The 141,796-nt window shown below is 46.0% G+C and overlaps 2 protein-coding genes across 2 annotated transcripts; both read right to left on the bottom strand.

Annotated features, from left to right (window-relative positions):
• Positions 1-20,890: 20,890 nt before the first annotated feature.
• LOC115194815 (high mobility group protein B2) lies at positions 20,891-30,835 on the bottom strand. The gene is made up of 6 exons (XM_029754722.1): positions 30,688-30,835; positions 29,885-30,044; positions 29,278-29,429; positions 29,143-29,201; positions 26,608-26,723; positions 20,891-21,794 (listed from the first exon to the last, which is right to left on the bottom strand). The coding sequence occupies exons 2-6, from the start codon at positions 30,032-30,034 to the stop codon at positions 21,630-21,632; spliced, it is 642 nt and encodes a 213-aa protein (XP_029610582.1). The 5' UTR covers positions 30,035-30,044; positions 30,688-30,835; the 3' UTR covers positions 20,891-21,629.
• Positions 30,836-38,310: 7,475 nt separating this feature from the next.
• Positions 38,311-115,567, bottom strand: LOC115194769 (uncharacterized). The gene is made up of 18 exons (XM_029754697.1): positions 115,312-115,567; positions 93,955-94,311; positions 91,332-91,616; positions 91,033-91,146; positions 89,922-89,960; positions 89,485-89,517; positions 88,716-88,949; positions 72,797-73,039; positions 72,139-72,156; positions 69,487-69,516; positions 67,770-68,027; positions 66,906-66,923; positions 65,376-65,633; positions 41,523-41,543; positions 41,352-41,372; positions 39,435-39,455; positions 39,245-39,319; positions 38,311-38,509 (listed from the first exon to the last, which is right to left on the bottom strand). Exons 1-18 carry the CDS (start codon positions 115,382-115,384, stop codon positions 38,352-38,354), a joined length of 2,256 nt encoding a protein of 751 aa, XP_029610557.1. The 5' UTR covers positions 115,385-115,567; the 3' UTR covers positions 38,311-38,351.
• Between the last annotated feature and the right edge of the window lie 26,229 nt (positions 115,568-141,796).

Below are 141,796 nucleotides of genomic sequence, written 5' to 3'. Positions count from 1 at the left end.
GCTCTCTCTCTATCTCTCTCTCTCTACCTCTCTCTTCACCTCTCAAGGGGTCTGAATACTTTCCAAATACACTGTATATAAAGGGCAGTGGAAAGCATTCCTCAACCCACAACTCAACCCCTCCCCGTTTTTCAACTTGTCGTTCAGTACAGCACCATTTCCGTTCAATTGAATGTTGAAAGCAGCCCTTCTCTCTCTTTCTCTCTCTCTCTCTCTCTCTCTCTCTCTCTCTCTCTCTCTCAATCTCCTTGCTGAGGGATGGGCACCCTCCTTGGCAGGGTGGGCATTTCCATTTGCTGTTCAACCAGTCAAACGGTAAAGAGTCAATGTGGAGGCTATATACAGGGGGTACCGGTACAGAGTCAATGTGGAGGCTATATACAGGGGGTACCGGTACAGAGTCAATGTGGAGGCTATATACAGGGGGTACCGGTACAGAGTCAATGTGGAGGCTATATACAGGGGGTACCGGTACAGAGTCAATGTGGAGGCTATATACAAGGGGTACCGGTACAGAGTCAATGTGGAGGCTATATACAGGGGGTACCGGTACAGAGTCAATGTGGAGGCTATATACAGGGTGTTACGGTACAGAGTCAATGTGGAGGCTATATACAGGGGGGTACCGGTACAGAGTCAATGTGGAGGCTATATACAGGGGGTACCGGTACAGAGTCAATGTGGAGGCTATATACAGGGGGTACCGGTACATAGTCAATGTGGAGGGGTACAGGTTAGTTGAGGTAATCTGTACATGTAGGTAGGGGTAAAGTGACTATGCATAGATAATAAACAGTGAGTAGCAGCAGTGTACTTGGGGGTAGAAGCAGTCCCTCTGTGCTTGGCGTATTCAGAACGTGGGCGTGTAGAGTCGAACTGTACTGTTCTGTCGAATCAAATAGCGCTTTAGTGATAACGTCGGGAGCTAGCGTTCACCTCTCTGATTCTCTCTGAGTCTCCTCTTCATCATTCACCTCTCTGAGTCTCTCTGAGTCTCCTCCTCATCATTCACCTCTCTGAGTCTCTCTGAGTCTCCTCCTCATCATTCACCTCTCTGAGTCTCTCTGAGTCTCCTCCTCATCATTCACCTCTCTGAGTCTCTCTGAGTCTCCTCCTCATCATTCACCTCTCTGAGTCTCTCTGAGTCTCCTCCTCATCATTCACCTCTCTGAGTCTCTCTGAGTCTCCTCCTCATCATTCACCTCTCTGAGTCTCTCTGAGTCTCCTCCTCATCATTCATCTCCCTGAGTCTCTGAGTCTCTCTGAGTCTCCTCCTCATCATTCACCTCTCTGAGTCTCTCTGAGTCTCCTCCTCATCATTCACCTCTCTGAGTCTCCTCCTCATCATTCACCTCTCTGAGTCTCTCTGACTCTTCTCCTCATCATTCACCTCTCTGAGTCTCCTCCTCATCATTCACCTCTCTGAGTCTCCTCCTCATCATTCACCTCTCTGAGTCTCCTCCTCATCATTCACCTCTCTGAGTCTCCTCCTCATCATTCACCTCTCTGAGTCTCCTCCTCAACATTCACCTCTCTGAGTCTCTCTGAGTCTCCTCCTCATCATTCACCTCTGAGTCTCTCTGAGTCTCCTCCTCATCATTCACCTCTCTGAGTCTCTCTGAGTCTCATCCTCATCATTCACCTCTCTGAGTCTCTCTGAGTCTCCTCCTCATCATTCACCTCTCTGAGTCTCTCTGAGTCTCCTCCTCATCATTCACCTCTCTGAGTCTCTCTGAGTCTCCTCCTCATCATTCACCTCTCTGAGTCTCCTCCTCATCATTCACCTCTCTGAGTCTTCTCATCATTCACCTCTCTGAGTCTCTCTGAGTCTCCTCCTCATCATTCACCTCTCTGAGTCTCTCTGAGTCATCTCCTCATCATTCACCTCTCTGAGTCTCCTCCTCCTCATCATTCGCCTCTCTTCTAGACCAATAGTCCATCTCTCTCCAGTCATTGTCTATATATGGAGGCGTGTGTGTTAGTCGGACTTGGTAGGGGAGGGGGGGTCAACGGGAGGGGGGGTCAACGGTTTAGAACAATATGACCCCAAACCGACCTCAATGTGTTCAGACGGTCTGCTGGTGTTCTGAGAGGGGGGGGAGAGAAAGAGAGGGGGGGTGGGGGGAGATGGGGGGAAAGAAAGAGAGTCTTTATCAGTCTTTATCCTCCTCTTCACCCCTATCAGTCTCTATCCTCCTCCTCTTCACCCCTATCAGTCTCTATCCTCCTCCTCTTCACCCCTATCAGTCTCTATCCTCCTCCTCTTCACCCCTATCAGTCTCTATCCTCCTCCTCTTCACCCCTATCAGTCAATATCCTCCTCCTCTTCACCCCTATCAGTCTCTATCCTCCTCCTCTTCACCCCTATCAGTCTCTATCCTCCTCTTCACCCCTATCAGTCTCTATCCTCCTCCTCTTCACCCCTATCAGTCTCTATCCTCCTCCTCTTCACCCCTATCAGTCTCTATCCTCCTCTTCACCCCTATCAGTCTCTATCCTCCTCTTCACCCCTATCAGTCTCTATCCTCCTCTTCACCCCTATCAGTCTCTATCCTCCTCCTCTTCATCCCTATCAGTCTTTATCCTCCTCTTCACCCCTATCAGTCTCTATCCTCCTCCTCTTCACCCCTATCAGTCTCTATCCTCCTCTTCACCCCTATCAGTCTCTATCCTCCTCTTCACCCCTATCAGTCTCTATCCTCCTCCTCTTCATCCCTATCAGTCTTTATCCTCCTCTTCACCCCTATCAGTCTCTATCCTCCTCTTCACCCCTATCAGTCTCTATCCTCCTCCCTTCACCCTATCAGTCTATCCTCCTCTCTTCACCCTATCAGTCTTATCCTCCTCTTACCCCTATCAGTCTCTATCCTCCTCCTCTTCCCCTATCAGTCTCTATCTCCTCCTCTGCACCCCTATCAGTCTCTATCCTCCTCTTCACCCCTATCAGTCTCTATCCTCCTCCTCTGCACCCCTATCAGTCTCTATCCTCCTCTTCACCCCTATCAGTCTCTATCCTCCTCCTCTTCACCCCTATGTCTCTATCCTCCTCCTCTTCATCCCTATCAGTCTCTATCCTCCTCCTCTTCACCCCTATCAGTCTCTATCCTCCTCCTCTTCACCCCTATCAGTCTCTATCCTCCTCTTCACCCCTATCAGTCTCTATCCTCCTCCTCTTCACCCCTATCAGTCTCTATCCTCCTCTTCACCCCTATCAGTCTCTATCCTCCTCCTCTTCACCCCTATCAGTCAATATCCTCCTCCTCTTCACCCCTATCAGTCTTTATCCTCCTCCTCTTCACCCCTATCAGTCTCTATCCTCCTCCTCTTCACCCCTATCAGTCTCTATCCTCCTCTTCACCCCTATCAGTCTCTATCCTCCTCTTCACCCCTATCAGTCTCTATCCTCCTCCTCTTCACCCCTATCAGTCTCTATCCTCCTCTCTTCACCCCTATCAGTCTCCTATCCTCCTCCTCTTCACCCCTATCAGTCCTCTATCCTCCTCCTCTTCACCCCTATCAGTCTCTATCCTCCTCTTCACCCCTATCAGTCTCTATCCTCCTCTTCACCCCTATCAGTCTCTATCCTCCTCCTCTTCACCCCTATCAGTCTCTATCCTCCTCTTCACCCCTATCAGTCTCTATCCTCCTCTTCACCCCTATCAGTCTCTATCCTCCTCTTCACCCCTATCAGTCTCTATCCTCCTCTTCACCCCTATCAGTCTCTATCCTCCTCCTCTTCATCCCTTTCAGTCTCTATCCTCCTCCTCTTCATCCCTTTCAGTCTCTATCCTCCTCCTCTTCACCCCTATCAGTCTTTATCCTCCTCTTCACCCCTATCAGTCTCTATCCTCCTCCTCTTCACCCCTATCAGTCTCTATCCTCCTCTTCACCCCTATCAGTCTCTCCTCCTCCTCTTCACCCCTATCAGTCTCTATCCTCCTCCTCTTCACCCCTATCAGTCTCTATCCTCCTCCTCTTCACCCCTATCAGTCTCTATCCTCCTCCTCTTCATCCCTATCAGTCTCTATCCTCCTCCTCTTCACCCCTATCAGTCTCTATCCTCCTCTTCACCCCTATCAGTCTCTATCCTCCTCCTCTTCACCCCTATCAGTCTCTATCCTCCTCCTCTTCACCCCTATCAGTCTCTATCCTCCTCCTCTTCACCCCTATCAGTCTCTATCCTCCTCCTCTTCATCCCTATCAGTCTCTATCCTCCTCCTCTTCACCCCTATCAGTCTCTATCCTCCTCTTCACCCCTATCAGTCTCTATCCTCCTCCTCTTCACCCCTATCAGTCTCTATCCTCCTCTCTCCCTCTGTTTTATCAGCTGTTCCCTTCCGAGCTGTTGACTTAGAGAGACATAAGTTTGAGGGAGACAGACAGCGAGAGAGAGAGGGGGAGAGACAGACAGCGAGAGAGAGAGGGGGAGAGACAGACAGCGAGAGAGAGAGAGAGGGGGAGAGACAGACAGCGAGAGAGAGAGAGAGGGGGAGAGACAGACAGCGAGAGAGAGAGGGGGAGAGGAGTTTGGACTATTTGAGCTTTAGAACAAACCAGTTTGGGTTTGCTTGCTCTGAAAACAGATTATAGCTCAACGCAGGCGCCTAGGGTGTGTGTTTGTGTATGAGCGTCTCAAGAGATTGAGTTGTGAAGGACGAGATGAAAGAACCACGACCCTGCTGTGTGTGTGGTGTGGTGTGTGTGTGCTGTGTGTGTGCTGTGTGTGGTGTGTGTGGGCTGCTGTGTGCTGTGTGTGGTGTGTGTGGTGTGTGTGGGCTGCCGTGTGGTGTGTGTGCTGTGTGTGCGCTGTGTGGTGTGTGTGATGTGTGTGTGGTGTATGTGCGGTGTGTGTGTGGTGTGTGTGGTGTGTGTGTGGCTCAGGAAAGCTTTGTGTGTTGCTGGTTACAGATTTATGGCTGTTCTCTGATTTCCAAAACAACAGCCTCATTACTCTCTCTCTCCCTCTCTCTCTCGCTCTCTGTATCTGTCTCTCTCTCTCTCTCTCTCTCTCTGCCGCTTTCCTCTCCCTTCCTCTCTTTTCCCCTCTCCCTCTCTCTCTCCCTCTATTTATCGCTAAGTTGTTTTGTCCCCTTGTCACTTCAGAGAAGCGACAGAGTCAGAAATTACACTCACCTTAATAACACAAACGTAGAAAAAGTATCTTTAGTGAGAGAGCGGATCGCCATCTAGTGTTCACGGGAGGGATTTAATCTACAGAGAGGGAGGAGGGGAAGGGCTCTAGTGTTGCAGAGAGGGAGGAGGGCTAAGGGCTCTAGTGTTACAGAGAGGGAGGAAGGAAGGGCTCTAGTGTTACAGAGAGGGAGGAGGGGAAGGGCTCTAGTGTTGCAGAGAGGGAGGAGGGGAAGGGCTCTAGTGTTGCAGAGAGGGAGGAAGGAAGGGCTCTAGTGTTGCAGAGAGGGAGGAAGGAAGGGCTCTAGTGTTACAGAGAGGGAGGTTACAGAGAGGGAGGAGGGGAAGGGCTCTAGTGTTACAGAGAGGGAGGAGGGGAAGGGCTCTAGTGTTGCAGAGAGGGAGGAGGGGAAGGGCTCTAGTGTTACAGAGAGGGAGGAGGGGAAGGGCTCTAGTGTTGCAGAGAGGGAGGAGGGAAGGGCTCTAGTGTTACAGAGAGGGAGGAGGGGAAGGGCTCTAGTGTTACAGAGAGGGAGGTTACAGAGAGGGAGGAGGGAAGGGTTCTAGTGTTACAGAGAGGGAGGAGGCAAGGGCTCTAGTGTTACAGAGAGGGAGGAGGCAAGGGCTCTAGTGTTACAGGGAGGGAGGAGGGGAAGGGCTCTAGTGTTACAGAGAGGGAGGAGGGAAGGGCTCTAGTGTTACAGGGAGGGAGGAGGCAAGGGCTCTAGTGTTACAGGGAAGGGCTCTAGTGTTACAGAGAGGGAGGAGGGGAAGGGCTCTAGTGTTACAGAGAGGGAGGAGGCAAGGGCTCTAGTGTTACAGAGAGGGAGGAGGGAAGGGCTCTAGTGTTACAGGGAGGGAGGAGGCAAGGGCTCTAGTGTTACAGGGAAGGGCTCTAGTGTTACAGAGAGGGAGGAGGGGAAGGGCTCTAGTGTTACAGAGAGGGAGGAGGCAAGGGCTCTAGTGTTACAGGGAAGGGCTCTAGTGTTACAGAGAGGGAGGAGGGGAAGGGCTCTAGTGTTACAGAGAGGGAGGAGGGGAAGGGCTCTAGTGTTACAGAGAGGGAGGAGGGGAAGGGCTCTAGTGTTACAGAGAGGGAGGAGGGGAAGGGCTCTAGTGTTGCAGAGAGGGAGGAGGGGAAGGGCTCTAGTGTTACAGAGAGGGAGGAGGGCTAAGGGCTCTAGTGTTGCAGAGAGGGAGGAAGGAAGGGCTCTAGTGTTGCAGAGAGGGAGGAGGGGAAGGGCTCTAGTGTTACAGGGAAGGGCTCTAGTGTTGCAGAGAGGGAGGAGGGGAAGGGCTCTAGTGTTACAGAGAGGGAGGAGGGGAAGGGCTCTAGTGTTACAGAGAGGGAGGAGGGGAAGGGCTCTAGTGTTGCAGAGGGAGGAGGGGAAGGGCTCTAGTGTTGCAGAGAGGGAGGAGGGCTAAGGGCTCTAGTGTTACAGAGAGGGAGGAGGGGAAGGGCTCTAGTGTTGCAGAGAGGGAGGAGGGGAAGGGCTCTAGTGTATTCACTTGAGATGCTCAAGTACACCGTACAAATATGATACAAATATGATACAATTTGATTAAAATATTATGAAAATATGATGGAAAATATGATTAAAATATGAAATATTTGATATGATGTATTTCCTATTCATGTCACGTCCTGGCCAGTATAAGGGTTAATTAGTATTGTAGTTTGGTCAGGACGTGGCAGAGGGTATTTGTTTTATGTGGTTCAGGGTGGTGTGTTTGTTTAAAGGGTGTTTGATTTAGTATTTCCGGGGTTTTGGTTTATGGTCTAGGTTTATGTATGTCTATGTGGAGTCTAGTGAGTGTATGTCTATGGGTGATTAATTGGGGTTGGGACTCTCAATTGAAGGCAGGTGTTTTCTCTTTGCCTTTGATTGAGAGTCCCATATATTGGGGTGTGTTTGTGTTTGTGATTGGTGGGTGATTGTTCTGTGTTTAGCCTTATGCCTAGCCAGACTGTTTTGTTGTTCGTATTTCGTTTTGTTATTTTTGTATGTTCATTTTGAAAATAAATAAACGTCAAGATGAGCCTACACGTACCTGCTGCGTTTTGGTCCTCCTTCACCGACGACAACCGTGACAATTCAACTGAACTGTATGAATAAGGCTTGAAATAACTTGTTCTTTCTAAATATAAAAATATTATTAAAAGACTAACTATAAGATTTCCCCTTCCTTATAACCGTAAAATACATATTTTATTTTTATATGTTTAGTTTTAGAGAGAATGTGCTTATTTTCTGAAGGTCTCTTGATCATGTCTCAGAGCTCTAGCTTGGCTTCCTGGACTCGAAAGGAACTCGCCTTTCATCTCATACTCATCTTGTATCAGTCTACGACAAAAACAGAAAGTGATTTCTGTTTAAAAAATCTATAAATTATTTAAGATTACTGGTTATAAATTGATCTCAGTGATGAAACCACTCTCTCCTGCTGCGCTACGACGCAACGATTCCTGGGACGTAGGCTTGGTTCGGCCAAGAGATGATAGACAGTCAGAAGAGCGAATGAAATGGTAGGAGGGACATTCCCAGCTTCAAGTGGTGTCAGATTTCACATCCTGCTTTATACAGGCAGAAGAGACATAATCCTGTGTCCGTGAGAATCAGCGTGGCTTGCCGCTCAGCGCAAACCACAGGTCGATTTATAAGCGAAAAATGACGGTCGGGAAACAGTACCAGAACCACACAGGTTCCCAACATACGAGACTTTGGTTCTATCTACACTAACATGAGGTGGTGTCTCTCTAGGTGGTCTAGATCTATACTGGTTCTATCTACCCTAACATGAGGCGGTGTCTCTCTAGGTGGTCTAGATCTATACTGGTTCTATCTATGCCGTCCATGGGAGGGGTGCGTCACTTGAGTAGGTTGAGCCACTGACGTGGTCTTCCTGTCTGGGTTGGCGCCCCCCCCTTGGGTTGTGCCGTGGCGGACATCTTTGTGGGCTATACTCGGCCTTGTCTTCGGACGGTAAGTTGGTGGTTGTAGATATCCCTCTAGTGGTGTGGGGGCTGTGCTTTGGCAAAGTGGGTGGGGTTATATCCTGCCTGTTTGGCCCTGTCCGGGGGTATCATCGGATGGGGCCACAGTGTCTTCTGATCCCTCCTGTCTCAGCCTCCAGTATTTATGCTGCAGTAGTTTATGTGTCGGGGGGCTAGGGTCAGTCTGTTACATCTGGAGTATTCTCTTGTCTTATCCGGTGTCCTGTGTGAATGTAAATATGCTCTCTCTAATTCTCTCTTTCTTTCTTTCTCTCGGAGGACCTGAGCCCTAGGACTACCTGGCATGATGACTCCTTGCTGTCCCCAGTCCACCTGGCCATGCTGCTGCTCCAGTTTCAACTGTTCTGCCTGCGGCTACGGAACCCTGACCTGTTCACCGGACGTGCTTGTTGCACCCTCGACAATTACTATGATTATTATTATTTGACCATGCTGGTCATTTACGAACATTTTAACATCTTGACCATGTTCTGTTATAATATCCACCCGGCACAGCCAGAAGAGGACTGGCCACCCCTCATAGCCTGGTTCCTCTCTAGGTTTCTTCCTAGGTTTTTGGCCTTTCTCAGGAGTTTTTCCTAGGGAGTTTTTCCCAGCCACCGTGCTTCTTTCACATGCATTGCTTGCTGTTTGGGGTTTTAGGCTGGGTTTCTGTACAGCACTTTGAGATTTCAGCTGATGTACGAAGGGCTATATAAATAAATTTGATTTGATTTGATTTGATCTACCCTAACATGAGGCGGTGTCTCTCTAGGTGGTCTAGATCTATACTGGTTCTATCTACCCTAACATGAGGTGGTGTCTCTCTAGGTGGTCTAGATCTATACTGGTTCTATCTACACTAACATGAGGTGGTGTCTCTCTAGGTGGTCTAGATCTATACTGGTTCTATCTACCCTAACATGAGGCGGTGTCTCTCTAGGTGGTCTAGATCTATACTGGTTCTATCTCCACTAACATGAGGCGGTGTCTCTCTAGGTGGTCTAGATCTATACTGGTTCTATCTCAACTAACATGAGGCGGTGTCTCTCTAGGTGGTCTAGATCTATACTGGTTCTATCTCCACTAACATGAGGTGGTGTCTCTCTAGGTGGTCTAGATCTATACTGGTTCTGGTTCTATCTACCCTAACATGAGGTGGTGTCTCTCTAGGTGGTCTAGATCTATACTGGTTCTATGAGGTGGTTTCTCTCTAGGTGGTCTAGATCTATATCCCCCAAGCCATAATACTTTTTATCTATGCATAGTCACTTTAACTCTACCTACATGTACATATTACCTCAATTACCTCGACTAACCTGTACCCCCTCACATTGACTCTGTACCGGTGCCCACCTGTATACAGTCTCATTACTAACCGGTGCCCCCTGTATATAGTCTCATTACTAACCGGTGCCCCCTGTATATAGTTTCATTACTAACCTGTACCCCCTGTATATAGCCTCATTACTTACCGGTACCCCCTGTATATAGTCTCATTACTAACCTGTACCCCCTGTATATAGTCTCATTACTAACCGGTACCCCCCTGTATATAGTCTCATTACTAACCGGTGCCCCCCCTGTATATAGTCTCATTACTAACCTGTACCCCTGTATATAGCCTCATTACTAACCGGTACCCCCTGTATATAGTCTAATTACTAACCGGTACCCCCTGTATATAGCCTCATTACTAACCGGTGCCCCCCTGTATATAGCCTCATTAATAACCGGTACCCCCTGTATATAGTCTCATTACTAACCGGTACCCCCAGTATATAGTCCCATTACTAACCGGTACTCCATGTATATAGCCTCATTACTAACCGGTGCCCCCCTGTATATAGCCTCATTAATAACCGGTACCCCCTGTATATAGTCTCATTACTAACCGGTACCCCCAGTATATAGTCCCATTACTAACCGGTACTCCCTGTATATAGCCTCATTACTAACCGGTGCCCCCTGTACATAGCCTCATTACTAACCGGTACCCCCTGTATATAGTCTAATTACTAACCGGTACCCCCTGTATATAGTCCCATTACTAACCGGTACCCCCAGTATATAGTCTCATTACTAACCGGTGCCCCCCTGTATATAGTCTCATTACTAACCGGTGCCCCCTGTACATAGCGTCATTACTAACCTGTACCCCCTGTATATAGTCTCATTACTAACCGGTACCCCCTGTATATAGTCTCATTACTAACCGGTACCCCCCTGTATATAGTCTCATTACTAACCGGTGCCCCCTGTATATAGTCTCATTACTAACCGGTACCCCCTGTATATAGCCTCATTACTAAACGGTGCCCCCCTGTATATAGTCTCATTACTAACCGGTACCCCCCTGTATATAGTCTCATTACTAACCGGTACCCCCTGTATATAGCCTCATTGCTAACCGGTACCCCCTGTATATAGTCTCATTACTAACTGGTGCCCCCCTGTATATAGCCTCATTATTAACCGGTGCCCCCCTATATATAACCTAATTACTAACCGGTGCCCCCTGTATATAGTCTCATTACTAACCGGTTCCCCCTGTATATAGTCTCATTACTAACCGGTGCCCCCTGTATATAGTCTCATTACTAACCGGTACCCCCTGTATATAGTCTCATTACTAACCGGTACCTCCCTGTATATAGTCTAATTACTAACCGGTGCCCCCCTGTATGTAGTCTCCTTACTAACCGGTGCCCCCTGTATATAGTCTCATTACTGACCTGTACCCCCTGTATATAGTCTCATTAGTAACCGGTACCCCATGTATATAGTCTCATTACTAACTGGTGCCCCCCAGTATATAGTCTCATTACTAACCGGTGCCCCCCTGTATATAGTCTCATTACTAACCGGTGCCCCCTGTATATAGCCTCATTACTAAACGGTGCCCCCCTGTATATAGCCTATTACTAACCGGTGCCCCCCTGTATATAGTCTCATTATTAACCGGTGCCCCCCTGTATATAGTCTCATTACTAACCGGTACTCACTGTATATAGCCTCATTACTAACCGGTACCCCCTGTATATAGTCTCATTACTAACCGGTGCCCCCTGTATATAGCCTCATTACTAACCGGTATCCCCTGTATATAGTCACAATACTAACCGGTGCCCCCTGTATATAGTCTCATTACTAACCGGTGCCCCCTGTATATAGTCTCATTACTAACCGGTGCCCCCTGTATATTGTCTCATTACTAACCGGTGCCCCCGCACGTTGACTCTGTACCCGCACCCCCTGTATACAGTCTCATTACTAACCGGTGCCCCCCTGTATATAGTCTCATTACTAACCGGTACCCCCCGTATATAGTCTCATTACTAACCGGTACCCCCTGTATATAGTCTCATTACTAACCGGTACCCCCCGTATATACTCTCATTACTAACCGGTACCTCCTGTATATAGTCTCATTACTAACCGGTACCCCCTGTATATAGTCTCATTACTAACCGGTACCCCCCGTATATACTCTCATTACTAACCGGTACCTCCTGTATATAGTCTCATTACTAACCGGTGCCCCCTGTATATAGTCTCATTACTAACTGGTGCCCCCTGTATATAGTCTCATTAATAACCGGTACCCCCCTGTATATAGTCTCATTACTAACCGGTGCCCCCCTGTATATGAATATAGTCTCATTACTAACCGGTACCCCCCTGTATATGAATATAGTCTAGTTACTAACCGGTGCCCCCCTGTATATGAATGTAGTCTCCTTACTAACCGGTGCCCCCTGTATATAGTCTCATTACTGACCGGTACCTCCTATATATGAATATAGTCTAGTTACTAACCGGTGCCCCCCTGTATATGAATGTAGTCTCCTTACTAACCGGTGCCCCCTGTATATAGTCTCATTACTGACCGGTACCTCCTGTATATAGTCTCATTACTAACCTGTACCCCCTGTATATAGTCTCATTAGTAACCGGTACCCCATGTATATAGTCTCATTACTAACTGGTGCCCCCCAGTATATAGTCTCATTACTAACCGGTGCCCCCCTGTATATAGTCTCATTACTAACCGGTGCCCCCTGTATATAGCCTCATTACTAAACGGTGCCCCCCTGTATATAGCCTATTACTAACCGGTGCCCCCCTGTATATAGTCTCATTATTAACCGGTGCCCCCCCTGTATATAGTCTCATTACTAACCGGTACTCACTGTATATAGCCTCATTACTAACCGGTACCCCCTGTATATAGTCTCATTACTAACCGGTGCCCCCTGTATATAGCCTCATTACTAACCGGTATCCCCTGTATATAGTCACAATACTAACCGGTGCCCCCTGTATATAGTCTCATTACTAACCGGTGCCCCCTGTATATAGTCTCATTACTAACCGGTGCCCCCTGTATATTGTCTCATTACTAACCGGTGCCCCCGCACGTTGACTCTGTACCGGCACCCCCTGTATACAGTCTCATTACTAACCGGTGCCCCCTGTATATAGTCTCATTACTAACCGGTACCCCCCGTATATAGTCTCATTACTAACCGGTACCCCCTGTATATAGTCTCATTACTAACCGGTACCCCCTTGTATATAGTCTCATTAATAACCGGTGCCCCCTGTATATGAATATAGTCTCATTACTAACCGGTACCCCCCTGTATATGAATATAGTCTCATTACTAACCGGTACCCCCCTGTATATGAATATAGTCTCATTACTAACCGGTGCCCCCCTGTATATGAATATAGTCTCATTACTAACAGGTGCCCCCCTGTATATAGTCTCATTATTAACCGGTGCCCCCTGTAAATAGTCTCATTACTAACCGGTACCCCCTGTATATAGTCTCATTACTAACCGGTACCCCCTGTATATAGACTCATTACTAACCGGTGCCCATTCATGTTGACTCTGTACCAGTAACCCCTGTATATAGCCTCCACATTGACTCTGTACCGGTACCCCCCTGTATATAGTCTCATTACTAACCGGTACCCCCTGTATATAGTCTCATTACTAACCGGTGCCCCCTGTATATAGTCTCATTACTAACCGGTGCCACCTGTATATAGTCTCATTACTAACCGGTACCCCCTGTATATAGTCTCATTACTAACCGGTACCCCCCTGTATATAGCCTCATTACTAACCGGTGCCCCCCTGTATATAGTCTCATTACTAACCGGTGCCCCCCTGTATATAGTCTCATTACTTACCGGTGCCCCCTGTATATAGTCTCATTACTAACCGGTGCCCCCTGTATATAGTCTCATTACTACCCGGTACCCCCTGTATATAGTCTCATTACTAACCGGTACCCCCCTGTATATAGTCTCATTACTAACCTGTACCCCCTGTATATAGTCTCATTACTAACCGGTACCCCCTGTATATAGTCTCATTACTAACCGGTACCCCCTGTATATAGCCTCATTACTAACCGGTGCCCCCCTGTATATAGTCTCATTACTAACCGGTGCCCCCTGTATATAGCCTCATTACTAAACGGTGCCCCCCTGTATATAGCCTATTACTAACCGGTGCCCCCCTGTATATAGTCTCATTATTAACCGGTGCCCCCTGTATATAGTCTCATTACTAACCGGTACTCACTGTATATAGCCTCATTACTAACCGGTACCCCCTGTATATAGTCTCATTACTAACCGGTGCCCCCTGTATATAGTCTCATTACTAACCGGTGCCCCCTGTATATAGCCTCATTACTAACCGGTGCCCCCCTGTATATAGTCACAATACTAACCGGTGCCCCCTGTATATAGTCTCATTACTAACCGGTGCCCCCTGTATATTGTCTCATTACTAACCGGTGCCCCCGCACGTTGACTCTGTACCGGCACCCCCTGTATACAGTCTCATTACTAACCGGTGCCCCGCTGTATATAGTCTCATTACTAAACGGTGCCCCCTTATATAGTCTCATTACTAACCGGTACCCCCTGTATATAATCTCATTACTAACCGGTACCCCCTGTATATAGTCTCATTACTAACCGGTACCCCCCTGTATATAGTCTCATTACTAACCGGTGCCCCCCTGTATATGAATATAGTCTCATTACTAACTGGTACCCCCCTGTATATGAATATAGTCTCATTACTAACCGGTGCCCCCCTGTATATAGTCTCATTACTAACCGGTGCCCCCTGTATATAGTCTCATTACGAACCGGTACCCCCCTGTATATAGTCTCATTACTAACCGGTGCCCCCCTGTATATGAATATAGTCTCATTACTAACCGGTACCCCCTGTATATAATCTCATTACTAACCGGTGCCCCCTGTATATAGTCTCATTACTAACCGGTGCCCCCTGTATATAGTCTCATTACTAACCGGTACCCCCCTGTATATAGTCTCATTACTAACCGGTGCCCCCCTGTATATGGATATAGTCTCATTACTAACCGGTACCCCCCTGTATATGAATATAGTCTCATTACTAACCGGTGCCCCCCTGTATATGAATATAGTCTCATTACTAACCGGTACCCCCCGTATATAGTCTCATTACTAACCGGTACCCCCTGTATAGTCTCATTACTAACTGGTGCCCCCTGTATATAGTCTCATTACTAACCGGTACCCCCCTGTATATAGTCTCATTACTAACCGGTGCCCCCCTGTATATGAATATAGTCTCATTACTAACCGGTACCCCCTGTATATGAATATAGTCTCATTACTAACCGGTGCCCCCCTGTATATGAATATAGTCTCATTACTAACCGGTACCCCCCGTATATAGTCTCATTACTAACCGGTACCCCCTGTATATAGTCTCATTACTAACCGGTGCCCCCTGTATATAGTCTCATTACTAACCGGTGCCCCCTGTATATAGTCTCATTACTAACCGGTACCCCCTGTATATAGTCTCATTACTAACCGGTACCCCCTGTATATAGTCTCATTACTAACCTGTACCCCCTGTATATAGTCTCATTACTAACCGGTACCCCCTGTATATAGCCTCATTACTAACCGGTGCCCCCCTGTATATAGTCTCATTACTAACCGGTGCCCCCTGTATATAGCCTCATTACTAAACGGTGCCCCCCTGTATATAGCCTATTACTAACCGGTGCCCCCCTGTATATAGTCTCATTATTAACCGGTGCCCCCTGTATATAGTCTCATTACTAACCGGTGCCCCCTGTATATAGTCTCATTACTAACCGGTGCCCCCTGTATATTGTCTCATTACTAACCGGTGCCCCCGCACGTTGACTCTGTACCGGCACCCCCTGTATACAGTCTCATTACTAACCGGTGCCCCGCTGTATATAGTCTCATTACTAAACGGTACCCCCTGTATATAGTCTCATTACTAACCGTTGCCCCCTGTATATAGTCTCATTACTAACCGGTACCCCCTGTATATAGTCTCATTACTAACCGTTACCCCCCTGTATATAGTCTCATTACTAACCTGTACCCCCTGTATATAGTCTCTTTACTAACCGGTACCCCCTGTATATAGTCTCATTACTAACCGGTACCCCCCTGTATATAGTCTCATTACTAACCGGTGCCCCCCTGTATATGAATATAGTCTCATTACTAACCGGTACCCCCGTATATAGTCTCATTACTAACCGGTACCCCCTGTATATAGTCTCATTACTAACCGGTGCCCCCTGTATATAGTCTCATTACTAACCGGTGCCCCCTGTATATAGTCTCATTACTAACCGGTGCCCCCTGTATATAGTCTCATTACTAACCGGTACCCCCCTGTATATAGTCTCATTACTAACCGGTGCCCCCCTGTATATGGATATAGTCTCATTACTAACCGGTACCCCCCTGTATATGAATATAGTCTCATTACTAACCGGTGCCCCCCTGTATATGAATATAGTCTCATTACTAACCGGTACCCCCCGTATATAGTCTCATTACTAACCGGTACCCCCTGTATATAGTCTCATTACTAACCGGTGCCCCCTGTATATAGTCTCATTACTAACTGGTGCCCCCTGTATATAGTCTCATTACTAACCGGTACCCCCCTGTATATAGTCTCATTACTAACCGGTGCCCCCCTGTATATGAATATAGTCTCATTACTAACCGGTACCCCCTGTATATGAATATAGTCTCATTACTAACCGGTGCCCCCCTGTATATGAATATAGTCTCATTACTAACCGGTACCCCCGTATATAGTCTCATTACTAACCGGTACCCCCTGTATATAGTCTCATTACTAACCGGTGCCCCCTGTATATAGTCTCATTACTAACCGGTACCCCCTGTATATAGTCTCATTACTAACCGGTACCCCCTGTATATAGTCTCATTACTAACCTGTACCCCCTGTATATAGTCTCATTACTAACCGGTACCCCCTGTATATAGCCTCATTACTAACCGGTGCCCCCCTGTATATAGTCTCATTACTAACCGGTGCCCCCTGTATAGTCTCATTACTAACCGGTACCCCCCGTATATAGTCTCATTACTAACCGGTACCCCCTGTATATAGTCTCATTACTAACCGGTGCCCCCTGTATATAGTCTCATTACTAACCGGTGCCCCCTGTATATAGTCTCATTACTAACTGGTGCCCCCTGTATATAGTCTCATTACTAACCGGTACCCCCCTGTATATAGTCTCATTACTAACCGGTGCCCCCCTGTATATGAATATAGTCTCATTACTAACCGGTACCCCCTGTATATGAATATAGTCTCATTACTAACCGGTGCCCCCCTGTATATGGATATAGTCTCATTACTAACCGGTACCCCCCTGTATATGAATATAGTCTCATTACTAACCGGTGCCCCCCTGTATATGAATATAGTCTCATTACTAACCGGTACCCCCCGTATATAGTCTCATTACTAACCGGTACCCCCTGTATATAGTCTCATTACTAACCGGTGCCCCCTGTATATAGTCTCATTACTAACTGGTGCCCCCTGTATATAGTCTCATTACTAACCGGTACCCCCCTGTATATAGTCTCATTACTAACCGGTGCCCCCCTGTATATGAATATAGTCTCATTACTAACCGGTACCCCCTGTATATGAATATAGTCTCATTACTAACCGGTGCCCCCCTGTATATGAATATAGTCTCATTACTAACCGGTACCCCCGTATATAGTCTCATTACTAACCGGTACCCCCTGTATATAGTCTCATTACTAACCGGTGCCCCCTGTATATAGTCTCATTACTAACCGGTGCCCCCTGTATATAGTCTCATTACTAACCGGTACCCCCTGTATATAGTCTCATTACTAACCGGTACCCCCTGTATATAGTCTCATTACTAACCTGTACCCCCTGTATATAGTCTCATTACTAACCGGTACCCCCTGTATATAGCCTCATTACTAACCGGTGCCCCCCTGTATATAGTCTCATTACTAACCGGTGCCCCCTGTATATAGTCTCATTACTAACCGGTACCCCCCGTATATAGTCTCATTACTAACCGGTACCCCCTGTATATAGTCTCATTACTAACCGGTGCCCCCTGTATATAGTCTCATTACTAACCGGTGCCCCCTGTATATAGTCTCATTACTAACTGGTGCCCCCTGTATATAGTCTCATTACTAACCGGTACCCCCCTGTATATAGTCTCATTACTAACCGGTGCCCCCCTGTATATGAATATAGTCTCATTACTAACCGGTACCCCCTGTATATGAATATAGTCTCATTACTAACCGGTGCCCCCCTGTATATGAATATAGTCTCATTACTAACCGGTACCCCCGTATATAGTCTCATTACTAACCGGTACCCCCTGTATATAGTCTCATTACTAACCGGTGCCCCCTGTATATAGTCTCATTACTAACCGGTGCCCCCTGTATATAGTCTCATTACTAACCGGTACCCCCTGTATATAGTCTCATTACTAACCGGTACCCCCTGTATATAGTCTCATTACTAACCTGTACCCCCTGTATATAGTCTCATTACTAACCGGTACCCCCTGTATATAGCCTCATTACTAACCGGTGCCCCCCTGTATATAGTCTCATTACTAACCGGTGCCCCCTGTATATAGTCTCATTACTAACCGGTACCCCCCGTATATAGTCTCATTACTAACCGGTACCCCCTGTATATAGTCTCATTACTAACCGGTGCCCCCTGTATATAGTCTCATTACTAACCGGTGCCCCCTGTATATAGTCTCATTACTAACTGGTGCCCCCTGTATATAGTCTCATTACTAACCGGTACCCCCCTGTATATAGTCTCATTACTAACCGGTGCCCCCCTGTATATGAATATAGTCTCATTACTAACCGGTACCCCCTGTATATGAATATAGTCTCATTACTAACCGGTGCCCCCCTGTATATGAATATAGTCTCATTACTAACCGGTACCCCCGTATATAGTCTCATTACTAACCGGTACCCCCTGTATATAGTCTCATTACTAACCGGTGCCCCCTGTATATAGTCTCATTACTAACCGGTGCCCCCTGTATATAGTCTCATTACTAACCGGTACCCCCTGTATATAGTCTCATTACTAACCGGTACCCCCTGTATATAGTCTCATTACTAACCTGTACCCCCTGTATATAGTCTCATTACTAACCGGTACCCCCTGTATATAGCCTCATTACTAACCGGTGCCCCCCTGTATATAGTCTCATTACTAACCGGTGCCCCCTGTATATAGTCTCATTACTAACCGGTACCCCCCGTATATAGTCTCATTACTAACCGGTACCCCCTGTATATAGTCTCATTACTAACCGGTGCCCCCTGTATATAGTCTCATTACTAACCGGTGCCCCCTGTATATAGTCTCATTACTAACTGGTGCCCCCTGTATATAGTCTCATTACTAACCGGTACCCCCCTGTATATAGTCTCATTACTAACCGGTGCCCCCCTGTATATGAATATAGTCTCATTACTAACCGGTACCCCCTGTATATGAATATAGTCTCATTACTAACCGGTGCCCCCCTGTATATGAATATAGTCTCATTACTAACCGGTACCCCCGTATATAGTCTCATTACTAACCGGTACCCCCTGTATATAGTCTCATTACTAACCGGTGCCCCCTGTATATAGTCTCATTACTAACCGGTGCCCCCTGTATATAGCCTCATTACTAAACGGTGCCCCCCTGTATATAGCCTATTACTAACCGGTGCCCCCCTGTATATAGTCTCATTATTAACCGGTGCTCCCCTGTATATAGTCTCATTACTAACCGGTGCCCCCTGTATATAGTCTCATTACTAACCGGTGCCCCCTGTATATAGTCTCATTACTAACCGGTACCCCCCTGTATATAGTCTCATTACTAACCGGTGCCCCCCTGTATATGAATATAGTCTCATTACTAACCGGTACTCCCTGTATATGAATATAGTCTCATTACTAACCGGTGCCCCCCTGTATATGAATATAGTCTCATTACTAACCGGTACCCCCGTATATAGTCTCATTACTAACCGGTACCCCCTGTATATAGTCTCATTACTAACCGGTGCCCCCTGTATATAGTCTCATTACTAACCGGTGCCCCCTGTATATAGTCTCATTACTAACCGGTACCCCCTGTATATAGTCTCATTACTAACCGGTACCCCCTGTATATAGTCTCATTACTAACCTGTACCCCCTGTATATAGTCTCATTACTAACCGGTACCCCCTGTATATAGCCTCATTACTAACCGGTGCCCCCCTGTATATAGTCTCATTACTAACCGGTGCCCCCTGTATATAGCCTCATTACTAAACGGTGCCCCCCTGTATATAGCCTATTACTAACCGGTGCCCCCCTGTATATAGTCTCATTATTAACCGGTGCCCCCCTGTATATAGTCTCATTACTAACCGGTACTCACTGTATATAGCCTCATTACTAACCGGTACCCCCTGTATATAGTCTCATTACTAACCGGTGCCCCCTGTATATAGTCTCATTACTAACCGGTGCCCCCTGTATATAGCCTCATTACTAACCGGTATCCCCTGTATATAGTCACAATACTAACCGGTGCCCCCTGTATATAGTCTCATTACTAACCGGTGCCCCCTGTATATTGTCTCATTACTAACCGGTGCCCCCGCACGTTGACTCTGTACCGGCACCCCCTGTATACAGTCTCATTACTAACCGGTGCCCCCTGTATTTAGTCTCATTACTAACCGGTACCCCCTGTATATAGTCTCATTACGAACCGGTACCCCCCTGTATATAGTCTCATTACTAACCGGTGCCCCCCTGTATATGAATATAGTCTCATTACTAACCGGTACCCCCCTGTATATGAATATAGTCTCATTACTAACCGGTGCCCCCCTGTATATAGTCTCATTACTAACCGGTGCCCCCTGTATATAGTCTCATTACTAACCGGTACCCCCTGTATATAGTCTCATTACTAACCGGTGCCCCCTGTATATAGTCTCATTACGAACCGGTACCCCCCTGTATATAGTCTCATTACTAACCGGTGCCCCCCTGTATATGAATATAGTCTCATTACTAACCGGTACCCCCTTGTATGTGAATATAGTCTCATTACTAACCGGTGCCCCCCTGTATATAGTCTCATTACTAACCGGTGCCCCCTGTATATAGTCTCATTACTAACCGGTACCCCCTGTATATAGTCTCATTACTAACTTTAGTTTAGTATTTAGGCCTTGCTATTGTTATCTTACCGCTGCTCTTTAATTATTTGTTACATTTACTGCGTCATGTCATGTGTTGGAACAGGATAATACACAGAAAACATTTTCAGAATCATAATTTTTTTTTTTTATTATAAAAGTCAATTTCTACATATTGTTGTTTCAGGACACATTTTTTTTACCATAAAAAAAAAAATAATAAAATTAAACAAAAATAAAGTGTATATTTTAAAAGAGGCTGTAGCGTCAACACAGCTCTGTTACAACACGTGATAATAATGTAGAGAGGCTGAACGCCACGAGGACCACACACAACCCTGGGAACAACAACCTTCTACAAAACAACAACACCGAATGAAGACACCCACAACGTTCAGCTCTTATTCAACCCCCAACAGAGGTCTGCTATTGGACATGTTGGCCCACAGCAACTGTTTCCAGGGTTACGGATGTTTTTTTTTTGCGATGACGACTATTCAGTTACGCGCGGTGATATTACGAGTCCCCCCCTGTAAGGTTGTGTCTGGTCCAGTCCAGCTCTAACTAACCAACCCCTTGACCTAACTAACCTTTGACCTCTGGTCAGCCCTCAAACCCTGCAGGGTCACTGACAGGGCACACATAACTTTCAGCCAATCAGATGATTCCTCCTCTGGCCCGTTAGGATTCCGGTGAGAACTGGGTTCGTTTTAGCTCGCCGCGACCCTGGGAGGGCGGAGTTTCCACTTTTAGGACCAACGGGGAAATCCCGGTCTCAAAAGAAAATGCGCAAACTCCGCCCGCTAGGCGAGCGCTAAATCGAACGTACCAATCCAAACAGGCACGAACGCTACGCTAACACTTTACTCATCATCGTCGTCGTCCTCGTCATCGTCGTCCTCCAGGTCGTCGTCGTCCTCGTCGTCCCCACCGGCCATGGCGTGGGGCATCATACCGGACGAACCACCGGGACCGGGTCGCATCGGCACCCGCTTAACGTTCGCACCGGAACGGTATGCAGCCATATCCTACACACAGAGAGATGGAGTTATGATGGGGTACAGGTGGTATGATGGGGTACAGCTGGTATGGTGGGGTACAGCTGGTATGGTGGGGTACAGCTGGTATGGTGGGGTGCAGCTGGTATGGTGGGGTACAGCTGGTATGATGGGGTACAGGTGGTATGATGGGGTACAGCTGGTATGGTGGGGTACAGCTGGTATGATGGGGTACAGGTGGTATGGTGGGGTGCAGCTGGTATGATGGGGTACAGGTGGTATGGTGGGGTACAGCTGGTATGGTGGGGTACAGCTGGTATGATGGGGTACAGCTGCCAGTCTCTAACAGGTGGTATGATGGGGTACAGGTGGTATGATGGGGTACAGCTGCCAGTCTCTAACAGGTGGTATGATGGGGTACAGCTGGCTATCAGTATAGAGCAGTGGTTGTATGAATCTTGGATCCGTCATCCCAGAACCAGATATATTTATCGTCCCTGGGACAACAGGACGGCCATCATGAAATGTAATTGGTTGTAATTGTAACGTTGTAATATTTTCTAGGCCAACCATCCTCCAGGAGAGCCTTAATTAACCTCTCTAGGGTAGGGGCAGTATTTTCACGGCCGGATGAAAAACATACCCAAATTAAACTGCCTACTACTCGGGCCCAGAAACTAGAATATGCAAATTATTAGTAGATTTGGATAGAAAACACTCTAAAGTTTCTAAAACTGTTTGAATGGTGTCTGTGAGTATAACAGAACTCATATGGCAGGCAAAACACTGACAAGATGACAACCAGCAAGTGGCCTGTCATCCAATTGGTTGCCCTTCTTTTACCTCTCTATCGAATATACACCATCTAAGCTGTCACGTTACACTTTCCAAGGCTTCCATTGGTTCTCTAAAGAAAGTGGATTGAAGGGTCTGCTATCTCTGGGCAGGTCACAGGAGCTCACTTTGTGAGTGGTCAGCCTGATGACATGGAATCTGGAGAGGCGCGTGCACGAGTCCTAGCCATTTTTTCTCTTCGTTTTTGAATGAATACAGCGTTGTCCGGTTGGTATATTATCGCTACTTTATGAGAAAAATAGCATAACAATTGCTTTTAAACAGCGTTTGACATGCTTCTAAGTACGGCAAAGGTACATTTTGAATTTTTTTGTCTCGAAATGCGCCCGCGCGTCACCGTTTGGATAGTGGCCTGGACGCATGAACAAAATGCAGGTATTACATTTACGTCATTTAGCAGATGCTCTTATCCAGAGCGACTTACAGTTATTGGACATAACTAAGGACTATTTTGAACAAAAACAACATTTGTTATTGAAGTAGATGTCCTGGGAGTGCATTCTGACGAAGAACAGCAAAGGTAATCCAATTGTTCTACTATTATTTCTGAGTTCAGAGAGGCGACGTTGGCGGGTGTCTGAAAAGCTAGCCTGAATAGCTAGCCTGTGATGGCCGAGCTAAATACTCAGAATATTGCAAAATGTGCTTTCGCCGAAAAGCTATTTTAAAATCTGACACCGCGATTGCATAAAGGAGTTCTGTATCTATAATTCTTAAAATAATTGTTATGTTTTTTGTGAATGTTTATCATGTGTAATTTAGTAAATTCACCGGAAGTGTTCGGTGGGTATGCTAGTTCTGAACATCACATGCTAATGTAAAAAGCTGTTTTTTGATATAAATATGAACTTGATTGAATAAAACATGCATGTATTGTATAACATAATGTCCTAGGAGTGTCATCTGATGAAGATCATCAAAGGTTACTGCATTTAGCTGTGTTTTGTGCTTTTGTGACATATATGCTTGCTTTGAAAATGGCTGTGTGATTATTTTTGGGAGGGTACTCTCCTGACACGATCTAATGTTTTGCTTTCTCTGTAAAGCCTTTTTGAAATCGGACAACGCAGTTGGATTAACGAGAGTCATATCTTTCAAATGGTGTGAAATAGTCATATGTTTGAGAAATTGAAGCTATAGCATTTTTTAAGGTTTTTGTATTTCGCGCCACACTCTGCCATTGGATGCTACTCATATTTGCTATTTGCTAGCGGAACATCTATCCTCAACAGGGTCATTTTGCACTTCCTAAGGCTTCCACTAGATGTCAACAGTCTTTAGAAAGTTGTTTGAGGCTTCTATGGTGAATTTTGAGGGAATAACAGCCGGTTCAAGCAGCAGACAGGCTGAGGTCATGTTGTTACTTCATGCGCTTTCACGCATGGCTAGCATTGTTTTATTTTTCTTCTGTAATGAATCCGCTATTGTCCGGTTGGAATATTATCGATTATTTATGTTAAAAACACCCTAAGGATTGATTGTAAACATCGTTTGACATGTTTATACAAAAGGTAATGGAACTTTTGAGCTTTTCGTCAATTGATTTGCGCCCCCGCCTCGTGCCTTTGGAATAGTGTTCTGGACGCGCCAACAAAACGGAGGTATTTGGACATAAATTATGGACTTTATCATTTCTTGTGGAAGTGGGAGTCCCGCGAGTGCATTCCGCCGAGGATCAGCAAAGGTAAGGAAAGATTTATAACACTAATTTAGAGTTTTGTTGATGCCATGACTTGGCAGGTAGCTGTATAGCTTGCATTGATGGCTGAGCTCTGTACTCAGAATATTGAATCTCCGTAAAGTTATTTTGAAAATCTGACAAAGCGGTTGCATTAAGAAGTAGTGTATCTATAATTCTTTCATTAATTGTTATATATTTTGTCAACGTTTATGATGAGTATTTCTGTAAATTAATGTGCACATTCACCAAAAGTTTTTGGGAGGCAAACATTTTCTGAAAATCACGCGCCAATGTAAAATGCTGTTTTTGGATATGAATATGAACTTGATCGAACAAAACATACATGTATTGTGTAACATGATGTCCTATGAGTGTCATCTGATGAAGATCGTCAAAGGTTAGTGCTTAATTTTAGCTGTATTTCTGGTTTTTGTGACGCCTCTCCTTTCTAGGAAAATTCTAACAGTTTTAGAAACTTCAGAGTGTTTTCTATCCAAATCTAATAATATGCAAATATTTGACTCTGGGCCCGAGTATACTCTGAGCGAAATTGAAAATACTGCCCCCTATACCCTAAAAAGTTAAGACATTTTGATACATTACAGCCTTATTTTAAAATGGATTAAATAAATAAAAATGTCATCAGCAATCTACACACCATACCCCATAATGACAAAGAGAAAAAAGGTTTTAAGAAATGTTTTCAAATTTATGAAAAAACACTTACCGTATTTACATAAGTATTCAGACCCGTTGCTATGAGCCTCGAAATTGAGCTAAAATGCATCCTGTTTCCATTGATCATCCTTGAGATGTTTCTACAACTTGATTGGAGTCCACTGGTGGTAAATTCAATTGATTGGACATGATTTGAAAAGGCACACACCTCTCTATATAAGGTCCCACAGTTTACAGTGCACGTAAGAGCATAAACCAAGCCATGAGGTCGAAGGAATTGTCCGTAGAGACATGATTGTGTTGAGACAGATCTGGGGAAGGGTACCAAACAATGTCTGCAGCATTGAAGGTCCCCAAGAACACAGTGACCTCCATCATTCTTAAATGGAAGAAGTTTGGAACCACCAAGACTCTTCCTAGAGCTGGCCGCCCGGCCAAACTGAGCAATCGGGGGAGAAGGGCCGACCAAGAACCCGATGGTCAGTCTGACAGAGCTCCAGAGTTCCTCTGTGGAGATGGGAGAACCTTCCAGAAGGACAACCATCTCTGCAGCACTCCACCAATCAGGCCTTTATGGTAGAGTGGCCAGACGGAAGCCACTCCTCAGTAAAAAGCACATGACAGCCTGCTTGGAGTTTGCCAAAAGGCACCTAAAGGACTCTGACCATGAGAAACAAGATTCTCTGGTCTGATGAAACCAAGATTGAACTCTTTGCCTGAATGCCAAGCGTCACGTCTGGAGGAAACCTGGTACCATCCCTACAGTGAAGCATGGTGGTGGTGGCAGCATCATGCTGTGGGGATGTTTTTCAGCGTCAGGGACTGGGAGACCGGTCAGGATCGATGGAAAGATGAACGGAGCAAAGTACAGAGAGATCCTTGATGAAAACCTGCTCCAGAGCGCTCAGGACCTCAGACTGGGGCGAAGGTTCACCTTCCAACAGGACATCGACCCTAAGCACACAGCCAAGACAACACAGGAGTGGCTTCGGGACAAGCCTCTGAATGTCCTTGAGCGGCCCAGCCAGAGCCCGGACTTGAACCCGATCGAACATCTCTGAAGAGACCTGAAAATAGCTGTGCAGCGACGCTCCCCATCCAACCTGACAGAGCTTGAGAGGATCTGCAGAGAAGAATGGGAGAAACTCCCCAAATACATGTGTGCCAAGCTTGTAGCATCATACCCAAGAAGACTCGATGCTGTAATCGCTGCCAAAGGTGCTTCAACAAAGTACTGAGTAAAAGGTCTGAATACTTATGTAAATGTAACGTTTTCTCCAAATGTTTTATATACATTTACAAAAATGTCTAAAAAACATTTTTTTTGCTTTGTAATTATGGGGTATTGTGTGTAGATTGATGATTTAAAACATTTTAGAATAAGGCTGTAACGTTACAAAATGTGGAAAAAGTCAAGGGGTCTGAATACTTCCTGAATACATATATCTGATTTTCTATGGTAAAAAGATACTAATGCATTTTTTTTTTTTAAGTTGACCCTTGCATTGTGTAAAAATGGTGTTACAGAGATTATGGACAAGCAAAAAAAGATGTCCTACTTGTCCTAAGGACAAGTGGGTAAAAAAGCTAATGTGAAGCCGTGTTAAAAGCAGAAGCAGCGTCCTGTACCTTGTCGTATTTCTCCCTCAGTCGGAGAGCCTTCTCTTCAAACGGCTGTTTCTGGGTCGGAGTCTGTTGACCCCACATGATCCCCAGCTTCTTAGCACACTCTCCTATAGAACAGCCTGGAGACAATAATATATACAGTATTATATACTACTACCTCCTATAGAACAGCCTGGAGACAATAATATATACATTATATACTACTACTACTACTACACTCTCCTATAGAACAGCCTGGAGACAATAATATATACATTATATACTACTACTACAACACTCTCCTATAGAACAGCCTGGAGACAATAATATATACATTATATACTACTACTACTACTACAACACTCTCCTATAGAACAGCCTGGAGAGAATAATATATACATTATATATACTACTACCTCCTATATAACAGCCTGGAGACAATAATACATACATTATATATATATATATACACTACTACTACTACCTCCTATAGAACAGCCTGGAGACAATATATACAGTATTATATACTACTACCTCCTATAGAACAGCCTGGAGACAATAATATATACATTATATACTACTACCTCCTATATAACAGCCTGGAGACAATAATATATACATCATATATACTACTACCTCCTATAGAACAGCCTGGAGACAATATATACAGTATTATATACTACTACCTCCTATATAACAGCCTGGAGACAATAATACATACATTATATATATACACTACTACTACCTCCTATAGAACAGCCTGGAGACAATAATATATACAGTATTATATACTACTACCTCCTATAGAACAGCCTGGAGACAATAATATATACAGTATTATATACTACTACCTCCTATAGAACAGCCGGGAAACAATAATATATACATTATATACTACTACCTCCTATAGAACAGCCTGGAGACAATAAAGAAGAGGTGACTCCGGGATGCTGGCCTTCTTCCTGACTGATGTCCTGAGATGTTGCTTCAATATATCCACATAATTTTCCTCCCTCATGATGCCATCCATTTTGTGAAGTACACCAGTCCCTCCTGCAGCAAAGCACCCCCACAACATGATGCTGCCACCCCCGTGCTTCACGGTTGGGATGGTGTTCTTCGGCTTGCAAGCCTCCCCCTTTTTCCTCCAATAATAACGATGGTCATTATAGCCAAACAGTTCTATTTTTGTTTCATCAGACCAGAGGACATTTCTCCAAAAAGTACAATCTTTGTCCCCATGTGCAGTTGCAAACTTTTTTGTGGCGGTTTTGGAGCAGTGGCTTCTTCCTTGCTGAGCGGCCTTTCAGGTTATGTCGATATAGGACTCATTTGACTGTGGATATAGATACTTTTGTACCTGTTTCCTCCAGCATCTTCAGAAGGTCCTTTGCTGTTGTTCTGGTATTCATTTGCACTTTTCGCACCAAAGTACATTCATCTCTAGGAGACAGAACGCGTCTCCTTCCTGAGCGGTATGACGGCTGCATGGTCCCATGGTGTTTATACTTGCGTACTATTGTTTGTAGAGATGAACGTGGTACCTTCAGGTGTTTGGAAATTGCTCCCAAGGATTAACCAGACTTGTGGAGGTCTACAATTTTTCTTCTGAGGTCTTGGTAGATTTCTTTTGATTTTCCCATGATGTCAAGCAAAGAGGCACTGAGTTTGAAGGTAGGCCTTGAAACACATCCACAGGTACACCTCCAATTGACTCAAATGATGTTAATTAGCCTATCAGAAGCTTCTAAAGCCATGACATCATTTTCTGGAATTTTCCAAGCTGTTTAAAGGCACAGTCAACTTAGTGTATATAAACTTTTGACCCACTGGAATTGTGATACAGTGAATTATAAGTGAAATAATCTGTAAGCAATTGTTGGAAAAATTACTTGTGTCATGCACAAAGTAGATGTCCTAACCGACTTGCCAAAACTATAGTTTGTTGACAAGAAATTTGTGGAGTGGTTGAAAAATGAGTTTTAATGACTCCAACCTAAATGTATGTAAACTTCAGACTTCAACTGTACATTATTATACGTGTATATACATTACTACTACTACTACTACTACTACTACTACTACTACTACTACACTCTCCTATATAACAGCCTGGAGACAATACAGCATATATACATTACTATAAACTGGGTGGTTCGAGCCCTGAATGCTGATTGGCTGACAGTAGTATATCGTACCGTAAACCACGGGTATGACAAAACATTTATTTTTACTGCTCTAATTACGTTGGTAACCAGTTTAGAACTCCTGGTAGTAATACCATCATCATTAGAGACCCTGGGAACTCCTGGTAGTAATACCATTAGAGACCCTGGGAACTCCTGGTAGTAATACTATTAGAGACCCTGGGAACTCCTGGTAGTAATACCATCATCATTAGAGACCCTGGGAACTCCTGGTAGTAATACTATTAGAGACCCTGGGAACTCCTGGTAGTAATACTATTAGAGACCCGGGAACTCCTGGTAGTAATACCATCATCATTAGAGACCCTGGGAACTCCTGGTAGTAATACCATCATCATCATCAGCAGCGTACCTGGGAACTCCTGTTTGACCGTCGGACGGAACTCTGCTGAGAACACGAAAAAGGCAGACCTGGTGGAGGGAAGAAGAGGAAGGAGTGTTAGAGGGAAGGTCATACGTGATGGATATACAGTAGCGTGTGACTCACGGGGGTCGTTTTGGTGCGTTGGGGTCCTTCTTCTTCCTGCCGCTCTTGGCCATCCCCTTGGGGGGGACGTACACCCTCATGTCCCTCTCATAACGCACCTTGTCGTTCTTCGCCATGTCCTCAAAACGACGCTTGTCAGTCGCAGTGGAAGCCTACACACAAACTCAGTTATAACTACTTTATAACACACACAATTATTATAACAGACACCGTTATTACAGACACCGTGCTATAACACCGTTATAACAGACACCGTTATAACAGACACCGTTATAACAGACACCGTTACAACAGACACCGTTATAACAGACACCGTTACAACAGACACCGTTACAACAGACACCGTTACAACAGACACCGTTACAACAGACACCGATACAACAGACACCGTGCTATAACAGACACCGTTATATAACAGACACCGTTACAACAGACACCATTACAACAGACACCATTACAACAGACGCCGTTATATTACAGACACCGTTATTACAGACACCGTTATAACAGACACCCTTATAACAGACACCGCTATAACAGACACCGTTACAACAGACACCGCTATAACACTGCTATAACACCTTGTGATGTGTGTGTTAATATGTACCCTCCATCTCTCTGAACACTGCTTGGAGAACTCTGCGAAGTTGACCGACTGGTCGGGGTGTTTAATCTTCTGCTCCTCCCGGCAGGTCTGGACGAAGAAGGCGTAGGCTGACGTCTTGCCTTTCGGTTTATTAATGTCCCCTTTCACCATGGTGACAAGACTGACCGATACACGGGACAAAATAGACATTTATTATTATTAACTACAAAAATGACGTTTATTTTTTTTATGCAAGCGCATCTAGCTAAAGTGGCTAACTAGCTAGGCTCCACATCAAATAAAACGTTGTAAATAAATTGTAGACCAGTGTGCAGCTTAGACTGTAGAGGGTTTGCAGTGAGGTTAGCCCAGTTAGCCGCCACCTAGCATGCTAGCTCGTTGAGAACAATGGGCCCACCATTTGCTTCCCGCCTAACGCGCTGCTAACCTCATCCCATCCCCCAGCGCTAGCATTTATGCTAAAGATGCTAACGCTGCTAGCTTATGGCTAGTTAACGTTAGCTAGTGTGTGGGGAAAAAATATGAGGAATCAAATTAGCAATCCTAAAGAAAGTTTATTTTACTTTATTAACTACATGTTAAATGTAGATGTAGCTAGGTAACGTTTCACTGGATCGCATTCTAGTTAGCTAACGTTAATATACAGTAACAGTTAACGGTACAGTAACTTAGCAGAAAAAATACGAGCAAAACATGCAAGGGGAAACTAACGTTTTCTACAAATATTCAGGTACATTTTTAATGTAGAAAAAAAATTAAGATTTGACTACTACTACTAACGTGTAATCTTTTCCATGACTTACTTTAACCGGTCAGATAGCAATAATTCGTCTCACGTCGTCGTCGTTATCGTTGTTGTTGTTGTTGTTGTCGACGCTGTGTGCTCTGCTACGGAGGCCAGATGATAGAGGTTCAAACTGGATGGAGCTTAGACCCGCCCCCGATCCGCCCCCGGACCGCTCCCGTTGGCTGATTACCGTCAGTTAGAACGCTGGGGGCGGGGACACGAGTGTTGAGATGGGCGGAGACTCGTCCCTGATTGGCCAGGGTGCGTTCGATTCAGCCTTGATTTGGTCCCAAACAGCCAACTCTGGACTACAGCACGCCGTGCGGCAGATTTTCGCCCTGGTTGAACGCGGTGGGTACGCGGTGGGTACGCCGTAGATGGACTAATATTATTATTCTGATGTTTTTTTTGTTGCGCTGGTCTGTGATAGTTTATTACAAGCGGATTGACATCGGTACTAACCATGTCTGTCTGTCCGATCAGATCTAAACAATGTCCACTACTTGTCTTGTTAGTAAGGTGGAGATATGATGAAGCGATTCACAACAATGAAAAAGACATGAGCCTACAGATTGGTTCACTTTTTGTGGTGAAGCTGGTTTTAATGTCCGTGGGGTGAAGCGATAATTTACGAAGCCTCTGCTTTGGTTTTCTATACTGAACAAAAATAGAAACACAACATTTTATTTAACTAGACAAATCAGTTTAGAACAAGTTCTTATTTACAATGACAGCCCAGATGACACTGGGCCAATTGTGCACTGCCCTATGGGACTCCCAATCATAGCCAGTTATGATACAGCCTGGATTTGAACCAGGGTGTCTGTAGTGATACCTCAAGCACTGAGATGCAATGCCTTAGACCACAGCACCACTCGGGAGCCCAAGTGTCAGGCTCCTGTTCCATGGGCTGAAATTAAAGATCCCAGAAATGTTCATACACACCAAAAACTAATTTCTCTCAAAATGTTGTGCACAAATGTGTTTACATCCCTGTTAGTGAGCATTTCTCCTTTGACAAGACACTCCATCCACCTGACAGGTGTGGCATATCAAGAAGCTGATTAAATAGCATTATCATTGGTCTCCCGAGTGGCACAGTGGTCTAAGATACTGCAGCTCAGTGCAAGAGGTGTCACTGCAGTATTTGGTTCAAATAGAATAAAATCATTACACAGGTGCACCTTGTGCCTGAGAGTGGTGCTGTTACTAATGACTACCTGGAGGGCCTGAGGGTGGTGCTGTTACTAATGACTACATGTATTTACCTGGAGGGCCTGAGGGTGGCGCTGTTAGCCTTCTTCTCATTAGTAGTTGTGTAGGTGTGAGACCTGTTCCACCCAGCGGTGTGAGACCTATTCCATCCAGGTGTGAAACCTATTCCATCCAGGTGTGAGACCTATTCCATCCAGGTGTGAAACCTATTCCATCCAGGTGTGAGACCTATTCCATCCAGGTGTGAGACCTATTCCATCCAGGGTGTGTAAGAATCTCCATTGCTGTCTTGTGCTTTTTTTCAACTGGTTCTTCACAGTCTGAACTGTCCTCTCAGCCGGATATCTAGAGCTCCACCTGACGTGTTTGAACTCCTAGCTGGTAGAGGACTCTGACATTTCTTGACTCACCAGCTGTCTTCCGTTGTCGGATCACAAAACAACGCTGAGATCGACTTTAGTGCTGTAATAATGTGTTTACTTGTTGTTCCACTGAGCTTGGAGATTTCTGGGTATTTTGAGTAGTAATCCACACATAGTAGGGATTCTGTGTCGTTGTAATGGAAGAAAGAGGTCCACTCCAATTTTGGCCCAAACTCTCTCTGTGATTGGATTAGACACGAGGGTCTCTCTCTGTGATTGGATTAGACACGAGGGTCTCTCTCTGTGATTGGATTAGACACGAGGGTCTCTCTCTGTGATTGGATTAGACACGAGGGTCTCTCTCTGTGATTGGATTAGACACGAGGGTCTCTCTCTGTGATTGGATTAGACACGAGGGTCTCTCTCTGTGATTGGATTAGACACGAGGGTCTCTCTGTGTGATTGGATTAGACACGAGGGTCTCTCTATGTGATTGGATTAGACACGAGGGTCTCTCTCTGTGATTGGATTAGACACGAGGGTCTCTCTCTGTGATTGGATTAGACACGAGGGTCTCTCTCTGTGATTGGATTAGACACGAGGGTCTCTCTCTGTGATTGGATTAGACACGAGGGTCTCTCTCTGTGATTGGATTAGACACGAGGGTCTCTCTCTGTGATTGGATTAGACACGAGGGTCTCTCTTTGGTTGTTGTTGTGTGTGTTGCAGACTGCACATTTTGCTACAACATCGTCTATCTGTTTAGCCATGCCTGGACTGAACAGAACATCCTTTGCTCATTCCTTACATTTTACGATTCCCACGTGTGCTTCGTGTATTGTTTCCATAATGTCGTCTCGCATTTTCTGAGGAACGACAAGTTCTGACCCTTTGAACAGCAGGTCCAGTAGTGTTGAATTGCCTCTGTGACTCCCCCTCTCATGTCTGGTCATCCTATTGAACTCTCTGAGACTTCCCCTCCCTCAGACTGATGACCTGTCTCCATAGCTCTATATAACAGACTGATGACCTGTCTCCATAGCTCTGTATAACAGGCTGATGACCTGTCTCCATAGCTCTATATAACAGGCTGATGACCTGTCTCCATAGCTCTATATAACAGGCTGATGACCTGTCTCCATAGCTCTATATAACAGGCTGATGACCTGTCTCCATAGCTCTATATAACAGACTGACGACCTGTCTCCATAGCTCTATATAACAGACTGATGACCTGTCTCCATAGCTCTATATAACAGACTGATGACCTGTCTCCATAGCTCTATATAACAGGCTGATGACCTGTCTCCATAGCTCTATATAACAGACTGACGACCTGTCTCCATAGCTCTATATAACAGGCTGATGACCTGTCTCCATAGCTCTATATAACAGACTGATGACCTGTCTCCATAGCTCTATATAACAGACTGATGACCTGTCTCCATAGCTCTATATAACAGACTGATGACCTGTCTCCATAGCTCTATATAACAGACTGATGACCTGTCTCCATACCTGTCTCTACCACAGGTCACCAAGGAAACAGTAAGGTAACACTACCTACTGACATTCAATAATGTTAAAATATTACACTGGAGTCACGTTCTCACACAACGATGTCCTAGTTTATTAAAAACAAGAAATCATCAATACATGGAAAATACCATTCAACTGCATATACATGACCAATATATAATATACAGTGGGTCTGGAATTATTGACACCCTTGATAAAGAAAATAATGACTGTATAAATAAATAATTGAAAAACTGAGCTCCATCATCTGCTCAACAACATGAGTCAATTATATTATTTTATATTAATACAATTGGTCTGATTAAAATATTTTGTTTAACAAGTAATATATATATTTTCTAAATTATTGACCCCCCTATAGATTCTCAAGGTCTAAATTATTGACCCCCTATAGATTCTAAAGGTCTAAATTATTGACCCCCCTATAGATTCTAAAGGTCTAAATTATTGACCCCCCTATAGATTCTAAAGGTCTAAATTATTGACCCCCCTATAGATTCTAAAGGTCTAAATTATTGACCCCCTATAGATTCTAAAGGTCTAAATTATTGACCCCCATATAGATTCTAAAGGTCTAAATTATTGACCCCCCCTATAGATTCTAAAGGTCTAAATTATTGACCCCTATAGATTCTAAAGGTCTAAATTATTGACCCCCTATAGATTCTAGTAATTCAAGTAGTCAGGAGGTCAGTATTTGGTTCTATATTCATAGTAATGACATCATCAAACTCCTGGAGATTTTGGGCTGTCAATCATTTTGACCCCTAACTTAAAAAAACAAAATACATTACAAAAAAATATTTTTCTCTGAGCAATTGTATTAGTTTAAAATAATATAATTAGTTTATAATAATATACTATAATTTATTTTGAGCAATAGGTCAGTATTTGATTTATTTAATATAGTCATTATTGCTAATCTTTAGCAAGGATGTCAATAATTTCTGACCCCTCTGTATATTCTCAAGGCGAATATTAAAAAAGTAAAGCAAAAATAAACACTTCACAAAGTCAAATAAAAAACTGGCACATTGAAGCTACAATAGAAGCTGACAGGTCGAAGCTACAATAGAAGCTGACAGGTCGAAGCTACAATAGAAGCTGACAGGTTGAAGCTACAATAGAAGCTGACAGGTTGAAGCTACAATAGAAGCTGACAGGTTGAAGCTACAATAGAAGCTGACAGGTTGAAGCTACAATAGAAGCTGACAGGTTGAAGCTACAATAGAAGCTGACAGGTTGAAGCTACAATAGAAGCTGACAGGTTGAAGCTACAATAGAAGCTGACAGGTTGAAGCTACAATAGAAGCTGACAGGTTGAAGCTACAATAGAAGCTGACAGGTTGAAGCTACAATAGAAGCTGACAGGTTGAAGCTACAATAGAAGCTGACAGGTTGAAGCTACAATAGAAGCTGACAGGTTGAAGCTACAACAGAAGCTGACAGGTTGAAGCTACAACAGAAGCTGACAGGTTGAAGCTACAATAGAAGCTGACAGGTTGAAGCTAAAACAGAAATATAAACATTTCAACAAATGGTTTTATCAGTCTTGTTCACAGGAGGCTGCTGAGGGGAGGAGCCTCATTTTAACGTCTGGAACGGAGCCAATGGAACGGCATCAAACATGGAAACCATGGAAACCACATGTTTGATGTATTTGATACCATTCCACTGATTCCTCTTCAGCCATTACCACGAGCCCCTCCTCCCTAATTAAGGTGCCACCAGCCTCCTGTGGTCCTGTTGATATACCTGTGATTATCAGGTACTGGACATAAGAGGGTCTGTAACAGATTCTAACAGGAGACCTTAGTCCATCATTCCATTCAATTCAACACTATCAATTCCTGAGGGGGATTAGAAAGACATTGTTTATGGGGAACACATATATAGAATAACCAGGAAATGGATATAAACCCATAATACAAACATGGGTAGTGAAACTTCAAAAAGTAAAGAACTAACTACTGGAAGTGGATTATAGAGTAGTGACCAACACGTTGATCAGAGGACTCTGTCTCACCAAGATTCATATCACTCAGTTATATACTCAGAAACTCAGCTTTGTTAGGAGGGACAGGTCTCTATAGAAAGTTACTGTCTCTCTATAGTAACTCAGCTCTATAGTTATAGTCTCTCTATAGTAACTCAGCTCTATAGTTATAGTCTCTCTATAGTAACTCAGCTCTATAGTTATAGTCTCTCTATAGTTATAGTCTCTCTATAGTAACTCAGCTCTATAGTTATAGTCTCTCTATAGTAACTCAGCTCTATAGTAACTCAGCTCTATAGTTATAGTCTCTCTATAGTAACTCAGCTCTATAGTTATAGTCTCTCTATAGTAACTCAGCTCTATAGTTATAGTCTCTCTATAGTAACTCAGCTCTATAGTTATAGTCTCTCTATAGTTATAGTCTCTCTATAGTAACTCAGCTCTATAGTTAGTCTCTCTATAGTAACTCAGCTCCATAGTTATAGTCTCTCTATAGTAACTCAGCTCTATAGTTATAGTCTCTCTATAGTAACTCAGCTCTATAGTAACTCAGCTCTATAGTTATAGTCTCTCTATAGTAACTCAGCTCTATAGTTATAGTCTCTCTATAGTAACTCAGCTCTATAGTTATAGTCTCTCTATAGTAACTCAGCTCTATAGTTATAGTCTCTCTATAGTTATAGTCTCTCTATAGTAACTCAGCTCTATAGTTATAGTCTCTCTATAGTTATAGTCTCTCTATAGTTATAGTCTCTCTATAGTAACTCAGCTCTATAGTTATAGTCTCTCTATAGTTATAGTCTCTCTATAGTAACTCAGCTCTATAGTTATAGTCTCTCTATAGTAACTCAGCTCTATAGTTATAGTCTCTCTATAGTAACTCAGCTCTATAGTTATAGTCTCTCTATAGTACCTCAGCTCTATAGTTATAGTCTCTCTATAGTAACTCAGCTCTATAGTTATAGTCTCTCTATAGTAACTCAGCTCTATTGTTATAGTCTCTCTATAGTAACTCAGCTCTATAGTTATAGTCTCTCTATAGTTATAGTCTCTCTATAGTAACTCAGATCTATAGTTATAGTCTCTCTATAGTAACTCAGCTCTATAGTTATAGTCTCTCTATAGTAACTCAGCTCTATAGTTATAGTCTCTCTATAGTAACTCAGCTCTATTGTTATAGTCTCTCTATAGTAACTCAGCTCTATAGTTATAGTCTCTCTATAGTAACTCAGCTCTATAGTTATAGTCTCTCTATAGTAACTCAGCTCTATTGTTATAGTCTCTCTATAGTAACTCAGCTCTATAGTTATAGTCTCTCTATAGTAACTCAGCTCTATAGTTATAGTCTCTCTATAGTTATAGTCTCTCTATAGTTATAGTCTCTCTATAGTAACTCAGCTCTATAGTTATAGTCTCTCTATAGTAACTCAGCTCTATAGTTATAGTCTCTCTATAGTAACTCAGCTCTATAGTTATAGTCTCTCTATAGTAACTCAGCTCTATAGTTATAGTCTCTCTATAGTTATAGTCTCTCTATAGTAACTCAGCTCTATAGTTATAGTCTCTCTATAGTAACTCAGCTCTATAGTTATAGTCTCTCTATAGTTATAGTCTCTCTATAGTTATAGTCTCTCTATAGTAATTCAGCTCTATAGTTATAGTCTCTCTATAGTAACTCAGCTCTATAGTTATAGTCTCTCTATAGTAACTCAGCTCTATAGTTATAGTCTCTCTATAGTAACTCAGCTCTATAGTTATAGTCTCTCTATAGTAACTCAGCTCTATTGTTATAGTCTCTCTATAGTAACTCAGCTCTATAGTTATAGTCTCTCTATAGTTATAGTCTCTCTATAGTAACTCAGCTCTATAGTTATAGTCTCTCTATAGTAACTCAGCTCTATAGTTATAGTCTCTCTATAGTAACTCAGCTCTATAGTTATAGTCTCTCTATAGTAACTCAGCTCTATAGTTATAGTCTCTCTATAGTTATAGTCTCTCTATAGTTATAGTCTCTCTATAGTAACTCAGCTCTATAGTTATAGTCTCTCTATAGTAACTCAGCTCTATAGTTATAGTCTCTCTATAGTAACTCAGCTCTATAGTTATAGTCTCTCTATAGTAACTCAGCTCTATAGTTATAGTCTCTCTATAGTAACTCAGCTCTATAGTTATAGTCTCTCTATAGTAACTCAGCTCTATAGTTATAGTCTCTCTATAGTTATAGTCTCTCTATAGTTATAGTCTCTCTATAGTAACTCAGCTCTATAGTTATAGTCTCTCTATAGTAACTCAGCTCTATAGTTATAGTCTCTCTATAGTTATAGTCTCTCTATAGTTATCGTCTCTCTATAGTTATCGTCTCTCTATAGTTATAGTCTCTCTATAGTTATAGTCTCTCTATAGTAACTCAGCTCTATAGTTATAGTCTCTCTATAGTAACTCAGCTCTATAGTTATAGTCTCTCTATAGTAACTCAGCTCTATAGTTATAATCTCTCCATAGTTATAGTCTCTCTATAGTAACTCAGCTCTATAGTTATAGTCTCTCTATAGTTATAGTCTATAGTAACTAAACTCTTCCTCCCCTCTCCAGCTCATCCAGCTCATCCTTCTGTGGTCCAGGACCCAGTAAAGGCTTCATCTCAGGAGCAGACTTCCTCACTGAACCAGGACCAGACTTCCTCCCTGGTAAAGACTCCATTTCCATCCCTTCAGTCCCCTCAGACTCTAATAAAGACAGAAATGATGAAGGAACATCAGAATAAACTGACCAGACAGAGAGAGAGACAGATAGAGATAATAAACTGACCAGACAGAGAGAGAGACAGATAGAGATAATAAACTGACCAGAGAGAGAGAGAGACAGATAGAGATAATAAACTGACCAGACAGAGAGAGAGACAGATAGAGATAATAAACTGACCAGACAGAGAGAGAGACAGATAGAGATAATAAACTGACCAGACAGAGAGAGAGACAGATAGAGATAATAAACTGACCAGACAGAGAGAGAGATAGATAGAGATAATAAACTGACCAGACAGAGAGAGAGACAGAGATAATAAACTGACCAAACAGAGAGAGATAATAAACTGACCAAACAGAGAGAGAGATAGATAGAGATAATAAACTGACCAGACAGAGAGAGAGACAGAGATAATAAACTGACCAGACAGAGAGAGATAATAAACTGACCAGACAGAGAGAGAGACAGAGATAATAAACTGACCAGACAGAGAGAGATAATAAACTGACCAGACAGAGAGAGAGACAGAGATAATAAACTGACCAGACAGAGAGAGAGACAGAGATAATAAACTGACCAGACAGAGAGAGATAATAAACTGACCAGACAGAGAGACAGATAGAGATAATAAACTGACCAGACAGAGAGAGAGACAGATAGAGATAATAAACTGACCAGTAATTCTAGGAAACATTAGAATCATAAAGACTGATTACTTTGGGAAGGAGTCTGTGTTTTCTGTTGACCATCTGGAGAGGTGGAGAGGGATTGGATGGTCTCTTCAGCTTTCCCTGAGGACAAGAACAGATAGTCAGTCAGAACACACATGTTGGTGAGCAAACCTTAAAACCATGACAATGCACAAACACACACACACACACACACACACACACACACACTACTTACTCAGCTTTTCTTTGAGTTCATCTGTAAAAATTAAATAAAGATAGTGAGATAGTGATAATTAAATAATCATTGAATCATGAGATTTATACACTACATGACCAAAAGTATGTGGACACCTGCTATTATCTAACATTAGGTAGAAACACTACATGATCAAAAGTATGTGGACCCCTGCTATTATCTAACATTAGGTAGAAACACTACATGACCAAAAGTATGTGGACACCTGCTCATTGAACATCTCATTCCAAAATCATGGGCATTAATATGGAGTTGGTCCCCCTTTGCTGCTGTAACAGCCTCCACTCTTCAGGGAAGTCATTAATATGGAGTTGGTCCCCCTTTGCAGCTGTAACAGCCTCCACTATTCTGGGAAGGCATTAATATGGAGTTGGTCCCCCTTTGCTGCTATAACAGCCTCCACTATTCTGGGAAGGCATTAATATGGAGTTGGACCCCCCTTTGCTGCTATAACAGCCTCCACTATTCTTGGAAGGCATTAATATGGAGTTGTTCCCCCTTTGCTGCTATAACAGCCTCCACTATTCTGGGAAGGCTTCCACTAGATGATGGAACATTGCTGTGGGGACTTGCTTCCATTCAGCCACAAGAGCATTAGTGAGGTCTCCCTCTCTCTCTTCTCTCAGAGGACCTGAGCCCTAGGACCATGCCTCAGGACTATCTGGCCTGATGACTCCTTGCTGTCCCCCAGTCCACCTGGTTGTGCTGCTGCTCCAGTTTCAACTGTTCTGCCTGCGGCTATGGAACCCTGACCTGTTCACCCGACGAGCTACCTGTCACAGACCTGCTGTTTTCAACTCTCTAGAGACAGCAGGAGTAACTCTGAATGATCGGCTATGAAAAGCCAACTGACCTTTACACCTGAGGTGCTGACCTGTTGCACCCTCTACAACCACTGTGATTATTATTATTTGACCCTGCTGGTCATTTATGAACATTTGAATATCTTGGCCATGTTGTTATAATCTCCACCCAGTACAGCCAGTAGAGGACTGGTCACCCCTCAGAGCCTGGTTCCTCTCTACCCAGTACAGCCAGTTGAGGACTGGTCCCCCCTCAGAGCCTGGTTCCTCTGGTTTACACAGTACAGCCAGTAGAGGACTGGTCACCCCTCAGAGCCTGGTTCCTCTGGTCTACCCAGTACAGCCAGTAGAGGACTGGCCACCCATCAGAGCCTGGTTCCTCTCTACCCAGTATAGACAGTAGAGGACTGGTCACCCCTCAGAGCCTGGTTCCTCTCTACCCAGTACAGCCAGTAGAGGACTGGCCACCCCTCAGAGCCTGGTTCCTCTCTAGGTTTCTTCCTAGGTTTTGGCCTTTCTAGGGAGTTTTTCCTAGCCACCGTGCTTCTACACCTGCATGGCTTGCTGTTTGGGGTTTTAGGTTGGGTTTCTGTACAGCACTTGCCAGAGGCAGGTTGGAACTCTGTAGTGAGTGTTGTAACCGAGGACAGATGATTTGTAGGCGCTTCAACACTTGGCGGTCCCATCCTGTGAGATTCTGTGGCCTACCACTAAATGGCTGACACATTTTTTGTCCTAGATGTTTCCACTCCACAATAACAGCACTTACACTTGACCAGGGCAGCTCTAGCAGGGCAGAAATTTGACGAACTGACTTGTTGGAAAGGTGGCATCGTATGACGGTGCCACGTTGAAAGTCACTGAGCTCTTCAGTAAGGCCATTCTACTGACAATGTTTGTCTATGGAGATTGCATGGCTGTGTGCTTGATTTTATACACCAGCCAGCAACGGGTATGGCTGAAATAGCGAAATCCACTATTTTGAAGTTGTCCACATACAGTGTAGTTAATCAGTGTAATATATAGTGTATATATTTTTTAAGGAAAGTGTTTTCACTTAAATCAATGAAATACATGCAGTTGTGCAACTCACCCCTCTCTCTTGTGACATCCTCTGTAGACAGAAGATAAAACATGATGTATTATGGGTACTAGAACATGAAGACAGACTACATTATCTCTATTCTGACCTCCTTTGTAGACAGTAGATAAAACATGATGTATTATGGGTACTAGAACATGAAAACAAAGACACACTACTTACTCAGCTGTTCTTTGAGTCCATCTGGTGTAAAAATTAAATAAAGATAGTGAGATAGTGATAATTAAATAATCATTGAATCATGAGATTTATACACTACATGACCAAAAGTATGTGGACACCTGCTATTATCTAACATTAGGTAGAAACACTACATGACCAAAAGTATGTGGACACCTGCTATTATCTAACATTAGGTAGAAACAATACATGACCAAAAGTATGTGGACACCTGCTAATATCTAACATTAGGTAGAAACACTACATGACCAAAAGTATGTGGACACCTGCTATTATCTAACATTAGGTAGAAACACTACATGACCAAAAGTATGTGGACACCTGCTATTATCTAACATTAGGTAGAAACACTACATGACCAAAAGTATGTGGACACCTGCTATTATCTCACATTAGGTAGAAACAATACAGCCTCTACTATTCTGGGAAGGCTTTCCACTAGATGATGGAACATTGCTGCTATAACAGCCTCCACTATTCTGGGAAGGCTTTCCACTAGATGATGGAACATTGCTGTGGGGACTTGCTTCCATTCAGCCACAAGAGCTTTAGTGAGGTCTCCCTCTCTCTCTTCTCTCGGAGGACCTGAGCCCTAGGACCATGCCTCAGCACGATCTGGCCTGATGACTCCTTGCTGTCCCCAGTCCACCTGGTTGTGCTGCTGCTCCAGATTCAACTGTTCTGCCTGCGGCTATGGAACCCTGAACTGTTCACCGGACGTGCTACCTGTCCCACACCTGCTGTTTTCAACTCTCCTTTTCTCCCTCCACAGCACCTGCTGTCTCTAACTCTGAATGATCGGCTATGAAAAGCCAACTGACATTTACTCCTGAGATTCTGACCTGTTGCACCCTCGACAACTACTGTGATTATTATTATTTGACCCTGCTGGTCATCTATGAACATTTGAACATCTTGGCCATGTTCTGTAATAATCTCCACCCGGCACAGGCAGAAGAGGACTAGTCACCCCTCAGAGCCTGGTTCCTCTCTACCCAGTACAGCCAGTAGAGGTCTGGTCACCCCTCAGAGCCTGGTTCCTCTCTACCCAGTACAGCCAGTAGAGGACTGGTCACCCCTCAGAGCCTGGTTCCTCTGGTCTACCCAGTACAGCCAGTAGAGGACTGGTAAACCCTCAGAGCCTGGTTCCTCTGGTCTACCCAGTACAGCCAGTAGAGGACTGGTCACCCCTCAGAGCCTGGTTCCTCTGGTCTACCCAGTACAACCAGTAGAGGACTGGTCACCCCTCAGAGCCTGGTTCCTCTGGTCTACCCAGTACAGCCAGTAGAGGACTGGTCACCCCTCAGAGCCTGGTTCCTCTGGTCTACCCAGTACAGCCAGTAGAGGACTGGTCACCCCTCAGAGCCTGGTTCCTCTCTACCCAGTACAGCCAGTAGAGGACTGGTCACCCCTCAGAGCCTGGTCCTCTCTACCCAGTACAGCCAGTAGAGGACTGGTCACCCCTCAGAGCCTGGTTCCTCTGGTCTACCCAGTACAGCCAGTAGAGGACTGGTCACCCCTCAGAGCCTGGTTCCTCTGGTCTACCCAGTACAGCCAGTAGAGGACTGGTCACCCCTCAGAGCCTGGTTCCTCTGGTCTACCCAGTACAGCCAGTAGAGGACTGTTCACCCCTCAGAGCCTGGTTCCTCTCTACCCAGTACAGCCAGTAGAGGACTGGCCACCCCTCAGAACCTGGTTCCTCTCTACCAAGTATAGCCATTAGAGGACTGGTCACCCCTCAGAGCCTGGTTCCTCTGGTCTTTCCAGTACAGCCAGTAGAGGATTGGTCACCCCTCAGAGCCTGGTTCCTCTGGTCTAACCAGTACAGCCAGTAGAGGACTGGTCACCCCTCAGAGCCTGGTTCCTCTGGTCTACCCAGTACAGCCAGTAGAGGACTGGTCACCCCTCAGAGCCTGGTTCCTCTCTACCCAGTACAGCCAGTAGAGGACTGTTCACCCCTCAGAGCCTGGTTCCTCTCTACCCAGTACAGCCAGTAGAGGACTGGTCACCCCTCAGAGCCTGGTTCCTCTGGTCTACCCAGTACAGCCAGTAGAGGACTGGTCACCCCTCAGAGCCTGGTTCCTCTGGTCTAACCAGTACAGCCAGTAGAGGACTGGTCACCCCTCAGAGCCTGGTTCCTCTCTACCCAGTACAGCCAGTAGAGGACTGGTCACCCCTCAGAGCCTTGTTCCTCTGGTCTACCCAGTACAGCCAGTAGAGGACTGGTCACCCCTCAGAGCCTGGTTCCTCTGGTCTACACAGTACAGCCAGTGTAGGACTGGTCACCCCTCAGAGCCTGGTTCCTCTCTACCCAGTACAGCCAGTAGAGGACTGGTCACCCTTCAGAGCCTGGTTCCTCTGGTCTACCCAGTACAGCCAGTAGAGGACTGGTCACCCCTCAGAGCCTGGTTCCTCTCTACCCAGTACAGCCAGTAGAGGACTGGTCACCCCTCAGAGCCTGGTTCCTCTGGTCTACCAAGTACAGTCAGTGGAGGACTGGTCACCCCTCAGAGCCTGGTTCCTCTGGTCTACCCAGTACAGTCAGTGGAGGACTGGTCACCCCTCAGAGCCTGGTTCCTCTGGTCTACCCAGTACAGTCAGTAGAGGACTGGTCACCCCTCAGAGCCTGGTTCCTCTGGTCTACCCAGTACAGCCAGTAGAGGACTGGTCACCCCTCAGAGCCTGGTTCCTCTGGTCTACCCAGTACAGCCAGTAGAGGACTGGTCACCCCTCAGAGCCTGGTTCCTCTGGTCTACCCAGTACATCCAGTAGAGGACTGGTCACCCCTCAGAGCCTGGTTCCTCTCTACCCAGTACAGCCAGTAGAGGACTGGTCACCCCTCAGAGCCTGGTTCCTCTCTACCCAGTACAGCCAGTAGAGGACTGGTCACCACTCAGAGCCTGGTTCCTCTGGTCTACCCAGTACAGCCAGTAGAGGACTGGTCACCCTCAGAGCCTGGTTCCTCTGGTCTACCCAGTACAGCCAGAAGAGGACTGGTCACCCCTCAGAGCCTGGTTCCTCTCTACCCAGTACAGCCAGTAGAGGACTGGTCACCCCTCAGAGCCTGGTTCCTCTGGTCTACCCAGTACAGCCAGTAGAGGACTGGTCACCCCTCAGAGCCTGGTTCATCTCTACCAAGTTTAGCCATTAGAGGACTGCTCACCCCTCAGAGCCTGGTTGCTCAGGTCTACCCAGTACAGCCAGTAGAGGACTGGTCACCCCTCAGAGCCTGGTTCCTCAGGTCTACCCAGTACAGCCAGTAGAGGACTGGTCACCCCTCAGAGCCTGGTTGCTCAGGTCTACCCAGTACAGCCAGTAGAGGACTGGTCACCCCTCAGAGCCTGGTTCCTCTGGTCTACCCAGTACAGCCAGTAGAGGACTGGTCACCCCTCAGAGCCTGGTTCCTCTGGTCTACCCAGTACAGCCAGTAGAGGACTGGTCACCCCTCAGAGCCTGGTTCCTCTGGTCTACCCAGTACAGCCAGTAGAGGACTGGTCACCCCTCAGAGCCTGGTTCCTCTGGTCAACCCAGTACAGCCTGTAGAGGACTGGTCACTCCTCAGAGCCTGGTTCCTCTCTACCCAGTACAGCCAGTAGAGGACTGGTCACCCCTCAGAGCCTGGTTGCTCTGGTCTACCCAGTACAGCCAGTAGAGGACTGGTCACCCCTCAGAGCCTGGTTCCTCTGGTCTACCCAGTACAGCCAGTAGAGGACTGGTCACCCCTCAGAGCCTGTTTCCTCTAGAGGACTGGTCACCCCTCAGAGCCTGGGTCCTCTGGATTACCCAGTACAGCCAGTAGAGGACTGGTCACCCCTCAGAGCCTGGTTCCTGTCTACCCAGTACAGTCAGTAGAGGACTGGTCACCCCTCAGAGCCTGGTTCCTCTGGTCTACCCAGTACAGCCAGTAGAGGACTGGTCACCCCTCATGGCCTGGTTCCTCTGGTCTACCCAGTACAGCCAGTAGAGGACTGGTCACCCCTCAGAGCCTGGTTCCTGTGGTCTACCCAGTACAGCCAGTAGAGGACTGGTCACCCCTCAGAGCCTTGTTCCTCTGGTCTACCCAGTACAGTCAGTAGAGGACTGGTCACCCCTCAGAGCCTGGTTCCTCTGGTCTAACCAGTACAGCCAGTAGAGGACTGGTCACCCGTCAGAGCCTGGTTCCTCTCTACCCAGTACAGCCAGAAGAGGACTGGTCACACCTCAGAGCCTGGTTCCTCTGGTCTACCCAGTACAGCCAGTAGAGGACTGGTCACCCCTCAGAGCCTTGTTCCTCTGGTCTACCCAGTACAGTCAGTAGAGGACTGGTCACCCCTCAGAGCCTGGTTCCTCTCTACCCAGTACAGCCAGTAGAGGACTGGTCACCCCTCAGAGCCTGGTTCCTCTGGTCTACCCAGTAAAGCCAGTAGAGGGCTGGTCACCCCTCAGAGCCTAGTTCCTCTGGTCTACCCAGTACAGCCAGTAGAGGACTGGTCACCCCTCAGAGCATGGTTCCTCTGGTCTACATGGTACAGCCAGCAGAGGACTGGTCACCCCTCAGAGCCTGGTTCCTCTGGTCTACCCAGTACAGCCAGTAGAGGACTGTTCACCCCTCAGAGCCTGGTTCCTCTGGTCTACCCAGTACAGCCAGTAGAGGACTGGTCACCCCTCAGAGCCTTGTTCCTCTGGTCTACCCAGTACAGTCAGTAGAGGACTGGTAACCCCTCAGAGCCTGGTTCCTCTGTTTTACCCAGTACAGCCAGTAGAGGACTGGTCACCCCTCAGAGCCTGGCTCCTCTGGTTTACCCAGTACAGCCAGTAGAGGACTGGTCACCCCTCAGAGCCTGGTTCCTGTCTACCCAGTACAGTCAGTAGAGGACTGGTCACCCCTCAGAGCCTGGTTCCTCTGGTCTACCCAGTACAGCCAGTAGAGGACTGGTCACCCCTCAGAGCCTGGTTCCTCTGGTCTACCCAGTACAGCCAATAGAGGACTGATCACCCCTCAGGGCCTGGTTCCTTTGGTCTACCCAGTACAGCCAGTAGAGGACTGGTCACCCCTCAGAGCCTGGTTCCTCTGGTCTATCCAGTACAGCCAGAAGAGGACTGGTCACCCCTCAGAGCCTGGTTTTCTCTACCCAGTACAGCCAGTAGAGGACTGGTCACCCCTCAGGGCCTGGTTCCTCTCTACCCAGTACAGCCAGTAGAGGACAGGTCACCCCTCAGAGCCTGGATACTCTGGTCTACCCAGTACAGTCAGTAGAGGACTGGTCACCCCTCAGAGCCTGGTTCCTCTGGTCTAACCAGAACAGCCAGTAGAGGACTGGTCACCCCTCAGAGCCTGGTTCCTCTGGTCTAACCAGTACAGCCAGTAGAGGACTGGTCACCCCTCAGAGCCTGGTTCCTCTCTACCCAGTACAGCCAGTAGAGGACTGGTCACCCCTCAGAGCCTGGTTCCTCTCTAACCAGTACAGCCAGAAGAGGACTGGTCACACCTCAGAGCCTGGTTCCTCTGGTCTACCCAGTACAGCCAGTAGAGGACTGGTCACCCCTCAGAGCCTTGTTCCTCTGGTCTACCCAGTACAGTCAGTAGAGGACTGGTCACCCCTCAGAGCCTGGTTCCTCTCTACCCAGTACAGCCAGTAGAGGACTGGTCACCCCTCAGAGCCTGGTTCCTCTGGTCTACCCAGTAAAGCCAGTAGAGGGCTGGTCACCCCTCAGAGCCTAGTTCCTCTGGTCTACCCAGTACAGCCAGTAGAGGACTGGTCACCCCTCAGAGCATGGTTCCTCTGGTCTACATGGTACAGCCAGCAGAGGACTGGTCACCCCTCAGAGCCTGGTTCCTCTGGTCTACCCAGTACAGCCAGTAGAGGACTGTTCACCCCTCAGAGCCTGGTTCCTCTGGTCTACCCAGTACAGCCAGTAGAGGACTGGTCACCCCTCAGAGCCTGGTTCCTCTGGTCTACCCAGTACAGCCAGTAGAGGACTGGTCACCCCTCAGAGCCTGGTTCCTCTGGTCTACCCAGTACAGCCAATAGAGGACTGATCACCCCTCAGGGCCTGGTTCCTTTGGTCTACCCAGTACAGCCAGTAGAGGACTGGTCACCCCTCAGAGCCTGGTTCCTCTGGTCTATCCAGTACAGCCAGAAGAGGACTGGTCACCCCTCAGAGCCTGGTTTTCTCTACCCAGTACAGCCAGTAGAGGACTGGTCACCCCTCAGGGCCTGGTTCCTCTCTACCCAGTACAGCCAGTAGAGGACAGGTCACCCCTCAGAGCCTGGATCCTCTGGTCTACCCAGTACAGTCAGTAGAGGACTGGTCACCCCTCAGAGCCTGGTTCCTCTGGTCTAACCAGAACAGCCAGTAGAGGACTGGTCACCCCTCAGAGCCTGGTTCCTCTCTACCCAGTACAGCCAGAAGAGGACTGGTCACCCTCAGAGCCTGGTTCCTCTGGTCTACCCAGTACAGCCAATAGAGGACTGGTCACCCCTCAGAGCCTGGTTCCTCTGGTCTACCCAGTACAGCCAATAGAGGACTGATCACCCCTCAGGGCCTGGTTCCTCTGGTCTACCCAGTACAGCCAGTAGAGGACTGGTCACCCCTCAGAGCCTGGTTCCTCTGGTCTATCCAGTACAGCCAGTAGAGGACTGGTCACCCCTCAGAGCCTGGTTCCTCTGGTCTACCCAGTACAGCCAGTAGAGGACTGGTCACCCCTAAGAGCCTGGTTCCTCTGGTCTACCCAGTACAGCCAGTAGAGGACTGGTCACCCCTCAGAGCCTGGTTCCTCTCTACCCAGTACAGCCAGTAGAGGACTGGTCACCCCTCAGAGCCTGGTTCCTCTCTACCCAGTACAGCCAATAGAGGACTGATCACCCCTCAGGGCCTGGTTCCTCTGGTCTACCCAGTACAGCCAGTAGAGGACTGGTCACCCCTCAGAGCCTGGTTCCTCTGGTCTACCCAGTACAGCCAGTAGAGGACTGGTCACCACTCAGAGCCTTGTTCCTCTGGTCTACCCAGTACAGCCAATAGAGGACTGATCACCCCTCAGGGCCTGGTTCCTCTGGTCTACCCAGTACAGCCAATAGAGGACTGATCACCACTCAGAGCCTGGTTCCTCTGGTCTACCCAGTACAGCCAGTAGAGGACTGGTCACCACTCAGAGCCTTGTTCCTCTGGTCTACCCAGTACAGCCAGTAGAGGACTGGTCACCCCTCAGAGCCTGGTTCCTGTCTACCCAGTACAGTCAGTAGAGGACTGGTCACCCCTCAGAGCCTGGTTCCTCTGGTCTACCCAGTACAGCCAGTAGAGGACTGGTCACCCCTCAGAGCCTGGTTCCTCTGGTCTACCCAGTACAGCCAGTAGAGGACTGGTCACCCCTCAGAGCCTGATTCCTCTCTACCCAGTACAGCCAGAAGAGGACTGGTCACCCCTCAGAGCCTGGTTCCTCTGGTCTACCCAGTACAGCCAATAGAGGACTGATCACCCCTCAGGGCCTGGTTCCTCTGGTCTACCCAGTACAGCCAGTAGAGGACTGGTCACCCCTCAGAGCCTGGTTCCTCTGGTCTATCCAGTACAGCCAGTAGAGGACTGGTCACTCCTCAGAGCCTGGTTCCTCTCTACCCAGTACAGCCAGTAGAGGACTGGTCACCCCTCAGAGCCTGGTTCCTCTCTACCCAGTACAGCCAGTAGAGGACTGGTCACCCCTCAGAGCCTGGTTTCTCTCTACCCAGTACAGCCAGTAGAGGACTGGTCACCCCTCAGAGCCTGGTTCCTCTCTACCCAGTACAGCCAGTAGAGGACTGGTCACCCCTCAGAGCCTGGTTCCTCTGGTCTAACCAGTACAGCCAGAAGAGGACTGGTCACCCCTCAGAGCCTGGTTCCTCTGGTCTAACCAGTAGAGGACTGGTCACCCCTCAGAGACTGGTTCTTGTCTACCCAGTACAGTCAGTAGAGGACTGGTCACCCCTCAGAGCCTGGTTCCTCTCTACCCAGTACAGCCAGTAGAGGACTGGTCACCCCTCAGAGCCTGGTTCCTCTGGTCTACCCAGTACAGCCAGTAGAGGACTGGTCACCCCTCAGAGCCTGGTTCCTCTCTACCCAGTACAGCCAGTAGAGGACTGGTCACCCCTCAGAGCCTGGTTCCTCTGGTCTACCCAGTACAGCCAGTAGAGGACTGGTCACCCCTCAGAGCCTGGTTCCTTTCTACCCAGTACAGCCAGTAGAGGACTGGTCACCCCTCAGAGCCTGGTTCCTCTGGTCTACCCAGTACAGCCAGTAGAGGACTGGTCACCCCTCAGAGCCTGGTTCCTCTGGTCTACCCAGTACAGCCAGTAGAGGACTGGTCACCCCTCAGATCCTTGTTCCTCTGGTCTACCCAGTACAGTCAGTAGAGGACTGGTCACCCCTCAGAGCCTGGTTCCTCTCTACCCAGTACAGCCAGTAGAGGACTGGTCACCCCTCAGAGCCTGGTTCCTCTGGTCTACCCAGTAAAGCCAGTAGAGGGCTGGTAACCCCTCAGAGCCTAGTTCCTCTGGTCTACCCAGTACAGCCAGTAGAGGACTGGTCACCCCTCAGAGCCTGGTTCCTCTGGTCTACCCAGTACAGCCAGTAGAGGACTGGTCACCCCTCAGAGCCTTGTTCCTCTGGTCTACCCAGTACAGTCAGTAGAGGACTGGTCACCCCTCAGAGCCTGGTTCCTCTGGTTTACCCAGTACAGCCAGTAGAGGACTGGTCACCCCTCAGAGCCTGGTTCCTGTCTACCCAGTACAGTCAGTAGAGGACTGGTCACCCCTCAGAGCCTGGTTCCTCTGGTCTACCCAGTACAGCCAGTAGAGGACTGGTCACCCCTCAGAGCCTGGTTCCTCTCTACCCAGTACAGCCAGAAGAGGACTGGTCACCCCTCAGAGCCTGGTTCCTCTGGTCTACCCAGTACAGCCAGTAGAGGACTGGTCACCCCTCAGAGCCTGGTTCCTCTGGTCTACCCAGTACAGCCAGTAGAGGACTGGTCACCCCTCAGAGCCTGGTTCCTCTCTACCCAGTACAGTCAGTAGAGGACTGGTCACCCCTCAGAGCCTGGTTCCTCTGGTCTACCCAGTACAGCCAGTAGAGGACTGGTCACCCCTCAGAGCCTTGTTCCTCTGGTCTACCCAGTACAGTCAGTAGAGGACTGGTCACCCCTCAGAGCCTGGTTCCTCTCTACCCAGTACAGCCAGTAGAGGACTGGTCACCCCTCAGAGCCTGGTTCCTCTGGTCTACCCAGTAAAGCCAGTAGAGGGCTGGTAACCCCTCAGAGCCTAGTTCCTCTGGTCTACCCAGTACAGCCAGTAGAGGACTGGTCACCCCTCAGAGCCTGGTTCCTCTGGTCTACCCAGTACAGCCAGTAGAGGACTGGTCACCCCTCAGAGCCTTGTTCCTCTGGTATACCCAGTACAGCCAGTAGAGGACTGGTCACCCCTCAGAGTCTGGTTCCTCTGGTTTACCCAGTACAGCCAGTAGAGGACTGTTCACCCCTCAGAGCCTGGTTCCTCTGGTCTACCCAGTACAGCCAGTAGAGGACTGGTCACACCTCAGAGCCTGGTTCCTCTGGTCTACCCAGTACAGCCAGTAGAGGACTGGTCACCCCTCAGAGCCTGGTTCCTCTGGTTTACCCAGTACAGCCAGTAGAGGACTGGTCACCCCTCAGAGCCTGGTTCCTGTCTACCCAGTACAGTCAGTAGAGGACTGGTCACCCCTCAGAGCCTGGTTCCTCTGGTCTACCCAGTACAGCCAGTAGAGGACTGGTCACCCCTCAGAGCCTGGTTCCTCTCTACCCAGTACAGCCAGAAGAGGACTGGTCACCCCTCAGAGCCTGGTTCCTCTGGTCTACCCAGTACAGCCAGTAGAGGACTGGTCACCCCTCAGAGCCTTGTTCCTCTGGTCTACCCAGTACAGTCAGTAGAGGACTGGTCACCCCTCAGAGCCTGGCTCCTCTGGTTTACCCAGTACAGCCAGTAGAGGACTGGTCACCCCTCAGAGCCTTGTTCCTCTGGTCTACCCAGTACAGCCAGAAGAGGACTGGTCACCCCTCAGAGCCTGGTTTCTCTCTACCCAGTACAGCCAGTAGAGGACTGGTCACCCCTCAGAGCCTGGTTCCTCTCTACCCAGTACAGCCAGTAGAGGACAGGTCACCCCTCAGAGCCTGGATCCTCTGGTCTACCCAGTACAGTCAGTAGAGGACTGGTCACCCCTCAGAGCCTGGTTCCTCTGGTCTAACCAGAACAGCCAGTAGAGGACTGGTCACCCCTCAGAGCCTGGTTCCTCTCTACCCAGTACAGCCAGAAGAGGACTGGTCACCCCTCAGAGCCTGGTTCCTCTGGTCTACCCAGTACAGCCAATAGAGGACTGGTCACCCCTCAGAGCCTGGTTCCTCTGGTCTACCCAGTACAGCCAATAGAGGACTGATCACCCCTCAGGACCTGGTTCCTCTGGTCTACCCAGTACAGCCAGTAGAGGACTGGTCACCCCTCAGAGCCTGGTTCCTCTCTACCCAGTACAGCCAGTAGAGGACTGGTCACCCCTCAGAGCCTGGTTCCTCTGGTCTACCCAGTAAAGCCAGTAGAGGGCTGGTCACCCCTCAGAGACTAGTTCCTCTGGTCTACCCAGTACAGCCAGTAGAGGACTGGTCACCCCTCAGAGCATGGTTCCTCTGGTCTACATGGTACAGCCAGCAGAGGACTGGTCACCCCTCAGAGCCTGGTTCCTCTGGTCTACCCAGTACAGTCAGTAGAGGACTGGTCACCCCTCAGAGCCTGGTTCCTCTGGTTTACCCAGTACAGCCAGTAGAGGACTGGTCACCCCTCAGAGCCTGGTTCCTGTCTACCCAGTACAGTCAGTAGAGGACTGGTCACCCCTCAGAGCCTGGTTCCTCTGGTCTACCCAGTACAGCCAGTAGAGGACTGGTCACCCCTCAGAGCCTGGTTCCTCTGGTCTACCCAGTACAGCCAGTAGAGGACTGGTCACCCCTCAGAGCCTGGTTCCTCTGGTTTACCCAGTACAGCCAGTAGAGGACTGGTCACCCCTCAGAGCCTGGTTCCTGTCTACCCAGTACAGTCAGTAGAGGACTGGTCACCCCTCAGAGCCTGGTTCCTCTGGTCTACCCAGTACAGCCAGTAGAGGACTGGTCACCCCTCAGAGCCTGGTTCCTCTGGTCTACCCAGTACAGCCAGTAGAGGACTGGTCACCCCTCAGAGCCTGGCTCCTCTGGTCTACCCAGTACAGCCAATAGAGGACTGATCACCCCTCAGGGCCTGGTTCATTTTGTCTACCCAGTACAGCCAGTAGAGGACTGGTCACCCCTCAGAGCCTGGTTTCTCTCTACCCAGTACAGCCAGTAGAGGACTGGTCACCCCTCAGAGCCTGGTTCCTCTCTACCCAGTACAGCCAGTAGAGGACAGGTCACCCCTCAGAGCCTGGATCCTCTGGTCTACCCAGTACAGTCAGTAGAGGACTGGTCACCCCTCAGAGCCTGGTTCCTCTGGTCTAACCAGAACAGCCAGTAGAGGACTGGTCACCCCTCAGAGCCTGGTTCCTCTCTACCCAGTACAGCCAGAAGAGGACTGGTCACCCCTCAGAGCCTGGTTCCTCTGGTCTACCCAGTACAGCCAATAGAGGACTGGTCACCCCTCAGAGCCTGGTTCCTCTGGTCTACCCAGTACAGCCAATAGAGGACTGGTCACCCCTCAGAGCCTGGTTCCTCTGGTCTACCCAGTACAGCCAGTAGAGGACTGGTCACCCCTCAGAGCCTGGTTTCTCTCTACCCAGTACAGCCAGTAGAGGACTGGTCACCACTCAGAGCCTTGTTCCTCTGGTCTACCCAGTACAGCCAGTAGAGGACTGGTCACCCCTCAGAGCCTGGTTCCTGCCTACCCAGTACAGCCAGTAGAGGACTGGTCACCCCTCAGAGCCTGGTTCCTCTGGTCTAACCAGTAGAGGACTGGTCACCCCTCAGAGACTGGTTCCTGTCTACCCAGTACAGCCAGTAGAGGACTGGTCACCCCTCAGAGCCTGGTTCCTCTGGTCTAACCAGTAGAGGACTGGTCACCCCTCAGAGACTGGTTCCTGTCTACCCAGTACAGTCAGTAGAGGACTGGTCACCCCTCAGAGCCTGGTTCCTCTGGTCTAACCAGAACAGCCAGTAGAGGACTGGTCACCCCTCAGAGCCTGGTTCCTCTCTACCCAGTACAGCCAGAAGAGGACTGGTCACCCCTCAGAGCCTGGTTCCTCTGGTCTACCCAGTACAGCCAATAGAGGACTGGTCACCCCTCAGAGCCTGGTTCCTCTGGTCTACCCAGTACAGCCAATAGAGGACTGATCACCCCTCAGGGCCTGGTTCCTCTGGTCTACCCAGTACAGCCAGTAGAGGACTGGTCACCCCTCAGAGCCTGGTTCCTCTGGTCTATCCAGTACAGCCAGTAGAGGACTGGTCACCCCTCAGGGCCTGGTTCCTCTGGTCTACCCAGTACAGCCAGTAGAGGACTGGTCACCCCTCAGAGCCTGGTTCCTCTGGTCTACCCAGTACAGCCAGTAGAGGACTGGTCACCCCTCAGAGCCTGGTTCCTCTCTACCCAGTACAGCCAGTAGAGGACTGGTCACCCCTCAGAGCCTGGTTCCTCTGGTCTACCCAGTAAAGCCAGTAGAGGGCTGGTCACCCCTCAGAGCCTAGTTCCTCTGGTCTACCCAGTACAGCCAGTAGAGGACTGGTCACCCCTCAGAGCATGGTTCCTCTGGTCTACATGGTACAGCCAGCAGAGGACTGGTCACCCCTCAGAGCCTGGTTCCTCTGGTCTACCCAGTACAGCCAGTAGAGGACTGGTCACCCCTCAGAGCCTTGTTCCTCTGGTCTACCCAGTACAGCCAGTAGAGGACTGGTCACCCCTCAGAGTCTGGTTCCTCTGGTTTACCCAGTACAGCCAGTAGAGGACTGTTCACCCCTCAGAGCCTGGTTCCTCTGCTCTACCCAGTACAGCCAGTAGAGGACTGGTCACCCCTCAGAGCCTTGTTCCTCTGGTCTACCCAGTACAGCCAGTAGAGGACTGGTCACCCCTCAGAGCCTGGTTCCTGTCTACCCAGTACAGTCAGTAGAGGACTGGTCACCCCTCAGAGGCTGGTTCCTCTCTACCCAGTACAGCCAGTAGAGGACTGGTCACCCCTCAGAGCCTGGTTCATTTTGTCTACCCAGTACAGCCAGTAGAGGACTGGTCACCCCTCAGAGCCTGGCTCCTCTGGTCTACCCAGTACAGCCAATAGAGGACTGATCCCCCCTCAGGGCCTGGTTCATTTTGTCTACCCAGTACAGCCAGTAGAGGACTGGTCACCCCTCAGAGCCTGGTTTCTCTCTACCCAGTACAGCCAGTAGAGGACTGGTCACCCCTCAGAGCCTGGTTCCTCTCTACCCAGTACAGCCAGTAGAGGACTGGTCACCCCTCAGAGCCTGGTTCCTCTGGTCTACCCAGTACAGCCAGTAGAGGACTGGTCACCCCTCAGAGCCTGGTTCCTCTGGTCTACCCAGTACAGCCAGTAGAGGACTGGTCACCCCTCAGAGCCTGGTTCCTCTGGTCTATCCAGTACAGCCAGTAGAGGACTGGTCACTCCTCAGAGCCTGGTTCCTCTCTACCCAGTACAGCCAGTAGAGGACTGGTCACCCCTCAGAGCCTGGTTCCTCTCTACCCAGTACAGCCAGTAGAGGACAGGTCACCCCTCAGAGCCTGGATCCTCTGGTCTACCCAGTACAGTCAGTAGAGGACTGGTCACCCCTCAGAGCCTGGTTCCTCTGGTCTAACCAGAACAGCCAGTAGAGGACTGGTCACCCCTCAGAGCCTGGTTCCTCTCTACCCAGTACAGCCAGAAGAGGACTGGTCACCCCTCAGAGCCTGGTTCCTCTGGTCTACCCAGTACAGCCAATAGAGGACTGGTCACCCCTCAGAGCCTGGTTCCTCTGGTCTACCCAGTACAGCCAATAGAGGACTGATCACCCCTCAGGGCCTGGTTCCTCTGGTCTACCCAGTACAGCCAGTAGAGGACTGGTCACCCCTCAGAGCCTGGTTCCTCTGGTCTATCCAGTACAGCCAGTAGAGGACTGGTCACCCCTCAGAGCCTGGTTCCTCTCTACCCAGTACAGCCAGTAGAGGACTGGTCACCCCTCAGAGCCTGGTTCCTCTCTACCCAGTACAGCCAATAGAGGACTGATCACCCCTCAGGGCCTGGTTCCTCTGGTCTACCCAGTACAGCCAGTAGAGGACTGGTCACCCCTCAGAGCCTGGTTCCTCTGGTCTACCCAGTACAGCCAGTAGAGGACTGGTCACCCCTCAGAGCCTGGTTCCTCTCTACCCAGTACAGCCAGAAGAGGACTGGTCACCCCTCAGAGCCTGGTTCCTCTGGTCTACCCAGTACAGCCAATAGAGGACTGGTCACCCCTCAGAGCCTGGTTCCTCTGGTCTACCCAGTACAGCCAATAGAGGACTGATCACCCCTCAGGGCCTGGTTCCTCTGGTCTACCCAGTACAGCCAGTAGAGGACTGGTCACCCCTCAGAGCCTGGTTCCTCTGGTCTATCCAGTACAGCCAGTAGAGGACTGGTCACCCCTCAGAGCCTGGTTCCTCTCTACCCAGTACAGCCAGTAGAGGACTGGTCACCCCTCAGAGCCTGGTTCCTCTCTACCCAGTACAGCCAATAGAGGACTGATCACCCCTCAGGGCCTGGTTCCTCTGGTCTACCCAGTACAGCCAGTAGAGGACTGGTCACCCCTCAGAGCCTGGTTCCTCTGGTCTACCCAGTACAGCCAGTAGAGGACTGGTCACCCCTCAGAGCCTGGTTCCTCTCTACCCAGTACAGCCAATAGAGGACTGATCACCCCTCAGGGCCTGGTTCCTCTGGTCTACCCAGTACAGCCAGTAGAGGACTGGTCACCCCTCAGAGCCTGGTTCCTCTGGTCTACCCAGTACAGCCAGTAGAGGACTGGTCACCCCTCAGAGCCTGGTTCCTCTCTACCCAGTACAGCCAGTAGAGGACTGGTCACCCCTCAGAGCCTGGTTCCTCTGGTCTACCCAGTACAGCCAGTAGAGGACTGGTCACCCCTCAGAGCCTGGTTCCTCTCTACCCAGAACAGCCAGTAGAGGACTGGTCACCCCTCAGAGCCTGGTTCCTCTCTACCCAGTACAGCCAGTAGAGGACTGGTCACCCCTCAGAGCCTGGTTCCTCTCTACCCAGTACAGCCAATAGAGGACTGATCACCCCTCAGGGCCTGGTTCCTCTGGTCTACCCAGTACAGCCAGTAGAGGACTGGTCACCCCTCAGAGCCTGGTTCCTCTCTACCCAGTACAGCCAGAAGAGGACTGGTCACCCCTCAGAGCCTGGTTCCTCTGGTCTACCCAGTACAGCCAGTAGAGAACTGGTCACCACTCAGAGCCTTGTTCCTCTGGTCTACCCAGTACAGCCAGTAGAGGACTGGTCACCCCTCAGAGCCTGGCTCCTGTCTACCCAGTACAGTCAGTAGAGGACTGGTCACCCCTCAGAGCCTGGTTCCTCTGGTCTACCCAGTACAGCCAGTAGAGGACTGGTCACCCCTCAGAGCCTTGTTCCTCTGGTCTACCCAGTACAGCCAGTAGAGGACTGGTCACCCCTCAGAGCCTGGTTCCTGTCTACCCAGTACAGTCAGTAGAGGACTGGTCACCCCTCAGAGCCTGGTTCCTCTGGTCTACCCAGTACAGCCAGTAGAGGACTGGTCACCCCTCAGAGCCTGGTTCCTCTGGTCTAACCAGTACAGCCAGTAGAGGACTGGTCACCCCTCAGAGCCTGGTTCCTCTCTACCCAGTACAGCCAGTAGAGGACTGGTCACCCCTCAGAGCCTGGTTTCTCTCTACCCAGTACAGCCAGTAGAGGACTGGTCACCCCTCAGAGCCTGGTTCCTCTCTACCCAGTACAGCCAGTAGAGGACTGGTCACCCCTCAGAGCCTGGTTCCTCTGGTCTAACCAGTACAGCCAGAAGAGGACTGGTCACCCCTCAGAGCCTGGTTCCTCTGGTCTACCCAGTACAGCCAGTAGAGGACTGGTCACCCCTCAGAGCCTTGTTCCTCTGGTCTACCCAGTACAGCCAGTAGAGGACTGGTCACCCCTCAGAGCCTGGTTCCTGCCTACCCAGTACAGTCAGTAGAGGACTGGTCACCCCTCAGAGCCTGGTTCCTCTGGTCTACCCAGTACAGCCAGTAGAGGACTGGTCACCCCTCAGAGCCTGGTTCCTCTGGTCTAACCAGTAGAGGACTGGTCACCCCTCAGAGCCTGGTTCCTCTCTACCCAGTACAGCCAGAAGAGGACTGGTCACCCCTCAGAGCCTGGTTCCTCTGGTCTACCCAGTACAGCCAATAGAGGACTGGTCACCCCTCAGAGCCTGGTTCCTCTGGTCTACCCAGTACAGCCAATAGAGGACTGATCACCCCTCAGGGTCTGGTTCCTCTGCTCTACCCAGTACAGCCAGTAGAGGACTGGTCACCCCTCAGAGCCTGGTTCCTCTGGTCTATCCAGTACAGCCAGTAGAGGACTGGTCACCCCTCAGGGCCTGGTTCCTCTGGTCTACCCAGTACAGCCAGTAGAGGACTGGTCACCCCTCAGAGCCTGGTTCCTCTGGTCTACCCAGTACAGCCAGTAGAGGACTGGTCACCCCTCAGAGCCTGGTTCCTCTCTACCCAGTACAGCCAGTAGAGGACTGGTCACCCCTCAGAGCCTGGTTCCTCTGGTCTACCCAGTAAAGCCAGTAGAGGGCTGGTCACCCCTCAGAGCCTAGTTCCTCTGGTCTACCCAGTACAGCCAGTAGAGGACTGGTCACCCCTCAGAGCATGGTTCCTCTGGTCTACATGGTACAGCCAGCAGAGGACTGGTCACCCCTCAGAGCCTGGTTCCTCTGGTCTACCCAATACAGCCAGTAGAGGACTGGTCACCCCTCAGAGCCTTCTTCCTCTGGTCTACCCAGTACAGCCAGTAGAGGACTGGTCACCCCTCAGAGTCTGGTTCCTCTGGTTTACCCAGTACAGCCAGTAGAGGACTGTTCACCCCTCAGAGCCTGGTTCCTCTGGTCTACCCAGTACAGCCAGTAGAGGACTGGTCACCCCTCAGAGCCTTGTTCCTCTGGTCTACCCAGTACAGTCAGTAGAGGACTGGTCACCCCTCAGAGCCTGGTTCCTCTGGTTTACCCAGTACAGCCAGTAGAGGACTGGTCAACCCTCAGAGCCTGGTTCCTGTCTACCCAGTACAGTCAGTAGAGGACTGGTCACCCCTCAGAGCCTGGTTCCTCTGGTCTAACCAGAACAGCCAGTAGAGGACTGGTCACCCCTCAGAGCCTGGTTCCTCTCTACCCAGTACAGCCACAAGAGGACTGGTCACCCCTCAGAGCCTGGTTCCTCTGGTCTACCCAGTACAGCCAGTAGAGGACTGGTCACCCCTCAGAGCCTTGTTCCTCTGGTCTACCCAGTACAGTCAGTAGAGGACTGGTCACCACTCAGAGCCTGGTTCCTCTGGTCTACCCAGTACAGCCAGTAGAGGACTGGTCACCACTCAGAGCCTTGTTCCTGTGGTCTACCCAGTACAGCCAGTAGAGGACTGGTCACCCCTCAGAGCCTGGTTCCTGTCTACCCAGTACAGTCAGTAGAGGACTGGTCACCCCTCAGAGCCTGGTTCCTCTGGTCTACCCAGTACAGCCAGTAGAGGACTGGTCACCCCTCAGAGCCTGGTTCCTCTGGTCTAACCAGTACAGCCAGTAGAGGACTGGTCACCCCTCAGAGCCTGGTTCCTCTCTACCCAGTACAACCAGAAGAGGACTGGTCACCCCTCAGAGCCTGGTTCCTCTGGTCTAACCAGTACAGCCAGTAGAGGACTGGTCACCCCTCAGAGCCTGGTTCCTCTCTACCCAGTACAACCAGTAGAGGACTGGACACCCCTCAGAGCCTGGTTCCTCTCTACCCAGTACAGCCAGAAGAGGACTGGTCACCCCTCAGAGCCTGGTTCCTCTGGTCTACCCAGTACAGCCAGTAGAGGACTGGTCACCCCTCAGAGCCTGGTTCCTCTGGTCTACCCAGTACAGCCAATAGAGGACTGGTCACCCCTCAGAGCCTGGTTCCTCTGGTCTACCCAGTACAGCCAATAGAGGACTGATCACCCCTCAGGGCCTGGTTCCTCTGGTCTACCCAGTACAGCCAGTAGAGGACTGGTCACCCCTCAGAGCCTGGTTCCTCTGGTCTATCCAGTACAGCCAGTAGAGGACTGGTCACTCCTCAGAGCCTGGTTCCTCTCTACCCAGTACAGCCAGTAGAGGACTGGTCACCCCTCAGAGCCTGGTTCCTCTCTACCCAGTACAGCCAGTAGAGGACTGGTCACCCCTCAGAGCCTGGATCCTCTGGTCTACCCAGTACAGTCAGTAGAGGACTGGTCACCCCTCAGAGCCTGGTTCCTCTGGTTTACCCAGTACAGCCAGTAGAGGACTGGTCACCCCTCAGAGCATGGTTCCTGTCTACCCAGTACAGTCAGTAGAGGACTGGTCACCCCTCAGAGCCTGGTTCCTCTGGTCTACCCAGTACAGCCAGTAGAGGACTGGTCACCCCTCAGAGCCTGGCTCCTCTGGTCTACCCAGTACAGCCAATAGAGGACTGATCACCCCTCAGGGCCTGGTTCATTTTGTCTACCCAGTACAGCCAGTAGAGGACTGGTCACCCCTCAGAGCCTGGTTCCTCTGGTCTATCCAGTACAGCCAGAAGAGGACTGGTCACCCCTCAGAGCCTGGTTTCTCTCTACCCAGTACAGCCAGTAGAGGACTGGTCACCCCTCAGAGCCTGGTTCCTCTCTACCCAGTACAGCCAGTAGAGGACAGGTCACCCCTCAGAGCCTGGATCCTCTGGTCTACCCAGTACAGTCAGTAGAGGACTGGTCACCCCTCAGAGCCTGGTTCCTCTGGTCTAACCAGAACAGCCAGTAGAGGACTGGTCACCCCTCAGAGCCTGGTTCCTCTCTACCCAGTACAGCCAGAAGAGGACTGGTCACCCCTCAGAGCCTGGTTCCTCTGGTCTACCCAGTACAGCCAATAGAGGACTGGTCACACCTCAGAGCCTGGTTCCTCTGGTCTATCCAGTACAGCCAGTAGAGGACTGGTCACCCCTCAGAGCCTGGTTCCTCTGGTCTACCCAGTACAGCCAGTAGAGGACTGGTCACCCCTCAGAGCCTGGTTCCTCTCTACCCAGTACAGCCAGTAGAGGACTGGTCACCCCTCAGAGCCTGGTTCCTCTCTACCCAGTACAGCCAATAGAGGACTGATCACCCCTCAGGGCCTGGTTCCTCTGGTCTACCCAGTACAGCCAGTAGAGGACTGGTCACCCCTCAGAGCCTGGTTCCTCTGGTCTACCCAGTACAGCAAGTAGAGGACTGGTCACCCCTCAGAGCCTGGTTCCTCTCTACCCAGTACAGCCAGAAGAGGACTGGTCACCCCTCAGAGCCTGGTTCCTCTGGTCTACCCAGTACAGCCAGTAGAGGACTGGTCACCCCTCAGAGCCTTGTTCCTCTGGTCTACCCAGTACAGTCAGTAGAGGACTGGTCACCACTCAGAGCCTGGTTCCTCTGGTCTACCCAGTACAGCCAGTAGAGGACTGGTCACCACTCAGAGCCTTGTTCCTCTGGTCTACCCAGTACAGCCAGTAGAGGACTGGTCACCCCTCAGAGCCTGGTTCCTGTCTACCCAGTACAGTCAGTAGAGGACTGGTCACCCCTCAGAGCCTGGTTCCTCTGGTCTACCCAATACAGCCAGTAGAGGACTGGTCACCCCTCAGAGCCTGGTTCCTCTGGTCTACCCAGTACAGCCAATAGAGGACTGGTCACCCCTCAGAGCCTGGTTCCTCTGGTCTACCCAGTACAGCCAATAGAGGACGTATCACCCCTCAGGGCCTGGTTCCTCTGGTCTACCCAGTACAGCCAGTAGAGGACTGGTCACCCCTCAGAGCCTGGTTCCTCTGGTCTATCCAGTACAGCCAGTAGAGGACTGGTCACTCCTCAGAGCCTGGTTCCTCTCTACCCAGTACAGCCAGTAGAGGACTGGTCACCCCTCAGAGCCTGGTTCCTCTCTACCCAGTACAGCCAGTAGAGGACTGGTCACCCCTCAGAGCCTGGTTTCTCTCTACCCAGTACAGCCAGTAGAGGACTGGTCACCCCTCAGAGCCTGGTTCCTCTCTACCCAGTACAGCCAGTAGAGGACTGGTCACCCCTCAGAGCCTGGTTCCTCTGGTCTAACCAGTACAGCCAGAAGAGGACTGGTCACCCCTCAGAGCCTGGTTCCTCTGGTCTACCCAGTACAGCCAGTAGAGGACTGGTCACCCCTCAGAGCCTTGTTCCTCTGGTCTACCCAGTACAGTCAGTAGAGGACTGGTCACCACTCAGAGCCTGGTTCCTCTGGTCTACCCAGTACAGCCAGTAGAGGACTGGTCACCCCTCAGAGCCTTGTTCCTCTGGTCTACCCAGTACAGCCAGTAGAGGACTGGTCACCCCTCAGAGCCTGGTTCCTGCCTACCCAGTACAGCCAGTAGAGGACTGGTCACCCCTCAGAGCCTGGTTCCTCTGGTCTACCCAGTACAGCCAGTAGAGGACTGGTCACCCCTCAGAGCCTGGTTCCTCTGGTCTACCCAGTACAGCCAGTAGAGGACTGGTCACCCCTCAGAGCCTGGTTCCTCTCTACCCAGTACAGCCAGTAGAGGACTGGTCAACCCTCAGAGCCTGGTTCCTCTGGTCTACCCAGTACAGCCAGTAGAGGACTGGTCACCCCTCAGAGCCTGGTTCCTGTCTACCCAGTACAGCCAGTAGAGGACTGGTCACCCCTCAGAGCCTGGTTCATCTCTACCCAGTACAGCCAGTAGAGGACTGGTCACCCCTCAGAGCCTGGTTCCTCTGGTCTACCCAGTACAGCCAATAGAGGACTGGTCACCCCTCAGAGCCTGGTTCCTCTGGTCTACCCAGTACAGCCAATAGAGGACTGATCACCCCTCAGGGCCTGGTTCCTCTGGTCTACCCAGTACAGCCAGTAGAGGACTGGTCACCCCTCAGAGCCTGGTTCCTCTGGTCTATCCAGTACAGCCAGTAGAGGACTGGTCACTCCTCAGAGCCTGGTTCCTCTCTACCCAGTACAGCCAGTAGAGGACAGGTCACCCCTCAGAGCCTGGATCCTCTGGTCTACCCAGTACAGTCAGTAGAGGACTGGTCACCCCTCAGAGCCTGGTTCCTCTGGTCTACCCAGTACAGCCAGTAGAGGACTGGTCACCCCTCAGAGCCTGGTTCCTCTGGTTTACCCAGTACAGCCAGTAGAGGACTGGTCACCCCTCAGAGCCTGGTTCCTGTCTACCCAGTACAGTCAGTAGAGGACTGGTCACCCCTCAGAGCCTGGTTCCTCTGGTCTACCCAGTACAGCCAGTAGAGGACTGGTCACCCCTCAGAGCCTGGCTCCTCTGGTCTACCCAGTACAGCCAATAGAGGACTGATCACCCCTCAGGGCCTGGTTCATTTTGTCTACCCAGTACAGCCAGTAGAGGACTGGTCACCCCTCAGAGCCTGGTTCCTCTGGTCTATCCAGTACAGCCAGAAGAGGACTGGTCACCCCTCAGAGCCTGGTTTCTCTCTACCCAGTACAGCCAGTAGAGGACTGGTCACCCCTCAGAGCCTGGTTCCTCTCTACCCAGTACAGCCAGTAGAGGACTGGCCACCCCTCAGAGCCTGGTTCCTCTGGTCTACCCAGTACAGTCAGTAGAGGACTGGTCACCCCTCAGAGCCTGGTTCCTCTGGTCTAACCAGAACAGCCAGTAGAGGACTGGTCACCCCTCAGAGCCTGGTTCCTCTCTACCCAGTACAGCCAGAAGAGGACTGGTCACCCCTCAGAGCCTGGTTCCTCTGGTCTACCCAGTACAGCCAATAGAGGACTGGTCACACCTCAGAGCCTGGTTCCTCTGGTCTATCCAGTACAGCCAGTAGAGGACTGGTCACCCCTCAGAGCCTGGTTCCTCTGGTCTACCCAGTACAGCCAGTAGAGGACTGGTCACCCCTCAGAGCCTGGTTCCTCTTTACCCAGTACAGCCAGTAGAGGACTGGTCACCCCTCAGAGCCTGGTTCCTCTCTACCCAGTACAGCCAATAGAGGACTGATCACCCCTCAGGGCCTGGTTCCTCTGGTCTACCCAGTACAGCCAGTAGAGGACTGGTCACCCCTCAGAGCCTGGTTCCTCTGGTCTACCCAGTACAGCAAGTAGAGGACTGGTCACCCCTCAGAGCCTGGTTCCTCTCTACCCAGTACAGCCAGAAGAGGACTGGTCACCCCTCAGAGCCTGGTTCCTCTGGTCTACCCAGTACAGCCAGTAGAGGACTGGTCACCCCTCAGAGCCTTGTTCCTCTGGTCTACCCAGTACAGTCAGTAGAGGACTGGTCACCACTCAGAGCCTGGTTCCTCTGGTCTACCCAGTACAGCCAGTAGAGGACTGGTCACCACTCAGAGCCTTGTTCCTCTGGTCTACCCAGTACAGCCAGTAGAGGACTGGTCACTCCTCAGAGCCTGGTTCCTCTCTACCCAGTACAGCCAGTAGAGGACTGGTCACCCCTCAGAGCCTGGTTCCTCTCTACCCAGTACAGCCAGTAGAGGACTGGTCACCCCTCAGAGCCTGGTTTCTCTCTACCCAGTACAGCCAGTAGAGGACTGGTCACCCCTCAGAGCCTGGTTCCTCTCTACCCAGTACAGCCAGTAGAGGACTGGTCACCCCTCAGAGCCTGGTTCCTCTGGTCTAACCAGTACAGCCAGAAGAGGACTGGTCACCCCTCAGAGCCTGGTTCCTCTGGTCTACCCAGTACAGCCAGTAGAGGACTGGTCACCCCTCAGAGCCTGGTTCCTCTGGTCTACCCAGTACAGCCAGTAGAGGACTGGTCACCACTCAGAGCCTTGTTCCTCTGGTCTACCCAGTACAGCCAGTAGAGGACTGGTCACCCCTCAGAGCCTGGTTCCTGCCTACCCAGTACAGCCAGTAGAGGACTGGTCACCCCTCAGAGCCTGGTTCCTCTGGTCTAACCAGTAGAGGACTGGTCACCCCTCAGAGCCTGGTTCCTGTCTACCCAGTACAGTCAGTAGAGGACTGGTCACCCCTCAGAGCCTGGTTCCTCTGGTCTACCCAGTACAGCCAGTAGAGGACTGGTCACCCCTCAGAGCCTGGTTCCTCTGGTCTACCCAGTACAGCCAGTAGAGGACTGGTCACCCCTCAGAGCCTGGTTCCTGTCTACCCAGTACAGCCAGTAGAGGACTGGTCACCCCTCAGAGCCTGGTTCATCTCTACCCAGTACAGCCAGTAGAGGACTGGTCACCCCTCAGAGCCTGGTTCCTCTGGTCTACCCAGTACAGCCAGTAGAGGACTGGTCACCCCTCAGAGCCTGGTTCCTCTGGTCTACCCAGTACAGCCAGTAGAGGACTGGTCACCCCTCAGAGCCTGGTTCCTCTGGTCTACCCAGTACAGCCAGTAGAGGACTGGTCACCCCTCAGATCCTAGTTCCTCTCTACCCAGTACAGCCAGTAGAGGACTGGTCACCCCTCAGAGCCTGGTTCCTCTCTACCCAGTACAGCCACTAGAGAGGTTCTTACCCAGGTGATAGACTACATAAGGTTTATATTCCAGTGATATGTAACCAGAGGTAGAGAGGTTCTTACCCAGGTGATAGACTAGATAAGGTTTATATTCCAGTGATATGTAACCAGAGGTAGAGAGGTTCTTACCCAGGTGATAGACTAGATAAGGTTTATATTCCAGTGATATGTAACCAGAGGTAGAGAGGTTCTTACCCAGGTGATAGACAACATCAGGTTCCAGATCCAGTAGAATCCCGTAAAATGCTGATTTCACTCTTGTTGAGTCTTCTGCTTCTTCTAGGGCCTTGAACAACAGTCTCATCTGGTCCTGGCTGGTCCCGGCAGCACTGATCTGAGAGTTCATCTCATCAGGGATCAAGTTCTTCTTGTGCAGCTCAGATGCTATGGATTTCCCCTTGGAAACCATCTGAATGAGGTGGTCCTTGTGTCTGGTCACATACTGGGCATCACCTAGACAGGTTAGATGTAGAGTTATATACTGTAGAACAAGAGGACATTACTAGTCAGGTTAGATGTAGAGTTATATACTGTAGAACAAGAGGACATTACTAGTCAGGTTAGATGTAGAGTTATATACTGTAGAACAAGAGGACATTACTAGTCAGGTTAGATGTAGAGTTATATACTGTAGAACAAGAGGACATTACTAGTCAGGTTAGATGTAGAGTTATATACTGTAGAACAAGAGGACATTACTAGTCAGGTTAGATGTAGAGTTATATACTGTAGAACAAGAGGACATTACTAGTCAGGTTAGATGTAGAGTTATATACTGTAGAACAAGAGGACATTACTAGTCAGGTTAGATGTAGAGTTATATACTGTAGAACAAGAGGACATTACTAGTCAGGTTAGATGTAGAGTTATATACTGTAGAACAAGAGGACATTACTAGTCAGGTTAGAGGACTGGTCACCCCTCAGAGCCTGGTTCCTCTGGTTTACCCATAAAATAATCATTGGCTGCTTTGTGTGGTGTCTCTACCTTCTTGACCTTTGTGCTGTGTTGTCATGTGTTGCTACCAGGCTGTGTTTCTACAATGCTGTGTTGTCATGTGTTTCTACCATGCTGTGTTGTCATGTGTTTCTACCATGCTGTGTTGTCATGTGTTTCTACCATGCTGTGTTGTCATGTGTTTCTACCATGCTGTGTTGCTACCATGCTGTGTTGTCATGTGTTTCTACCATGCTGTGTTGTCATGTGTGTCTACCATGCTGTGTTGTCATGTGTTGCTACCATGCTGTGTTGTCATGTGTTTCTACCATGCTGTGTTGTCATGTGTTGCTACCATGCTGTGTTGCTACCATGCTGTGTTGTCATGTGTGTCTACCATGCTGTGTTGTCATGTGTTGCTACCATGCTGTGTTGCTACCATGCTGTGTTTCTACCATGCTGTGTTGTTGTCTTAGGTATCTCTGTATGTAGTGTTGTGTTGTGTTGTCTCTTGTCGTGATGTGTGTTTTGTTCTATATTTTTATTGTATTTTTAATCCCAGCCCCCGTCTCAGCAGGAGACATTTTGCCTTTTGGGAGGCCGTCGATGTCAATAACAATTTGTTCTGAACTAACTTTCCTAGTTAAAAAAGGTTAAAAATATGAATATAAAATATACAGTTTATATTTAGGGAAGGGGGAGGGTATATAAATTCATATTGCAACCAAAACAGACGGACAGGAACAAAGACAGACATGTAGGAACATCAGACACAAACACACTACTTACCTAATGTTTTAAATCGACCTGTGGATGATAAGAAAAAACAGTCAGTTAGAAGACATGTTATCATCTAACCCTGCTGGTACCTCCTCAGAGCCTGGTTCCTCTGGTCTACCCAGTACAGCCAGTAGAGGACTGGTCACCCCTCAGAGCCTGGTTCCTCTCTACCCAGTACAGCCAGTAGAGGACTGGTCACCCCTCAGAGCCTGGTTCCTCTGGTCTACCCAGTATAGCCAGTAGAGGACTGGTCACCCCTCAGAGCCTGGTTCCTCTCTACCCAGTATAGCCAGTAGAGGACTGGCCACCCCTCAGAGCCTGGTTCCTCTCTACCCAGTACAGTCAGTAGAGGACTGGTCACCCCTCAGAGCCTGTTTCCTCTGGTCTACCCAGTACAGCCAGTAGAGGACTGGTCAGCCCTCAGAGCCTGGTTCCTCTCTACCCAGTACAGCCAGTAGAGGACTGGTCCCCCCTCATAGCCTGGTTCCTCTGGTCTACCCAGTACAGCCAGTAGAGGACTGGTCACCCCTCAGAGCCTGGTTCCTCTGGTCTACCCAGTACAGCCAGTAGAGGGCCGTGATATGTAATCAGAGGTAGAGAGGTTCTTACCCAGATGATAGACTAGTTAAGGTTTATATTCCAGTGATATGTAACCAGAGGTAGAGAGGTTCTTACCCAGGTGATAGACTAGATAAGGTTTATATTCCAGTGATATGTAACCAGAGGTAGAGAGGTTCTTACCCAGGTGATAGACTAGATAAGGTTTATATTCCAGTGATATGTAACCAGAGGTAGAGAGGTTCTTACCCAGGTGATAGACTAGATAAGGTTTATATTCCAGTGATATGTAACCAGAGGTAGAGAGGTTCTTACCCAGGTCTTTGACAACGGAAAATTCCAGATGCAGTAGAATCCCGTAAAATGCTGATTTCACTCTTGTTGTGTCTTCTGCTTCTTCTAGGGCCTCGTACAACAGTCTCATCTGTTCCTGGCTGGTCCCGGCAGCACTGATCTGAGAGTTAATCTCATCAGGGATCAAGTCCTTCTGGTGCAGCTCAGATGCTATGGATTTCCCCTTGGAAACCTTCTTAATGAGGTGGTCCTTGTGACTGGTCACAAACTGGGCATGACCTAGACAGGTTAGATGTAGAGTTATATACTGTAGAACAAGAGGACATTACTAGTCAGGTTAGATGTAGAGTTATATACTGTAGAACAAGAGGACATTACTAGACAGGTTAGATGTAGAGTTATATACTGTAGAACAAGAGGACATTACTAGTCAGGTTAGATGTAGAGTTATATACTGTAGAACAAGAGGACATTACTAGTCAGGTTAGATGTAGAGTTATATACTGTAGAACAAGAGGACATTACTAGTCAGGTTAGATGTAGAGTTATATACTGTAGAACAAGAGGACATTACTAGTCAGGTTAGATGTAGAGTTATATACTGTAGAACAAGAGGACATTACTAGTCAGGTTAGATGTAGAGTTATATACTGTAGAACAAGAGGACATTACTAGTCAGGTTAGATGTAGAGTTATATACTGTAGAACAAGAGGACATTACTAGACAGGTTAGATGTAGAGTTATATAATGTAGAACAAGAGGACATTACTAGACAGGTTAGATGTAGAGTTATATACTGTAGAACAAGAGGACATTACTAGTCAGGTTAGATGTAGAGTTATATACTGTAGAACAAGAGGACATTACTAGTCAGGTTAGATGTAGAGTTATATACTGTAGAACAAGAGGACATTACTAGACAGGTTAGATGTAGAGTTATATACTGTAGAACAAGAGGACATTACTAGTCAGGTTAGATGTAGAGTTATATACTGTAGAACAAGAGGACATTACTAGACAGGTTAGATGTAGAGTTATATACTGTAGAACAAGAGGACATTACTAGACAGGTTAGATGTAGAGTTATATACTGTAGAACAAGAGGACATTACTAGACAGGTTAGATGTAGAGTTATATACTGTAGAACAAGAGGACATTACTAGTCAGGTTAGATGTAGAGTTATATACTGTAGAACAAGAGGACATTACTAGTCAGGTTAGATGTAGAGTTATATACTGTAGAACAAGAGGACATTACTAGTCAGGTTAGATGTAGAGTTATATACTGTAGAACAAGAGGACATTACTAGTCAGGTTAGATGTAGAGTTATATACTGTAGAACAAGAGGACATTACTAGACAGGTTAGATGTAGAGTTATATACTGTAGAACAAGACAAAACCATGAGGTCTGTGATTAACAGTTGACCCATCAGTATTATAGTAATAAACCATGAGGTCTGTGATTAACAGTTGACCCATCAGTATTATAGTAATAAACCATGAGGTCTGTGATTAACAGTTGACCCATCAGTATTATAGTAATAAACAATGAGGTCTGTGATTAACAGTTGACCCATCAGTATTATAGTAATAAACCATGAGGTCTGTGATTAACAGTTGACCCATCAGTATTATAGTAATAAACCATGAGGTCTGTGATTAACAGTTGACCCATCAGTATTATAGTAATAATCATAATCTCTATATGTGAAACTCTAACAAGACAACACTTACATTGTTCTTCCAATCGTTTACAATGCTCCTCTGTAGACAAAAGACAACAAATGTGTAAAAGCACAATAGTAAAAAGTACAATAAAAATTAATAATCATTAAAAGCCTGGATGTCTGATTCCACTCGGTAATCTAATTAGCATAATGCTAAACTAAACTCTGACTTTAGTGTCTGGGGGTCTAAAAAGGTATTTCACCCGTTTTGCTCTACAAGCTTCACACTGGTACCTATTTATAGTTATATCCTGATCTAATACAGGTCTGAAGGTAGCCTGGTATAAATGAATAGAGTCTAATGGACAGGATATGGGTCATTCCTAGTTATATCCTGATCTAATACAGAACTGGTCTGAAGGTAACCTGGTATAAATGAATAGAGTCTAATGGACAGGATATGGATCATTCCTAGTTATATCCTGATCTAATACAGGACTGGTCTGAAGGTAACCTGGTATAAATGAATAGAGTCTAATGGACAGGATATGGGTCATTCCTAGTTATATCCTGATCTAATACAGGACTGAAGGTAACCTGGTATAAATGAATAGAGTCTAATGGACAGGATATGGATCATTCCTAGTTATATCCTGATCTAATACAGGACTGGTCTGAAGGTAACCTGGTATAAATGAATAGAGTCTAATGGACAGGATATGGGTCATTCCTAGTTATATCCTGATCACCCCTCAGAGCCTGGTTCCTCTGGTCTACCCAGTACAGCCAGTAGAGGACTGGTCACCCCTCAGAGCCTGGTTCCTCTCTACCCAGTAAAGCCAGTAGAGGACTGGTCACCCCTCAGAGCCTGGATCCTCTCTACCCAGTACAGCCAGTAGAGGACTGGTCACCCCTCAGAGCCTGGTTCTTCTGGTCTACCCAGTACAGCCAGTAGAGGACTGGTCACCCCTCAGAGCCTGGTTCCTCTGGTCTACCCAGTACAGCCAGTAGAGGACTGGTCACCCCTCAGAGCCTGGTTCCTCTCTATCCAGTACAGCCAGTAGAGGACTGGTCACCCCTCAGAGCCTGGTTCCTCTGGTCTACCCAGTACAGACAGTAGAGGACTGGTCACCCCTCAGAGCCTGGTTCCTCTGGTCTACCCAGTACAGCCAGTAGAGGACTGGTCACCCCTCAGAGCCTGGTTCCTCTCTACCCAGTACAGCCAGTAGAGGACTGGTCACCCCTCAGAGCCTGGTTCTTCTGGTCTACCCAGTACAGCCAGTAGAGGACTGGTCACCCCTCAGAGCCTGGTTCCTCTCTATCCAGTACAGCCAGTAGAGGACTGGTCACCCCTCAGAGCCTGGTTCCTCTGGTCTACCCAGTAAAGCCAGTAGAGGACCGGTCACCCCTCAGAGCCTGGTTCCTCTGGTCTACCCATGACAAAATCATTGGCTGCTTTGTGTGATGTATTAGTGTCTCTACCTTCTTGACCTTTGTGCTGTCCATGTGTTGCTACCATGCTGTGTTGCTACCATGCTGTGTTGCTACCATGCTGTGTTGCTACAATGCTGTGTTGCCATGTGTTCCTACCATGCTGTGTTGCTACCATGCTGTGTTGCCATGTGTTCCTACCATGCTGTGTTGTCATGTGTTGCTGCCATGCTGTGTTGCTACCATGCTGTGTTGTCATGTGTTGCTGCCATGCTGTGTTGTCATGTGTTTCTACCATGCTGTGTTGCTACCATGCTGTGTTGCTACCATGCTTTGTTGTCATGTGTTGCTACCATGCTGTGTTGTCATGTGTTGCTGCCATGCTGTGTTGCTGCCATGCTGTGTTGTCATGTGTTGCTACCATGCTGTGTTGTCATGTGTTGCTACCATGCTGTGTTGTCATGTGTTGCTTCCATGCTGTGTTGCTACGTGTTGCACATGTGTTGTCATGTGTTGCTGCCATTGTGTGTTGTCATGTGTTGCTGCCATGCTGTGTTGTCATGTGTTGATTCCATGCTGTGTTGTCATGTGTTGATTCCATGCTGTGTTGCTACCATGCTGTGTTGTCATGTGTTGCTGCCATGCTGTGTTGCTACCATGCTGTGTTGTCATGTGTTGCTGCAATGCTGTGTTGCTGCCATGCTGTGTTGTCATGTGTTGCTACCATGCTGTGTTGCTGCCATGCTGTGTTGCTGCCATGCTGTGTTGCTGCCATGCTGTGTTGCTGCCATGCTGTGTTGCTGCCATGCTGTGTTGCTACCATGCTGTGTTGCTACCATGCTGTGTTGCTACCATGCTGTGTTGTCATGTGTTGCTACCATGCTGTGTTGTCATGTGTTGCTACCAGGCTGTGTTGTCATGTGTTGCTGCCATGCTGTGTTGTCATGTGTTGCTACCATGCTGTGTTGTCATGTGTTGCTACCATGCTGTGTTGTTGTCTTAGGTATCTCTGTATGTAGTGTTGTGTTGCCTCTCTTGTCGTGATGTGTGTTTTGTCCTATATTTGTATTGTGTTTTTAATCCCAGCCCCCGTCCCAGCAGGAGTCCTTTAGCCTTTTGGGAGGCCGTCGATGTCAATAACAATTTGATCTGAACTGACTTTCCAAGTTAAAAAATGTTAAAAATATGAATATAAAATATACAGTATATATTTAGGGGGAGGGTATATAAATTCATCTTGCAACCAAAACAGATGGACAGGAACATCAGACACAAACACACTACTTACTAAATGTGTTAAATCCACCTGTGGATGATAAGAAAAAGAACAAGAAAGTCAGTTAGAAGACATGTTGACACATAAAACCATCATGTTATTATCTGACCCTGCTGGTACCTCCTCAGAGCCTGGTTCTTCTGGTCTACCCAGTACAGCCAGTAGAGGACTGGTCACCCCTCAGAGCCTGGTTCCTCTGGTTTACCCAGTACAGTCAGTAGAGGACTGGTCACCCCTCGGAGCCTGGTTCCTCTCTACCCAGTAAAGCCAGTAGAGGACTGGTCACCCCTCAGAGCCTGGTTCCTCTGGTCTACCCAGTACAGCCAGTAGAGGACTGGTCACCCCTCAGAGCCTGGTTCCTCTGGTCTACCCAGTACAGCCAGTAGAGGACTGGTCACCCCTCAGAGCCTGGTTCCTCTCTACCCAGTACAGCCAGTAGAGGACTGGTCACCCCTCAGAGCCTGGTTCCTCTGGTCTACCCAGTACAGGACAGGTTTATATTCCAGTGATATGTAACCAGAGGTAGAGAGGTTCTTACCCAGGTGATAGACTAGATAAGGTTTATATTCCAGTGATATGTAACCAGAGGTAGAGAGGTTCTTACCCAGGTGATAGACTAGATAAGGTTTATATTCCAGTGATATGTAACCAGAGGTAGAGAGGTTCTTACCCAGGTTGAAGACAAGTTCAGGTTCCAGATCCAGTAGAATCCTGTAAAAGTCTGATTTCACTCTTGTTGTGTCTTCTGCTTCTTCTAGGGCCTCAAACAACAGTCTCATCTGTTCCTGTCTGTACATCTGGTTGATCCTGATGTTACAGTACAACTTCTCATAGAACAGCTCATACATTATGGGCTTCACCTTGGTAACCATCTGAATGAGTCGATACTTATGGTCATCCACAAAACTGGCACCTAAAAAGAGATGAGGACATTACTAGTCAGGTTAGATGTAGAGTTATATACTGTAGAACAAGAGGACATTACTAGACAGGTTAGATGTAGAGTTATATACTGTAGAACAAGAGGACATTACTAGTCAGGTTAGATGTAGAGTTATATACTGTAGAACAAGAGGACATTACTAGACAGGTTAGATGTAGAGTTATATACTGTAGAACAAGAGGACATTACTAGTCAGGTTAGATGTAGAGTTATATACTGTAGAACAAGAGGACATTACTAGTCAGGTTAGATGTAGAGTTATATACTGTAGAACAAGAGGACATTACTAGACAGGTTAGATGTAGAGTTATATACTGTAGAACAAGAGGACATTACTAGTCAGGTTAGATGTAGAGTTATATACTGTAGAACAAGAGGACATTACTAGACAGGTTAGATGTAGAGTTATATACTGTAGAACAAGAGGACGTTACTAGTCAGGTTAGATGTAGAGTTATATACTGTAGAACAAGAGGACGTTACTAGTCAGGTTAGATGTAGAGTTATATACTGTAGAACAAGAGGACATTACTAGTCAGGTTAGATGTAGAGTTATATACTGTAGAACAAGAGGACATTATTTGTCAGGTTAGATGTAGTGTTATATACTGTAGAACAAGAGGACATTATTTGTCAGGTTAGATGTAGAGTTATATACTGTAGAACAAGAGGACATTATTTGTCAGGTTAGATGTAGTGTTATATACTGTAGAACAAGAGGACATTATTTGTCAGGTTAGATGTAGAGTTATATACTGTAGAACAAGAGGACATTATTTGTCAGGTTAGATGTAGAGTTATATACTGTAGAACAAGAGGACATTATTTGTCAGGTTAGATGTAGAGTTATATACTGTAGAACAAGAGGACATTACTAGACAGGTTAGATGTAGAGTTATATACTGTAGAACAAGAGGACATTACTAGTCAGGTTAGATGTAGAGTTATATACTGTAGAACAAGAGGACATTACTAGTCAGGTTAGATGTAGAGTTATATACTGTAGAACAAGAGGACATTACTATTCAGGTTAGATGTAGAGTTATATACTGTAGAACAAGAGGACATTACTAGTCAGGTTAAATGTAGAGTTATATACTGTAGAACAAGAGGACATTACTAGTCAGGTTAGATGTAGAGTTATATACTGTAGAACAAGAGGACGTTACTAGTCAGGTTAGATGTAGAGTTATATACTGTAGAACAAGAGGACGTTACTAGTCAGGTTAGATGTAGAGTTATATACTGTAGAACAAGAGGACATTACTAGTCAGGTTAGATGTAGAGTTATATACTGTAGAACAAGAGGACATTACTAGTCAGGTTAGATGTAGAGTTATATACTGTAGAACTAGAGGACATTACTAGTCAGGTTAGATGTAGAGTTATATACTGTAGAACAAGAGGACATTATTTGTCAGGTTAGATGTAGAGTTATATACTGTAGAACAAGAGGACATTATTTGTCAGGTTAGATGTAGAGTTATATACTGTAGAACAAGAGGACATTATTTGTCAGGTTAGATGTAGTGTTATATACTGTAGAACAAGAGGACATTATTTGTCAGGTTAGATGTAGAGTTATATACTGTAGAACAAGAGGACATTATTTGTCAGGTTAGATGTAGAGTTATATACTGTAGAACAAGAGGACATTATTTGTCAGGTTAGATGTAGAGTTATATACTGTAGAACAAGAGGACATTACTAGACAGGTTAGATGTAGAGTTATATACTGTAGAACAAGAGGACATTACTAGTCAGGTTAGATGTAGAGTTATATACTGTAGAACAAGAGGACATTACTAGTCAGGTTAGATGTAGAGTTATATACTGTAGAACAAGAGGACATTACTATTCAGGTTAGATGTAGAGTTATATACTGTAGAACAAGAGGACATTACTAGTCAGGTTAAATGTAGAGTTATATACTGTAGAACAAGAGGACATTACTAGTCAGGTTAGATGTAGAGTTATATACTGTAGAACAAGAGGACGTTACTAGTCAGGTTAGATGTAGAGTTATATACTGTAGAACAAGAGGACGTTACTAGTCAGGTTAGATGTAGAGTTATATACTGTAGAACAAGAGGACATTACTAGTCAGGTTAGATGTAGAGTTATATACTGTAGAACAAGAGGACATTACTAGTCAGGTTAGATGTAGAGTTATATACTGTAGAACTAGAGGACATTACTAGTCAGGTTAGATGTAGAGTTATATACTGTAGAACAAGAGGACATTATTTGTCAGGTTAGATGTAGAGTTATATACTGTAGAACAAGAGGACATTATTTGTCAGGTTAGATGTAGAGTTATATACTGTAGAACAAGAGGACATTACTAGACAGGTTAGATGTAGAGTTATATACTGTAGAACAAGAGGACATTACTAGTCAGGTTAGATGTAGAGTTATATACTGTAGAACAAGAGGACATTACTAGTCAGGTTAGATGTAGAGTTATATACTGTAGAACAAGAGGACATTACTAGTCAGGTTAGATGTAGAGTTATATACTGTAGAACAAGAGGACATTACTAGTCAGGTTAGATGTAGAGTTATATACTGTAGAACAAGAGGACATTACTAGTCAGGTTAGATGTAGAGTTATATACTGTAGAACAAGAGGACATTACTAGTCAGGTTAGATGTAGAGTTATATACTGTAGAACTAGAGGACATTACTAGTCAGGTTAGATGTAGAGTTATATACTGTAGAACAAGAGGACATTACTAGTCAGGTTAGATATAGAGTTATATACTGTAGAACAAGAGGACATTACTAGTCAGGTTAGATGTAGAGTTATATACTGTAGAACAAGAGGACATTACTAGTCAGGTTAAATGTAGAGTTATATACTGTAGAACAAGAGGACATTACTAGTCAGGTTAGATGTAGAGTTATATACTGTAGAACAAGAGGACATTACTAGTCAGGTTAGATGTAGAGTTATATACTGTAGAACAAGAGGACATTACTAGTCAGGTTAGATGTAGAGTTATATACTGTAGAACTAGAGGACATTACTAGTCAGGTTAGATGTAGAGTTATATACTGTAGAACAAGAGGACATTACTAGTCAGGTTAGATGTAGAGTTATATACTGTAGAACAAGAGGACATTACTAGTCAGGTTAGATGTAGAGTTATATACTGTAGAACAAGAGGACATTACTAGTCAGGTTAGATGTAGAGTTATATACTGTAGAACAAGAGGACATTACTAGTCAGGTTAGATGTAGAGTTATATACTGTAGAACAAGAGGACATTACTAGTCAGGTTAGATGTAGAGTTATATACTGTAGAACAAGAGGACATTACTAGTCAGGTTAGATGTAGAGTTATATACTGTAGAACAAGAGGACATTACTAGTCAGGTTAGATGTAGAGTTATATACTTATTTTCTTTATGTGAATCACAGGGTTTTGGGACTGTTCATCCCTAACCCATACCTGTTCCTCCCTAACCCATACCTGTTCCTCCCTAACCCATACGTGTTCATCCCTAACCCATACCTGTTCATCCCTAACCCATACCTGTTCATCCCTAACCCATACCTGTTCACCCCTAACCCATACCTGTTCACCCCTAACCCATACCTGTTCACCCCTAACCCATACCTGTTCATCCCTAACCCATACCTGTTCATCCCTAACCCATACCTGTTCCTCCCTAACCCATACCTGTTCATCCCTAACCCATACCTGTTCACCCCTAACCCATACCTGTTCACCCCTAACCCATACCTGTTCACCCCTAACCCATACCTGTTCACCCCTAACCCATACCTGTTCACCCCTAACCCATACCTGTTCATCCCTAACCCATACCTGTTCATCCCTAACCCATACCTGTTCACCCCTAACCCATACCTGTTCACCCCTAACCCATACCTGTTCACCCCTAACCCATACCTGTTCACCCCTAACCCATACCTGTTCACCCCTAACCCATACCTGTTCATCCCTAACCCATACCTGTTCATCCCTAACCTAAACTCAGCAAAAAAAGAAACGTCCCTTTTTCAGGACCCTGTCTTTCCAAAGATAATTTGTAAAAATCTTCACAGATCTTCATTGTAAAGGGTTTAAACACTGTTTCCCATGCTTGTTCAATGAACCATAAACAATTAATGAACATGCACCTGTGGAACGGTCGTTAAGACACTAACAGCTTACAGATGGTAGGCAATTAAAGAGGCCTTTCTACTGACTCTGAAAAACACCAAAAGAAAGATGCCCAGGGTCCCTGCTCATATATGTAAACGTGCCTTAGGCATGTTGCAAGGAGGCATGAGGACTGCAGATGTGGCCAGGGATTTTTTTTTGCAATGTCCGTACTGTGAGACGCCTAAGACAGCGCTACAGGGAGACAGGATGGACAGCTGATTGTCCACACAGTGGCAGACCACAAGTAACAACACCTGCACAGGATCAGTACATCCGAACATCACACCTCCGGGACAGGTACAGGATGGCAACAACAACTGCCCGAGTTACACCAGGAACGCACAATCCCTCCATCAGTGCTCAGACTGTCCGCAATAGGCTGAGAGAGGCTTGACTGAGGGCTTGTAGGCCTGTTGTAAGGCAGGTCCTCACCAGACATCACCGGCAACAACGTTGCCTATGGGCACAAACCTACCTGTCGCTGGACCAGACAGGACTGGCAAAAAGTGCTGTTCACTGACGAGTCGCAGTTTTGTCTCACCAGGGGTGATGGTCAGATTTGCGTTTATCGTCGAAGGAATGAGCGTTACACCGAAGCCGGTACTCTGCGCCGGGATCGATTTGGAGGTGGAGGGTGTAGAGTGGTGGTCTGGGGCGGTGTGTCACAGCATCATCGGACTGAGCTTGATGTTGTCATGACTGTCCTGATCAGGTCAGGTTACAGGAGACCACAACCCTACAGATTATCTCTCAACCCCCAACAGAGGAGGAGAGATCTAGGGGTCTGAAGATGTGGGGGTTTTATGACCCCTCACACCCATGTTAAATCTTAGGCCACAGACAAAATTCCTTTGTCGTCTCACTATGGAGAACTGGCCTCAGAACATTAAACATGCAATAAAGGGACTTTGGAACAATCAGCCACAATGGTGGTCATGACGATAGATGGAATATGAAAATGTATGCCATTTTTGTTTTGTTATTAAAGGTTAATAGATGACGTTATTATGAAAACATTGTAACTTTAAGAGTTTTCCCAGTATATGCCTGATGTTTATACAATGTACGTTGTGTGGAAAATATCCAAATCAAAGAGAATGTTTTGGTAAAGATGAAATGTGACGTTAGTGTCTAAAATTGGATTTGAGTAAAATCTAGACCTTGCCTCTTAACTTGGTACGCCCAGAGAATTGCCCTAAAGGCGGTTACACCCACTTCTGACCCGAGGGTATAAGACATGGGGTTAAGAATGAACAGATCAGACTAAGTAACCCCAAGCTGCAGCCAAGGTCTAAAAGGTCAACGAACCCAAAACGCCACACAAGGTTGAAGACAAATAAATATTTTTCTACCCATGCTATGGATGAGTAGCCGTGTCTAAGCGGGTGAATTCAAGTCGGAACACTTGGCCTACACTCCCCATTGAATCGTGGTATCTACGCTGTTCCATTCCTAAGCTGTGAGCTCTGAGCTACAGAGCTGTCCGTCTTCAGACGACACTATCAGAGAAAGGGGGAGAAATCGGACCACTAAGCCAAAAGGGACACTGACATCGTGAGGACTAGAGTTGCGTCGGAGAAGTGCGTCCGTGAGAAGCCTAAACGACTCACGCGGATTATGTTGGTATTCCAGTCGTGAAGGATCGGCGGGGTTCCGTGCCCCGTACTGGCAGTAGATATCTGGATATAGCCGAGGAGTGGGCTTCAGGAGTAGCCCAGGAGCCCTAGCTGGGAGATGGATCTAGCATGGGCTAGCCCCAGGCTAGTTGGTGCTTACTCCGGGACGGAAACGTTAGCCAGGAGTAGTCAACCCAGGTTGCGGTTAGCTAGCTGCCATAATCGAGATGAAAGGGTTCAGAGTTTGCGGAAGGAATCCGGGGATATGGAGAGAAAAATAGGTCCGGTATGCTCTGGTTTGAAACGCGTTGTACGAACTGGCAAGAGCTTTCCTAGCTAAAGGTTAGCTGATGACCGCTAGCAGTGGTTAGCTGACTGATAGCTGATAGCTAGTTAGCTAGCTAGCTTCAGTTGAGGTATTCCAGTTCGGAGGTAAAGAGAAATACTTTAGAAAAAAACAGATCCACACCACATTGGGTGAGGCGGTTTGCAGGAGAGTATTTTGAAGTTGAGGTTTAGTAAAAATATTAAAAAGATATATACATGGGATGAGACAAGACAAAGACGTCTGACTGCTACGCCATCTTGGAATGTAGTGAAGCTCTGCAGTGAAGCCGTCTCTATAGTAAGACCAGGTCTCTTTCATAATCATGTGAAAAGGCAATTACTATGGAAATGATGGAATGTGTTTTTCTATGAAAATTATGTTTAATGTAATTATGATGCATCTATGATGGTGATATGATATGGATTACAGTTATCATCCTGAATATTAAGGCTATACTCACTTCATGTTACACTCATAGACACTCAAACATCATAGACACTGTCACTAAATCACATCCAATATTACACACCTCAACCTACTAAGATCTACTACACACATATAATATCCTGAATGTTCTATCATATGTTTCATTGGCTCACAGGCAAACAGCCTGTGAGCTGACTGTACCCAGTACAGTCAGTAGACGACTGGTCACCCCTCAGAGCCTGGTTCCTCTGGTCTACCCAGTACAGCCAGTAGAGGACTGGTCACCCCTCAGAGCCTGGTTCCTCTGGTCTACCCAGTACAGCCAGTAGAGGACTGGTCACCCCTCAGAGCCTGGTTCCTCTGGTCTACCCAGTACAGCCAGTAGAGGACTGGTCACCCCTCAGAGCCTGGTTCGTCTCTACCCAGTACAGCCAGTAGAGGACTGGTCACCCCTCAGAGCCTGGTTCCTCTGGTCTACCCAGTACAGCCAGTAGAGGACTGGTCACCCCTCACAGCCTGGTTCCTCTGGTCTACCCAGTACAGCCAGTAGAGGACTGGTCACCCCTCAGAGCCTGGTTCCTCTGGTCTACCCAGTACAGCCAGTAGAGGACTGGTCACCCCTCAGAGCCTGGTTCCTCTGGTCTACCCAGTACAGCCAGTAGAGGACTGGTCACCCCTCAGAGCCTGGTTCCTCTCTACCCAGTACAGCCAGTAGAGGACTGGTCACCCCTCAGAGTCTGGTTCCTCTGGTCTACCCAGTACAGCCAGTAGAGGACTGGTCACCCCTCAAAACCTGGTTCCTCTGGTCTACGCAGTACAGCCAGTAGAGGACTGGTCACCCCTCAGAGTCTGGTTCCTCTCTACCCAGTACAGTCAGTAGACGACTGGTCACCCCTCAGAGCCTGGTTCCTCTGGTCTACCCAGTACAGCCAGTAGAGGACTGGTCACCCCTCAGAGCCTGGTTCGTCTCTACCCAGTACAGCCAGTAGAGGACTGGTCACCCCTCAGAGCCTGGTTCCTCTGGTTTACCCAGTACAGCCAGTAGAGGACTGGCCACCCCTCAGAGCCTGGTTCCTCTCTACCCAGTACAGCCAGTAGAGGACTGGTCACCCCTCAGAGCCTGGTTCCTCTGGTCTACCCAGTACAGCCAGTAGAGGACTGGTCACCCCTCACAGCCTGGTTCCTCTGGTCTACCCAGTACAGCCAGTAGAGGACTGGTCACCCCTCAGAGCCTGGTTCCTCTGGTCTACCCAGTACAGCCAGTAGAGGACTGGTCACCCCTCAGAGCCTGGTTCCTCTGGTCTACCCAGTACAGCCAGTAGAGGACTGGACACCCCTCAGAGCCTGGTTCCTCTGGTCTACCCAGTACAGCCAGTAGAGGACTGGTCACCCCTCAGAGCCTGGTTCCTCTGGTCTACCCAGTACAGCCAGTAGAGGACTGGTCACCCCTCAGAGCCTGGTTCCTCTCTACCCAGTACAGCCAGTAGAGGACTGGTCACCCCTCAGAGTCTGGTTCCTCTGGTCTACCCAGTACAGCCAGGAGAGGACTGGTCACCCCTCAAAACCTGGTTCCTCTGGTCTACCCAGTACAGCCAGTAGACGACTGGTCACCCCTCAGAGCCTGGTTCCTCTCTACCCAGTACAGCCAGTAGAGGACTGGTCACCCCTCAGAGCCTGGTTTCTCTGGTCTACCCAGTACAGCCAGTAGAGGACTGGTCACCCCTCAGAGTTTGGTTCCTCTGATCTACCCAGTACAGCCAGTAGAGGACTGGTCACCCCTCAGAGCCTGGTTCCTCTGGTCTACCCAGTACAGCCAGTAGAGGACTGGTCACCCCTCAGAGCCTGGTTCGTCTCTACCCAGTACAGCCAGTAGAGGACTGGTCACCCCTCAGAGCCTGGTTCCTCTGGTCTACCCAGTACAGCCAGTAGAGGACTGGTCACCCCTCACAGCCTGGTTCCTCTGGTCTACCCAGTACAGCCAGTAGAGGACTGGTCACCCCTCAGAGCCTGGTTCCTCTGGTCTACCCAGTACAGCCAGTAGAGGACTGGTCACCCCTCAGAGCCTGGTTCCTCTGGTCTACCCAGTACAGCCAGTAGAGGACTGGTCACCCCTCAGAGCCTGGTTCCTCTCTACCCAGTACAGCCAGTAGAGGACTGGTCACCCCTCAGAGTCTGGTTCCTCTGGTCTACCCAGTACAGCCAGTAGAGGACTGGTCACCCCTCAAAACCTGGTTCCTCTGGTCTACGCAGTACAGCCAGTAGAGGACTGGTCACCCCTCAGAGTCTGGTTCCTCTCTACCCAGTACAGTCAGTAGACGACTGGTCACCCCTCAGAGCCTGGTTCCTCTGGTCTACCCAGTACAGCCAGTAGAGGACTGGTCACCCCTCAGAGCCTGGTTCGTCTCTACCCAGTACAGCCAGTAGAGGACTGGTCACCCCTCAGAGCCTGGTTCCTCTGGTCTACCCAGTACAGCCAGTAGAGGACTGGTCACCCCTCAGAGCCTGGTTCCTCTGGTTTACCCAGTACAGCCAGTAGAGGACTGGCCACCCCTCAGAGCCTGGTTCCTCTCTACCCAGTACAGCCAGTAGAGGACTGGTCACCCCTCAGAGCCTGGTTCCTCTGGTCTACCCAGTACAGCCAGTAGAGGACTGGTCACCCCTCACAGCCTGGTTCCTCTGGTCTACCCAGTACAGCCAGTAGAGGACTGGTCACCCCTCAGAGCCTGGTTCCTCTGGTCTACCCAGTACAGCCAGTAGAGGACTGGTCACCCCTCAGAGCCTGGTTCCTCTGGTCTACCCAGTACAGCCAGTAGAGGACTGGACACCCCTCAGAGCCTGGTTCCTCTGGTCTACCCAGTACAGCCAGTAGAGGACTGGTCACCCCTCAGAGCCTGGTTCCTCTGGTCTACCCAGTACAGCCAGTAGAGGACTGGTCACCCCTCAGAGCCTGGTTCCTCTCTACCCAGTACAGCCAGTAGAGGACTGGTCACCCCTCAGAGTCTGGTTCCTCTGGTCTACCCAGTACAGCCAGGAGAGGACTGGTCACCCCTCAAAACCTGGTTCCTCTGGTCTACCCAGTACAGCCAGTAGACGACTGGTCACCCCTCAGAGCCTGGTTCCTCTCTACCCAGTACAGCCAGTAGAGGACTGGTCACCCCTCAGAGCCTGGTTTCTCTGGTCTACCCAGTACAGCCAGTAGAGGACTGGTCACCCCTCAGAGTTTGGTTCCTCTGGTCTACCCAGTACAGCCAGTAAAGGACTGGTCACCCCTCAGAGCCTGGATTCTCTGGTCTACCCAGTACAGCCAGTAGAGGACTGGTCACCCCTCAGAGCCTGGTTCCTCTGGTCTACCCAGTACAGCCAGTAGAGGACTGGTCACCACTCAGAGCCTGGTTCCTCTGGTCTAGCCAGTACAGCCAGTAGAGGACTGGTCACCCCTCAGAGCCTGGTTCCTCTCTACCCAGTACAGCCAGTAGAGGACTGGTCACCCATCAGAGCCTGGTTCCTCTGGTCTACCCAGTACAGGCAGTAGAGGACTGGTCACCCCTCAGAGCCTGGTTCCTCTGGTCTACCCAGTACAGCCAATAGAGGACTGGTCACCCCTCAGAGCCTTGTTCCGCTCTACCCAGTACAGCCAGTAGAGGACTGGTCACCCCTCAAAACCTGGTTCCTCTGGTCTACCCAGTACAGCCAGTAGAGGACTGGTCACCACTCAGAGCCTGGTTCCTCTCTACCCAGTACAGCCAGTAGAGGACTGGTCACCCCTCAGAGCCTGGTTCCTCTGGTCTACCCAGTACAGCCAGTAGAGGACTGGTCACCCCTCAGAGCCTGGTTGCTCAGGTCTACCCAGTACAGCCAGTAGAGGACTGGTCACCCCTCAGAGCCTGGTTCCTCTGGTCTACCCAGTACAGCCAGTAGAGGACTGGTCACCCCTCAGAGCCTGGTTCCTCTGGTTTACCCAGTACAGCCAGTAGAGGACTGGTCACCCCTCAGAGCCTGGTTCCTCTGGTCTACCCAGTACAGCCAGTAGAGGACTGGTCACCCCTCAGAGCCTGGTTCCTCTGTTCTACCCAGTACAGCCAGTAGAGGACTGGTCACCCCTCAGAGCCTGGTTCCTCTCTACCCAGGACTCTCTAGGTTTTGTCCTAGGTTCCAGTCTTTCTAAGGAGTCACACACACGTTCTGTTAGATCGAAAATTCCTGGAGGAGACTCTCCCCCTGGACATACAGAACGAGAGAGAGATGCATAGAGAGAACAAAGGATTTCACTTGGCGAACTCCTAAATCCCCAAAATGGGAATTTGATACAAAAGGTCCACTTGTGAGAAGGTGGGAATGGACACTTAAGGGACGAGTGTGTTTCATTTGGTGACCTCAGAGAGGACAGGAAATACACATGACTATATCTCTGAATATGTACATTTCTCAATTATGGGGTTTGCATCTAATTATTGTATAAAAGGAATGAGTAAAGATTAAACTATTTGTGAAATGATGTAATGTGATGTTAAACCTTTAAAGTGAGATTGTATTCCCTTTAAAGTTATTGGCCCGCCCCCGTGAGCACAGACACGATCTGGCGTCAGCCTTTTCTAATCTTACGAATAAAACTCCCTCCTGAGGAAATCCTCTTCGTTTGAGTGAGGTTTTTGTGGTCTAAGGTTGAAATGGCTGTTGAATTCCTAACCACATGAAGCATTGGCTACACGGCTGGAAATTGTTTATCATCTCTGAGACTATCAATCCCTGCAGAATAAGAGCAAATCTTAGATAGTAATTACTAGTCTGCAGCTAGAAATTGTCAACCGGATGCGAAGACCAACAAAACATTACTCTATGAGAACATTTCTGAATGGTATCTGAAGTATCCATTCTAACCATGAAATACTTTGATTTGAGAGAGAGACAGAGACATTCGGACAAACTCTCCAACAGACAGACGGACGGATATCACCACGACACACTGAGCGTAAATATGTATTGATTGCAATTATTCCCGAATGAGCAAAGGATTAGCATTTCAATCAATATAATTATTAACTGTGTCTGTTCTTTCCCGCCCTTTTCAGTCTACACCCACTTCCCTTTGTCCACCAAGCCGTCATATCGGTTTAGCCCACTAGGGAACCTCCCCTATCATTTCCTTGTAACCATATCTACTGTTTGTTTGTTTATGCATTTCTGTGATTATTTAGTTAGTTAGTAAATAAATGTTGTATGGATGTTTCATAGTGAAAACTGGGTTCTTGCAGATAACCAACAATTTACGACGTTTGGAATGAAACTGACGAGGTAAAGAAAACATCATTAATCAGAAGACTCAGATTAGATATTATGATATCTGAAAGTTATATTAGGAAAATTATAACTGATAAAATAACAGTCTTCACTCTAATGATGCCAAAGACACGACACTCTGCATTGCTTGATCTTTGGGTTTCAGTATTTGTAAAGCACTGAGACAACTGCAGATCTTAAAAGGGCATAATAAAATACATTTGATTGATTGATCTGCTCAGTTAGGAACTATATGGTAGAGTAACCCTACATGGATTCAGATACTAAACAAGTAATATGATTATTTCCCATTCCAGAGAGGTCGTAAATTCCTGGAAGAGAATCTTCCTCATGGCCAGACAGTATACAGAGAGATTGAGTTTTTATAGAGAGAACAAAATAATTTCTTCCACCTCACAGAACTGGAGAACCGAACGACATTCATGTTCTGGAGAATTTATAAATGATCGGTGAAGTAACGAGCTACGAACTGGTCCGTTTGGTACAATGTGGTGAAACTCGTGAGACAATACAGCCACATTACCATAATCTTACCCAGGTGATAGACTAGATAAGGTTTATATTCCAGTGATATGTAACCAGAGGTAGAGAGGTTCTTACCCAGGTGATAGACTTCATCTAGTCTATCACCTGGGTAAGAACCTCTCTACCTCTTATATTCCAGTGATATGTAACCAGAGGTAGAGAGGTTCTTACCCAGGTGATAGACTAGATGAGGTTTATATTCCAGTGATATGTAACCAGAGGTAGAGAGGTTCTTACCCAGGTGATAGACTAGATAAGGTTTATATTCCAGTGATATGTAACCAGAGGTAGAGAGGTTCTTACCCAGGTGATAGACTAGATAAGGTTTATATTCCAGTGATATGTAACCAGAGGAAGAGAGGTTCTTACCCAGGTGATAGACTAGATAAGGTTTATATTCCAGTGATATGTAACCAGAGGAAGAGAGGTTCTTACCCAGGTGATAGACTAGATAAGGTTTATATTCCAGTGATATTTTTTTTTTTTAAATTTTTATTTCACCTTTATTTAACCAGGTAGGCAAGTTGAGAACAAGTTCTCATTTACAATTGCGACCTGGCCAAGATAAAGCAAAGCAGTTCGACAACATACAAAAACACAGAGTTACACATGGAGTAAAACAACATACAATCAATGATGCAGTAGAAAAAAATAAGACTATATACAATGTGAGCAAATGATGTGAGATAATGGATGTAAAGGCAAAAAATGCCATGGTGGCAAAGTAAATAAAGTATAGCAAGAAAAACACTGGAATGGTAGATTTGTAGTTTGAAGAAAGTTCAAAGTTAAAATATAAATAATATGGTGCAAAGGAGCAAAATAAATAAAATAAATAAATACAGTAGGGGAAGAGGTAGTAGTTTGGGCTAAATTAAAGATGGGCTATGTACAGGTGCAGAGATCTGTGAGCTGCTCTGACAGCTGGTGCTTAAAGCTAGTGAGGGAGATAAGTGTTTCCAGTTTTAGAGATTTTTGTAGTTCGTTCCAGTCATTGGCAGCTGAGAACTGGAAGGAGAGACGACCAAAGGAGGAGTTGGCTTTAGGGGTGACCAGAGAGATATACCTGCTGGAGCGCGTGCTACAGGTGGGTGCTGCTATGGTGACCAGTGAGCGGAGATAAGGGGGGACTTTACCTAGCAGGGTCTTGTAGATGACCTGGAGCCAATGTGTTTGGCGACGATTATGAAGTGAAGGCCAGCCAACGAGAGCATACAGGTCGCAGTGGTGGGTTGTATATGGGGCTTTGGTGACAAAACGGATGGCACTGTGATAGACTGCATCCAGCTTGTTGAGTAGGGTATTGGAGGCTATTTTGTAAATGACATCGCCGAAGTCGAGGATTGGTAGGATGGTCAGTTTTACGAGGGTATGTTTGGCAGCATGAGTGAAGGATGCTTTGTTGCGAAATAGGAAGCCAATTCTAGATTTCACTTTGGATTGGAGATGATTGATGTGAGTCTGGAAGGAGAGTTTACAGTCTAACCAGACACCTAGGTATTTGTAGTTGTCCACAAATTCTAAGTTAGAACCGTCCAGAGAAGTTATGCTGGATGGGCGGGCAGGTGCAGGCAGCGATCGGTTGAAGAGCATGCATTTACTTTTACTTGTGTTTAGGAGCAGTTGGAGACCACGGAAGGAGAGTTGAATGGCATTGAAGCTCGTCTGGAGGGTTGTTAACACAGTGTCCAAAGAAGGGCCAGAAGTATACAGAATGGTGTCGTCTGCGTAGAGGTGGATCAGAGATTCACCAGCAGCAAGAGCGACATCATTTATGTATACAGAGAAAAGAGTTGGCCCAAGAATTGAACCCTGTGGTACCCCCATAGAGACTGCCAGAGGTCCAGACAGTAGGCCCTCCGATTTGACACACTGAACTCTGTCAGAGAAGTAGTTGGTGAACCAGGCGACGCAATCATTTGAGAAACCAAGGCTACTAAGTCTGCCGATGAGGATGTGGTGATTAACAGAGTCAAAAGCTTTGGCCAGGTCAATGAATACGGCAGCACAGTAATGTTTCTTATCGATGGCGGTTACGATGTCGTTTAGGACCTTGAGCGTGGCTGAGGTGCACCCATGACCAGCTCTGAAACCAGATTGCATAGCGGAGAGGGTGCGGTGGGATTCAAAATAGTCGGTAATCTGTTTGTTGACTTGGCTTTCGAAGACCTTAGAAAGGCAGGGTAGGATGGATATAGGTCTGTAGCAATTTGGGTCAAGAGTGTCACCTCCTTTGAAGAGGGGGATGACAGCAGCTGCTTTCCAATCTATGGGAATCTCAGACGACACGAAAGAGAGGTTGAACAGGCTAGTAATAGGGGTTGCAATAATTTCGGCAGATAATTTTAGAAAGAAAGGGTCCAGATTGTCAAGCCCAGCTGATTTGTAGGGGTCCAGATTTTGCAGCTCTTTCAGAACATCAGCTGAATGGATTTGGGAGAAGGAGAAATGGGGGAGGCTTGGGCGAGTAGCTGTGGGGGGTGCAGTGCTGTTGAATGCAGTAGGGGTAGTTAGGTGGAAAGCATGGCCAGCCGTAGAAAAATGCCTATTGAAATTCTCAATTATAGTGGGCTTATCGGTGGTGACAGAGTTTCCTATCCTCAGTGCAGTGGGCAGTTGGGAGGAGGTGTTCTTATTCTCCATGGACTTTACAATGTCCCAGAACTTTTTAGAGTTGGAGTTGCACGAAGCAAATTTCTGTTTGAAAAAGCTAGCCTTGGCGTTTCTAACTGCCTGTGTGTATTGGTTTCTAACTTCCCTAAAAAGTTGCATATCGCGGGGGCAGTTCGATGCTAATGCAGAACGCCACAGGATATTTTTGTGTTGGTTAAGGGCAGTCAGGTCTGGGGAGAACCAAGGGCTATATCTGTTCCTGGTTCTAAATTTCTTGAAAGGGGCATGCTTATTTAAGATGGAGAGGAAGGCATTTTTAAAAAACAACCAGGCATCCTCTACTGACGGGATGAGGTCAATATCCTTCCAGGATACCAGGGCCAGGTCGATTAGAAAGGCTTGCTCGTTGAAATGTTTCAGGGAGCGTTTGATATGTAACCAGAGGTAGAGAGGATCTTACCCAGGTGATAGACTAGATAAGGTTTATATTCCAGTGATATGTAACCAGAGGTAGAGAGGTAGAGAGGTTCTTACCCAGGTGATAGACTAGATAAGGTTTATATTCCAGTGATGTGTAACCAGAGGTAGAGAGGTTCTTACCCAGGTGATAGACTAGATAAGGTTTATATTCCAGTGATGTGTAACCAGAGGTAGAGAGGTTCTTACCCAGGTCGGTGACAAGGTCAGTTTCCAGATCCAGTAGAATCCTGTAAAAGTCTGATTTCACATATAACCCTGCTTCTTCTAGAGCCTCGTACAACAGGCTCATCTGGTCCTTGCTGGCGGCAGCATGGATCTTACAGTACGTCTCAGAACGGATCAAGTAAAATGCTTTGGGAATCACCGTGGTAACATTCTGGATGAGGTGACCCTTGTTTATGTCCACAAACTTGGCATCACCTAGACAGGAAAGAAAACAGATGTAGAGTTATATACTGTAGAACTAGAGGACATTACTAGTCAGGTTAGATGTAGAGTTATATACTGTAGAACAAGAGGACATTACTAGTCAGGTTAGATGTAGAGTTATATACTGTAGAACAAGAGGACATTACTAGACAGGTTAGATGTAGAGTTATATACTGTAGAACAAGAGGACATTACTAGTCAGGTTAGATGTAGAGTTATATACTGTAGAACAAGAGGACATTACTAGTCAGGTTAGATGTAGAGTTATATACTGTAGAACAAGAGGACGTTACTAGTCAGGTTAGATGTAGAGTTATATACTGTAGAACAAGAGGACGTTACTAGTCAGGTTAGATGTAGAGTTATATACTGTAGAACAAGAGGACATTACTAGTCAGGTTAGATGTAGAGTTATATACTGTAGAACAAGAGGACATTACTAGTCAGGTTAGATGTAGAGTTATATACTGTAGAACAAGAGGACGTTACTAGTCAGGTTAGATGTAGAGTTATATACTATACTTACGCCACTTTTCCTGAGCCAATTTAAAGTCCTTCGCTGTATACAAGAATATTGGAAACATGAATATTCATTAATGTGTTTTCTGGTTGTATTATTTATTGGTCTATAATATATTAAAAACACAAATGAATATACAGTATAACCATTAAAACCATGAGGTCTGTGATTAACAGTTGACCCATCAGTATTATAGTAATAAACCATGAGGTCTGTGATTAACAGTTGACCCATCAGTATTATAGTAATAAACCATGAGGTCTGTGATTAACAGTTGACCCATCAGTATTATAGTAATAAACCATGAGGTCTGTGATTAACAGTTGACCCATCAGTATTATAGTAATAAACCATGAGGTCTGTGATTAACAGTTGACCCATCAGTATTATAGTAATAAACCAATTGACAATAAGAATCTCTACATGTCAAACAAAAGGCTTACTGTGTTCTTTCAATCGTTTAATCGCCTTCTTGTATACTTCTGTAGACAAAAGAAAACAAATGTATAAAAGCATTACAATAATAATTATGTGCTATTTGGCTGTTCGGTCCAGCGTGCAAATTATTATTATTATCCATAGCATCCGAACTGTTTGAGCTAGAAAGTATTTGGACCTTATATAATATCAATAAAACTCTCCTGAACACAAACAGGTCCGTTTTGTTAGGGTCTGAAGGTAACCTAGTTATATCCTGATCTAATACAGGACTGGTCTGAAGGTAACCTGGTATAAATGAATAGAGTCTAATGGACAGGATATGGATCATTCCTAGTTATATCCTGATCTAATACAGGACTGAAGGTAACCTGGTATAAATGAATAGAGTCTAATGGACAGGATATGGATCATTCCTAGTTATATCCTGATCTAATACAGGACTGGTCTGAAGGTAACCTGGTATAAATGAATAGAGTCTAATGGACAGGATATGGATCATTCCTAGTTATATCCTGATCTAATACAGGACTGGTCTGAAGGTAACCTGGTATAAATGAATAGAGTCTAATGGACAGAATATGGATCATTCCTAGTTATATCCTGATCTGATACAGGACTGGTCTGAAGGTAACCTGGTATAAATGAATAGAGTCTAATGGACAGGATATGGATCATTCCTAGTTATATCCTGATCTAATACAGGACTGGTCTGAAGGTAACCTGGTATAAATGAATAGAGTCTAATGGACAGGATATGGGTCATTCCTAGTTATATCCTGATCTAATACAGGACTGGTCTGAAGGTAACCTGGTATAAATGAATAGAGTCTAATGGACAGGATATGGGTCATTCCTAGTTATATCCTGATCTAATACAGGACTGGTCTGAAGGTAACCTGGTATAAATGAATAGAGTCTAATGGACAGGATATGGGTCATTCAACTCACCTTCAGTATGTTTAATATCTCTGACTGAGGGACTCTTAATGATGAGACATCAAGGACCAGTCAGAGATCAAGGTTAAACTCACCTTCAGTATGTTTAATATCTCTGACTGAGGGACTCTTAATGATGAGACATCAAGGACCAGTCAGAGATCAGGTTAAACTCACCGTCAGTATGTTTTCTCCGCTTGTAGACACCAGCTGAAGCTGCAAGAACTGCAACAGCTACTGCTGCTATTAGACCAACAATCAGCCCTGTTTGTGATTTAGGAAACACGTCATCTGAAACAGAGAAGCCATGTCAAACCATTACAACACCACCTACATATATACTGTACAGGAAGTAAAGCATCATTTATAAATACAGTACTACTGAAAACAGACCAATCAGGTCATCCCTTAGGAAACCGTCCTCCACTAACTAACAAGAGGTCTCAGGTATTTGGGTTAACCAATGAAGACCTCACCTGGGACATTAATCTCTGTCTCCTTCATGTGGTTGATCTCCAGCTGATTAACTCTACAGGTGAACCTGTTGATGTCAGTCTGGTTCACGGTGACATGTCGTCTCACAGCGTAGAGGCCCTCTGAGTCCCTGTGTCTCTCTGGAGGTCCATCAGCAGGGAGGATGGTTCCAGAACTGTCCAGCCACTCCATCTCAGGTTCAGGAAACCAGCCTCCAGACTCACACTTCAGGACCACCCCCCAGCCTTTAGTTCCATCAATAGAGATCACTGGCTGAGATACAGCACCTACACAGATACAAGATAAAACAGACCCATGGTAGAGTGTCTAGTGTTGATATACAGTTGTGTTAAAATCCCTTGTTTAGTCTGTCTCTGAGTCCACCCCTCTCTTTATCCATGTCTTGTTTAGTCTGATGTCTGACTCCACCCCTCTCTTTATTCATGTCTTGTTTAGTCTGATGTCTCTGAGTCCACCCCTCTCTTTATCCATGTAAAACCCCGTTGGGATGAAATGGAAAGCGAGCCAGGCCTAATCGCCCAACATCAGTGCCCAGCCTCGTGGTTGAATGGAAGCAAGTCCCCACAGCAATGTTCCATCATCTAGTGGAAAGCCTTCCCAGAAGAGTGGAGGTTGTTATAGCAGCAAAGGGGGACCAACTCCATATTAATGCCCATGATTTTGGAATGAGATGTTCAATGAGCAGGTGCCCACATACTTTTGGTCATGTAGTGTATCTACCTAATGTTAGATAATAGCAGGTGTCCACATACTTTTGATCATGTAGTGTATTTCCATGTATTATAATGATGATTAAAATACATCCCTACTTGATGACATCACCTCTAGTGGCTGGTTTTGATAAGTGACTATCTGAGGCAGGATTGATGAGCAGGTAGTGATGATGCTGGTTTTGATAAGTGACTGAGGCAGGGTTGCTTTCTTGATCTTGACCATTAGTTAGATTTTCTCTGCATTTAGGACCAATTTGATCTGAAAGAGGTGATGATGACGACAAACACTTCCTGCTATTTGATAAATACCTAGTCAACAGCCTTCCCTGTAGCTCAGTTGGTAGAGCATGGTGTTTGCAACGCCAGCATGGGTTGTGGGTTCGATTCCCACAGGGGGACAGCACAGGATTTTTTTTTAATGAAATGTATGAAAATGTATGCATTCACTACTGTAAGTCGCTCTGGATAAGAGCGTCTGCTAAATGACTAAAATGTAAAACATTTAAATTAAACACTTCCTGATCTAGTGTGGGATCAGGGGTATAGGTGATGTCTCATCTGCATATAGATGGACCTTTCATCAGCAATGTTTTCACACAAGTTATTTACATAGATAGTGAACAACAACGGCCCAAGAACAGAACCCTGCAGCACTCCAGTATTAACAGAAAGATGGTCAGAAGTCATGAACAGAACCCTGCAGCACTCCAGTATTAACAGAAAGATGGTCAGGAGTCATGAACAGAACCCTGCAGCACTCCAGTATTAACAGAAAGATGGTCAGAAGTCATGCCATCAACCTGAATACATTGATGTAACACTGAGATAATCATTAAACCAGCAACAGCTTTACTTGAATGACATCAATAATTCACTGTGTCAAAAGCCTTGGACAAATCAATTAACAAAGCAGCACGATGCTGTTGACTATACAATACCTTCTCTATAGTATGTATCTCTATCAGTACATAGTAACTACTGTGAGTCAACAGCAGGTAGTAGGAATATTAGGACACAGCAAGTGAGTCAACAGCAGGTAGTAGGAATATTAGGACACAGACAGTGTGACAGTGTGGGAGGTTTGGATGTGTGAGGAGTGTGTTGTAAAGGATGTGTGCTGAGCAGCTGAATACATGACCTATAACAGAGGAAGGAAGACCAGCTGAATACATGATCTATAACAGAGGAAGGAAGACCAGCTGAATACATGATCTATAACAGAGGAAGGACTGATGAGGGATGAAGACCAGCTGAATACATGATCTATAACAGAGGAAGGAAGACCAGCTGAATACATGATCTATAACAGAGGAAGGAAGACCAGCTGAATACATGATCTATAACAGAGGAAGGAAGACCAGCTGAATACATGATCTATAACAGAGGAAGGACTGATGAGGGAGGAAGACCAGCTGAATACATGATCTATAACAGAGGAAGGAAGACCAGCTGAATACATGATCTATAACAGAGGAAGGACTGATGAGGGAGGAAGACCAGCTGAATACATGATCTATAACAGGAAGGAAGACCAGCTGAATACATGATCTATAACAGAGGAAGGACTGATGAGGGAGGAAGACCAGCTGAATACATGATCTATAACAGAGGAATGAAGACCAGCTGAATACATGATCTATAACAGAGGGAGGAAGACCAGCTGAATACATGATCTATAACAGAGGAAGGAATGATGAGGGAGGAAGACCAGCTGAATACATGATCTATAACAGAGGAAGGACTGATGAGGAAGGAAGACCAGCTGAATACATGATCTATAACAGAGGAAGGAATGATGAGGGAGGAAGACATGTTGATATTTTAGCAGCCAATCATTTAGTCAGATTTACCAATACAACCTCTGATCACATCTCCAGTATTCATGACTCACCAACAAAGAGTTGAACGGTGGTTTCCTTCACCTGGCTCTTCAGTGTTGGAATGAAGCACCTGTAGCTTCCAGCATCAGAGAGAGTAACTCTGGTCAGCTTTAAGGAGACGTTGCCGTTCTTCAGTTCTTCATTAAACATTGATGTCCTTCCCCTGTAGGATGGATGCTGATCCTCATTGGAATCTCGACTGTCAAGGTAAAGATGGATGTTTCTTGTTTTCAGGTACAATCCTGTCCACTCCACTGTCATGTCCTCAGCACTGACATTGGGTTTAAGGAAACAAGGTAGAATGACATCATCACCAATTAAGGCAACGACTGTGTTAGCAGATCCAACAACCTGAACCTCAGATGACCCTGGAGAAAAACAAAACGACACACAGTTAAAGATCCCTCTACAACTGCACCTCCAGAGGGGTCGGGTCTCTTTCCATTGTTGGGTACCCTTCACCAGATCTGTGCCTCGACACAATCCTGTCTTGGAGCTCTACGGACAATTCCTTCCAACTCATGGCTTGGTTTTTGCTCAGATATGCACTTTAAACTGTGGGACCTTATATAGACAGGTGTGCGCCTTTCCAAATCTTGTCCAATCAATTGAATTTACCACAGGTGGAGTCCAATCAAGTGGTAGAAACATCTCAAGGATGATGAATGGAAACAGGAAGCACCTGAGCTCAATTTAGAGTCTAATAGCAAAGGGTCAAATTACTTATGTAAATAAGGTATTTCAGGTATTTTTTCCCCCAGATTTGCTACATTTTCTAAACCTATTTTCGCTTTGTCATTAAGCTGTCATCAAGGCAAAGGGTGGCTGCTTTGAAGAATCTCAAATATAAAATATATTTTGATTTGTTTAACACTTTTTTGGTCACTACATGATACCATATGTCACGTCCTGACCAGTATAGAGGATATTTTGTTATTGTAGTTTGGTCAGGACGTGGCAGAGGGTAGTTGATTTATGTATTACGAGGTTTTTTGGTCACTGGTTTATGTTTGTATTTCTATGGGTATGTTCTAGGTTAGTTTTTCTATGTGTAGGTTGGGTGCTGGACTCTCAATTGGAGGCAGGTGTTTCTAGTTGCCTCTGATTGGGAGTCCTATAAGTAGGTGTGTGTTTTGTTTGTCACTTGTTGGTAGTTATTTGTTAGCACTGCTTTTGTTGAGCCTGCTACTCTGCTCCTGTCGTTAGTTTGTTTATTGTTTTTCCGTGGTGTTCTCATTTTTATAATAAATAGGTTGAGCACGCAACCCGCTGCGCCTTGGTCCCATTCCGCGACAGCTGTGACACCATATGTGTTATTTCATAGTTTTGATGTCTTCGCTGTTATTCTACAATGTAAAAAAATAAAGAAAAACTCTTGAATGAGTAGATGTGTCCAAATAATATATAATCTTTGTCATGCTGTATATAACTGTACCATGTACGTAAAAAATATACATACATATTTTGAATCCAAAGCAGACTACGTGAAAAATATGTCAGTGCCCTTCACCCTAATTGCTGCTGTAATAAAACATTTCTCTCGACAAACAGAAAATGTTGTAACAGATGTCTCTTTCCATTCTTTAAATGGCCGCTGTTTGGATTGATAAAAAATGTAAATAAAAAGACTGTACTAACATTTTAAAATTGATAAAGTTGGGGACTCATTTCCATTGTGGTCCCAATTTTTTTTACATAAATAAGTAAATATACAATTACATAGGCCTAGTGTAAATACAGACACATTACAAGGACATTAAATAGGCCTAGTGTAAATACAGACACATTACAGAGACAGTAAACAGGCCTAGTGTAAATACAGACACATTACAGGGACATTACATAGGCCTAGTGTAAATACAGACACATTACAGAGACATTACATAGGCCTAGTGTAAATACAGACACATTACAGAGACAGTAAACAGGCCTAGTGTAAATACAGACACATTACAGAGACGTTACATAGGCCTAGTGTAAATACAGACACATTACAGGGACATGACATAGGCCTAGTGTAAATACAGACACATTACAGAGACAGTAAACAGGCCTAGTGTAAATACAGACACATTACAGAGACATGACATAGGCCTAGTGTAAATACAGACACATTACAGAGACAGTAAACAGGCCTAGTGTAAATACAGACACATTACAGAGACGTTACATAGGCCTAGTGTAAATACAGACACATTACAGGGACATGACATAGGCCTAGTGTAAATACAGACACATTACAGAGACAGTAAACAGGCCTAGTGTAAATACAGACACATTACAGAGACATGACATAGGCCTAGTGTAAATACAGACACATTACAGGGACAGTAAAAGGTTCTACTGTTCACACATTCATTTCCAAAGTGTTTATGGTCGGCATGTCTTTAAGTTGCTGTGGTAGTTTGTTCCAGTCAACAGCACCGGTATATAAAATCTGTTCTTATCAGATATAATACTCTATTTATATTTCTATGTTCGTTCTAGTATGTCTAGTTCTATGTTTAGTTAATGGGGTTGACCTTCAATTGGAAGCAGCTGCTCCTAGTTGCTTCTAATTGAAGGTCCTATTTAAGAGGGGTGTTTTTCTGTGGGATTTTGTGGGTAGTTGTTTCTTGTATAGCTGTGTGCCTGACAAGACTGTTATCGTCGTTATTTTTGTATACGTTTGTTTTTCCTTCTTTCTACCTATTAAAAAGAAGATGAGTATACACATTCCCACTGCATGTTGGTCAAATCCTTACGACACCCGTGACAATTTAAAACAGTTAATATTAGAGTCTCTGGTTCTGGTATTATGCTGGTGGACGTCTCTAACAATGTGTTCTTACCAGATATAATACTCTATTTAAAACAGTGAATATTAGAGTTTCTTGTTCTGGTATTATGCTGGTGGACGTCTCTAACAATGTGTTCTTACCAGATATAATACTCTATTTAAAACAGTGAATATTAGAGTCTCTTGTTCTGGTATTATGCTGGTGGACGTCTCTAACAATGTGTTCTTACCAGATATAATACTCTATTTAAAACAGTGAATATTAGAGTCTCTTGTTCTGGTATTATGCTGGTGGACGTCTCTAACAATGTGTTCTTACCAGATATAATACTCTATTTAAAACAGTTAATATTAGAGTCTCATGTTCTGGTATTATGCTGGAGGACGTCTCTAACAAATGAAGAATACTTGGATAGGTACCTGGGAGGCTGAGTGAACCCGACTAAGATGAATTAATGCTACTATTTGCCTTTCTGCTTCAAATGCTGGACCTCCAGATGAGGGGGGAGTTTAACTACCATTCTTACAGACTTGTTTTGGCTGGTCTGTATCTTATTCTGTAGATGTTTGGGGCTGCTGGGGAACCTCAATGTGCAGTATAATCAGACACTAGACTAGATGTTTGGGGCTGCTGGGGAACCAGGATGTGCAGTATAATCAGACACTAGACTAGATGTTTGGGGCTGCTGGGGAACCATGATGTGCAGCATAATCAGTGACACTAGACTAGATGTTTGGGGCTGCTGGGGAACCAGGATGAGCAGTATAATCAGACACTAGACTAGATGTTTGGGGCTGCTGAGGAACCTCAATGTGCAGTATAATCAGACACTAGACTAGATGTTTGGGGCTGCTGGGGAACCAGGATGTGCAGTATAATCAGACACTAGACTAGATGTTTGGGGCTGCTGGGGAACCTCAATGTGCAGCATAATCAGACACTAGACTAGATGTTTGGGGCTGCTGGGGAACCTCAATGTGCAGCATAATCAGACACTAGACTAGATGTTTGGGGCTGCTGGGGAACCTCAATGTGCAGCATAATCAGACACTAGACTAGATGTTTGGGGCTGCTGGGGAACCTCAATGTGCAGTATAATCAGACACTAGACTAGATGTTTGGGGCTGCTGGGGAACCTCAATGTGCAGCATAATCAGACACTAGACTAGATGTTTGGGGCTGCTGGGGAACCTCAATGTGCAGCATAATCAGACACTAGACTAGATGTTTGGGGCTGCTGGGGAACCATGATGTGCAGTATAATCAGACACTAGACTAGATGTTTGGGGCTGCTGGGGAACCTCAATGTGCAGCATAATCAGACACTAGACTAGATGTTTGGGGCTGCTGGGGAACCTCAATGTGCAGTATAATCAGACACTAGACTAGATGTTTGGGGCTGCTGGGGAACCTCAATGTGCAGCATAATCAGACACTAGACTAGATGTTTGGGGCTGCTGGGGAACCATGATGTGCAGCATAATCAGTGACACTAGACTAGATGTTTGGGGCTGCTGGGGAACCAGGATGTGCAGCATAATCAGACACTAGACTAGATGTTTGGGGCTGCTGGGGAACCAGGATGTGCAGCATAATCAGACACTAGACTAGATGTTTGGGGCTGCTGGGGAACCTCAATGTGCAGCATAATCAGACACTAGACTAGATGTTTGGGGCTGCTGGGGAACCTCAATGTGCAGCATAATCAGACACTAGACTAGATGTTTGGGGCTGCTGGGGAACCTCAATGTGCAGTATAATCAGACACTAGACTAGATGTTTGGGGCTGCTGGGGAACCTCAATGTGCAGCATAATCAGACACTAGACTAGATGTTTGGGGCTGCTGGGGAACCTCAATGTGCAGCATAATCAGACACTAGACTAGATGTTTGGGGCTGCTGGGGAACCATGATGTGCAGTATAATCAGACACTAGACTAGATGTTTGGGGCTGCTGGGGAACCTCAATGTGCAGTATAATCAGACACTAGACTAGATGTTTGGGACTGCTGGGGAACCTCAATGTGCAGCATAATCAGACACTAGACTAGATGTTTGGGGCTGCTGGGGAACCTCAATGTGCAGCATAATCAGACACTAGACTAGATGTTTGGGGCTGCTGGGGAACCTCAATGTGCAGTATAATCAGACACTAGACTAGATGTTTGGGGCTGCTGGGGAACCTCAATGTGCAGCATAATCAGACACTAGACTAGATGTTTGGGGCTGCTGGGAAACCATGATGTGCAGCATAATCAGACACTAGACTAGATGTTTGGGGCTGCTGGGGAACCTCAATGTGCAGTATAATCAGACACTAGACTAGATGTTTGGGGCTGCTGGGGAACCAGGATGTGCAGTATAATCAGACACTAGACTAGATGTTTGGGGCTGCTGGGGAACCATGATGTGCAGCATAATCAGACACTAGACTAGATGTTTGGGGCTGCTGGGGAACCCTGATGTGCAGTATAATCAGACACTAGACTAGATGTTTGGGGCTGCTGGGGAACCAGGATGTCCAGCATAATCAGACACTAGACTATATGTTTGGGGCTGCTGGGTACCCAGGATGTGCAGCATAATCAGACACTAGACTAGATGTTTGGGGCTGCTGGGTACCCAGGATGTGCAGCATAATCAGACACTAGACTAGATGTTTGGGGCTGCTGGGGATCCAGGATGTGCAGTATAATCAGACACTAGACTAGATGTTTGGGGATGCTCGTGAACCATGATGTGCAGTTTAATCAGACACTAGACTAGATGTTTGGGGCTGCTGGGGAACCCTGATGTGCAGTATAATCAGACACTAGACTAGATGTTTGGGGCTGCTGGGGCACCATGATGTGCAGCATAATCAGACACTAGACTAGATGTTGGGGGCTGCCGGGGAACCAGGATGTGCAGTATAATCAGTCACTAGACTAGATGTTTGGGGCTGCTGGGGAACCATGATGTGCAGCATAATCAGACACTAGACTAGTTGTTTGGGGCTGCTGGGGAACCAGGATGTCCAGCATAATCAGACACTAGACTATATGTTTGGGGCTGCTGGGTACCCAGGATGTGCAGCATAATCAGACACTAGACTAGATGTTTGGGGCTGCTGGGGTACCATGATGTGCAGCACAATCAGACACTAGACTAGATGTTTGGGGCTGCTGGGGAACCCTGATGTGCAGTATAATCAGACACTAGACTAGATGTTTGGGGCTGCTGGTGAACCATGATGTGCAGCATAATCAGACACTAGACTAGATGTTTGGGAGTCTGGGCGTTGTAGGATAGATTCAGGGCATAATGTCCAGACAGGGGTATGGTAGGGTGCGGGTACAGTGGAGGTAAACCCAGGCACTGAGTGATGATAAGAGAGGTTGCATCTCTGGACATGCTTGTTATGCTGGGTGAGGTCACCGCTTGTGTGGGAGGTGGGACAAAGGAGGTATCTGAGGCATGTTGAGTGGGACTAGGGGCTCCGCAGTAAACTAAAACAATGATAACTACCCTAAACAACAGTATACAAGGCATATTGACATTTGAGAGCGGCATAAAGCGAGGCATAAAGCAATCACAGGTGTTGATTGGTAGAGCTAGCTAAGTCAACAACGGGTAAGACAACAACAGCTAATCAGCTAAAACAACAACAGCAGGTAAAATGGCGATGAATGGGCAGAGAGGGTCAGTTAACTACACACAGGGCCTGAGTTTGAGGCTGGGTCCGACAGATAAACAAAATAAACAAAATGGAGTACCGTGATGAATGAACAGTCCAGCAGGCATCAGTTATGTAGCCAAGTGATCATAGGGTCCAGTGAACAGCAATAGATGAAACCGTTAGGTGTTCGTTCCTACGCTAGCAAGCGGGGGGGCACGGCGTTCCTAAAGTTAGCAGGCCGGGGCTAGCGGAAGCGTCTTTACCGACGTCCGACAAAGGCCGGTTGAGTGCACATCGGCAGACCAGTCGTGATGGATCGGCAGAGCTCCGTGTCGACAAAGGGTCCAGGCCAATTGGCAAAAGAGGTATTGTAGCTGGAGTAATTTAGTTTGCTAGCCGGGAGATGCGCCTGGCTCGAGGCTAACTGGTGCTCGCTTCCGGACAAGGGCGTTAGCCACTATAGCCACTCGGTAGCAGCTAGCTAGCTGCGATGATCCTACGCAAAGGTCCAGAGCTTACTGCAGGAATCCGGTGATGTAGTGGCTTCTAGTCGTGTTAGTGAAGAGTCCGGGAGGCATCAGCTGTGTAGCCGAGTGATCATAGGGTCCACTGAGCAGGCCGGGAGATGGGCCTGGCTCAAGGCTAGCTTCGGGGCTGGGCCACTCTGGAGTAATGATCCAGAGCTTACGGCAGGAATCTGGTGATGTAGTGGAGAGAGATCAACTGACACTAACCAAAGAGTTTATCAAATTGAACAACTCCTGTTTAATTTCAGTTTTTCCTGGATCTACACACCAGGTCTCCAGTGCGCCTCCACAGCCCAGTATGTTCTGTGCCAGCTCCAAGCACTCGCCGTGCGGAGTGTGTCATCTGTCCGGGACAATTTGTGCCGGCTCTATGCACCAGACCTCCAGTACGCCTCCACAGTCCGGTACGTCCTGTGCCTGCTCCTCGCACTCGCCCTGAAGAGCGTGTCACCAGTCCGGTGCAACCTGTACCGGCCCCACGCATCAGGCCTCCAGTGCGCCTCCCCAGTTCGGCGACGGTTCACAGTCCAGAGCCTCCGGCGACGGCGACAGAGCTTACTGCAGTCTGGAGCTTCCGACGACGGTTCACGGTCCGGAGCTTCCGACGACGGTTCACGGTCCGGAGCTTCCGGGGACGGTCCATGGTCCGGAACCTCCTGCGACGGTCCACGGTCCGGAACCTCCTGCGACGGTCCACGGTCCGGAACCTCCTGCGACGGTCCACGGTCCGGAACCTCCTGCGACGGTCCACGGTCCGGAACCTCCTGCGACGGTCCACGGTCCGGAACCTCCTGCGACGGTCCACGGTCCGGAACCTCCTGCGACGGTCCACGGTCCGGAACCTCCTGCGACGGTCCACGGTCCGGAACCTCCTGCGACGGTCCACGGTCCGGAACCTCCTGCGACGGTCCACGGTCCGGAACCTCCTACGACGGTCCACGGTCCGGAACCTCCTGTGACGGTCCACGGTCCGGAACCTCCTGTGACGGTCCACGGTCCGGAACCTCTTGCGACGGTCCACGGTCCGTAACCTCTTGCGACGGTCCACGGTCCGGAAACTCCTGCGATGGTCCACAGTCCGGAACCTCCTACGACGGTCCACAGGCCGGAGCCCTCCTCCGCGCCGGTGCCCAGTCCAGGCACGGCGTCCAGTCCAGCTCCAAGGCCGGAGCCTTCCTCTGCACCGATGCCCAGTCCGGGCACAGTGTTCTACCCGGCTCCATGGCCGGACCCGTGGTCTGGGCGGGGGCAAAGATCCGCACCGGAGCCGCCACCGACACTAGTCACCCCCCCACCCTCCCCAGTTGGTTTCAGGTTTTGCGGCCGGAGTCCGCACCTTTTGGGGGGGGGGGGGGGTACTGTCACGCCCTGACCATAGAGAGCCTTTTTATTCTCTATTTTGGTTAGGTCGGGGTGTGACTGGGGGGGTGTTCTTATCTAGGTTGTCTAGTTCTATGTTGGCCTGGTATGGTTCCCAATCAGAGGCAGCTGTTTATCGTTGTCTATGATTGGGGATCATATTTAGGCAGCCATTTCCCCACTGTGTTTTGTGGGATTTTGTTTCGGTGTAGTTGCCTATGAGCACTGCTTGAGCTTCACGTATCGTTTATTCTTTATTGTTTTGTGCGTTTCACTTAAATAAAATATGTGGAACCCAGATCACGCTGCACATTGGTCCGAGTATGCTTCCAGTACGACGAACGTGAGAAAAACACGTCTCCACTGCTACGCCATCTTGGATAATCTGGTGGATAGAGGACAGGATAGACAGACTGGTAGACTATATTGTAACTATGAATGGTGGATAGAGGACAGACTGGTAGACTATATTGTCACTATGAATGGTGGATAGACAGACTGGTAGTCTATATTGTCACTATGAATGGCAGATAGACAGACTGGTAGTCTATATTGTCACTATGAATGGTGGACATACTGACTGGTAGTCTATATTGTCACTATGAATGGTGGATAGACAGACTGGTAGTCTATATTGTCACTATGAATGGTGGATAGACAGACTGGTAGTCTATATTGTCACTATGAATGGTGGATAGACAGACTGGTAGTCTATATTGTCACTATGAATGGTGGATAGACAGACTGGTAGTCTATATTGTCACTATGAATGGTGGATAGAGGACAGACTGGTAGTCTATATTGTCACTATCAATGGTGGATAGAGGACAGACTGGTAGTCTATATTGTCACTATGAATGGTGGATAGAGGACAGACTGGTAGTCTATATTGTCACTATCAAAGGTGGATAGAGGAAAGACTGGTAGTCTATACTGACCTGCGGTATAGAAAAGTCAGCACATGGAAAAGCATAGTGCACAAGGGTAGTACCACAACACCTTGATAGGGGAGATGTGTCCCTTAGCAGGTGATTAGGTGACTCTTATTCTGGAGAAATCCAGAAATATGTGACCTGGAAGTACTTAGTTCTTCTTGCCTGCTTCACAGCGGTCACAGGGGTCATAAGGCATTACAACAGAGAATGACAGAGGCCTCTAGTGGCCAATAGGCTGTTTTAGCATGTGCAGTGCCATTTAGGGCTTCCACCATGCTTCTGCCATTTTAAAGTAGTCAGTAGTCAACTGGGTGGGGATTCCTATGGGTTGTAGCCTCAACGGCGCTGCCTATGCTGTAATAGATCAAATGAAATCAAGCTTTATTTATACAGCACATTTCAGACATGAACACAATGCGCTTCTCAGTAAAAAACAAATTAAAAAAACTATGAATATAAAAGCTGACATTTTTACTACACAACAAACATAAGAAACAAAAAAACAACTGAACAACTAAAAAGAACCCCGAGGAAATGCTAAGCTAACGCTATGTGTTTCAAGATCTCTTTTAAAATGTCCACAGTTTCAGCCACCGCAGGTTCACTGGCAGGCGGTTCCAGAGGCTGAGGCATAGTAACTAAAGGCTGGGGCCATAGTAACTAAAAACTGGGGCCCATAGTAACTAAAGGCTGGGGGCCCATAGTAACTAAAGGCTGGGGGCATAGTAACTAAAGGCTGGGGCCATAGTAACTAAAGGCTGGGGCCATAGTAACTAAAGGCTGGGGCCATAGTAACTAAAGGCTGGGGCCATAGTAACTAAAGGCTGGGGCCATAGTAACTAAAGGCTGGGGCCATAGTAACTAAAGGCTGGGGCCATAGTAACTAAAGGCTGGGGCCATAGTAACTAAAGGCTGGGGCCATAGTAACTAGAGCCTGGGGGCATAGTAACTAAAGGCTGGGGGCATGGTAACTAAAGGCTGGGGGCATAGTAACTAAAGGCTGGGGGCATAGTAACTAGAGCCTGGGGGCATAGTAACTAGAGGCTGGGGGCATAGTAACTAAAGGCTGGGGGCATAGTAACTAAAGGCTGGGGCCATAGTAACTAAAGGCTGAGGGGCCCATAGTAACTAAAGGCTGGGGCCATAGTAACTAAAGGCTGGGGGCATAGTAACTAAAGGCTGGGGGCATAGTAACTAAAGGCTGGGGGCATAGTAACTAAAGCCTGGGGGCATAGTAACTAAAGGCTTGGGGCATAGTAACTAGAGGCTGGGGGCATAGTAACTACAGGCTGGGGGCCCATAGTAACTACAGGCTGGGGGCCCATAGTAACTAAAGGCTGGGGGCCCATAGTAACTAAAGGCTGGGGGCATAGTAACTAAAGGCTGGGGCCATAGTAACTAAAGGCTGGGGGCATAGTAACTAAAGGCTGGGGGCATAGTAACTAAAGGCTGGGGGCATAGTAACTAAAGGCTGGGACCATAGTAACTAAAGGCTGGGACCATAGTAACTAAAGGCTGGGGCATAGTAACTAAAGGCTGGGCCCATAGTAACTAAAGGCTGGGCCCATAGTAACTAAAGGCTGGGCCCATAGTAACTAAAGGCTGGGGGCATAGTAACTAAAGGCTGGGGGCATAGTAACTAAAGGCTGGGGGCATAGTAACTAAAGGCTGGGGGCATAGTAACTAAAGGCTGGGGGCATAGTAACTAAAGGCTGGGGGCATAGTAACTAAAGGCTGGGGGCATAGTAACTAATGGCTGGGGGCATAGTAACTAATGGCTGGGGGCATAGTAACTAAAGGCTGGGGGCATAGTAACTAAAGGCTGGGGGTATAGTAACTAAAGGCTGGGGACATAGTAACTAAAGGCTGGGGGCATAGTAACTAAAGGCTGGGGGCATAGTAACTAAAGGCTGGGGGTATAGTAACTAAAGGCTGGGGACATAGTAACTAAAGGCTGGGGGCCCATAGTAACTAAAGGCTGGGGGCATAGTAACTAAAGGCTGGGGACATAGTGTCAAGTCCTCCTCTTGTTCACCATCCAAAGGACACAGGGACAACTCAATTTTCCAACTCAATCTTTTTTATTTTTAGTTTGCCTTCAGTTGGTTGGTCTGTCCAGTAATTTAGCCAGTAAATTAGCCAGTAAATTAGCCAGTAAATTAGCCAGTAAATTAGCCAGTAAATTAGGTTGTAAACCTTTAAAGACAGAACAAAAAGTTACCATGTTAATTAAACATTTTAAGGAACTTGAATTAGTTTAAACATTTAAATAACATTCTAAATAACTAAGATGAATTAATCATTTAAGTCTTTTACCATTGGCGTCTTTGGACTGAACCTGTGAGTGAACTTGGAGTTTTCCCTCTGAAGTTTGTTCTTCTGAATGACTGACGCCCTCCATGCCTTCACAGGTGCTCAAAATAAGTGAAAATGATTGATCAGGTGACAAGCAGCCGGTTTGCTGCTGCTGGTGCACTCTGGGAAGTGTAGTTCTTTGACTCACTCCTGATATTCAGCTCAACACCTCCCACTTGAGCTCCTGGTTTGTTTCAAATCCAGAGAGGTCACAAGCCCTTCACACCTCTTTGTTCTTCAATGGGTAGTAGAATGACAAGGCGTCTGACATCTCTATGAAGAATTGTGCCTGGGATTTTGGTTTGAAGCCTCTTCGTTCTTTCACCGTTTGCTCTTGTGGGCCCTTTTTTGCTGTTTGACTTTGTGATGTGAACAGGATAGCTGGGAAAAGTCTTCACAAGCACATCTCTAACGATGCCTTTGCTGTCAGCATTGACACCGACCACTCTAGCCAGCTTGTACTGTCCTCTTAGCGCGTTTTGGTCAGCCAACCAGACCACATCTCCAACAGCAACATTTCTCTTTTTGGTGTGCCATTTGTTCCTTATGAACAGATTAGGTCCAGCCAATTGGCTCCACTTATTCCAGAAACGCCTTACCTCTGCTTGAATATGTTTAAGTCTTTTGTAAGGGTAGCCATCAAACTGGAAATCTCCAGGGTCTCCCTTTGGATTGGTACGTCCTAAAAGCAGAGAATTCGGGGTGATGTACTCTACACAGTCTTCTCTGCTTTGAGTTCTTGCATCAATGGGTCTCTCATTAGCAAGGTTGGCTGCCATGAAGAGAAAAGTTTGGAATTCTCCCCACGTAAAACCACCATCTCCACCAAGGTTGCTCAACGCCCGCTTCACTACTTTGACAGCTGCCTCTGCGGCACCATTCCTATTGGGAGAGTCTGCAGGGTGGATCTTCCATGACCATTCTGTACCATGCTTGCCAAGTCTATGGCCTTTTATTACCCAGGCTTTCTTCCTCATCTGGAGAAGGGTTCCTGCCACTCCCTCGTGCTTTGCTTTGTGGGATTCTTGTGCCAGCAGTGTAGACACCCATGCTTCAAAGGGTAAAACTGTCACGGCTGTCTTATCTTCGTTGAATGTCTGAATTCTGCCTCCACAAACTAGCAGCCCAGACTTCACATCTTTGTACACTGTCAGTCTGCTTAGAGTTGTGTCTGAAAAATCTGTACCTTCTTGAGCTGCGAGAAAAAGGTCTTTGAGTGCATCTTCATGTTCTTTGACAGTCGGCACAGCCTGCTTGGGTGATCTTACCTCCCTCTTTGCCTGTTTAGGGGCCCGGCCCTTCCTCTTCAGCCACTGCTTGGCTGCTAGACAAACCCAGGCAACGACTCTCACCAGTTTGGACAGGCTACTGAATCTTCTTACTTCCACAAGATCTTTAACCCAACCAGTGGGCTTCCTTCTAAGAAGAGTTGGGTTCACCACAGGTATTCCCTCTTGAGTTTCACTCTTTGGACTTTCCTGAGTGCCTTGTAGGTCTTCTTTCTGCTGACTACTTCTCGCTTCAGCTCTTGTCAATGCACCTGAGAATGCCTTCCTCTGGAGCTTGTTTACACTCTCCCTGGCATGAGCTGCAACCTCTCCAGCTGATTTTATAGGCCACTCCTCCACTGGCCACTTTAGGAACTCTGGTCCCTCTTGCCATGTGGAATTCTCCTTCAAATCTTCAGGAGCACCCCCTCTTGTTATGATATCAGCTATGTTTAGATCCCCACGGATCCACCACCAGTCTTGCACTTGTCCAGCCTTCTGGATTTCACCCACTCTGTTTGCAAAGAATGTTTTGTACCCATAACTGACTCTTTGAATGGCTCCCAAGACCGTTTGACTGTCAAGTAGATGGAACCATCTCTCGATCTTCATTCGAGCATGCTTTTCCACATACTTCCTGATCCTGGCTGCGAAGACAGCACCACAGATCTCAGCTTTTACAGCGTCTCCCTTCTGATCCAGGGGTGTCAGCTTGGCTTTTGATTCAACAAATCGAACTTTAGTGCCTTGACTTGTCTCCCATCTTAAGTACATCACAGCTCCATAGGTTTTATCACTTCCATCAGAGAATGTGATGCCCCACGGTTTCCCTTCCCAGCCAGCTGGTGTGAGGCTCCTGTGGAATTTCACCTCTCCAAGCTGCACATATTCTTCAAAAAGCTGGATGGCTTCTTTCCTGAGGCTTTCTGAGAGAGGTTGGTCCCAGGTTTCTTGGGTTAGTTTCCCACCCCCTCCTTCTTGGAATGCTTTTCGAACAAGAATTGCTCCCTTCTGTTTGGCAGGTGTAACTAAGCCAATTGGGTAGTACAGTCCAGCCACTTGGCTTAAGAGGGCCCTCCTAGTCAGTGGGTTAGGTGTCTCAGTTCTCACCTCCTCCTTGAGAAGATTTTTCCCAACTCTCATCTTCTTTTTCCTTTTTGAAAAGTTAACTGAGGTTAACATGTAGAGCTTGTCTTCATCCATTCGGTAGCCGATACCCAAGGCTTTGTTGTCTTCGTCCCTCATTTGATTTGGAAGAATTAAGGTTTTACTTTGTGCCTTTGATAGACCCTCCACCTCCATTCCTTGCCTCCCACTTTGCCCTGACCGGACCCATGGTTTGAGGAAGAACCCTCCAGCTTTCAAGATCTCTTCTACATTTGCTGTGATTTTGTCAAGTTTATCCAGGTCATTTTGGGAGGTTAAGAGGTCATCCACATAACTGTCCTCTTCAATGACTCTGCGCTCATCCTCCAAGTGAAGAAAGTTGGGCAGGCGTGCTGTTTCCCTCATAGCCAACTGAGCAATGCAACCAGCAGGTCTGTCCCCAATGTTGACTCTGGTTATTGCATATTCACTTATCTCTTCAACTGGGCTGTCCCTCCAGAGGAACCTGTGAAGGTGCATCTCACGCTCCTTCAGCCATACAGAGTTGTACATCTTTTTGATGTCTCCTAGAGATGCATACGTCCCCTTTCTGAACCTCAGCAAGACAGCTCTTATAGGGTTGAGAACGTCTGGTCCCTTCAGAAGAAGATCATTCATACTCACGCCTTTGTATTTCTGGCTACTATTCCATACAATACGAACAGGTGTTGTTACCGAATGAGGGTTTGGTGCCACCAGGTGGCTTACGTACCACACTGGTCCATTCCACTCGTCCATGATTTTGTTGGTGAGTTTTATGGCTGCGCCTCGCTCGACCATTTCATGGATTTGGGTAGCATATGCGACTTTCCAGTCTGGCTCTCTGCTTAGTTGTTTTTCCATCCTTAAGAAACAAGCCTGAACTGCACTTTTGTTATTCGGGAGAGAGGCTGGATCTACCGTCCAAGGATACTTTGCATCCCAATGTGGAGCCGGTGTGTGAGCATCCCCCTTCTCGTAGGTGAGGCCTCCTTTAATGATCTCCAGTTCCCTCTCCTCTGCCAGGGTCATTTCTTTTCCTCCCGGTGGACAGTTTCCACAGCGGCATCCTCCACATCTTGGCTCACATGCAGCTCCGATGCTGTCCCAGTGCCACCACTCAAGGAACTCACGGTTACTGGCAGCTGCAAATTTGGTCAGAGTCACATCCTCCTGCTGTAGCTGGGCTGTGTCAGTTGTTGGACTTGTGATTTCTTGATATTTGACAGCTGCTGTCCTCATGGAGCGAGCAAAGTGTGTTTTGGACTCATATAGTGCAACCTCCACTTCTTCTAATAAGTCGGGATGTGCTCCACCCACTGTTTTCCCCAATGGACCCTCCCACAAGACGAGGTCTCCCATGATTTTTACCCTCTGGGGAGCGAGTCTTCCCTCTCGGTGGCTAATGAGAAGTTCAACCTCTTCTGGCCTTTCCAATTCTGTAAGTTTGACTTCTGGGAAGATTTTTTTCAACTTCTCAGGTTCAATTACTTGATGCACTCTGGCGATTTCATCCAAGCCGTAGCAGACCATTTCATGAGCTCTCTCTGTCCCTATAGGTGTCTTGACTCTGACTTTGAGGAGATACCTTAGTGTGTTCACTTTCATGGTCATACCACCAACCCCATGAACAACTAAAGTTATCTTCTCATGTCTTAACCTCAGTCTTTCAGCAGCCTTATGGGTAATGTAGTTTGTGTCTGAAGCAAGGTCAATTAAAGTCCCAATCTTCTGCCCTGCGTTCGCCGTGACTTGCATCAACATCATGATGACAGGAAGTTCAGTGAGCCCATTTCTCTGCAGTAGCTCAGACTGGCCTGAAGCATCGAGTGTCATTGCGGTTTTGTTGGTGTTGGTGAAAGCCTTTCTGCATCGATCTGCCATTTCCTGGGAAAGTTCAGACAAGATCTTCTCTTGTTCCTCCGTTAGCTTCCTTTCACCTTTGCCGTCTCTTCCACTCTTTCTCTCTTCCCCTCTTTTGACTTCTCCTTTTGGGCAGAGGAAAAAATGGTGGTCTGGGGCACCACCTTCCCTTTTACAGTCTTTGTTTCTGCATAGGAAAGTGTCTCTGCAGTATCCATCTTCATCATGGCATCCGAGACATTTTCTGCATGCTCCCAGCTTTCTTAATACAGTTTTCTTTTCCGGTAGCTTAAGTCTTTTGAACTTTCTACAGAAGAAGATCTTGTTTTTGTGCCCACTATCACCACATACCTCATCAAGCTCTTCTTTCCTTGTGGTTTTTGTTGAGGCAATCTTTCTGTCATCCTTCTTGTCCAAACGATCCGATTTTTCCACCTTCTCCTCAGTTCTGAGCTGTTCGAGTCTCTCCAGTATTCCTTCTTGACTTTTCAGGAACTTCAAGAGCATGACAAAGTGGTTGTCTGATGTGACATCGTTTCTGGGTTCAACCATGAACATAACCCAGTCTCTTTTTATGAAGTCAGGCAACTTGCTTTCAATGGATCTAATTACCAGTGGGTTATTTATGGCTCCAGAGTTTCCTAACTCTGTGAGATCTGCTAGAGCCTTCTCCACTGACTGTATGAGATCAATGACCTTTCTTGGTTGGTTCCCTTTCACATGTGGCATCTTCTCCAGCTCTTCCAGGATTTCCACTATGATGGTTGACTTGTTGCCATACCTGTTCTCCAGCACTCTGAACATGTCATCGGCAGTGGTGTAGGTTGAAAGTCTGAGGTCTTTTGAGATTTTGTCATCCACACTCTCCAGGAGTTGAATTTTCTTAACTTCAGTTGATCCGGATGGCTCTCCCTGCTGTTGCAGGCTTTCCCAGTCTTTCCTCCATCTGTGATATTCTCTCCTGCTTCCATTGAAGATAGGTAGAGAGATTGGCTTGATTCTCACTATTGGTGTGGATGTTGCCGGTTGGTGTAGTAGTTTCACTCCTGTGCCTCGCTCATTGGTCGTCCGTGCAGTGGCAAATTCAGGTCTCCTTGACTCAAGCCTGTAGTAGAATGCTCTTACGTCCTTGACTCTTCCATCTAATTCGTCTTTTAATTCTACAGGGATCCATCGCTCCCATGATGACATTGCTGAGATGGCCTCTTTTATCCTCTTGTCCAAGAGAGCGAGGTGCACTTCATAGCCCTCTAAATTGGCACTTTCCACTGGTACATAAGCCGCTTTATCATTGGCTTTTTCTGCTTCCAGGATTGCCACAAGAAGTTCACTCCTTCCATACCTCGACCACAGGTTTGTTTGAACAATGTCTCTTATTTCCGCCAACTTTGTTTCACCTTCATTTACAGATCTATCAATGTCAGCCTCTTGCTGTTCATTAAGACCTGGTTCCTCATCCTCAGTCATGTCAGCCTCCAGTCCAATCCTATAGTCATCGTTGGCATCGAGCATCTTTCTGAAACAATCTGAAAGCTTAGCGAATTCCTCCTTTAACTCCACTTGAAGCATGCTGCTTGCTCCTCTTGAAATGAAGTTGGCTTGTCTGGTGAAGCTGCTTTTTGCAGTGGTCCTCTCCTTTTTGAGCTGCTGGACCGACTTCCCCAGGACATCTTCCGCCATCTTGACTTCCTCTGCGTCAACAGCTTATTTCTGGATCTGAAGCCGTTTATCCTCAGGGCCAGGCCGCTCCGCGTGGTTTACAACTGTCAAGTCCTCCTCTTGTTCACCATCCAAAGGACACAGGGACAACTCAATTTTCCAACTCAATCTTTTTTATTTTTAGTTTGCCTTCAGTTGGTTGGTCTGTCCAGTAATTTAGCCAGTAAATTAGCCAGTAAATTAGCCAGTAAATTAGCCAGTAAATTAGTCAGTAAATTAGGTTGTAAACCTTTAAAGACAGAACAAAAAGTTACCATGTTAATTAAACATTTTAAGGAACTTGAATTAGTTTAAACATTTAAATAACATTCTAAATAACTAAGATGAATTAATCATTTAAGTCTTTTACCATTGGCGTCTTTGGACTGAACCTGTGAGTGAACTTGGAGTTTTCCCTCTGAAGTTTGTTCTTCTGAATGACTGACGCCCTCCATGCCTTCACAGGTGCTCCAAATAAGTGAAAATGATTGATCAGGTGACAAGCAGCCGGTTTGCTACTGCTGGTGCACTCTGGGAAGTGTAGTTCTTTGACTCACTCCTGATATTCAGCTCAACACATAGTAACTAAAGGCTGGGGACATAGTAACTAAAGGCTGGGGGCATAGTAACTAAAGGCTGGGGGCATAGTAACTAAAGGCTGGGGACATAGTAACTAAAGGCTGGGGGCATAGTAACTAAAGGCTGGGGGCATAGTAACTAAAGGCTGGGGGTATAGTAACTAAAGGCTGGGGACATAGTAACTAAAGGCTGGGGGCATAGTAACTAAAGGCTGGGGGCATAGTAACTAAAGGCTGGGGGTATAGTAACTAAAGGCTGGGGACATAGTAACTAAAGGATGGGGGCCCATAGTAACTAAAGGCTGGGGGCATAGTAACTAAAGGCTGGGGGCCCATAGTAACTAAAGGCTGGGGGCAAAGTAACTAAAGGCTGGGGGCATAGTAACTAAAGGCTGGGGGCATAGTAACTAGAGGCTGGGGGCATAGTAACTAAAGACTGGGGGCATAGTAACTAAAGGCTGGGAGAATAGTAACTAGAGGCTGGGGGCATAGTAACTAAAGAATGGGGACATAGTAACTAAAGGCTGGGGGCATAGTAACTAAAGGCTGGGGGCATAGTAACTAAAGGCTGGGGGCATAGTAACTAAAGGCTGGGGGCCCATAGTAACTAAGGGCTGGGGGCCTAATAACTAAAGGCTGTCTCTCCATGCCTCTTGGTCCTGGGCTTTGGGATAGTTAAAAGGCCAGAGGACCTGAGGGACCTACTGGGTACATAACTTAAAGCATGTCTGATATGTATTGGGGTGAACAATCATGGATTGATTTAAAAACCAATAGAATAATTTTTTAATTACTCAGTCTGGTCTTGGTCAGTACCCGTTCTGCAGCATTCTGTATGTTTTACAGTTGACCAGACAATATAACGGCACAGTTATAATGATGAGTCCTCTATCTCAAATCAAATCAAATGTTATTGGTCACATACACGTGATTAGCAGATGTTATTGCGGGTGTAGTGTGCTTGTGTTTCTAGCTCTGACAGTGCAGTAATATCTAACAAGTAATATCTATAATTACACAACATATACCCAATACACACAAATCTAAGTAAAGAAATGGAATTAAGAATATATAAATATATGGACGAGTGATGTCAGAGCAGCATAGACTAAGATACAGTAGATAGTATAGAATGCAGTATATACATATGAGATGAGTAATGCAAAATATGTAAACATTATTAAAGTGACTAGTGTTCCATTTATTAAAGTGGCCAATGATTTCAAGTGGCCATGAAAAAATCTATTGATTTTATTCTTTGGAGAAGTGAAAACCCTCAAAAGTGAAATGAATAAAGTGGAAGTTATCTGCCAGGAAAATGAAAAGGTGGGTGAACTCGAGCAAAAGGTGAATGAGGTGGAGAGATACCAGCGCAGGTGGAACCTGAGGCTCCATGGAATTACAGAGCAGGCCTGTGAGGACATCAAATGCAGAGTTGTTGACATCTGTGGAGCTGTCATTCCCGAATCAAAAGCCAAACTTCAGGAAAATGTAGACATCGTCTATCGTTTGGGAAGACTTAAGGATCAAGACAAGAGACCGAGGACAACCATCATCCGGTTCACCAACAGATCTACACGGGATCTCTGGAGACGAGCGAAGAACTGTGAATTCCTCATCAAGCAAACATTGAGGTTCACAGAGGATCTGACCTCAGCAGACAAAGTGACAAGAGAGAAACTGTGGCCGATGGTGGCTGCAGCTCGAAAGGGAAAACTGCATTTTTTTTTTTATCGGTGCCAGAGTGATCATCGATGGGAAAGAAATGAAGCCAAATCAGAACATTTGAGTGAGAGCCAGAGTCTAACTCGGGCAGAACTGTCAGGCCAAAAAACTGATTACCAGGTGAAAAGCAGCCTTTTATTATAAAAATGTACACAAACACTTGAATGAGAAAAGGCTGACCTGAGAACTGGTAAACTAAACACTAACTATAGGTGAATAACTGCTTATTGTAAAGTCTACACAATGTCTCCCCTTTGTGGGAGTAACAATACTTTGGTAATTTTATGACCAGTATTTGTTTGTGTTTTTGTTGGAGAGGTTAATAATGGGATGGAAATCATTTTGAGTGACATATCCTTAGGAAAAGATCTTATTAGCATAACAAGGTTGTTGGTTGAAGTTTATGTCTTTATCTATTTGTTCAATTAATGTCAGAGGTATTCGTCATTTACTCAAACTTAAGGCTAGTTTCCTTTATTGCAAACGGTTTAATGCAGACTTTTACTTTTTATCAGATAATAATTATTGAATAATGATGGACAACTATATGATTATCCAGAATTTATGAGAACACACAATGTTACATTCACTCCTGAGGAGTATCAAATAGTTGTTAGAGCTGTCCCTAAAGGTGCTATTCTTCTTTTAGGAGAATATAACAATACTCCAAGTGCAACTGTTGAGGATTTTGTAGCCTCAATACAACTAGAAGGAATTTACATTTTAAACTATAAATATAATAACATGTACAGTGAGGGAAAAAAGTATTTGAAAGAAAAGAAATGATCAGTCTATAATTTTAATGGTAGGTTTATTTGAACAGTAAAAGACAGAATAACAACAATACCCCTGTCTGTTTATGTACTCTTGTTTGTATATTTCTGTATTTTGTATTTGTTGTTTTCATAATAATAATACAAATAAATAAATAGGGCAACTGATATGTGACACGTATTTATGCCAAAATAACATGCAAAACAGGCAACAACAAAAATATATATATATATGTTTTAGCTAGAGCCCCACCTGCCCTGAATGACGGGTCGCCACTGATCTCTTCAACTCAGATGGTAAAACGTCTCCTCTTTTTAGTCATAAACATGGCGACACTTCCTGCAGCCTAACAATGTTCGCCACTCTCTACTTTATGCGCCACTTTGATACAGCTACGATTTTCGTAACAAGTTAGGAGAGTATTTTCGCTAACCCTGACCATTTTCATAAACTTAAATGAATTATCCTAACCTACTTTGGGAAATTCTCCTAACCTGCTACGAAAAAGTCACTGCCGTATCGAAGTATCTTTAAAATAAATAGTGTTTGTCTCCCACAGACACCCTATGTCACCACCACACCCAAACTACCCTGTCTGATCAGACGACGAGACATCTACATTTCCTGCACTTCAATTCTCCCCGTTTCTTTCTTGTTAATATTATGTTCAGATAATAAAATAGCCTACAGGATAAATAATGAAGGAATAATGTTGTGTCCTACCTGTCGTTATCAATGAAACACTGATGAACAGAATCCCTAAACACCAGACCGCCGAGGTCGGAAAGGTCTTCATTTCACTACAAAACAAGTCTGACTCCAAGGTAAAGCTGTTTGTAACTGGTGAATAAAACTATTAGAGTTTAGAAAAATAAACCAAAACAGTCGAAAGGCTAATTTATCAACGAACAGAATGTAACACGACGTCTGTTCCAGAAATAACTGGGGAAAGGGCGGTGGAGTTTCACACTTTACTTTCACTTTCACTTACAGTACTTCTAGTTGCATATCATCTCGCGATATCTAGCTCAGTCTAGTGTTCTGAAATGGACATTAACTTCATGTCCTCTCGCGATATCTAGCTCAGTCTAGTGTTCTGATATGGACATTAACTTCATGTCAAATGTCCTAAAACACATATAACACAAAAAAGTGTTAAACAAATCGAAACATGTTATATTTGAGATTCTTCAAATAGCCACCCTTTACCTTGATGACAGCTTTGCACACTTTTGGCATTCTCTAATCTAGCTTCATGAAGTAGTCACCTGGAATGCATTTCAATTAACAGGTCTGCCTTGTTAAAAGTTAATGTGGAATTTCTTACTTTCTTAATGTGTTTGAGCCAATCAGTTGTGTTGTGAACCTGGAATGGAGCATTTAGAAGATACTCAAGGCCCTGGGGGCTGTAGGGGAAACCTGGAATGGAGTATTTAGAAGATACTAAAGGCCCTGGGGGCTGTAGGGGAAACCTGGAATGGAGCATTTAGAAGATACTCAAGGCCCTGGGGGCTGTAGGGGAAACCTGGAATGGAGCATTTAGAAGATACTCAAGGCCCTGGGGGCTGTAGGGGAAACCTGGAATGGAGTATTTAGAAGATACTCAAGGCCCTGGGGGCTGTAGGGGAAACCTGGAATGGAGTATTTAGAAGATACTCAAGGCCCTGGAGGCTGTAGGGGAAACCTGGAATGGAGCATTTAGAAGATACTCAAGGCCCTGGGGGCTGTAGGGGAAACCTGGAATGGAGTATTTAGAAGATACTCAAGGCCCTGGGGGCTGTAGGGGAAACCTGGAATGGAGTATTTAGAAGATACTCAAGGCCCTGGAGGCTGTAGGGGAAACCTGGAATGGAGCATTTAGAAGATACTCAAGGCCCTGGGGGCTGTAGGGGAAACCTGGAATGGAGTATTTAGAAGATACTCAAGGCCCTGGGGGCTGTAGGGGAAACCTGGAATGGAGCATTTAGAAGATACATAAAGGGAAGTGAGTGAAATGAAAAACAGAGTGGTTGTGATGTCATTCAGAACAGATTAAAAGCAGGCTACATGATTGAGGAAAATCATTTATTTCATTCTATATGCTACGAAGACAAAAGCAATATCTTACCAGGATGATTAATAAACAAATAATTGTTTTGCACAAAACAACCACAATAAAACAATAGGACTACATTAGTTTCATGTTTAAATCAAATCAAATAATGATGAACTACTATAGAGAACAAAATAGGAAAATAAAGTAAATAATTATAATGATTGAATTCTCCTCTCCTGTATGTTTTCTATCTCTGTAACATGTAACGATATAACATTATACTGAACCTGTAACAATAATGCCTGAACCACAACACCTATCAGTTTATCTGTATAGACATGAAAAGTTAAGGCATTTACAATGTATCAACCATAATGCTATACAGTGTATGACCAATGTTAAAGGACAGCTGCTGAATGAATAATACAACACACATTATATTAAAACACATTCCAATCAGAATAATACATGTATCAGTTAATAGATCACATTTGATCAAATGCCACTATTGTTCCAGCAGGTGGAGCTACAATGTAACAACATACAGCATTGTGACTCACAGTTCTATATTAGAATTCCATGAGTTCCATTCTGATGGTTGTTATGGTGATCAGGTGATCTCAGCCTCACTCTTCTTCAACATGATCACCTGTTCAACACAGAAGTAGTTCATCAGTGTGGCCATGTATTTACTTATCCAATACAGAACCACTTAGAGATTGAAATCATATCAGATGATTTACTAGTCAATACTGTGCTACTTAGAATCCTATCAAATTATTTCCAATGAGGATCCTGCTTATGTCGAGCTCTCCCATATCAATACCTGGGCTATTTACTCCTTAGCAATACCTGGGCTCTGATATTTACTTCGCACCAATACCCAGGCTATTTACTCCTAAATGCATTAATTTATATCAGTGACATATTGTGGTAGTTGACTCTAATCCATCCTACTATCTACTTCTACTAAGAGGTAACATTATATAGTACACACTGTGTTCAGAATACCATAGTGTGGTAGTTGACTCTAATCCATCCTACTATCTACTACTACTAAGAGGTAACATAATATAGTACACACTGTGTTCAGAATACCATATTGTGGTAGTTGACTCTAATCCATCCTACTTTCTCCTACTACTAAGAGGTAACATAATATAGTACACACTATGTTCAGAATACCATAATGTGCCCCGACAGCTGTTGTGTTGTAAGGTAGAAACTCACCTAATTGGTCTTGGTGGGTCTTCCTGGGTACCCTGGTTTCACCTAAACAGACAGTTATCAACACTTTAAACATGGTTCAATCAGAGATACAGTTATCAACACTTTAAACATGGTTCAATCAGAGATACAGTTATCAACACTTTACAACATGGTTCAATCAGAGATACAGTTATCAACACTTTAAACATGGTTCAATCAGAGATACAGTTATCAACACTTTAAACATGGTTCAATCAGAGATACAGTTATCAACACTTTACAACATGGTTCAATCAGAGATACAGTTATCAACACTTTAAACATGGTTCAATCAGAGATACAGTTATCAACACTTTAAACATGGTTCAATCAGCGCTACAGTTATCAACACTTTAAACATGGTTCAATGAGATAACTAGTTATCAACACTTTAAACATGACTCAGTCAGAGCTACTGCAGTATTGTCAGTCCTTGTGATATATTTCTGATATACAACAGGTATTCTGTTGGAATGAGGTGATCCTGTATAAACTCAGGTTCTCACCTTGAGCCCTGCTCCTGCAGTATTTCACCAGCAGTATGATGGTCACCAGCAGGTAGGGAGACCCCACCAGTAGACTACACAGCAGCCTGGGTAGAGACATGGACAACACTGGGACTGCTGGAGATGGAATGGGAGATGGAACAGCATCTGGAGAAAGAAAACAATTTAAAACAACACTGGAGATGTGATGGGCAAAGACATGGACAACACTGGAACTGCTGGAGAGAAACATGGACAACACTGGAGATGGTGATGGGCAGAGACATGGACAACACTGGGACTGTTGGAGATGGAATGAGAGTTGGACCTGCACCTGGAGAAAGAAAATGTAAAACATTGGAGAGAAACATGGATATGGCAAGAAAATACACACTCATTTAGAATTCTGTTCATAATGTAAATGTTCAGAATATTTTCATGTTATTCTGTTCATAATGTAAATATTCAGTATATTTTCATGTTATTCTGTTCATAATGTAAATGTTCAGTATATTTTCATGTTATTCTTTTCATAATGTAAATATTCAGTATATTTTCATGTTATTCTGTTCATAATGTAAATGTTCAGTATATTTTCATGTTATTCTGTTCATAATGTAAATGTTCAGTATATTTTCATGGTTTCAGCAAATACAGTGTAAGACATGTTACTACTTCATCAGTACATATTGAAGCATTAAGGCCAGAGGAGGTGTGTTGTATGGCCAATATACCAATAATACAAAACAAGAAACAATGACATCTGGGAAAGGAACCAAAGGGAGGGACATATATAGGGAAGGAACCAAAGGGAGGGACATATATAGGGAAGGAACCAAAGGGAGGGACATATATAGGGAAGGAACCAAAGGGAGGGACATATATAGGGAAGGAACCAAAGGAGGGACATATATATAGAAGATAATCAAGGAGGTGATGGAGTCCAGGTGAGTGTCATAACGGCTGATGCGCGTAACCATGGTGACAGGTGTGCGCCATAACACCTGGTGACCTAGAGGCCAGAAAGGGCTGTTTTTAACTTCTATGGGCTACGTGGGATGCTAGCGTCCCACCTGCGGGACACAGCCAGTGAAATATCAGGGCGGCAAATTCAAAACAACAAATGTCATAATTCAACTTTCTCAAACATACAACTATTTTACACCATTTTAAAGATACACTTCTCCTTGATGTAACCTCATTGTCCGATTTCAAAAAGGCTTTACAGCGAAAGCAAAACATTAGATTATGTTAGGAGAGTACATAGACAAAAATAATCACACAGCCATTTTCCAAGCAAGGACATGAGTCAATAAAACCCAAAACACAGCTAAATGAAGCCTAACCTTTGACGATCTTCATCAGATGACACTCCTAGGACATTATGTTACACAATACATGTATGTTTTGTTCAATAAAGTTCATATTTATATCCAAAAACAGCATTTTACATTGGCGCGTGATGTTCAGAAAATGTTTTCCCACCAAAACTTCCCGTGAATGTGCACATCAATTTACAAAAATACTCATCATAAACGTTAGCAAAATATAAAACAATTATTTAAAGAATTATAGATAGACTACTCCTGGATGCAACCGCTGTGTCAGATTTTAAAATAGCTTACCCCAACACAACGTGGAGTATACAACCTGAAACAGCCCTTAGCCGTTGAATATTGGTCATATACCACAACACCCCCGAGGTGCCTTATTGCTATTATAAACTGGTTACCAACATAATTAGAGCAGTAAAAATAAATGTTTTGTCATAACCGTTTGATATACCACAGCTGTCAGCCAATTAGCATTCAGGGCTGGAACCACCCAGTGTGTAATGCAGGTTTTAGCACCAATTAACGGAGTAAAGAAGGACCAAATAATCTGAATGTCAAGGTTTCTCATATCAAATCAAAATCAAATCATATTTTATTGGTCACATATACATGGTTAGCAGATGTTATTGGTCCATACACATGGTTAGCAGATGTTATTGCAAGTGTAGTGAAATGCTTATGCTTCTAGTTCCAACAGTGCAGCAGTCTCTAACAGGTAATATCTAACAATTCCACAACAAAACCCAATACACACAATCTCGTAAAGGAATGGAATAAGAATATATAAATATGAAAATATATTGATGAGCAGTGACAGAGCGGCTAAGATGCAATAGATAGTAAAGATTAGATAGTAAAGGATACAGTAAGTACACATGAGATGAGTAATGTTAGATATGTAAACATTATTTAAGTGACAGGTGTTCCATTTATTAAAGTGGCCAATGATTTCAAGTCTGTATGTAGGCAGCCACCTCTCTGTGCTAGTGGTGGCTGTTTAACTCTTACATCTAGATATTCCGCTAGCGGAACACCTCGCCAATATCCAATGACAGGGCGTGGCGCGAATTACAAACTCCTCAAAAATCCCAAAACGTCCATTTTTCAAACATATGACTATTTTACACCATTTTAAAGACAAGACTCTCCTTTATCTAACCACACTGTCTGATTTAAAAAAGGCTTTACAGCGAAAGCAAAACATTAGATTATGTCAGCAGAGTACCCAGCCAGAAATAATCAGACACCCATTTTTCAAGCTAGCATATAATGTCACAAAAAACAAAACCACAGCTAAATGCAGCACTAACCTTTGATGATCTTCATCAGATGACACGCCTAGGACATTATGTTATACAATACATGCATGTTTTGTTCAATCAAGTTCCTATTTATATCAAAAACCAGCTTTTTACATTAGCATGTGACGTTCATAACTAGCATACCCACCGAAACTTCCGGTGAATTTACTAAATTACTCACGATAAACGTTCACCAAAAACATAACAATTATTTTAAGAATTATAGATACAGAACTCCTTTATGCAATCGCGGTGTCCGATTTTAAAATAGCTTTTCGGTGAAAGCACATTTTGCAATATTCTGAGTAGATAACCTGGCCATCATGGCTAGCTATTTTGACACCCACCAAGTTTGGCACTCACCAAACTCAGATTTACTGTAAGAAAAATTGGATTACCTTTGCTGTTCTTCGTCAGAATTCACTCCCAGGACTTCTACTTCAACACCCAATGTTGTTTTGGTTCGAAATAATCCATAGTTATATCCAAGTAGCTGCGTTTGTTCTTGCGTTCAAGACACTATCCGAAGGGTGACGCGCCGGCGTGTATCGTGACAAAAAATGTCAAAATATTCCATTACCGTACTTCGAAGCATGTCAAACGCTGTTTAAAATACATTTTTTACACGATTTTTCTCTTAAAATAGCGATAATATTTTGACCGGGAGACCTTGTTTTCATTCAAACACTGAAAATGTAAAATGGACTATTCACGTGCACGCGCGCACCCGTGTCATTGTTCTCAGATCGACCACTTTCCAAATGCGCTACTGTTTTTCGCCCAGGGACTGCAGAGTCATCATTCCCCGTTCTGGCGCCTTCTGAGAGCCTATGGGAGCCTTAGAAAATGTCACGTTACAGCAGAGATCCTCTATTTTCCATAAAGAGGCTATAGAAGGCCAAGAAATGGTCAGAGAGTGCACTTCCTGTATGGAATCTTCTCAGGTTTTTGCCTGCCATATGAGTTATGTTATACTCACAGACACCATTCAAACAGTTTTAGAAACTTTAGGGTGTTTTTATCCAAATCAAACAATTATATGCATATTCTAGTTTCTGGGCAGGAGTAATAACCAGATTAAATCGGGTACGTTTTTTTTCCGGCCGTGAAAATACTGCCCCCTATCCTAAACAGGTTAACCTCTTACATCTAGACGTTCCGCTAGCGGAACACCTGCTCCAGGACCCAGTTGCTCCAGGACCTGCTCCAGGACCCAGTTACACAGGGCAGGATCGAGACCCAGGGTCTCAAGCTTAAAACCTCTCTGGGACATGTGGGACGTAAAGCATAACATTAGATTATGTTAGGACAGCGACTAAACAAGAAAAACCACACAGCCATATTCCAAGCAAGGAGAGGCGTCACAAAAAACAGAAATACAGCTAAAATGAATCACTAACCTTTGATGATCTTCATCAGATGACACTCCCAGGACTCAATGTTACACAATACATGTATGTTTTGTTCGATAAAGTTCATATTTATATCCAAAAACCCCACTTTACATTGGCGCGTGATGTTCAGAAAATGTATAGCCTCCAAAACCTCCGGTGAATGAGCACATCAATTTACATAAATACTCATCATAAACGTTGATAAAATTTACAACAGTTATTGAAAGAATTATAGATACACTTCTCCTTAATGCAACCACTGTGTCAGATTTAAAAATAGCTTTACGGCAAAAGCAGGGAAAAAGAAGGAACGGCGCGCCTGCGTGAATGCGCAGTAAACAACTTACTGGTCTCAGGCAGTCCACAGCTCTTATTCTCTCCCCAGTAAAAGTAGAAGCATGAAACAAGGTTCTAAAGACTGTTGACATCGAGTGGAAGCCTTAGGAAGTGCAAAATGAGAAAAATGAGAAAAATCACTTGAAAAACTACAAACCTCAGATTTCCACACTTCCTGGTTGGATTTTTCTCAGGTTTTTGCCTGCCATATGAATTCTGTTAAACTCACAGACATCATTCAAACAGTTTTAGAAACGTCAGAGTGTTTTTTATCCAAATCTACTAATAATATGCATATCCTACCTTCTGGGCCCGAGTAGCAGGCAGTTTAATTTGGGCACGTCATTCATCTAAATTTCCGAATACTGCCCCCTGTCACTAAAAAGCTAATGATGATTTTGGAGGGTAATATAGTGTTGAATGCTGAGCTGTAGTCAATGAACAGCATTCTTACTAAGGTATTCCTCTTGTCCAGATGCGATAGGGAAGTGTGCAGTGTGATGGCGGTTGTGTCGTCTGTGTGGATCAGTTGGTAGAGCATGGTGTTTGCAACGCCAGGGTTGTGGGTTCGATTCCCATGGGGGACCAGTACGGAGAAAACAAATGTATGAAATGTATGCATTTACTACTGTAAGTCACTCTGCATAAGAGCGTCTGCTAAATGACTAAAATGTAAAATGTAAACTATTAGGGCGGTAAGCTAATTGAAGTGGGTCTCGGGTGACCAGTAAGGTGGAGGTGATATGATCCTTGACTAGTCTCTCAAAGCATTTCATAATCGATGATCCAAGATGGCGTAGCAGCAAGATGTGTTAGATTTTGTTCCGCTATTGTACAGTGTAAACACTTTGTTTTTCTGTATACATTTCAATCTCTTTTTCCATTTTCAAATGAAATATACCTCCCTGCAACCCGCCTCACCCAACGTGGCACGGTTCTGCTATTTTTTTTTAACCTTATTACTGGAACCTCCATCAGAAGCTAGCCAGCTAATTAACTACTAGCTATTTAGTCATTGTTAGCCACTGCTAGCGGTCTTTACCTTTAGCTCGGACACCAGCCGCTTTAGCCTGGATAGCCCGGATAATACCTGCCCGTCTGCACAGCGCGATATCAGCCCTGAGCATATCGGACTGCTTTTTTCCCCCAAGACATAACCCGAATTCCTGCCGCAAGCTCTGGACCATTACACCGGATCATCGCAGCTAGCTTGCTGCTATGGAGTGGCTATCGCCCTTGTCCAGAAGCAAGCACCAGTTAGCCTCGTGCTAGGCCCATTCCCCCGGATAGCAAACGAAGTACACCAAATACAATACCTCTCTTGCCAATTGAACTGGACCCTTTGTCGACACGGAGCCCCGCCGATCCATCACAACTGGTCTGGTGACGTATTTCGGCCGATGTGCTCTCAACCGGCCTCTGCGTCGTTGATGTCGGTGAGGACCCAGCTACTAGCCCGGCCCGCTAGCTCTCTGAGCGTTGGGTCTCCTGCTCGCCTAGCGTAGTGACGACTGCTGAGCGGCTCCCTGTTTTGTCCATTGCTGCTTATTCGCCCCTATGATCACTCGGCTACACAGCTGATGCCTACTGGACATTCATTAACTCGGTACCTCATTTTGTTTATCTGTCGGCCCCAGCCTCGAACTCAGGCCCTGTGTGTAGCTAACTTACCTTCTCATCGTCATTTACACGTTGTTGTCTTAGCCCTCCCAATCAACACCTGGGATTGCTATATGCCAACCTCTAATGTCAATATGCCTTGTATACTGTTGTTTAGGGTAGCTCTCATTGTTTTGTTTTACTGCGGAGGCCCTAGCCCCGCTCTACATGCCTTGGTTAGCTCCCTTGTTCCATCCCCCACATATGCGGAGACCACACCTAGCTTAACTGGCGCTCCAGAGATGCAGCCTCTCTCATTGTCACTATGCCCAGGTTTACCTCCACTGTACTCGCATCCTACCATGCCCTTGTCTGTGCATTATGCTCTGAATCTATCCTACCACGCCCAGAAGTCTGCTCCTTTTACTCTCTGTTCCGAACGCACTAGACGACCAGTTCTTATAGCCTTTAGCCGTACCCTTATCCTACTCCTCCTCTGTTTCTCTGGTGATGTAGAGGTTAACTCATGTCCTGCAGTGCATCTCTCCAGAAATAAGTCTCTCACTGTTGCCAACTGTTATAGACCCCCTCAGCTCCCAGCCGTGCCCTGGACACCATATGTGAATTGATTGCCTCCCATCTATCGTTAGAGTTCGAATTGTTAAGTGACCTAAACTAGGATATGCTTAACACCCCGGCCATCCTACAATCTAAGCTAGATGCCCTCAATCTCACACAAATTATCAGGGAACCTACCAGGTACAACCCCAAATCCGTAAACATGGGCACCCTCATAGATATCATCCTGACCAACTTGCCCTCTAAATACACCTCTGTTGTTTTTATCCAGGATCTCAGCAATCACTGCCTCATTGCCTGCGTCCGTTATGGGTCCGAGGTCAAACGACCACCCCTCATCACTGTCAAAAGCTCCCTAAAACACTTCTGCGAGCAGGCCTTTCTAATCAACCTGGCCGGGGTATCCTGGAAGGATATTGACCTCATCCCGTCAATAGAGGATGCCTGGTTGTTCTTGAAAAGTAATTTCCTCACCATCTTAAATAAGCATGCCTCTTTCAAAAAATTCTGAACTAAGAACAGATATAGCCCTTTTTTCACTCCAGACTTGACTGCCCTTGACCACAACAAAAACATCCTGTGGCGCACTGTACTAGCTTCGAATAGTCCCCGTGATATGCAACTTTTCAGGGAAGTCAGGAACCAATATACACAGTCAGTTAGGAAAGCAAAGGCAAGTTTTTTTAAACAGAAATTTGCAAAGCCAGGTGAAAGCCAAGTGAACAAATAGATCACCGACCATCTCGAATCCCACCGTACCTTCTCCGCTATGCAAACCGGTTTCCAAGCTGGTCGCTGGTGCACCTCAGCCGTGCTCAAGGTCCTAAACGATATCATAACCTCCATCGATAAAAAACAGTACAGTACCACTTATCGGCAGACTCAACAGCCTTGGTTTCTCTAATGACTGCCACGCCTAGTTCAGCAACTACTTCTCAGATAGAGTTCAGTGTGTCAAATTGGAGGGCCTGTTGTCCGGAACTCTGGCAGTCTCTATGGGGGTGCCACAGGGTTCAATTCTCAGGCCGACTATTTTCTCTATATATATCAATGATGTCGCTCTTTCTGCGGGTGATTCTTTGATCCACCTCTATGCAGACGACACCATACTGTATACATCTGGCACTTCTTTGGACACTGTGTTAACAACCCTCCAGACGAGCTTCAATGCCATTCAACTCTCCTTCCGTGGTCTCCAACTGCTCCTAAACACAAGTAAATAACAAACCTCCAAACGAGCTTCGATGCCATACAACACTCCTCTCCTTCCGTGGCTTCCAACTGCTCTTCAACGCTAGTAAAATTAAATGCATGCTCTTCAACCGATCGCTGCCTGCACCTGCCAGCCCGACTAGCATCACTGCTCTGGACGGTTCTGACTTAGAATATGTGGACAACTACAAATACCTAGGTTTTCTGGCAAAACTGTAAACTCTCCTTCCAGACTCATATTAAACATCTCCAATCCAAAATCAATTCTAGAATTGGCTTCCTAATTCGCAACAAACCCTCCTTCACTCATGCTGCTAAACATACCCTCGTTAAACGGACTATCCTGCCGATCCCTGACTTCGGTGATATCATTTACAAAATAGCCTCCAACACTCTACTCAGCAAATTGGATGCAGTCTATCACAGTGCCATCCATTTTGTCACCAAAGCCCCATATACTACCCACCATTGCAAAAGTATGCTCTCGTTGGCTTGTCCTCATTACATATTCGCCACCAAACCCACTGGCTCCAGGTCATCTATAAGTCTGTGCTAGATAAGCTCCGCCTTATCTCAGCTCACTGTTCACCATAGCTTCACCCACCCGTAGCGCGCACTCCAGCAGGTATATTTCACTGGTCATCCCCAAAGCCAATTCCTCATTTGGCCGCCTTTCCTTCCAGTTCACTGCTACCAATGACTGGAACGAAATGCAAAAGTCACTGAAGTTGGAGACTTATATCTCCCTCACTAACTTCAAGAGCAGCTTACCGATCGCTGCAGCTGTACACAGCCCATCTGTAAATAGCCCATCCAACCCACTACCTACCTCATCCCCATATTAGTTTTTTCTGCTTTTTTGCTCAACAGTATTTCTACTTGCACATCCTCATCTGCACACCTATCACTCCAGTGTTAATTGCTAAATTGGAATTACTTCGCCACCATGGCCTATTTATTGCCATACCTCCTTACTTAATTTGCACACACTGTATACAGATTTTCAGTTGTGTTGTTGACTGTACGTTTGTTTATCCCATGTGTAACTCTGTGTTGTTCTTTTTGTCACACTGCTTTGCTTTCTCTTGGCCAGGTCGCAGTTGTAAATGAGAACTTGTTCTCAACTGGCCTACCTGGTTAAATAAAGGTGAAATAAAAAAATTAAAAAATCATGACAGATGTGAGTGCTACGGTGCGATAGTCATTTAGTTACCTTAGCTTTCTTGGGAACAGGAAGAACATCTTGAAGCATGTGGGGACAGCAGACTGGGATAGGGATTGATTGAAAATGTCTGTAATGCTCTGAGGACAGGGCTAGGGATGCTGTCTGGGCCGGCAGCCTTGCGAGGGTTAACACGTTTAAATGTTTTACTCATGTCAGCCACGGAGAAGGAGAGCCCACAGTCCTTGCGGTCCACGTCAGTATTCGGAAATTCAGATGAATGACGAGCCCAAATAAAACTGCCTGCTACTCAGGCCCAGGAACTAGAATATGCGTATTATTAGTAGATTTGGATAGAAAACACTCTTAAGTTTCGAAACCTGTTTAAATGGTGTCTGTGACTATACAGAACTCATATGGCAGGCAAAAAACTGAGAAGATGTCAACCAGGAAGTGGCCTGTCAGCCAATTTGTTGTCCTTCTTTTTCCTCTCTATCGAATTGACACCATCTAAGCTGAGAAAAATCCAACCAGGAAGTGGTTTGTAGTTTTTCAAGTGATTCCCTATCCAGTATAGAGTGTCTTTGGGGTCATTTTGCACTTCCTACGGCTTCCACTAGATGTCAATAGTCTTTAGAATGTTGTTTCATGCTTCTACTGTGACTGGGGAGAGAATAAAAGCTCCTGGAGTCAGATGACTGAGAGAATGACATGAGTTCAGTGGCGCACGCTCCCGTGAGAGTTAGCTGTGTTCCTTTTCTTTTCTGAAGACATTGGAATTGGCCAGTTGGAATATTACTGAAGATTTATGATAAAAACATCCTAAAGAGTGATGCTATACATCGTTTGACATGTTTCTACGAATGTAAATACAACTTCTTTTGACTTTTCGTCGTGACATTTTGCGCGCGCTTCCTGCATTTGGAGTAGTGGACTAAACGTGTGAAAAAAAGGAGGTATTTGGACATAAATTATGGACTTTATCGAACAAAACAAACAGTTATTGTGGAACTGGGATTTCTGGGAGTGCATTCTGATGAAGATCATCAAAGGTAAGTGAATATTTATAATGCTATTTCTGATTTTAGTTGACTCCAAAATGGCGGGTAACTGTATTGCTTGATGTTGTTGTCAGAGCGCTGTACTTAGATTATTGCAAAGTGTGCTTTCGCTGTAAAGTTTTTTTGAAATCAGACACAGCGGTTGCATTAAGGAGAAGTGTATCTATAATTCTTTGAATAACAGTTTAATATTTTATCAACGTTTATGATGAGTATTTCTGTAAATTGATGTGCTCATTCACCGGAGGTTTTGGGAGGCAAAACATTTCTGAACATTACACCCCAATGTAAAATGGGGTTTTTGGATATAAATATGAACTTTATCGAGACGATCTTCATCAGATGATACTCCTAGGACATCATGTTACACAATACATGCATTTATTGTTCGATCAAGTTCATATTTATATCCAAAAACCCCATTTTACATTGGCGCTTGACGTTCAAAGAATGTATTTCCCCCAAAACTGCCGGTGAATCAGCACAACAGTTTACAAAAATGCTAATTATAAACGTTGATAAAATATTAAACTGTTATTCAAAGAATTATAGATTAACATCTCCTGAATGCAACCGCATTGACAGATTTCAAAATAACTTTACTGGGAAGGCACACTTTGCAATAATCTGAGTACTGTGCTCAGAAAAAAACAGCAGGTAATTATAGATACCTGCCATTTTGTAGTCATCAAAATGCATAAATATCATAAGAAATACTCACTTACCTTTAATAATCTTCATCAGAAGGCACTTCCAGGAATCCCAGGTCCACAATAAATTTTGTTTTGTTCGATAAAGTTCATAATTTATGTCCAAATAACTCCATGTTGTTTGCGCGTTCAGTAAGCTACTCAAAATGTAGGGCGCAAGAGGAAAATGTGATGACGAAAAGTCAAGAAAAAGTTATATTTACGTTCGTTCAAACATGTCAAACATTGTATAGCATCAATCTTTAGGACCATTTTAAGTTCAAACTTCAATAACATTCCAACCGGACCCTTGCTATGTCTTGAAAAACGTTTTGGAACACAGGTCTCTTCTCACGTGAAATGAACTGAATTGATTTTCGGAGTCACCTGCTTCCTAGCCTTCTCCTTCGGTCTGTGTTTACCGCAAAAGCCTCAAACAAGTTTCTAAAGACTGTTGACATCTAGTGGAAGCCTTAGGAAGTGCAAAATGAACCCTAACTCACTGTGTGTCAGAAAAGCAAGGACTTGAAAAAAATACAGGCACCAGATTTTCGTTTCCTGATTGTATTTTTCTCAGGTTTTTGCCTGCCATATGAGTTCTGTTATACTCACAGACATCATTCAAACAGTTTTAGAAACTTCAGAGTGTTTTCTATCCAAATCGACTAATAATATGCATATTCTAGTTCCTGGGCCCGAGTAGTAGGCCGTTTAATTAGGGTACATTTTTCATCCGGCCGTGAAAATGCTGCCCCCTACCCTAGAGAAGTTAACTAGGGATGGGACATTAGCGAGTAATACACTCAGAAGCGGTGGGTGCATCTGAAGCCTCACTAGAAGACCGCTCCGGCAACCTTTCTTCCGGCGGCGCTGTTTTGGGCCTCTTGAATCAGTTCAAATGCCCTGGGAGGTGCAGACTAAGGATCCGCTATAGTGAAGTCGTTGCTTGTTGTGCTGGTAAGTTGACATCTCTCTGATGTCTTCCCAGTTGTATGTAATAACACTTAAGGTTTTCTGGGCTAATAACAATGTAAGAAATAATACATTAAAAAACTAAATACTGCACTGTTTCCTAAGGACTAGAAGCAAGCTGCCATCTCTATCGGCACCATCTTGTATCCATCCATATTCTCACCTGTCACAGTCATCCAGCTCTCTGGTGATTCTTCTTCAATGTTGGTACACTTGTAGAGTCCTTCATCTGACTTGGATACTGCAGGGATGGTCATTTCTCCTGTAGTCTCATTCCTGATGAGGGATCCATCTTTGTAGAAATCAGCTGTGAGGTTAGAGGGAGTTCCCATGTATCTGCAGCGCAGAGTCACAGAATCTCTCTCAGTCACAGGAAGGGCAGGGCTCTCCAGGATCACAGCACCATCTGTATATAATATATAAACATCATAAATAAACAGGTCTCTCCAGGATCACAGCACCAGCTGTATATAATATATGAACATCATATATAAACAGGTCTCTCCAGGATCACAGCTCCAGCTGTATATAATATATAAACATCATATATAAACAGGTCTCTCCAGGATCACAGCACCAGCTGTATATAATATATAAACATCATATATAAACATAACATCAGCTATCTGAAACCAGATGAACCACTAAACACTATAATGTTAGTAGATGGTGTTTGTGGACATACCATGTACTGTGATGTTGACAGCATTGCTGTGTTCTCCAGAACCAGACTCACACCAGTACACTCCACTGTGTGATGGTATTAGTGACACGTTGCATGAAGACCCTTGTTGTTTTCCCCAGTCAGTATGACACTCTGAAAGGATTCCTCTCGATGTGTTCCTCACCACTCTCCATCCAGTAGAGTTCCCCTGAACCTCACAGCTCAGAGAGACAGACTCAAATTTTAAAAACTGAGATCTGTCAGGACTGATGCTCAGAGAGGCTGGAGGAGAGAGATCTGAGAGATAGAGAGACAGAGAGAGAGAGACAGAGAAAACAATGAGTAGAGTACAGTAGCTTCCTCTTGCATAGCTAACATGAGCCTCAAACTTGGTTACATTAACCCAGGCAGACTAGCAGGATACTAGCTAGCTAGTTAGCTAACGTGAGACTCCAACTTGGTTACATTAACACAGGCGGACTACATACAAGAAAATAAACTATCCCCAATAACACAGTGGCTGAACTCTGGTGCCCAAACACCTAGCGTGCCCACTTTCACTAACTCAAGAGTGGTCATATCTACTCTTCTACCAAGACAATACCTTACACTGCTACCATACAGCAAGTGAATGCAAGCACTTCCCGTGACTGTGCCTCAAAACCAAATGTTTACTTGGCCCACCACTCCATCCTGGACTTGAACAGGCTCTATAACGAGGTCCACCTCTACAAGACAACAGTCCCCATCCTGGACTTGAACAGCCTTTATAACCAGGTCCATCTCTAGAAGACAACAGTCCCCATCCTGGACTTGAACAGCCTCTATAACGAGGTTCACCTCTACAAGAAAACAATCCCCGTCCTGGACTTGAACAGCCTATATATCACACAGGAGCAACAGAGCAACGGACACCCAGTCCAGCGAGACAAACTCCATGAACTGTGAGACCTTCTCCCAGAGGACCTGCACCAAGAGGATCCACACCAATAGGACCTACACCCAGACCACAGCACCAACAGCCATATCACCTCCCCCAACCAGTTGCCCCTCCTCCCCAGGTGCTCACTCAGCAAAGAGGGCCTCAAAATAACAGTCACAGTACGCCAAGGCCTTGAGTAGGCAAACAGGCCCAACCCCCACTCTTACACTAGCCCAAGCCAATGGCATGTACCAGATGCTCACACTTACTGGTCTGAGGCCAAACCACACGACTAACAATACCGGACATTTTATGGAACACAAAGCCTTCACTATCTCATCCTGGAATATCCAAGGCCTGAGGTCATCTGCCTTTGGCGTAAAGAGCAGGAACCTGGACTTCACGAAAGAAATCAGAAATAAAGACATTGTCATCCTACAAGAAACATGGTATAGAGGAGATGGACTCATTGGTTGCCCTCTAGGTTACAGAGAGCTGGTAGTCCCATCCACCAAACTACCACAGTCCAGCACACAGGTGTGAAACAGGGAAGAAAAAAACTATTTAATCAATTTTAACAAAATGTGGAAAAAGTCAAGGGGTCTGAATACTTTCCGAATACACTGTACACAAACAAGTGTGCAGTTAAATTAGGCAAAAAACACACACATTTCTTTCCACTGGGCCGTGGGGTGAGACAGGGATGCAGCTTGAGCCCCACCCTCTTCAACATAAATATATCAACGATTTGGCGAAGGGCACTAGAACAGTCTGCATCACCCGACCTCACCCTACTAGAATCTGAAATCAAATGTCTACTGTTTGCTGATGATCTGGTGATTCTGTCCTCAACCAAGTAAGGTCCATTAGCCAAGACAACAAATACAAATTCTATCTAGATACCGTTGCCCTAGAACATACAAATAATTATATCTGCCTCGGCCTAAACATCAACACCAAAGGTAACTTCCACAAGGCTGTGAGCGATCTGACAGACAAGGCAAGAAGGGCCTTCTATAGCAGCAAAAACAATAAAACTTGACATCCCAATCAGGATCTGGCTACAAATGCTTCAATCGTTTAAAGAACCCTTTGCCCATCATGGTAACACCCAATTGAGACTCTGAATGCAGATTTCTGCAAAAATATGCTTTTTGTAAAACGCAAAACCCCAAACAATGATAACAGAGCAGAATTAGGGCAATATCTGTTCACAAACAGACCCCACAGTGTCCCAGGACAGCAACAAAATTAGACCCAACCAAATCATGAGAAAACAAAAACATAATTACTTGACACATCAGAAATAATTAAACTGAGCAAACTAGAATGCTATCTGGCCCTAAACAGAGGGTGTGTCTAAAAAGAAACAACTAGCTTGTGTCTGTTACATGGTGTCTAGAGAGAAACAACTAGCTTGTGTCTGTTACATGGTGTCTAGAGAGAAACAACTAGCTTGTGTCTGTTACATGGTGTCTAGAGAGAAACAACTGGCTTGTGTCTGTTACATGGTGTCTAGAGAGAAACAACTGGCTTGTGTCTGTTACATGGTGTCTAGAGAGAAACAACTAGCTTGTGTCTGTTACATGGTGTCTATAGAGAAACAACTAGCTTGTGTCTGTTACATGGTGTCTAGAGAGAAACAACTAGCTTGTGTATGTTACATGGTGTCTATAGAAACAACTAGCTTGTGTCTGTTACATGGTGTCTATAGAGAAACAACTAGCTTGTGTCTGTTACATGGTGTCTAGAGAGAAACAACTAGCTTGTGTCTGTTACATGGTGTATACAGGACAGGCCCAGTGGGCTGTGTCTGTTACATGGTGTATACAGGACAGGTCCAGTGGGTTGTGTCTGTTACATGGTGTATACAGGACAGGCCCAGTGGGTTGTGTCTGTTACATGGTGTATACAGGACAGGTCCAGTGGGTTGTGTCTGTTACATGGTGTACACAGGACAGGTCCAGTGGGTTGTGTCTGTTACATGGTGTATACAGGACAGGCCCAGTGGGTTGTGTCTGTTACATGGTGTATACAGTACAGGCCCAGTGGGTTGTGTCTGTTACATGGTGTATACAGGACAGGTCCAGTGGGTTGTGTCTGTTACATGGTGTATACAGTACAGGCCCAGTGGGTTGTGTCTGTTACATGGTGTATACAGGACAGGCCCAGTGGGTTGTGTCTGTTACATGGTGTATACAGGACAGGTCCAGTGGGTTGTGTCTGTTACTTGGTGTATACAGGACAGGCCCAGTGGGTTGTGTCTGTTACATGGTGTATACAGGACAGGTCCAGTGGCTTGTGTCTGTTACATGGTGTATACAGTACACCACACCAAACACACAGAAACAACACCACGCACAAACAGAAAATATCCCAACACCAGGGGAGAAGAAGAGGGAGCTGAAAATACAGTAATATAACTGATGATTACAGTAATATAACTGATGAATACAGTAATATAACTGATGATACCACTGGGTGAAAATAGAAGTTGTGATGAATACAGAGTTTCTATTGCCTCCGTCCCAAATATAGTGCTCTTTTTTTGACCATGAAGGTGTGGTGGCTAATTTCTGCATTACCAAATGAGGAGAGTTACAAACACACCAGTCCGAGGTAAACTACATCTTTAATACTTAAGATACTTTTGCAAAAACACTTGACCCTCAATGATGCCATTGAAAAAGGTGACTACACTTTCAATACAAAGAGCTTTTATACCCACGGTCCATCCCTCTCAACGTACATGACAAACCACAGATACATAGAATTGGTCACAAGGTTAAGTTTTGTATGACAGATATCTGTAAACCATAGCAGACAGCAACTGCTATATCAACAGAGTCATTGTATAGCCCAGTATCTGGTCCCCCTTAGAACCGTCCCTCCCTGGTACAGTATTGAACAGAACTATTAGCTCAACTCCTCTGGAATGCTTTTTAGGCGTTCTTATCAAAATACACCATAAATCTCCTTTGTCAGTGCTATCTCATAGAGGTCCATCCTTAGTAAAACACCTCTTTTTCCCACTCCTGGACAAGCTCACTGAGGGGAGTGAGCTGCGCACAGACATTGTGGAGACAAATAATTGGTTCCCCATTAATCACGCCATCCCTTCACATGGTTTAAGAATAGGTAAAGACACATTCACATATGAAGACAAGTCTGACCTCTCCCCTCTCTGGGCCCCAAGTAACTGAGCCCCAGCTAAAGGAAAAGTACAACTGAAACATACCAGAGTCCAAAGGACACTTTCTAATGACAAGTACCTCACATAAGCATATTATACTAATAAAACATCTTAATTATCTATGTTACCCAACTAATTCTGATTCATCCACCACAAAGGGAACAGTGTGCTATTTGGGATAGAGGCTGCAGAAACCATCAGGCGAGCCAAACCACAAGCCACGGAAACACAGATGACTGACACATTTTTAGATTTACATTTTAGTAGACTTGCAGTTAGTACTTTCATGGACAACATACATGAAGGGACGTCGCGTGCGCCATCCGTATGGTTAGTGAGAAAGTCCATGTTGCAAATGTACCCTCCCTTACTAGACGTCCGACCACGTCCGATAAATCCGCGGACGGCGTCGGGCCGCTCGCGGGGGCCGGATCTTCCAGGAAGTCATCGAACGGAGTCTCTCGGACCTTCGGTTTCCGTTTAATTAAATTTTCAAATTTTGGTCATTTCCTTGCAGTCCCGGATTATTCCACGAGAGGGCGTATGGAATCATATTGCAAATGTAACATATATCACCAATCGCGACACGGCTTTTTCTCCTAAACGGAAGATAATTCGAAGACGAAACTCGGTCTGCGTGGGTTTGGCATAATGGGCAGTTGGCCCCGAACAGGATGGAGTCGAGGCCTCGACGCTTTTCGAGTTAAGGCTATTTTTCTGGGATTGAAAGTCAAAGAGGAAAATAGAGTGCTGATTTGACCGCTTCACATCAAACTACATGAGCCTACGGTGTCAGGAGAAAAGGAACCATGCATTTACCAATGTTCATTTCAGAGAAATTGTACAATGACACATTGGTGATATTCAACAACAAGAGGTTTTTTTTTCAAAAAAGTTACATATCCAGTTGCAGCGTGTTCAGATGAGTCCGTTAAGGCAGGTTTCGGAGCTCTGCGAGATTTCTGTGATTTTCTGTGATTTTCTGAAACAACACACACTTGTTCAACCCTCTGTAAATAAGTCAGTTCTTAACAGAAACACTTAAAACTCAATATTCTATAAGAGCCTAACGTTCAGATTCCTGTGTCAACCAGAAATGCCTTATAATGGTGTCATAGGGGCTGTTTTGAAGGGTTAAAAAGGTCAGATCTTTCCACAACTTCATATGTGTGACTAGGCAACCCTCATGAACTGTAAATCAGTCATTTATCCCATCAGATGTCAAAGAAAAGCTCTCTCAAACACACACACAGAGAGGACGGAGTGACACAGTGCGGTGCTTAAAGACACAAAGAGCCTGCAATGGCATTACCATTATCTCTAGGCTGAGACGAGTTCAATGAGACGCCCCGCTTGACCGTAGCTTGCTCGGTATGAGCGCAGCGACCGTGAGAAAACTAGGCCCAAAATGAGGCCTGCACCAATATGTCAAGTGCTTATGGGTGACAGTGAGAGAACCATTAGGGTTAGAAGCACAATTCAACCTCAGGAGCGTTCCTGAGGTCCTCCCGATCTGTGCAAGCCTAACCTTGACCCTGTGGCATTAACCCTTCACAGTGAAAAGAAGGTGTTTAGATCAAACTGTGTGCAATGACTTCTCTCCCCATAGGAATACATTGACAATTCTCCTAAATTCAACCTGAAGTCTATGTGGGTTATGAATGCCTTATGAACCTGTCTTCTATAACAATCCATCAGGCTACTGTGAGGTCTACCTGTGTCGATTCTAAGGTTCCTGGAGCAACCAGAAAATGTTAAAATCACCCTAGAGCTATTGTCATATAAGCAACCTGCATATAGTGAAAATCACGCAACTCAACCATCTGTCATTCAGTCAATTCTTAAGGTAGAGACTTCATATTCAGGATTCTGTTTATGTCTACCCCAAAGACAACGTGTGTGAAGTAAGAGCTTCCTGTGACAACCGGAAGTTGTTAAAAACAGCCAAGAGCTATTGTCATATGGTCAACCTGCATATAGTGAAAATCACGCAACTCAACCATCTGTTATTCAGTCAATTCTTAAGGTAGAGACTTCATATTCAGGATTCTGTTTATGTCTAACCCAAAGACAACGTGTGTTGAGTAAGAGCTTCCTGTGACAACCGGAAGTGGTTAAAAACAGCCAAGAGCTATTGTCATATAACCTGCACATAGTGAAAATCAAGCAACTCAACCCTATGTCATCCAGCCAATTCTTTAGGTAGAGACTTCATATTGAGGATTCTGTATATGCCTACCCCAAAGACAACGTGTGTCTATTCTTTTTGCAAAAAAAACAAAAACACACACACACAATTTGGCCATAGGGACATAGTGTGGGGCTTAGAGTCTTATACCGCCTTCAATAGTTACTTTCGTTCAAACGATTCAAGAACCGTCAGACCTAGAGCTCCGAAATTTTAGAAACCTGTTCTAGAGCTCAAGTCGATAGTGCACAGTGATTTATGGGGCTCTAGAAGGTTCTCTGACCGAGAAACCGCCTCGTACATTTGCAATATTTTCAATTCATTTTGAATATCACGTACATGGCGTCATGTAGAAATGTCCCAGAGTCGCAAGACTAGGTGCATTGAAACCGCCTCGGCCCATAGAGACGGACCCCAATGTCTCTGTCCGATAGCTCATTCAGGGACCCCGTAGTAACGCCCTGAAAAAGTGGATTTTCAGCACCAATTAAGGCCATTGCTCGAGCACCGAATGACCTATCGAGCCGAAACTTGGGATTCGGGGTCGCCTCACATAGGCCTACACATAATGTCAGAGCTGGACCCGCAGCTATAACGTAACTATGTGTTTTATGTTTTTTTATGGTTAAAATTGAAAGCACTGCGAATTATGGGCCTTCTCTGACATATGTGATAGTTGGCTTCTATACGAGTTGGAAAAAGTGGATTTGGTGTCAGATGCTATCAGTTTGGTGTCAGAATGACAACTAATTGACTGATGGACGCTGACTGCTGGGTGACGAGCAATTGAGATTAACCAAAGTCACTGCCCGGCCATCCCGAGTTCATCGGGCCAGTCAATTATGCATTTCTGCAGGATTTTTGAGCATGCCTAAATTTGTAATGCTAAATGCCCATTAAATCATGTTGCAAACGTAACGCGCTATATTGCAAACGTAACGTGCGTTTGCAATATGATTCAACAGCAGAAAATATCACCAAAGTTGACATGATGAAATCAACACAATGAGCGACAGAGAGGAACCACAGTCACTGCCCGGCCATCCCGAGTTCATCGGGCCAGTCAATTATGCATTTCTGCAGTGGTTTTGAGCATGCCAAAGTTGTGATGCTAAATGCCCATTGAATCATATTGCAAATGCGCATCCGTGTATTTGTAATATGATTCAACAGCAAAAAATGTCACCAAAGTTGACATGATGAAATCAACACAATGAGCGACAGAGAGGAACCACAGTCACTGCCCGGCCATCCCGAGTTCATCAGGCCAGTCAATTATGCATTTCTGCAGTATTTTTGAGCATGCCTAAATTTGTGATGCTAAATGCCCATTAAATCATATTGCAAACGTAACGCGCTATATTGCAAACGTAACGTGCGTTTGCAATATGACTCAACAGCAAAAAATATCACCAATGTTGACATGATGAAATCAACACAATGAGCGATATAGAGGAACCACAGTCACTGCCCGGCCATCCCCAGTTCATCGAGACAGTCAATTTTGCATATCTTTAGTGTTTTTGAGCATGCCAAATTCGTGATGTTGAGGCCCATTGAATCATATTGCAAATGCGCATCCGTGCACATGGTGACCCGAAATGGGTTACCAGGAGTAATTTTTTAGAAGGGTTTTAAATGCCTTTAGGGTGGTGCAAGGGGTGCACGGTTGGGTAGGGAGCACCTTCCATCAGTGCCCATCCAGTATAAGGCGCCCCTAGTCATTTTGGACATTTTTCAAAAAATCGCTAAAAATCGACAGTCCCACTTCTCTCATGTCACCATCAAGTCATGGAGAGGAACCACAGTCACTGCCCGGCCATTCCCAGTTCATCGGGACAGTCAATTTTGCATATCTTTAGTGTTTTTGAGCATGCCAAATTCGTGATGTTGAGGCCCATTGAATCATATTGCAAATGCGCATCCGTGCACATGGTGACCCGAAATGGGTTACCAGGAGTAATTTTTTAGAATGGTTTTAAATGCCTTTAGGGTGGTGCAAGGGGTGCACGGTTGGGTAGGGAGCACCTTCCATCAGTGCCCATCCAGTATGGGGCGCCCTTAGTCATTTTGGACATTTTTCAAAAAAAAATCGCTAAAAAACGACAATCCCACTTGTCTCATGTCACCATCAAGCCATGGAGAGGAACCACAGTCACTGCCCGGCCATCCCCAGTTCACCGGGACAGTCAATTTTGCATATCTTTAGTGTTTTTGAGCATGCCAAATTCGTGATGTTGAGGCCCATTGAATCATATTGCAAATGCGCATCAGTGCACATGGTGACCCGAAATGGGTTACCAGGAGTAATTTTTTAGAAGGGTTTTAAATGCCTTTAGAGGGTGCAAGGGGTGCACGGTTGGGTAGGGAGCACCTTCCATCAGTGCCCATCCAGTATGGGGCGCCCCTAGTCATTTTGGACATTTTTCAAAAAAATTGCTAAAAAACGACAATCCCACTTCTCTCATGTCACCATCAAGCCATGGAGAGGAACCACAGTCACTGCCCGGCCATCCCCAGTTCATCGGGACAGTCAATTTTGCATATCTTTAGTGTTTTTGAGCATGCCAAATTCGTGATGTTGAGGCCCATTGAATCATATTGCAAATGCGCATCCGTGGACATGGTGACCCGAAATGGGTTACCAGGAGTAATTTTTTAGAATGGTTTTAAATGCCTTTAGGGTGGTGCAAGGGGTGCACGGTTGGGTAGGGAGCACCTTCCATCAGTGCCCATCCAGTATGGGGCGCACCTAGTCATTTTGGACATTTTTCAAAAAATCACTAAAAAACTCACCATCAAGCCATGGAGAGGAACCACAGTCACTGCACGGCCATCCCCAGTTCATCGGGACAGTCAATTATGCATTTCTGCAGTATTTTTGAGCATGCAAAATTTGTGATGCTAAATGCCCATTGAATCATATTGCAAACGTAACACGCAATATTGCAAATGTAACGCGCATTTGCAACATGATTCAACAGCAAAAAATATCACCAAAGTTGACATGATGAAATCAACACAACGAGCGATGGAGAGGAACCACAGTAACTGCACGGCCATCCCCAGTTCATCGGGACAGTCAATTATGCATTTCTGCAGTATTTTTGAGCATGCAAAATTTGTGATGCTAAATGCCCATTGAATCATATTGCAAACGTAACACGCAATATTGCAAATGTAACGCGCATTTGCAACATGATTCAACAGCAAAAAATATCACCAAAGTTGACATGATGAAATCAACACAACGAGCGATGGAGAGGAACCACAGTCACTGCACGGCCATCCCCAGTTCATCGGGACAGTCAATTATGCATTTCTGCAGTGGTTTTGAGCATGCCAAAGTTGTGATGCTAAATGCCAATTGAATCATATTGCAAATGCGCATCCGTGTATTTGCAATATGATTCAACAGCAAAAAATGTCACCAAAGGTGACATGATGAAATCAACACAACGAGCGATGGAGAGGAACCAGGAGCGTTCCTGAGGTCCTCCCGATCTGTGCAAGCCAACCTTGACCCTGTGGCATTAACCCTTCACAGTGAAAAGAAGGTGTTTAGATCAAACTGTGTGCAATGACTTCTCTCCCCATAGGAACACATAGACTATTCTCCAAAATTCAACCTGAAGCCTATGTGGGTTATGAATGCCTTATGAACCTGTCTTCTACAACAATCCATCAGGCTACTGTGAGGTCTACCTGTGTCGATTCTAAGGTTCCTGTGACAACTGGAAGTGGTTAAAAACACCCAAGAGCTATTGTCATATTAAGTGCGCATAGTGAAAATCACGCAACTCAACCATCTGTTACTCAGTCAATTCTTAAGGTAGAGACTTCTTATTCAGGATTCTGTTTATGTCTACCCCAAAGACAACGTGTGTGAAGCAACAGCTTCCTGTGACAACCGGAAGTGGTTAAAAACACCCAAGAGCTATTGTCATATTGCCACCTGCAGATAGTGAAAATCACGCAACTCAACCATCTGTTACTCAGTCAATTTTTAAGGTAGAGACTTCTTATTCAGGATTCTGTTTATATGTACCCCAAAGACAACGTGTGTGAAGCAAGAGCTTCCTGTGACAACCGGAAGTGGTTAAAATCACCCAAGAGCCATTGTCATATTACGTGCGCATAGTGAAAATCACGCAACTCAACCATCTGTTACTCAGTCAATTCTTAAGGTAGAGACTTCTTATTCAGGATTCTGTTTATATGTACCCCAAGGACAACGTGTGTGAAGCAATAGCTTCCTGTGACAACGGGAAGTGGTTAAAACAGCCTAGAGCTATTGTCATATGGTCAACCTGCATATAGTGAAAATCACGCAACTCAACCATCTGTTTCTCAGTCAATTCTTAAGGTAGAGACTTCTTATTCAGGATTCTGTTTATGTCTACCCCAAAGACAACGTGTGTGAAGCAACAGCTTCCTGTGACAACCGGAAGTGGTTAAAAACACCCAAGAGCTATTGTCATATTGCCACCTGCAGATAGTGAAAATCACGCAACTCAACCATCTGTTACTCAGTCAATTCTTAAGGTAGAGACTTCTTATTCAGGATTCTGTTTCTGTCTACCCCAACGACAACGTGTGTGAAGCAAGAGCTTCCTGTGACAACCGGAAGTGGTTAAAATCACCCAAGAGCCATTGTCATATTACGTGCGCATAGTGAAAATCACGCAACTCAACCATCTGTTACTCAGTCAATTCTTAAGGTAGAGACTTCTTATTCAGGATTCTGTTTATATGTACCCCAAGGACAACGTGTGTGAAGCAAGAGCTTCCTGTGACAACCGGAAGTGGTTAAAATCACCCAAGAGCCATTGTC

This window comes from Salmo trutta, chromosome 5 (genome assembly GCF_901001165.1).
Source record: "Salmo trutta chromosome 5, fSalTru1.1, whole genome shotgun sequence".
In the NCBI taxonomy this organism is placed as follows: domain Eukaryota; kingdom Metazoa; phylum Chordata; class Actinopteri; order Salmoniformes; family Salmonidae; genus Salmo; species Salmo trutta.
This window is presented reverse-complemented; position numbering and strand designations above follow the sequence as displayed.

Bases quoted from the DNA above. Each gene is read 5' to 3' on its own strand.
- LOC115194815 (XM_029754722.1), bottom strand. From the start codon at position 30,034: ATGGTGAAAGGGGACATTAATAAACCGAAAGGCAAGACGTCAGCCTAC. The intron at 29,202-29,277 runs GTGAGTCACACG...TCCCTCCACCAG, and splicing joins AACGCACCAAAACGACCCCC to GTCTGCCTTTTTCGTGTTCT. The intron at 26,724-29,142 runs GTACGCTGCTGA...TATTGTCTCCAG, and splicing joins GGTCAAACAGGAGTTCCCAG to GCTGTTCTATAGGAGAGTGT.
- LOC115194769 (XM_029754697.1), bottom strand. From the start codon at position 115,384: ATGAAGACCTTTCCGACCTCGGCGGTCTGGTGTTTAGGGATTCTGTTC. The intron at 94,312-115,311 runs GTAGGACACAAC...GTTTTTCTCCAG, and splicing joins TGTTTCATTGATAACGACAG to GGTCATCTGAGGTTCAGGTT. The intron at 73,040-88,715 runs GTAAGAACCTCT...ATCTCTTTTTAG, and splicing joins TGACCTTGTCACCGACCTGG to GTGCCAGTTTTGTGGATGAC.